This window comes from Oncorhynchus masou, chromosome 5 (assembly GCF_036934945.1).
Source record: "Oncorhynchus masou masou isolate Uvic2021 chromosome 5, UVic_Omas_1.1, whole genome shotgun sequence".
Lineage (NCBI taxonomy): Eukaryota > Metazoa > Chordata > Actinopteri > Salmoniformes > Salmonidae > Oncorhynchus > Oncorhynchus masou.
The window spans coordinates 18296638-18420355 of record NC_088216.1 but is presented as its reverse complement, the minus strand read 5'-3'; the positions used below and the strand labels follow the sequence as shown (position 1 = coordinate 18420355).

Below are 123718 nucleotides of genomic sequence, written 5' to 3'. Positions count from 1 at the left end.
AAAGCAGGCCCAAACCATGATGCTGCCACCACCATGTTTGACAGTGGGGATGGTGTGTTCAGAGTGATGAGCTGTGTTGCTTTTACGCCAAACATAACATTTTGCATTGTTGCCAAAAAGTTCAATTTTGGTTTCATCTGACCAGAGCACCTTCTTCCACATGTTTGGTGTGTCTCCCAGGTGGCTTGTGGCAAACTTTAAACGACACTTTTTATGGATATCTTTATGGACACTTTTTATAGAAATGGCTTTCTTCTTGCCACTCTTCCATAAAGGCCAGATTTGTGCAATATACGACTGATTGTTGTCTTATGGACAGAGTCTCCCACCTCAGCTGTAGATCTCTGCAGTTCATCCAGAGTGATCATGGGCCTCTTGGCTGCATCTCTGATCAGTCTTCTCCTTGTATGAGCTGAAAGTTTAGAGGGACGGCCAGGTCTTGGTAGATTTGCAGTGGTCTGATACTCCTTCCATTTCAATATTATCGCTTGCACAGTGCTCCTTTGGGATGTTTAAAGCTTGGGAAATCATTTTGTATCCAAATCCGGCTTTTAAACGTCTTCACAACAGTATCTCGGACCTGACTGGTGTGTTCCTTGTTCTTCATGATGCTCTCTGCGCTTTTAACGGACCTCTGAGACTATCACAGTGCAGGTGCATTTATACAGAGACTTGATTACACACAGGTGGATTGTATTTATCATCATTTGTCATTTAGGTCAACATTGGATCATTCAGAGATCCTCACTGAACTTCTGGAGAGAGTTTGCTGCACTGAATGTAAAGGGGCTGAATAATTTTGCACGCCCAATTTTTCAGTTTTTGATTTGTTAAAAAAGTTTGAAATATCCAATAAATGTCGTTCCACTTCATGATTGTGTCCCACTTGTTGTTGATTCTTCACGAAAAAATACAGTTTTATATCTTTATGTTTGAAGCCTGAAATGTGGCAAAAGGTCGCAAAGTTCAAGGGGCCGAATACTTTCGCAAGGCACTGTATTCCTTGCACACCTAGAACCTAACGCTTCAATGTATTGTGAAGAATAGCAGGCTTTTCTTTGACATTTTAGTGACAGAGATCATGGCTAGGAAGGCCCCACTAACACACACACACTCGTGAAGACGTTTCATTTGCACCCACGCACAGAGCATAAAGAAGAAGGAATATTTAAAGAAAATGGACATGGACTCTAAAGAAGAAGAAGGAGAAAAAATTGGTACAGATATTTATTAAGATGATTATTGAATGTTGAATGTTAAAGTTTGAATGTTAACGGTTGAATGTTAACGGTGGGAAAATGATTAAAGGCGATAAAGGTAATGTAGTAAACTGGTTAATAATGTTATAATGTTGTTTGTTTCAACGTACAGCACATTTGGATTATGTTGAAGAGGCTTGGAGGACAAGGTTTGATAAAATATGATAATGATTAAATGTTATAAATGATATTTAAAATGTTGGGTGTTCAAGACCTAACTGGAGTAATAAATTAGATTGGAGTAGGATTAGAATTGAGTGAAGTTGGAAGGGAATAAGAAAGGTTCATGTTTAAAAAAATTATGTTTTAAAAGGTAATGTTAGTGAAGTATATTAAGGGTGGAAACCCCCAGGTCAGAGCACCCAGGGGAGGCAATGAGGGGGTGGGGTGGGGGGGGACATCCTGTGGAGGCGCACCTCTTGCCTCGGCGAGGATAAGGTGGGGGCTAGTGGGTGCTGAAAAGGCACCTTTTGAGAAATGGCCACATTAGGTGTCAACCACTGAACGCGTCATCGGGGCAGGTGTTAGCCACGATGAGCTAGCAGAAGATGAGGAGTATGGTATAAAAGAGGCAGGATTTTAGGGAGAGGTACGACTCTCTTTGAGCTTGCTAGAAGAACCTGTTGCCGGCTGGAAGAAGATGTTTTCTGTAGCTTTTCAGTTGAAGATAGATTTAGAGGTTCCTAACTGATAGAAGTGTTAAGAGTTGTTGAGACACCAACTGAGGGACATATATCCTGAGGGGGAGACAAAAAGATGTTTAGAAGTTGTAGAAGGTAAGAACACGTTTTTCTTGTTATTAAACACTGTGCTTCTCATAATAAAAGACAAAAAAAGACAAAAAGACATTGTAAAAGACAATGTATTGGCACTCCAATAAGGGTTTAGTTAAGGGCGCTGGAGGCATCTATCAATTTAATCCAAGATTAATTTTCACTTGTCAATGATTGGTGATATTAATTTGGTATTTTTATGCCTGTTTCTGGAATTTTGAATAAACTTGCTTTATTGTTCTGAAACCCTGTGTCATCAAAGAGTCATACAAGTGCATGTCGTTACTCTAGGGGTCTGAAATAGACTTGATTCATTTAGGATTTTTAACATCTGGTTAATTAGTCTATGGGGAACTCGAGTGGCTGGAATAAAGGAACCCGAGTGCATTGATAGGTGTCGTAAGAGGGGTGTCTCTGGGCTAAGACAACCCAGAGGAGGTCGATCCGCTCATAGGGTGCTGAAGTTGAAGCTCTGGCCCAGATGATCCTGAGAAGGCACCGGGTTTATAGGTTCAGGGTGAGGGAGCGTAAGGGCTCAACTTTGGGGATATCCCACTTTATTGTTGAGTTTAAGAAACTGTCCCTAGCTGTACATTAGCTCAGTGGTAAGGCAGAGCTGCATCTATCAGATCCAGGGGCGCAATTTTGGTTTTAGAAGTGGGATGGACATAATTGTTTCGTTTTTTAATCGGGTCGGATAAACGCTCCAAACAGCCTACCTGACCGCTCTGAGGCGTCCGCATGGTCCTAAAGCACACCGTTTTGTTTCACATTCCATTGATAACACTGGGGGGGACAAAAATGCATCCCCAGTGAAAGTTGCGCCCCTGATCAGACCTGTAGGGATTCATGAGGAATATCTGCCATTGGGTAGGCAGGGGCAAGTTGAATTGTTGATCCTGCATAGGTGGTATTTTAGCTTCAACAATAGCCTAAATATTTATAAATAAACTTTTAAAATGTATTACCTTTTATATGTGGCATAAACACAACTAGTCACACTGCTTGAATATGAATAGGCTGTTGCCAGCTGTTGGCTAGACAAAACCATCAGTATGCCTGGAGTTGAAAATGCAATGGAAACCCATTTAACTTGTATTTGCATTCAGTACATGGGAATTGAACCTCAAAGGGATTTTTATTGTTATTTATTTTTATTTTTATTTTATTGCGTATTTACACACAGACTTTCATCTGCAACAAGTCAATTCTGTGGAAACACAACTCTGATGGGAAAATGCTCCAGGTTTTTTTTTTGTAAGCAGATAAATAAAATTGTAGCAGGCCAAAATTGTCCAGCAGAGGCTGTCTATCATAGCCTACACCCCCAAATGTGCGCTTCAGCACCATTCTCTCACGCCTTGCTCGCAGGTGCGCCTGCTGCTGAGGAGAGAGAGCAGCAGAGGGGCCTTGGCCTCGCCTACTGTTGATTGTCAAGATGGAGGCATTTTTCATTGAAGTAAAACAAAAGTTAGAGGGAAAAGAGTATACCTATAGTGAAAAGCCTACACGGGGAATGGAATATAAGTTTTAATATTGGGGTGGACGAAGATGGGAGTAATACAGGCTACTGTTCAACTCCCTATTCAGGTAGGATGATATTTTGGAAGTTACGTTATTTAGAATAGTTTGTTTGATTATCATTATGATTATTATTATTGTATGTCATTGTTATTATTGTAAGCCTCTTCGTGAATCAAAGCCAGTTATTTAAATATGCTGAAGCTGTTTTGTTTAATTCTGTTGAGACATTTTCATTGGCTAAATTCAATTCAATCTGTCTTTTTAATTGCGTGCTCTGTATTTAGTTTCGATAGGTCATAAGTAGGTCTGTTGTAAAATATGTAACATTAGCCTATTTCTGTCATTTTGGCGGTATAGTAGACACTTGTCTTTGTTGGTAATTGCTGCAATATAGCCTGTTCAAAAATGTAGTGAAGGTTTAAACCAGTTAAACCTGCAAGTGTTTTGTTTAATTCTGTTGAGCCATTTTCTTTGGCCAAATTAAGTTCCAACTATAATGCTGTGTTTGCCGCAGTACAACAGCCTGCTTGTATTTCCCCTATAAACAATGGCTTAACTTACATTTGACATTTCCCTAATAAAGTTTAGAAATGTTTGTGAAGGTTTGGTGTGTCTATTATTAAGCTTTAGCCACTGCAAGCCTATAATATAAAGGCAGTGTGATATAAAGGCGCTTCAACTGACACAGACAGTTGAACTTGAGGTGAGGAAGAATGTTTCAGGCCTAATAGAATTACTCCTATAATCTAACAATATTATGCTTATCTTTATATCTTTATACAAAATATTATAATAAAAAATGTAAGAATTAGCCTCCTTCTGTATGTCTATATCTGTATAGCAGATGCAATAGCCATCTGACATAAAGAAATGCATTGGTGTCGTAGCATGCCACGGCATATCTCTGTCTCTCTGGAGCGAGGCCTAAACTTCTCTTCCTACATATAGGCTAGATATACATTACCAGTCAAAAGCCGCCATTGGATTCTGGAGCAGTGGAAACGCGCTCTCTGGAGTGATGAATCACGCGTCACCATCAGAGTCCGACAGATGAATCTGGGTTTCGTGGATGCCAGGAGAACACTACCTGCCCGATTGCATAGTGCCAACTGTACATTTTGGTGGAGGAAGAATAATGTTCTGGGGCTGTTTTTCAAAGTTCAAGCTCGGCCCCTTAGTTCCAGTGAAGGGAAATGTTAACACTACAGCATACAAAGACAGTCTAGACTATTCTGTGCTTCCAATTTTGTGGCAACAGTTTGAGGAAGGCCCTTTCCTGTTTCAGCCTGACAATGCCCCTGTGCAAAGAGAGGTCCATGCAGAAATGGTTTGTCGAGATCGGTGTGGAAGAACTTGACTGGCCTTTACAGAGCCCTGACCTCAATCCCATGGAACACCTTAATGATGAATTAGAACGCTGACTGCAAGCCAGGCCTAATCGCTCGACCTCCCTAATGCTCTTATTGCTGAACGGAAGCAAGTCCCGCAGCAATGTTACAACATCTAGAGGAAAGCCTTCTCTGAAGGGTGAAGGCAGTTATAGCAGTAAAGGGGGGACCAACTCCATATTAATGCCAATGATTTTGGAATGAGATGTTTGACAAGCAAGTGTCACGGTGTTCACATACTTTGGTAATGTAGTGTATTTTATATAATTGTAAATATGGCATCAAAATGTTGGAAATCTGATTTTCCCTAGCTGATCTTTCATTGTCTACAACTGTAGTATGAGCATGTGCTACGACGCAATTGGACAATAACTACCGCCAAATTCACTCTGTAGAACACCAGGCAGGATCAACTAGGAAATTATCGTGTAACGCGAGCACCCACGTCCTGGGGTTGTGGATGCGAGGAATAAACTATTTGGGACAAGGAAATGGGGTAAGTGTATTGTGTGCCCAGCATAACAAACTAAGCTTTTAGTGCCACCTTGTGGCTCTGTTCTGGAATTTACAGTACTTGCTGGAATTACGTATTTTCTCTAGGCAGAACACTGCCCAGGGGAGAACAAAATGTATTGGTGTGTCAGCACCTTCCGCACCTGGAACAAGCAGTATATATTACGAGTCCAGTTGTACAAAAATCATATCGTGATATCGTGAAATTGAATGGAAAATGTACCCAAAGGTTCAAATCCATGGGAATATGAAGTGAGCTATATCAGGTGAGCCATATCATAATATGTTATTATGGGGTTGTTGAATGTAACAAAATGTATATTTTCATATAGGCCTATTCAACTGAACAGCTGTCTATTTCAGAATGACGTCATTCATTCAAAGAAAAATATGCATTGTCAGTGTAAAAGATAACTCCATTCATTCAATCTACTGTAGTTTAATGTTATGATTCATTCCGTTTTCCCTGTGCTTTGTTTCCGTGTGAACTTGTAACTCAGCTTTATTGAAAAGTGCATAGCCAGCACTTATTCAAAGCTTTATTCCTTATTTCTGTAAAGTGCACACACGTTTATTTAACAGATTGTACAATTTCGTCGAATACGGCTTTCTAATCTATATTTTGAGAAAATTGTGCTAATTGTGTCAATATTTGATTGTCAGAAGCGCGTTTAGAACGATGCAGAACTAGTCCCGCTTCCTTTATTCTAAGAACTCCTCTTCCGTAAAAGTCCCCTCCCTCCGCTCGCGGTTCACCGCTCATGCTTGTATATGGAGGCCAGCAGACTCGTATTGAGGCCCACTCTTATTTTGGCAGCGAGAATCAGTTTCGTACAATGCTTAGTCATGGTGAGTTACAGCTTTCCCCCGTTCCTATGTGGCGCACAGACAGCGATGGAACTATTCAGCTATGTGAGTCTATTTTACTACTAAGAAAGCAGATCACGATTGATTTTGAAGATATATACTATTAGTGATTTTGTCGCGAGAATGTTAATGTTCATGAATGATGTTTCCGATTCCAATCGGCAACCTTTTCCCCACGAATCGAGTCGACACCAATAATGCCAGGCAGTTACTGACAGCGAAGCTAATTTTGATTGTCTGACAATGTTTTTCACAGCGTTTGCTTTTAATAGCCGTGGTGTTTTGTTGCTATAGCCTAATAGGACATCGACTGGTTGTCTAATGGTCATATTTGTTGTGAACGAGTAGTGAAGTATTAACGTCCGTGCATGCCAACACTTCAATGTGTTTAGCTATAACTGTTACAAGTGTGACTCACCAAGCAAGCTAAATGTATCACTGTAGCCTATTTGTTGGGAAATCGCCATCCCTTTGTCTGAAATCTGTAGCAAAATCATATGGTGCTATATAATTGCGCGGTAAGCACTTTCTTTATGTCCGTTTACATAAGGGACTCTTGACTTCTGGGTCATGTTTTGGTACACGCAGTTCCGTAATTTGCTCCCTCATCAGTCAGTTACAGTCCACGATAAGATGAGTCACTGGCGAAGGCGCATTGCCAGTCCCCTATCAATCTTGTTTGAAATAAGCATTCGTTCTTAATCAGGGGGGCATTGTTTCAGATAGTTTAGGGAAGGTTAGGCTACCGGTAGTTGATCGGTTTGTCGTTCGTCTATTGTCAATATCTATCCAAATGTGCAATGTCTGTCTAAATTAATTATTTAAGAAGCGCGAGAAAGTTATGGGCTCTGAGTTACTAGTGTAACTCCCGATTAAGCAACAATACAGATTTCCCCAGACAATCCAGCAATTTTGTAGTCTACTTTGTTGCATGTGCGTATCTCTCATTGTCGTACATCAAATTGAAGCCTATAGTCGTTCTCTGCGAAGTAACGTTATCGTATTTGGCGCGGAGAAAGTGACCACTTTAGGCCGGGGACTGTAGGCCTGTTGAGGGATAGCTGTAGTGTAAATCCCAGTAATATGGATATCTTTCATACAGGGTTCCAGGGTGATCTGCCCAGAAGTGTGTAGCCTACCGCCTATAGACGTATATTGACTACGAGGGCAGTTTATAATTTAATAAACTGGTCCCATGAATTGCAAAGAGATATGGGTTATTAGAACCCCGTTGTCTTAACGTGTAGGTTGAAGATTACAATGTTAACTAGCTGGCTAGATGTTTTTGTTGTTGTCTTGCATTAGCTTCAATTGCAAGTTTTCACCAACCTTATGATCTGCTTCAGACCGCTTGCGTTCTGCCTAAGCAGCGTAGCTACTATGCTTGAGCTGGTCCCGTGGTTGATTCAGAGCAGTAGACCCTTTGCATTATTGTGACTCCATTGTCTTAACCTTCCTATCTTAAACCTAAGCATGGGTACACTCAACATGTGACAGTTAGTGGAGGCTCCTCAGAGGAGTGAATTTAATACAAAATAGCAAAACATTAAAGGTAACCTTTTTAGATAACACTAAATATATTCACGAAAATGGAAAAACACACCGTTTTGCAATGAAGGTCGACAGTAGCCTCAAAAGCACTCTGTAGAGTAGCGCCATGGTGTAACCGGAGGACAGCTAGTTTCCGTCCTCCTCTGGGTACATTGACCACAATACAAAACCTAGGAGACTCATGGTTCTCACCCCCTTCCATAGACTTACACAGTAACAACTTCAGGTTGGAGGACCTCATCCGATCAGAGCTCTTAAAGCATGAACTGACATGTTGTCCACCAAATCAAAGGATCAGGTAATTAATCTGAAGCATAAGCTACAGCTAGCTAACACTGCAGTGCGTACAATGTGGTGAGTAGTTGACTCAAAGAAAGACAATAGTTGAACAGTTTTGAACAAATTAATTTCTTAAAAAATGAATAAGCAAGCGAGAGCTAGCTATATTTTGTTGTATTTTCTCCACTTTCACTTACTTAGTTAGCGAATGCAGCTAGATAGTTTAACCTACTGAAACACACAGCTCAAACAGAGAGTGATGTTAGCTAGCAGGCTATGGCTATCCAACACTGGAACGTTTTTCCAAGTCAAGGTAAGCTTTTGGTTTGATTAATTTATTGCCACTGGAGCCGGCAGGTGTAACTTCTAGACTGCTTGCTGACTGTACTGCATGATTTGTAGCGATTAATATGCGTTAGTTCTAGTAGCTATGTTGTTTATGAGTATGATGTTAGCTAATATGATGACCAAGATGTAAGCTGTTTGTAGTGGTTATGATGGTTTGGTTTGTAAATGTTTTCACCTGGTCACGTCGACTACGTTGTAAACCTTCATTCATAGGCTAGTGTGTAGCAACCTCATGATGGGTATAGGGAAAATTTGAGTATCGTGTAGTAACCTAAACCTATCAATGTAACATTGATCTGGGTGAATGTGAATGACAGTCATCCAATATGCTGTAATAGAAATAAGGCTATGCTCATTAAAAAAAAAGTGTCCTCCCTCATCATAAATGGCACCAACAGCCACTGCTGCCAGTCCACCCATTATGACTTGAATGGGGACACCCATTCATTCTATTTCTATGGTACCACCACAAGTCATGGGACCAATATTAGCTTTTTCTGCGCATAGTGTTAAAATAATTTATTTATAAGTGACTTTGTTGAGCTTCACAATCAATTTGAGATATTTTCCCATGATTAGAATGGGATTTGTGCCACAAATACTAAAATGCGGAATGTGGAACCAGTGCCAGGGAAACTAAACTGAAGCATGAATTGCTGTCATAACTTGTCCATAGACTGCTTAAGGAAACTAACCCTTTATTGAGTTCCCTTCTACCTATTGCTGCGTTCTCGTGCTAGTTGGATCAAAGAAACGGACATTTCCAACTTGTTAACTGCTTGAACGCAGCACGTGTATAACTACAACCAGTTAGCAAGTCGGAAATTGTGGAGTTTCCTAGTTCCGACTAGCACGTTTTTGACTAAAAACTTTTATGTGACGTCTGTCAAATTGCACCCCGTAATCGACCGTTTTTCAATGGAGTAGGAAGTTACGACTTCAAGCGTGCACCACAACACAATACTTTTATAAATATCCATTCTTTAACGCTTACTGTGTACCCGTGCTTGTCCTGATTGTTATAGAGTTGTCAGTGGAATTTGGAATGCATATTTTGATAAAATTGCATTCTATACGTTCGCTTCCAAAACTGAAAGTCTGTCCGGCCATGATGGGCTGCACCTTATCAGTTAACAAATAGCTCCCTTGGCAGGGTTCATGTAAAATGCTACTTCTATAAATAAAATACAGATCTGAGTCTTTCACTCAGTATTTTTGTTAAACAGAAAACCCAAACATATGGCAGCAGATCCACAAGGTTTGCCATGAGAGGTGACTGTATAGGTCCCTTAAGGAAAAACAACTTTAGTAAATCCGCTTTCTCTGTGAGAGCTTCCCATGTCTGGAATACACTGCCATCAGACACACAACTGCACCACCTATCACACTTTCACAAAATGTATGAATACATGGCTAAAGGTCAATCAGATTTGTGATCATAATCCCAAGCTGTGTGTTGCCGCTTTCCATGTTGTCTGTAGCTTGTGAGGTGTGGAAACACTTTGTTGCTTTTATGAATTTTGTCTTGCTGCTTTTTGTTCTGTTGCTCTGTCTGTATGCTACGTCTTGCTTGTCCTATGTTGCTCTGCCTGTATGCTACGTCTTGCTTGTCCTATGTTGCTCTGCCTGTATGCTACGTCTTGCTTGTCCTATGTTGCTCTGCCTATATGCTACGTCTTGCTTGTCCTATGTTGCTCTGCCTGTATGCTACGTCTTGCTTGTCCTATGTTGCTCTGTGTGTGCTCACTGCTCAATGATTGTCTATATTGTAATTGTTTTTAATAACCTGCCAAGGGACTGCAGTTGAAAATTTGCCGGCTGGCTAAAACCGGCACTTTTACTGAAAAGTTGATAACTGCACTGTCCCTGTAAAAATAAAATAAACTCACTCAATAGTAAACCAAGAAAAGCTTGCAGCTACACAGAAGAAACATAGGTACAAGGAAACAATAAAATAATTTACAATTTTACAAGTATCGACTGATAGTGACTCGATGTAGTTGGCGGTAGCCTAGAGTCCACCTACACTCGTCGCAACTCAACTCCATCGAGATGTACACTGAGTGTGCAAAACATCAAGAGCACCTGCTCTTTCCATGACAGATGTACCAGGTGAAAGCTATGATCCTGTATTGGTGCTGCTTGTTAAATCCACTTCAGTCAGTGTAGTTGAAGGTTAGAGACCAGAAGGATTTTTAAGCCTTGAGACATGGACATGGCTTGTGTATGTGTGACATTCAGAGGGTGAATGGGCAAGACATAATATTTAAGTGCCTTTGAACAGGGTATGGTAGAAGGTTTGTGTCAAGAACTGCAACCCTGTTGGGTTTTTCACGCTCAACAGTTTCCCGTGTGTATTAAGAATGGCCCACCACCCAAAGGACATCCGGCCAACTTGACTCCAATGCTTCTCACAGTTTTGTCAACATGGACCAGCATCCTGTGGGACACTTTTGACACCTTTGTAGGGTCCATGCTTCGACAAATTACGGCTGTTCTGAGGGCAAAAGGGCAAATCAATATTAAGGTGTTCTTAATGTGTTGTGCACTCGGTGTATATATCATCGTTGAGTAAACTCCGCTAGTTGAGGGGGTGTGTTCTTCCATGATGAGTACACTATGTGAGTTGTCAGAGTGAGTGTTGAGCAACAGGCTACTATTAAACTGTGACATATCTTTCTCAAGGAACTGTGAGGGATAGGCCTTCCATGAGATTTCACACAACAGACACACAATATAGGTCTACTTACCACTAGGCCTACTACTGCTGCTGTGTCGCCTACATCTAGGTAGAACTCCTACATCTCCTCGTTAAGCTACATCTCCTCGTTAAGCTATATTTCCTCGTTAAGCTAGAACTCCTACATCTCCTCGTTAAGCCAGAACTCCTACATCTCCTCGTTAAGCTATATTTCCTAGTTAAGCTAGAACTCCTACATCTCCTTGTTAAGCTATATTTCCTAGTTAAGCTAGAACTCCTACATCTCCTTGTTAAGCTATATTTCCTAGTTAAGCTAGAACTCCTACATCTCCTTGTTAAGCTAGAACTCCTACATCTCCTCGTTAAGCTATATTTCCTCGTTAAGCTAGAACTCCTACATCTCCTCGTTAAGCTAGAACTCCTACATCCTCGTTAAGCTAGAACTCCTACATCTCCTTGTTAAGCTAGAACTCCTACATCTCCTCGTTAAGCTATATTTCCTAGTTAAGCTAGAACTCCTACATCTCCTCGTTAAGCTAGAACTCCTACATCTCCTCGTTAAGCTATATTTCCTAGTTAAGCTAGAACTCCTACATCTCCTCGTTAAGCTATATTTCCTAGTTAAGCTAGAACTCCTACATCTCCTCGTTAAGCTATATTTCCTAGTTAAGCCAGAACTCCTACATCTCCTTGTTAAGCTATAATGGGTAACTATACATTCCTACAATGCAGTGCCTTTTCTTACCCCAGGAAGTATCACTTCTTCTTTAGTGTAAAATGTGGAATCCAAAAGGATTTAAATATAAGGTCAGGTGTCCTTTTACCTTTTTAAATATGGATATTGAAAACTGAATTTGAATGCATTTGGAACTGTTTTCTTAGTGGATGTAGGTGTTTTGCCATGTCTCTGGGTGTTATTCATCAACTTCCACAATAAATATATGCCATAAAATAATTCATCTTTCTTCATTTTTTATAGTCTTAGTTAAATTCTCTCAACAATGTTTTTTTCATGATTATTGTATTTTATTAAAGATTGTCTGTTTTCCCTGATATCCCTTTTCACCCGTTAGTTTGTTGTAATTCTCCATTTAAGAAAACAACCCCTTAATTTATTTGGTGAGAAAACAACAGCGCAAAGCTAAATAAATATAAACACTCAGTTGGATCTATTTGTATATTGTTTCATGTTAGTCTATGTCCAACTCATAAATGTCCACCCTGTTAAAATATGTTTGATGTAGAAGTAATTTAAGCTCAATCTTGCTCACTCACAGGGCTAATTTAGGCTCAACATTTCCACCCTGTTAGGATTATGCTCCTAACCGGTTAAAAAATAATAATAATGAAGTGCCTGAGCTTGACCAATATGTTTATCTGAAAGTCAAAAGTCCTTTTTCTGAACTTTTTTCTAAAGTTACAAGGTCCAAAAGGCACTGCATTGTAGGAACGACCCAACTTGACTTTAGTTAGTCCTACACACTGTAATAATATATCAGACAGTGTCCAATGTAAGCATTGTCTTCATTACGGAGAATGGTCCAACCACATAATATTAGTCTAATCTTGGTTTCACTTCAGTGAGTTGTACAGGATTTCATGTGATATAGAGGGAGGGTAGTAGAATTACCTAGATAGAACTGTAGGTAGGCAGACATACAACTAAGGCTGCGCCCAAATGGCACCCTGTTCCCTACACTTTTAAGGAAAAAATGGTTCCAAAAGGTTTATTCGGCTGTCCCCATAAGATAACCTGTTTTTGGTTCCAGGTATAACACTTTTGGTTCCAAGTATAACCCATGTAGAACCCTTTCCACAGAGGGCAATACATGGAACCCAACATGGTTATACATGGAACCAACAAGTGTTCTCTTATGGGGACAGTCAAAGGCACCTTCTTTTCTAAGAGTTTACATAGTGCACTACTACTAGAGTCCTATAAGCCCTGGTCAAATGTAGTGCATTATATAGGGAATAGGGTGCCATTTGGGAGGCATGTAGAACAGGTAGGCCATAACTTGTCCTCCAGCCCTTCAGTTCAGCCAGTCAGTTCTCTTATCTACTTGTACAGGTAATCATTATGTGCAAAACATAACATTGCAGTTATGTTACCCACTCAGGCCAGAGCAGCTGCAATAACACGATAACAATTGTTGCTGAGTAACTATGACTCTCTATAGTGACTTTTTTGTATTGGCCTAGTTGTGAATGAACAGGCTTAACACCTGTATAGCCTGTAGCTTACTTATTCGTGTGTGAGGTTATTTTCCTACTCTCCACTGCTGTAGCCAGATTGGTCACAGGACAGTCCAGGAAGAAAGAAAAAAACACTCAGTCACCATGACTAATTCAATTCTGGCCTAATTTAAGTCACTCACTCTGTCTTCCTCAGTAGGAAAGTACGTCACTCGGATCAGACTCTCGACTAGTGGCTGGGCTATCTTACCCACTCCCCGCCAGAGCTGGGTTCAGACTCTTTTATAAATCTTTCAAATACGCTGAGCATTTGCTCTAGTCTGCCTGAAGAGCCAGATGGGTGGGGTTTGCACTTTTGAGACGTCTCTATTGGTTCCATTGCAGCAGGTACGCTCAATCAAGCATAGATGCAATATTTGAAATTATTTCTAATGGTATTTGAACCCAGGTCTGGGGGGAGACTCTGCATTCCCTTGTGTGGAATCTGTGGAGACACCCAAGCTCTCCTAGAGCTGTGATGTTGTCTAAAAGCACATTGACTCTAGTCACAGTGACTAAGAGAAACTGTGATCCCTCCCAAGAGGATCCATGGGTGTGACTGTATCCTCTTTGATTACCTTAAAGGTATATCTATCTATGTTGTATCTCTTCCTGTTCTAGGACACTTTTGTTCTGACTGGAGTGATTGAGGTTGGATGGCTTCGGAATGTTATTTAGCTGAGTCATTGGCTTGTCGTAGAACATACTAAATCACTCTCAAATGAAAGTTCTATCTGTTTTGATCAGACATGGAAATCAGTGCTAAAAACAAATTAAAGGAAGATGGTGAACAAGCTATGAAGGTAAGATACTGACATTTTGGTGCAGGTACAGCCAACGAGCGCAAAAATATTATTTAAATATTGTCAGTACAATATATCATCAAAATGTATATCCCGATATGAAAATGTATTGATTTCTTTCCCCCATCACTATTAGATAAACCCTGTCCACCCTAACACCTAACTGTCCTGTCTTTTCTCTCTTCTAGTTGCCAACGGCGCCCAGACCTTCCCAGTAAATACAACAGTGCAATTTGAGATTCCAGAGCGGGGCGACTTCTGGGAAAGCGGAGCAACTGATCAACCAAACTAAACTGAGCTCCCCCCCTCATTCCTGAATCCTCAGGGCTGCTAGCTTACGCTGACGACATTTTTGGCACCTGCTATTTTTTTTCTCTCTCCAGAGTTTTAGGAGTTTCCACCCCTCTACTACCCTATCCTTGTCCCTCTTCTACCCAACTCCTGGCAGAAGTGTAGCTCCATGAGCTAAGTCCTGATTTATAATTGTGACCACTATTGAAGATGCAGTAGTATATCAGTGTCTGTTTTTTGGGCCTTAGAGCGAAAAAGGAATAAGCAAGTAGTTGGACTTGAGAGAAGATGTCAGAGTACTAGACACATCTGTCTGACTGTTGCGGACTCTCTTTTGTTCAGAAAGTTCCCCTTTAGGAGAAAAACATATCAACAAGCGGACGTGAATAAGTAATTTCCCTACTGCGTCTTGTCGGACTCGCTGCATACCTCCTGCCAAAAAGACCATACATCTTGCTGTTCCTTTAATTAAAAGAGAAAGAGAAGAGAAGTTTACTCAAGGGCAGGTGGGAGAGAATTTAGAACACTGATGTCATAAATCGTGGTGGATTACGATTGGCCTGATTATAACATACATAACCATGACTGGCAATTCATGTAGAAGTCTTTTTTGTTTAGTTTTACAATAGCACCTGAATGTGCACTATGGCTGGGCTTGTGGAATAAGTAAGACTGTACGAAAAACTCTTATAGACACAATGGCTGGAATTGAGGAATAAGGAGTAAGGGATAAGAAACCGTCTTTCGGACCTTTCTAAGAAAGCCGATTTAGTACTCTGAACTCAACAGTCACAGACATACATTCAACCAAAAAACAACAAAGACCCTAGGAAAAGGGTCGTAGCCTTCCACAATCCCTCAATAGCTCCTCCAGTTTTCAACATTTCCCTAGTGTCTCCTTGCCCCTCAGTGAGCAAGGATGTCCGGCAGCAGTCACTCCCAACACTGTTCTTAGTTGTTGTCACAGCTTCAACAGAAGCACCAGGAAGGATCCTTCGTCAGTCAGGATGTCTAACGAATGCCCGACGGAGTGCAAGGCGGTGGTGACGCCGTCGACGCGCAACGGCCACCGCGTCTTCAGCTACACGCTGGAGAGCCACACGGCGGCCGCCTTCGCCATCATGAACGAGCTGCGGCTGGACGGCCAGCTGTGCGACGTGACGCTTCGTGTGTGCTACAACGACCTGGAGGCCGTGGACTTCGTGGCACACAAGGTGTGTAGCATTGTGTCAATAACGGTTATGCTATGGATGGAGTCGGGTGTAGCGGTAACGCTCCTGACTTCGGACTACTCGTGCCCCCTTGGCGATAGGGGGGTCTGTGCCCTTCTCTTCTAGTCCTCATGCTTTGTCTATCCCCAGATTGGTTTCTGTCTGTGAAACTCCCACCAAAAATGTTGGTGAAAAAATTATGGTTGGCACTCCGATCTTTAAAGCTCCAATGCAGCTGTTTCTGGGTAACAATTAAGGACCTTAAAATTTTCAAAAATAAACAAAAACAAGAACAATACTTTTGATAGGACTGTCTGGGAGTAATATGAGTGGGAGGGGAAAACTGATACATTTGATATGTTTGAGATATCAAGCTGCCAATTCACGTCTACAGGTGGTGCTGGCATCGTCCTCTCCGGTCTTCAGGGCCATGTTCACCAACGGCCTGAAGGAGTGTGGGATGGAGGTGGTGCCCATCGAGGGGATACACCCCCGGGTGAGTGTTACAACACATTTTACAAGACTTGCCACAGGCATGTAATAAACCTTTCTAGTGTTAACCGATTCTATGGAAACCAACTGCATTTTCATGTGAGTAATAGTAGTGAAGATTGGATAGATGAGGGAGACCTGCGTAAGTAGGAGGGTGGGAAGGCTGCCTTTCATCCAGGCGTGTCAGTAGAGCTGGCTTTTAGAAGTCCCAGTTGTAATTATCCACGTTGCATTCAAGATAGGAAGGCAGTCACTCCACGTTTTCCTACGAGGGACCAAAGACTGACTCCTTAAGAAAGACAGTTGTATTTCAGTGGTAAAAATATGCACTCGCACACACACTCACACCTGCTTTTATCGCTGGCTTCTTTGTTCCAGCTGGTGCGTACGGCCCCACTGAGTTGTCTCCGAGAGATCGTAATCATGACGCTGCCTTTAGACACGCAGACACACCAAGCTCACAGAGATCGTAATCATGCCGCTGCCTTTAGACACGCAGACACACCAAGCTCACAGAGATCGTAATCATGCCGCTGCCTTTAGACACGCAGACACACCAAGCTCACAGAGATCGTAATCATGCCGCTGCCTTTAGACACGCAGACACACCAAGCTCACAGAGATCGTAATCATGCCGCTGCCTTTAGACACGCAGACACACCAAGCTCACAGAGATCGTAATCATGCCGCTGCCTTTAGACACGCAGACACACCAAGCTCACAGAGATCGTAATCATGCCGCTGCCTTTAGACACGCAGACACACCAAGCTCACAGAGATCGTAATCATGCCGCTGCCTTTAGACACGCAGACACACCAAGCTCACAGAGATCGTAATCATGCCGCTGCCTTTAGACACGCAGACACACCAAGCTCACAGAGATCGTAATCATGCCGCTGCCTTTAGACACGCAGACACACCAAGCTCACAGAGAGCGCAGGATTAGCCATGTTGACTAATGAGGGAACTGATAAACCAGCAGCTCTCTGACTCCTCTCTGTCGTAGGCGAACTCAGAACTGTGCCACACTGCCACGGCTTTGATAGTATTTATTGTGTTACTATTTTTATTTGCGAATTGTCTTACTTTTGCTAAATCTGCATTGTTGGGAAAGGGCTCGTAACTAAGCATTTCACGGTGAAGTCTGCACCGGTTGTATTCAGCGCATGTGACAAATACAATTTGATTTGATCGGTTTTATTTGATTGTGTAGTTCCTCAGTACTGAGGCAGATTGTCAGTCTGGAACCTCATGCAACAATAATGATGTAATTGAAGGGCCTCCCGGGTGGTTAAGGGCGCTGCAGCCAGCTGTGCCACCAGAGACTCTGGGTTTGTGCCCAGGCTCTGTCGCAGCCGGCCACGACCGGGAGGTCCGTGGGGCGACGCACAATTGGCCTAGAGTCGACCGGGTTAGGGAGGGTTTGGCTGGTAGGGATATCCTTGTCTCATCGCGCACCAGCGACTCCTGTGGCAGCCTGGGCGCATGGTGTTTCCTCCAACACATTGGTGCAGCTGGCTTCCGGGTTGGATGTGCGCTGTGTTAAGAAGTGCGGCTTGGTTAGGTTGTGTATCGGAGGACACATGACTTTCAACCTTCGTCTCTAGCGATGAGACAAGATAGTAGCTACTAAACAATTGGATACCATGAAATTGGGGAGAAAAAAGGGCTAAAAGAAAAAAATGATGATGTAATGATGTCTTCCTGTCTCTTCTAACTGTTCTAACTACTCTCGTCTCATTCTCTCTCTCACCTGCCCTCCACTCTCTTTTCCATCTGTCCCATCTCTTCTCTCCATCTCCAATCTTTTCTCTTCCTTTCTCTCTCTGCAAATCCCTCCTCTCTCTCAACATCCCTCCTCTCTCTCTCAGGTGATGGGCAGGCTGATAGAGTTTGCCTACACGGCCAGCATCTCTGTTGGGGAGAAGTGTGTGATCCACGTCATGAACGGCGCCGTCATGTATCAGATCGACAGCGTGGTCAAGGCCTGCTGCGACTTCCTGGTTACGCAGCTGGACCCTAGCAACGCCATCGGCATAGCCAGCTTCGCCGAGCAGATCAGCTGCACGGAGCTCCATCAGAAAGCTCGGGAATATATCTACATGAACTTCAGCCAGGTATGTGGTATAGATACTGTCTACTGGATTTGAGCAAATATCTACTTCCCCAGGGTCGGATGACCTCATGGATACTATTTTTATGTCTCGGCATCTAGTATGAAGGAAGTTGGAGGTAGTTTCGCAAGCCAAAGCTAACAAGCATGTTATGACCTCTAATATCATTCATACTGGACACAGAGACATAAAATGGTATCCACGAGTTCATCTGACTCTGGGGAAGTAAATAACAAGTTTCATCGCCAACATCCCGAAGTATCCTTTTAAAACAGTTAGCTTTAACCCCCTCACAACTGATTCAGGATCAGCTTTGCCTAACCTCGTTCTTTGGGTTTTGCGATTCTCCAAACCATAGAGAGAGAATCCTTTTAAACTCATGAGGGGAGTGAACAAGTACACACTTCGGAGAGAATGATAGTCTCTTTTCTCCCCCCGAGTTGGAAAAGTGCTCACTGTTGATGGTACGAAGTGTTTCACCATGACACTTTGCTCCTTGACCTTTCGATATGCCCTATGAGTTTCCCAGGAAATATTCACGTCGCCTGACTCCGATCAGTTGAAATAATCCAAGCGGATACTGTGCGTCTCTCCTTATCTCCATTTGATATGGATGAGTCATTCAGTCAACCTTATCGTTAGTGTCACCGTCACCGTCAGGCCATTCAGCTGCTATACAATGAATGGCTTTTCTCAGATCTGTGGTCTCTTCCTGTAACTGGCGTCTTTGAAAAGCCAGAGTCCGTTTCCTCAACTGACTCGCTGTGTTTAGTTAAGGGAAACGTCAAGGCTTTGCTAGGGTGGAGCACCACCACCTGCACCACAGCGTGTCATCACTGAGCAAGTAGTCTCAGCTGTTACTGTGCACCATCTTCGTTTCTTTTCTTTCTTTGGCCCTTGAACACTCAACATGAATAATCCTACTATTGTGTGGTAGTGGGTTAGGTGAGTGTGTGTTGGGTTAGTTATGTGCGTGAGTTGGGTGAGTCATGTGGAATCAGCGCGTTGTGTGGGCGGGCTCATGGGGGTTTACCTGTGTGTTCAATGTACAGGCAGTCAGTCTGCATGACTTCCCAGGGAGTCAGACTGAAACTGTAACCATGGTAGAGCTGGTTAACAGGAAGAGATGTCTCATATATATTCTGCAAAGATCACTGATTGTCTCTCTCTCTCACACACACACACACACACACACACACTCCCACAACCAAAAGAATGATCATGAGTCATAATAAGATGAATACCAAAGGTGTACTGTGTGATTCAGTGTACTCCATTGAATAAAAATGTTTTCAAAATGCTGCGTTACTTCACTTTTTAATTCTAAAAGCCTAACAATTGCCCATGAACCATATCCAATAACCCCTTGTTATTCTCCACGACTTCATTTTAGACTGGCAACCAAGTGATGCCTTTCTTAGAACAGCCTCCTTCTCCTCCTTCTCACCTTTAGGTGGCGACCCAGGAGGAGTTCTTCAACCTCTCCCAATGCCAGCTGGTCACTCTCATCAGCCGCGACGAACTCAACGTGCGCTGTGAGTCGGTGGTCTTTCAGGCTTGTGTGGCGTGGGTCCGGTACGACCGGGAGAACCGGCGGCCCTACGTCCAGGCCCTGCTCCAGGCCGTGCGGTGCCACTCCCTCACCCCACACTTCCTCCAAGCCCAGCTGCAGTCTCTGGAGTGGGACGACCAGTGTAAAGACTACCTGGCTCAGATCTTCCAGGACCTCACCCTCCACAAGCCCACCAAGGTGAGATGTTTGGTTGGTATTTTGGGTAATAAAACCTGTTTCCAGTTAAAGTTCTAAACCCTCCATTGTTTCTGATGTGCTTCAATGACCTTGCTGCTGTATCTAGCACTTAAAGTCCAATACTGATGCCAAGAACCCTGATTAAATCAAGTTTTAAAAAACGACAAAGCCGGCCTCCCGAGTGGCGCAGCGGTCTAAGGCACTGCATCGCAGTGCTTGAGGTGTCACTACAGACCCGGGTTCAATCCCAGGCTGTGTCACAACCGGCCGTGACAGGGAGTCCCATAGGGCGGCGCACAATTGGCCCAACGTCGTCTCTGTTAGGGGAGAGTTTGGCCGGGGGGTTTACTTGGCTTATCGCTCTCTCCTTGTGGCGGGCCGGGCTCCTGCAGGCTGACTTCGGTCGTAAGTTGAACAGTGTTTCCTCCAACACATTGGTGAAGCTGACTTCCGGGTTAAGCGGGCGTGTGTTAAGGAGAGTGGTTTGGCGGATCATCGACCTTCGCCACTCCAGAGCCCGTTGGGCAGCAATGAGACAAGATCGCAATTGACATTGGGGGGGGGGGAAAAGGGGATATATATATATATATATTTCCAATGTATTTGTCTCCAAGGTAATCTCCTGATGGATCAATTGATTGATACATTTATGTGGTCCTCCTAGGTGATCTCGTGCCGCACGCCCAAAGTGCCCCAGCTCATCTACACGGCAGGGGGATACTTCCGTCAGTCCCTGTCCTATCTGGAAGCCTACAACCCCTGTACTGGGGCCTGGCTGAGGCTAGCTGACCTTCAGGTCCCCCGGAGTGGCCTGGCTGCCGTGGTCATCTCTGGGCTGTTCTACGCTGTCGGAGGAAGGAACAACGCTCCTGACGGGAATATGGACTCCAACACGTTGGATTGTTATAATCCCATGAACAACTGCTGGTTGCCTTGTGCTCCCATGAGTGTCCCCAGGAACAGGATAGGAGTGGGGGTGATTGACGGGATGATCTATGCTGTCGGAGGGTCGCATGGATGTATTCATCATAACAGCGTGGAGAGGTTCGTGGAACTGAGATCTGATTGGGAGGTTTGATGAAGGGAGCGGGAGTTGTTTTTGTGTCCTTATGTTAGGGTTATGATTGGTTAGGTATGTAGGATTGGAACAGTGCCCTTTGCGCCATAGGACTTGGTATTTTCTGTGCGGAGCAAAGTGATGTTATACAAGGAAGTAAACTCAGCAAAAAAAGAAACGTCCCTTTTTCAGGACCTTGTCTTTCAAAGATAATTTGTAAAAAAAAATCCAAATAACTTCACAGATCTTCATTGTAAAAGGTTTAAACACTGTTTCCCATTCTTGTTCAATGAACCATAAACAATTAATGAACATGCACATGTGGAACGGTCGTTAAGACACTAACAGCTCACAGACGGTAGGCAATTAAGGTCACAGTTATAAAAACGTAGGACACTAAAGAGGCCTTTCTACTGACTGAAAAACACCAAAAGAAAGATGCCCAGGGTTCCTGCTCATCTGCGTGAATGTGCCTTAGACATGCTGCAAGGAGGCATGAGGACTGCCGATGTGGCCAAGGCAATAAATTGCAATGTCTGTACTGTGAAACGCCTAAGACAGCACTACAGGGAGACAGGACGGACAGCTGATCATCCTCGCAGTGGCAGACCACGTGTAACAACACCTGCACAGGATTGGTACATCCGAACATCACACCTGCGGGACAGGTACAGGATGGCAACAACAACTGCCCGAGTTACACCAGGAATGCACAATCCCTCCATCAGTGCTCAGACTGTTTGCAATAGGCTGAGAGAGGGACTGAGGGTTTGTAGGCCTGTTTTAAGGCAGGTCCTCACCAGAATACCGGCAACAATGTCACCAAAGGGCACAAACACACCGTCGCTGGACTAGACAGGACTGGCAAAAAGTGTTCTTCACTGACAAGTCGCAGTTATGTCTCACCAGGGGTGATGGTTGGAATCGTGTTGATCGTCGAAGGAATGAGCGTTACACCGAGGCCTGTACTCTGGAACTTGATCGATTTGGAGGTGGAGGGTCCGTCATGGTCTGAGGCAGTGTGTTGCAGCATCATCGGACTGAGCTTGTTGTCATTGCAGGCAATCTCAACTCTGTGCGTTTAAGGGAAGACATCCTCCTCCCTCAAGTGGTACCCTTCCTGCAGGCTCATCCTGACATGACCCTCAGCATGACAATGTCACCAGCCATCCTGCAAGACAGGAATGTCATTGTTGGCCATGGCCAACGAAGAGCCCGGATCTCAATCTCATTGAGCACATCTGGGACATGTTGGATCGGAGGGTGAGGGCTAGGGCTAGGGAACTTACAGGTGCCTTGGTAGAATCTCACAGCAAGAACTGGAAAATCTGGTGCAGTCCATGTGGAGGAGATGCACTGCAGTATTTAATGCAGCTGGTGGCCAAACCAGATACTGACTGTTCCCCCCCCCCCCTTTGTTCACGGACACATTATTACATTAGTCACATGTCTGTGGAACCTGTTCAGTTTATGTCTCAGCTGTTGAATCTTGGTATGTTCATACAAATATTTACACATGTTAAGTTTGCTGAAAACAAAGGCAGTTGACAGAGAGGACTTCTTTTTCTTGCTGAGTTTATATACAGTATATATATATTTTTTATCTCAAGGAAAGTATTTGTTGTTTGTGCCTAAAAATAAACCAGGAAGAAATTTCTTTGTCACGATTTTCCAACCTTCACACTAAATATAGTCTAGTTGGTTGATTTTTTTTTTTTTGTGGGCGTGTGTCTCTATCCTGCTCCGCAGGTTTTGTCAGTGTGTTTAACTGACTGTGTCTGTCTCTCCCCTCCTCAGGTATGACCCAGACAGGGACCAGTGGCACCTGGTGGCCCCCATGTTGACACGGCGTATCGGGGTGGGCGTGGCGGTCATCAACAGGTTGCTGTACGCGGTGGGCGGGTTCGACGGCACACACCGCCTCTCCTCCTCAGAGTGTTATAACCCAGAGAGGGATGAGTGGAAGAGCATGGCTGCCATGAACACTGTGCGCTCTGGGGCAGGTGAGGAACAAAGGGAGCACATTGACTTTGGACAGAATTTACAGTCTGATTCTCTACCCTTCTCTCGACGCATGTACTTCCACGCCCCTTAAGGCCTGGACAGGAATATGGTGCAAACTCTCCAGCCATGCTGCACAAATCCAATGTTTTCAAATCGATTTTAAATGCACTTTCCTGAGTAAAGGGTGGAGATTCAGAGTGAAACCTGCGTGTCGGCCTAAAGTCCCACCTGTGTCAAGAAGGCCCTTCTAATAATGAACTTTGACCCATATCAGGTGTGTGTGCGCTGGGGAACCGTATCTACGTGATGGGGGGCTACGACGGCACCAACCAGCTGAACACAGTGGAGCGCTACGACGTTGAGACTGACACCTGGAGCTTTGCAGCCTCCATGAGGCACCGGCGCTCTGCCCTGGGGGTCACCGCGCACCATGGGAAGATCTATGTACTGGGTGGGTATTGTAAAAGCAGGTTCCACTGCAACAATGCTTTAGCGTAATTATGAGTCATTTGCTTTGGGGGCAAGAATTCTTTCTTTGAACACCGTAAACAAAGCCCCGGAGTCCTCCCCAAATACCCATTTTGTTTTTGCTATTCCATTATGACAGAATCAACCCCCATATGATGTGCAGTATTTCGTACCAGTGTTTAGGTCACATTTAGTTTTCCAGTGTCCAGTGACAGAGAAACATATCTTATTGTTTTTATTTATTGATTTATTTTGTTGAATTTTTATTTATTTTTTACCATTTGTCGAGAGACCTATCTGGTGGTGTCTCACGGAATTGCAGGACTGATTATTGGAAAGTCAGTTTATAATTGGCAGCTAGCTCCATTTGAATGATACAGCAGCAACACCTGGTCAACAGCATCGGCTTTTAGGCCTCCTGCTCCTAGAGGGAAGTGGTGTGAGGTGATGCAGAGGCTCGCCTCGCAGGGCGCTTTTAGGCCTCCTGCTCCTAGAGGGAAGTGGTGTGAGGTGATGCAGAGGCTCGCCTGCAGGGCGCTTTAGGCCTCCTGCTCCGGCTCCTCGAGGGAGGGCGCTTTTAGGCCTCCGGCTCCTAGAGGGAAGTGGTGTGAGGTGATGCAGAGGCTCTCGCCTCGCAGGGCGCTTTTAGGCCTCCTGCTCCTAGAGGGAAGAGGTGTGAGGTGATGCAGAGGCTCGCCTCGCAGGGCGCTTTTAGGCCTCCTGCTCCTAGAGGGAAGCGGTGTGAGGTGATGCAGAGGCTCGCCTCGCAGGGCGCTTTTAGGCCTCCTGCTCCTAGAGGGAAGCGGTGTGAGGTGATGCAGAGGCTCGCCTCGCAGGGCGCTTTTAGGCCTCCTGCTCCTAGAGGGAAGTGGTGTGAGGTGATGCAGAGGCTCCAGGGCGCTTTTTTTAGGCCTCCTGCTCCTAGAGGGAAGTGGTGTGAGGTGATGCAGAGGCTCGCCTCGCAGGGCGCTTTTAGGCCTCCTGCTCCTAGAGGGAAGCGGTGTGAGGTGATGCAGAGGCTCGCCTCGCAGGGCGCTTTTAGGCCTCCTGCTCCGGCTCCTAGAGGGAAGCGGTGTGAGGTGATGCAGAGGCTCGCCTCGCAGGGCGCTTTTAGGCCTCCTGCTCCTTGAGGGAAGCGGTGTGAGGTGATGCAGAGGCTCGCCTCGTAGGGCGCTTTTAGGCCTCCTGCTCCTAGAGGGAAGCGGTGTGAGGTGATGCAGAGGCTCGCCTCGCAGGGCGCTTTTAGGCCTCCTGCTCCAGCTCCTAGAGGGAAGCGGTGTGAGGTGATGCAGAGTTTCGCCTCGCAGGGCGCTTTTAGGCCTCCGGCTCCTAGAGGGAAGTGGTGTGAGGTGATGCAGAGGCTCGCCTCGCAGGGCGCTTTTAGGCCTCCTGCTCCTAGAGGGAAGTGGTGTGAGGTGATGCAGAGGCTCGCCTCGCAGGGCGCTTTTAGGCCTCCTGCTCCTAGAGGGAAGTGGTGTGAGGTGATGCAGAGGCTCGCCTCGCAGGGCGCTTTTAGGCCTCCTGCTCCTAGAGGGAAGTGGTGTGAGGTGATGCAGAGGCTCGCCTCACAGGGCGCTTTTAGGCCTCCTGCTCCTAGAGGGAAGCGGTGTGAGGTGATGCAGAGGCTTGCCTCGCAGGGCGCTTTTAGGCCTCCTGCTCCTAGAGGGAAGCGGTGTGAGGTGATGCAGAGGCTCGCCTCGCAGGGCGCAGGCTCCTAGAGGGAAGTGGTTGAGGTGAGGCCTCCTGCTCCGGCTCCTAGAGGGAAGTGGTGTGAGGTGATGCAGAGGTTCGCCTCGCAGGGCGCTTTTCAGGGCTACTGCTGAGGTGTGGTGGTATTATTTGCACTTTTACAGTCCCCGAAGCATGACCCAGGTGGGTGCTACTGGCCTGATCTAGAGGAGGAGCTGTGAACATCGACAGACAACGAGGTACTTGATGAAGAGCTCCATGGCCTGTCTTGTCAGATGTCTCTACCTCCCTGCCTGGCTGTTCCATCAATGCTTCCTCTGGCCATAATACTACCTTTCTGAGCTGCCCATGTTGAAAGACCTTCGCCCAATAACTACCAGATCCTCCTACATTTTTTGTTGTTAAATTGTTTTGTTTTTAAAAGCAACTTTGCGATTCAATGTGTAATGAAAAGCACTATATAATATGCATGTATTATTTACATTTGAGATACAATTCTCATATGTTATAAAAGTGTTATAAATCCCATCCTATGTCCTAAAGAGTGCTTCTCCTCTCCTCTGTTCTACAGGAGGTTATGACGGGAACACCTTCCTGGACAGCGTGGAGTGTTATGACCCGGAGACGGACACGTGGTCGGAGGTGACCCGCATGATGTCGGGCCGCAGTGGCGTGGGCGTGGCCGTTACCATGGAGCCCTGCCAAAAGGACCTGGCCCAGTGTCTGAAGCATGAGAGGACGGAGGTCACTGGCGGTTGTGAGGGTGTTAGTTTGGGGTGTTCAGGGACAGGAGGGGACTCTGGATCGCACCATAACTCCAGACACGGTGCCTTCGGCAAGGGGACTTGAGTCGTACGCTCTCCACCATCCCTGGCTCAGTCCTCTTCAGTCTTCCATGGAAAAGCGCCCCTGCCTTGAATAGAAGACAGAAACACAGTTCTTCTGAAAAACACAAGATCGCAGAGGCCCTCCCTAGCCATGTTGGTTTCACACAACTTCAGTCATATGTGACAAGTTGTTTAATGATAAATTGTATATAGTTTATGATCTAGCACGTCGATTCACTCACTGTTCCCGTGATAACAATGCAGATGGGCAAAGTCATAGAAATAGGAGTTCTAGATTGTTTAATCTGTTCAAATCTACTTCTATGTGCTCCATCCCATACCACAACAGTAGCACTATAGCGCCCTCTTGGACCAATGTTTCCCTGGTCTACACCAAGAGGAGAAAGGGCTGTACAATATATTTGAAAGGCTACTAACTAACCTCTGTCTACTAAATTAGTAGTCACTTTTTTTCTATTTCAAGACCAGCCTGTGCAGATAAACCAAATATTTTGGGGAGGGGGAGAAATATACAAAATTGCATACCTTCAAACAACAAGAAAGTGTAAGACAAAGTACCTTTTGCTGAGAATTTTCCTGAACAGTAGTAAATGCAAACTTGTAGTGTATTCAAGGTTTAAAAAGGCTTCTAAAGTTTGAATTTTCCACTAAAAATGTTAGATTTGATTTTACCTAATGAAAAATGTATCAACCCTACGCAAAAATGTCCCTTAATTATAATCCACATAATTCACATTTCCTGTTGCTGAAGGATTATTTTCCTACTGTAGCAAACTGGCTCAAATCAAAGATCCTACATCTGTAGTACTTTTGGCAAAGTCTGTGGACAAATGGGGAATTTTAGAGTTTTCCTAATATAAGTGCCATTACTATGCCTGCTGGCATGATTACCACCATCAGTATACAGACCACTCTCTGGTGGCAAGAAATCACATTGGTGCTTGGGCCAAGGGTTGGAGACTTAGCCTACAGTGGTCGAAGTAGGCCTAGAGAGCCCCAAGCCTGAGTCTAGATACTATCGGCTCAGTAGCGTCGCAAACCAACCATGAAGAATTTGTGGGACGGGAATGTACTGAAAAGTGTTGAGAGTAGGGAACTCACAAGGACTGCCCACAAGGACAAAAGAAGTGTCAATTAATTTTCAAACATTACACACAAATATATCTCCAATCTCCCCCCTGCGATTGCTTTTGGGTTTTAACACTCGTACACACATCTGCCCAAACCACGGGTCAAGTGACCATTGTTGTGCATTAAGTCACATTTGATAATGTCACTAAATGGGAAGATGAGAAGAAAATGTCTGAATCCCAAATGGCACCCTATTCCCTATGTCGTGCACTACGTTTGACCAGAGCCCTATGGACCCTTATCAAGAGTAGTGCACTAAATATTTCCTGATGACTCGTACTGAATTGAATTCCGCTGCTCTCTGATGGAGAAGGAATGTCAGTGGGCCGGAGCCTGCCAAAACTAAATTGGGAATAGAGTGCTATTTAGTACAGGCTACTTAAAGAAATGTATTTGTAACAGCGGTTTAATTAAACTACAAAGGTTTTTTTAAGTGAAGTTTTGTACATTGATATTATATTCCAATGGAGTCTTGTACAGAAGAATTTAAGACCTGAGGTTTTTTATTTATTAATTTTGTCCTTTTTTTCTTGTTTGCTTTGACTGACTACGACTTTGTATTACAATTGGACTCTGATATTGTTTTCCTGCTAATGAGAAGCATGCATTGTATTTAGGCATGCCTGTTGAATGCCTACATTTGTAAAGAAAGGTTGCCTCTTTTGAAAGGGACTTTTTTCCTCTTAGTAGTTAAAGACAGAATATTTAAAGAAATGCTTTGTACATTTTTCAGCAAACAAACACTGTACAAAACACATTGTATATTAAAATATGTTTATTTTAACAGTGGCATATGTTTCTTTGTCGAAATCCCAGTTCTGGGCTCACATTCACACAGTCTGATTTAGAAGTGCTGATATAGGATACGTTTTTGCCTTTTCGATCAAAATGAAGAGGGTGATCTGAGACTAGTTTAGCAATACTCCAATTAGCATTGAGAGAAAGGCACCTGGATCCGGTTCGTTAGAACCATCGATGAACTTGGCCTTACGATACTTTCGGGAAACCGGGCCCTGATCAGGGAGTGTCTGCACAAAGACAGTACAGTACGACGATGGGCAGAAACTGCTTCTCCAATAGAAATTCCCGATCACGCTCGTAGGCGATGTCATGGCGACTTTGGCTGGCTAAGATCATGCGCAAAGACACGTATTCGGTTCTAATGGTCGTCTCGCGTCAAATCAAAGGCATGCCTTCGATATATCGTTGTTTTTGACGAAAATGAGAACTTGTCAGTTTGTCACTTTCCGGAGGTTAGTCATAACATGCTCAGCTACTTAAGACATTGTCTCGAATCTCGGTTGTGCCTTTCAGATTTCGAAAACGTTTACAACCAAGGAATATTTTTTCCACTTCTCTTATTGACTTCTCTAACGCCAAACTCCGGCATGGTCTGCTTCACAAGCGTTCCCAGAAGTCTCGCAATATTGCACCTCAGGGATTAGAAACTCTGTGGTCTGCATCATGTTGCCACAAGATGGCGCCTAAACACTGATTTTCGTCACACCACCAGATGGCCACGATATCACAAGTTATTGATGATGATGATGTGGATTTTTGATTACATTTGCAATATTAAAATAATAGTTAACATATTTTACTATTAAGGGTTTGTTTCATATTTGTTCAATATTATTTCTTATTTTATAATAGCTGTAGGCTGTAAACCAAGTAATTAATTGTAAGTACTGGCCATTCATGATGACTTGACATTTCACATTCCCTTGGTGAATCTGGCAGCGGAATGCAAAATAGGGACTGGGCTACAGTAGATTTAGATAAGTAGCCTAAACTCAACTCCATATACACTACATGACCAAAAGTATGGGGACACCTGCTCGTTGAACATCTCATTCCAATATCATGGGAATTAATATGAAGTTTGTACCCCCATTCGTTGCTACATCAGTCTCCACTCTTCTGGGAAGGCTTTCAGATGTTGGAACATTGCTGTGGGGACTTGCTTCCATTCAGCCACGAGCATTAGTGAGGTTCGACACTGATGTTGGGCAATTAGGCCGGGCTCGCACTCAGTGTTCCATTTCATCCCAATAGTGTTTGATGGGGTTGAGGCCAGTCCACACAGATCTTGACAAACCATTTCTGTATGGACCTCGCTTTGTGCACAGGGGCATGCTGTAACAGGAAAGGGCCTTCCCTAAACTGTTGCCATAAAGTTGGAAGCACAGAATCATCTAGAATGTAATTGTATACTGTAGCATTAAGATTTCCCTTTAGTGGAACTAAAGGGCCTAACCCGAACCATGAAAAACAGCCCCAGACCATTATTCCTCCTCCACCAAACTTTACAGTTAGCACTATGCATTGGGGCAGGTAGCCACTCTAGTCGACGCTTGGCGTTGCACATCGTTATCTGCGTTATTGTTATTGGGTACTGCAATCTATAGTTTTTGCAAAAAATAGCATTTTATGTGATGCCTGTGAAATTGCGCCGCGAAATCCAATAGAGTTCGAAGTTTGCCACTTCAAGCATGCACTGCCAGTCTCATGGATAATTTTATAAAGATAAATTATTTAACGCTAACTGTGTACATGTGCTTGTCCTGATTGTTATAGAGTTGTCAGTGGGTGTTGCAATCCATAGTTTTTTATTTAAAAAAAATGGCATTCTATGCATCCCCTGCCAAAACTAAGCTGTTCCTTCTCTGTTAACAATGGCTCCCTTCGTGGAGGTCGCGTAAAATGCTATTTTTATTTTTTTTAACTACTGGTTGCAGCACCCAAAGAAAATAACGCAGTTACACAGGCCAAACAGTTACACGGTACACATTACAGAATAGGCATTTCTGCAAGTATCGAATGATACTGACTCAATGTAGTCGGAGGTACACTCTGCCGACCCTCATCGCAACTCGGCTCCATTGAAAAGTATGCAGTTGAGTTATATTTATTATTTTATTTTATTTTATTTCACCTTTATTTAACCAGGTAGGCTAGTTGAGAACAAGTTCTCATTTGCAACTGCGACCTGGCCAAGATATAAATGACTATACAGACCAAGAAAGAAACAAAAAAAATGCTGAATAATAATGATGATGCACTTCTCTTCATTCTAGGTCAATGTCAAGGTGACATTCCTATTTAATAGCCTATGTAAGCAAAAAATAGACACATCCGTATTTTTTTTGCCACACTTTCGCTGGGTGGGCCAGTCAAAGTAAGATTAAGCGTCGATGCGTCGTACGTATTTTAGGAGGCGGAAGGCTTGCATTACCTGTATGGACTTCGACAATCCTGTGTGGCGTGGTAGGCTACTGAACGACAACTCACACTCAAACAACTAGATCAAACTTAAACTTGGGTCCATGTTGTCATCGACTAAAATCCGAAAACAATAAGTATTTCCCCGCCTCAATAGCCAATTGACTTGACTGGCAGCGATGGGTCAGAGTTCTGATACTTTTTGTTAGGAGGGCAACTCGCGGACTATACAGCCCCGTGGATCTCGCACGAGCTCAGGTAAGTTGCCCGCTCTGAAACAATTCATATCAGAAATATTTGAGAACTGTTGGTTCTTTGAACGTATTCTTTTTATTTCATACTTTTGAACTTAAAAAATAACTATCATTAATTGTTTGAAAATATATTATGTGAACTCATACTTTTGTAAACGAAAATTGTGTATTCAATTTTGTCTGACAGATGCTTTTCTCACAAGGAATGGCAGGAGCCATAACGAACTGTGAATTAAATTGTCTCGTGCAATAAGCTGTGTTTTCCTGATTCATTGTGTAGTGTACTGTAATACATGAGTCATAAAGTGTCCGTTTAAAAAAAATATAGGATAAGTTATAGGCAGGCTACCCAATAAAAGTGTAGGCTACTTTCACAAAGCATGTTGAAATGTTTATGGTTTTGGTCAATATAAGTAAAGTTTTCAGAATGAAATAGTTGCATTCTCAGTCATTAGCTAGGCTATTTGCTTTAAATACACTGACACGAGGGAGACTAAATTACTAAGCCTGTTGTGAAATGGTCATGTACCTCTTGAATTTAAAACACCCAAAATATGATTACCTCAACTGTATCACTTTCCTTAGAGACCTCTCTGTTGATCAGCCATTGTTGTCTTGTCATACTATGCCTAACAAAAATATAAACACAATATGCAAACATTTCAAAGGTTTTACTGAGTTACAGTTCATATAAGGAAATCAGTCAATTGAAATAAATTCATTAGGCCCTAATCTATGGTTTTCACATGACTGGGAATGCAGATATACATCTGTTGTTCACAGATACATTTAAAAAAAGGTAGGGATATGGATCTTGCCTAGTTAAATAAATAAATAAAAATGTAAATAAGAAAACCAGTCAGTATCTGGTGTGACCACCATTTGCCTCATGCAGTGCGACACATCTCCTTCACATAGAGTTGATCAGTCTATTGATTGTGGCCTGTGGATTGTTGTCCAACTCCTCTTCAATGGCTGAACGAAGTTGCTGGATATTAACGGGAACTGGAACACGCTGTTGTACACGTTGATCCAGAGCATCCCAAACATGCTCAATTGGTGAAATGTCTGGTGTGTATGCAGGCCATGGAAGAACTGGGACATTTTCAGCTTCTAGGAATTGTGTACCACACATTTTAGAGTGGCCTTTTATTGTCCCCAGCACACGGTGCACCTGTGTGCACACAGGTTTAATCAGTTTCTTGATTTGCCACACCTGTCAGGTGGATGGATTGTCTTGGCAAAGGAGAAATGCTCACTGACAGGGATGTAAACAAATTTGTGCACAAAATTTGAGAGAAATAAGCCTTTATTGCATATGGAACATTTCTGGGATCTTTTGTTTCAGCTGATGAAACATGGGACCAACACTTTACATGTTGCGTTTATGCCTTTGTTCAGTCCACTTTGTCCACTTTGGACTACAGTTCCGGCTACAGGCCAGCCCCTCATTTTCCCATGCAAGGCTCATAGATACTGTAGGAGACACCTCAGGAGAAACATATTCTATTCCCTCCCCAACCCCATTTGAAAACACAAAATAAATCTTTCTTCCTAAATTATAGGTTATTATCAGGTAGAGACATGTTGCTTATAATCCAGTCTTTGTGTCAGATGAGTTTTCTAAGCAAGTTGGCATTTAGTATCATGAATCTTACCCTGGAGGTTAGTCACGGGACTGTGGCTTGCTGTATAAAGCAGGCAGACAGGCATTCGAGGCATTCAGTTACTGTCCGATTGAACATTAGAATGGGCAAAATGAGTGACCTAAGCAACTTTGAGTGTGGTATGATCGTTGGTGCCAGGCGCACCGGATCCAGTATCTCAGAAACGTCCGCCATCCTGGGGTTTTCACGCATGACACTGTCTAGAGTTTACAGAAAATGGTGCGACAAACAAAATGGCCCCATCCTGCCTGGTATCAACGGTACAGGCTGGTGGCGGTGGTGTACTGGTGTGGGGAATTTTTTCCTGACAAATGTTAGGTCCCTTGATAGCAATTGAGCAACAATTTAACACCATGCACCAAAAAAGTCAGGCCGTTTGGAGGCAAAGCGGGGCCCGGCCCAATACTCGATGGGTGTACCTAATAAATTGGCCATGTCCATTACTCACGTTCGTTACTCACCAAATTTTCGCTGAGCAACTATCTTCATTTACTCCCGTTACGGCCGGTATGCAATTCCAAAAAAGGTTGCTTGTAAATATTTACTTAGACCTTTTTTGAAAGTACCTACCGGCCGTAACGGAGGTAAATGAAGAAAGTCGCTCAGCGAAACTCTTTGGTGAGTAACAAACATACTTTGACATTATAACTCTTGCAGAGTTGGTGAATGAGAGTTTGAATCGGAGCTTCCTGAGTGCTAGAGAGGTCTCTAATGCACAGATACTGGGGCACCCTGTAGGCACCCTGTAGGCACCCTGTAGGCACCCTGTAGGCAGCTCTGCAGAGTGGTCACTATAGCTGGCACAGCCACAAAGACATAAAATCAGATTTTAACCCTAACCTTCACCACACTGCTAACCCTACTCCCTAACCCTAACTTTAAATACAGACCAAAAAGCAAATTTTTACAACATTTTTACAATATAGCCAACAGCTTGCCCATATAGCGGAAATCGTTCGGTTCTGCCTCCAGGACAAAATTCATGACAGTAAACGTCAACATGCATCTTCTAATGTAGGTCCAGTTTACTATAACCTTAAACATGGATATTTTGTAATATAGTGACTATAACTAAAGCCATACATTATGTTGCTTATGATATGCTTATTTTTGGTTTAATCCTCAACTGGTCACTTCGTCATTATTTCTGCATTCTCGTCTTCCTCACTTTGCTACAGTGATCAGGATGATACCAGTAACTGAGTTCCGGAACTTTGCCTCATCACAGAACCCCGAGTTTCGGGTTCTAAAGCCATGGTGGGATGTGTTCTCGGAATACCTATGTATCGCCATGCTCATGATCGGAGTGTTCGGATGCACCTTACAGGTAAGACTAAACTCAAACAAACTAACCAGCAATGAAGGTATACATTTTCATTGAATGATGAGTAGATTTAAGTCAAAACCGGAACATTCACTGTCTTGGTAAGCAACTCCAGTGTAGAGTTGGCCTTGTGTTTTAGGTTATTGTCCTGCTGAAAGGTGAATACATCTCCTAGTGCCTGGTGGAAAGCAGACTGAACCAGGTTTTCCTCTAGGGTTTTGCCTGTGCTTAGCTCCATTCCATTTCTTTTGTATCCTGAAAAATACCCCGTCCTTAACAATTACAAGCATACCCATAACATGATGCAGCCACCACTATGCTTGAAAATATGGAGAGTGGTACTTAGTAATGTGTTGTATTGAATTTGTCCCAAACATAACAATTTGTATTCAGGACAAAAAGTGTATTGCTTTTCCATTTTATTTGCAGTTTTACTTTAGTGCCTTGTTGCAAAACAGATGATTGTTTTGGAATATTTATATTCTGCACCGGCTTCCTTCTTGTCACTCTGTAAATTAGGTTAGTATTGTGGAGTAACTACAATGTTGTTGATCCATCCTCAGTTTTCTATCACAGCCATTAAACTGTAACTGTTTTAAAGTCACCATTGGCCTCATGGTTTCCTTCCTCTCCGGCAACTGAGTTAGGAAGGACGCCTGTATCTTTGTAGTGACTGGGTGTATTGATACACCATCCATAGTGTCAGTAATAACTTAACCATGCTCAAAGAGATATTCAATGTTTGCTTTTTATTTTATTTTTACCCATCTACCAATAGGTGCCCTTCTTTGTGAGGCATTGGAAAACCTCCCTGGTCTTTATGGTTGAATCTGTGTTTGAAATTCACTGCACGACTGAGGGACCTTAGAGATAATTGGATGTGTGGGGCACAGAGATGAGGTAGTCATTCCAAAATCATGTTAAACACTATTATTGCACACAGAGTGAGTCCATGCAACTTATTATGTGACTTGTTAAGCAGATTTGTACTCCTGAATTTATTTAGGCTTGCCGTAACAAAGGGGTTGAATACTTATTGACTCAAGACATTTCAGCTTTTCATTTTTACTTAATTTGTAAGAAAAATAACATAATTCCTTTTTGACATTCTGGGGTATTGTGTGTAGGCTAGTGACCAAAAAAATCTCAATTGAATCCATTTTAAATTCAGGCTGACCCACCTGAGAAAGTCAAGCATTCGTAAGGCAGCGTTCTAATCGGAGGGGGGTATTTTTCTTCGAATATTTGTAGTTCTTTTGTTGTGATTTATCAGTGGGTGCTGTAGCGCCCTCAGCACCTTTACTTCTTGAGGCTATGGAGGCCGATGACATCAGTCAGGGTAATTATTGAAGTTTGCCGTTTTGTCTAAAAAAAATACTATTTTGTTCAAAACATATTTTTTTTACCCTTAAGTGTGTGTATATTACTGTATTTATTCTTGGGATATTGTTTTTCAACAGGAAACATTCAAAAGATAGCTGGAGTGCGTCTTTAAAGCACATAGCAGGTTAGCCCCCGGGGCATCATTGCAACAGCTGAATGTAAGCACCTAATGGAACTGTTGGATCTTGACAGATGTTGTCGGTGTGTAGCCTGTAGCGATAACAATAGGAGTGCCTACAGTATATGAAATAAAAATACTTGGCATTACTTACTTTATGTAAATGAAATATACTTTTACCTGAATAAGTTTACCTGTTATTAGTGATATGTGAGGACAACTTAAAAAGTAAATTAATGAACAATCACATGTAGAAAGCATTTGGCCCTGGATAATGAAAACATTTTAGATTTGATTAGTGTGTCCTGTTTAAATCTACTCCCTGCCACGTAACAAAGCATTCTTATCAGTGGTGGTGACCTCCAAGTGGGAAGGGAAAGGAAAGACACATTAACTAGTGTTTTCCCTATATGCATTTAGCACCGCCGCTGCTAAGTCGACCAATGTTTCCCCTGGAAGCAGGTCACTAACTCCGTATTTAATATGTCATCTTCTCATCACATGATATCAGACCTGGGTTCAAATGGTATTTGAAAGAAAACAAATACTATTTGAACCCATGTCTGTTAGATATCAACTGGAACAGGAAAGAAATAGATCCCAAAAATCTAAGCCTTATGTTATGTAGGTGGCTACTCTGCATGTTGTTCCATTGCCTAATCTTTCCAATAGCACTCACTCTTCTTCTCTTTCTCCCTCCCTCTCTCCATCATAGCTCACCCAGGAGAAGATCTCCTGCCTTCCCAGCCATTTCTCCAGCTCAACTCCAGAGGCCATCGATTGCAGCCACATCCGCAGCCACGGCGAGAACGAGACATGGGAGCACCATACCTTAGTCAAGCCCGTCAGGTAGGTAGCCTAGAGGTAGAGGTTAGAATCCTAGCTCCTAAGGTGGGAAATCTGGTGGCCAGATAAAGCAAAAAGACACATGTCTATTTGGATAGTTTGGATCTGTTGATAAGCAACTGCTTGCTAAGGTTAGGGTTAGGTTTAGAATAAGGTTTACGTTTAGAGTATAGTTTTTGGGTTAGAGTGAGGTCAGTAGATAGTTAGTTGAAATGTTACTGATGGTCTGTACAGCATCTACAGAGGGACTATCAAATTCTTCTTTTACAGCCCTATCATCCGGGAGGTGTACGGACGCAAGAACAACCTTGACATCCACCAGTACATCTTCGTCAACCATTACTGCTACGAACGAGCCGTGCACTGGTACGGCAAGTACTTCCCCTACCTGGTGGTAATCCACACATTGATCTTCATGGTGGCCAGCAGCTTCTGGTTCAAGTTCCCTGGGACATCATCCAAGATCGAGATCTTTGTCACCATCCTGGGGAAGTGTTTCGACTCGCCATGGACCACCCGGGCGCTGAGTGAGGTGTCTGAGGAGCGTGGCGAGGAAAAGATGGTGATATGGAGGAAGAACACCATTTCGAAGTCGATGGCATCGGCGTTCGCTGCCTCGCCGGACAGTGAGCCAGGGGCGGAGGAGGAGATGGTGGGACTTCTCCGGCAGTCGTCCATCAAGTCAAACCCAGAGAAGAAGAACCCGGAACTACAGCCAGCGGATTCACTCTTGGACAGGAAGGAAGGGGAGCAGGCTAAAGCTCTGTTTGAGAAGGTGAAGAAGTTCAGAACGCATGTGGAGGAGGCGGATCTGCTCTATCTGATGTACGTTCTCCAGACCTCCCTCAAAGTCTTCAAGTTTGTCCTCATCACCTGTTACAGCGCTGCATTGGTCCCCAACATTGAGATTGTAGTCCGTTGCTCAGTTCCTCCGGAGCTGACCGGCTTCGAAATCTACTGCTGCAACCACACCAAAGCCCACCTCTTCTCCAAGCTGTGCTACTGTTACATCTGCTTTGTGGGAGTCTACGGACTTCTGTGCATCTACACCCTCTATTGGCTCTTCCATCGACCTCTTAAAGAGTATTCCTTTGAGCATGTTAGGCTGGAGACGGGTATCAACGACATCCCAGACGTCAAGAACGACTTTGCGTTCCTCCTCCATCTCAGCGACCAGTACGATGCGCTCTACTCCAAACGCTTCGCCGTCTTCCTCTCCGAGGTCAGCGAGAGCCGTCTTCGCCAGGTCAACCTCAACCACGAGTGGCCCGGCAAGAAGCTGCGGGGACGCCTCTCCCGGAACGCCGACAACCGTCAGGAACTCCATCTCTTCATGCTTCCGGGTCTCCCCGACACCGTCTTCGATGTCCCTGAAGTGGAATCTCTCAAACTGGAGCTGCTAAACAACGTGACTATTTCCTCCAGTGTAATCCAGCTAGGTTCTCTCCAGGAGCTGTCCCTCATCCACTGCCCTGCCAAGCTCCAACTGGCTGCCCTGACCCACCTCAGAGAGAACCTCAAGGTCCTCCGGCTAGCCTTTGAAGGACTGGAGCAGGTACCAATGTGGATGTACACACTTCAGAGTCTCGAAGAGCTCCACCTGAGTGGCACTTTGACCCACGAACTCTCCCGCAGTGCAACCTTAGACTCCCTGAGAGAACTCAAAGCTCTAAGAGTCCTGACGCTTCGCAGCCGCCTAACCAAGATCCCTCCGAGTGTTGGGGATGTGGCAGTCAACCTCCAGCGTCTCTGCATCTATAATGAGGGCCTCAAACTACAAGCCTTCAGCAGCCTAAAGAAGTTGACCAACCTGGCCTCTCTGGAGCTGATAGGATGTGAGCTGGAGCGCATCCCCAGCGCAGTCTTCAGCCTGTCAAGCCTGCAGGAACTGGACCTGAAGGAAAACAAGCTGACGACAGTAGAGGAGATCTTGAGTCTACAACATTGCCGGCGCCTGGTAACTCTTCGTCTCTGGCACAACGGCATCACCTACATCCCTGAGCACATTGCTAAGCTGAAGTCCTTAGAGACGCTGAACGTCAGTTGGAACAAGCTCCGGAAACTTCCGTCACGTCTCTTCTACTGCACCAAGCTCCGGCACTTGAACCTGTCCCACAACCAGCTCACGTCACTACCAGCCGAGGTAGGGATACTCCAGAGTCTCCAGTTCTTCTCAGCAGCCTTTAACTCCCTGGAACAGCTGCCGGAGGAGCTGTTCTCCTGCAAGAGGCTCAAGACTCTGGCGTTGGGAAACAACTGCCTGCTCTCGCTTAGCCCCAGGGTGGCTAACTTGGCCCAGCTAGTGCGCCTGGAGCTCAAGGGGAACAGACTAGACTCTCTACCTCCGGAGATAGGGGACTGTCCCCTTTTGAAGACCAGTAATCTTGTGGTAGAGGACAACCTGCTGGATCTACTGCCGTCGGATGTACGGAGCAGGATGAAAGACAGTTGAGAGACAGTTACTTTGCTTACTTTAAAGGGCTTTTTACTCCTCCTGGTGCATAGGCCGCTGACAACAATTGAGAGATAGGATAAAGGGTCAGGTTTGGTTGCACTTGATTGGTCAGAGATGTCAGCTCCGTGGGAAAGGATTGGACCTCTGGTTGGGTTTGCAGTTGTGAGGACATGAGGGATTCACTTTTGTAAAGGCAAATAAGAGCCCAAAAGTACGAGAGGACATGTAAGGACGGAACTATGGACATACCGTAGCATATAAGGTTCAAGAAAGGACCTTTTGGAGGGACATACAGTATAGCAATAGAATAATTAGCAAGTATAATATATTTTGGTCAAATCCTCTTCAAATCATGTTCACCTACTTATTGCCATGACTGTACTTTTAAACATGTTTTTTAATACAAAGATGTCTATCAAATTGTCCTTGATGAAATGTTATCCTTAAAGCGTATGTCGTATGATGATTCTCTTTGTTCATTTAACTTGCTGGTGGCTTGGACATCGTTGCTCATGAAGGCTGTCGTGGAGGCTTGTTATGGGCACTATTCAATCTGTATCACTGAAGTGTATTGCACACTAGAAATACTGTGAAGGTTATTCCCGATTGAGCTGACCAATGCAAAGTTTACCGTGAATGCAGCCTCCACTAACTCTGAATTTCCATGATATGGATTGATTAGAGCCTTAGGTTTACAGAGAAAAACTGGCAAAGTGAGTTACTGTTTTATGCCATAGAAAGGATGGAGGGTGATATGAACACACATGATACAAGGTAGTGGGAGGGAAACATCTAAGTATCAGTTTCTCCCTTCTCAAAGATTATACCTCTCTTGTTCAATTTATTTACCTGCTCGATTAGTGGTGTACGGCTAGAGGAATCATATATTTCTGAGATCTCTAAAGAGAGAACTTCAGTTGCATCCAGCCAGAGGGGAAAAGAGATGGGGATCCTGTATCCTGTTCAACTGGTTGTTTCATACAAAGGGTTCTTGTATCACTGTCATGGAGATGTGACAAACGCAGAGTGAAATGTTTTCAATGCCGGAGCCTTGGGAGTTTGACCTTTTCCCACATTAACTGAGTGACTTGGAGAGTAACTCATTGAATGAATGTTTTCATTGTCTTTTATGCATATCAGTTGAAACTAGATGGAGGCCAATTCAACTAGCCTGCTCATATACAGTAATACTGTAAGCTTCATTATGATACACTGCAGTACATTCGCAAAGTGAAACGTGTTATTTTACAATGTAGTACGCCACAACAACACAATGATGACACTGGTAGGCAATGCACAAATGTATTTCACAACGTTTTTACAATCCACCTGTAATGAGTGAATGGCGAGGACCCAAGTGAAGCTTCCTTATTCCTTTGTTGTTGTCATCCCTTTTTTGACTACCTTTTCAGCTTGTGAGTCACGCAACCAATGTTAAGAAATAAACGAGGGCTGAATCTAAGGTCAGCACTATAAAGGGTTGTGCACAGTACTATACTGTAGTAATACTGTAGCAGTATGAGGAGTCAGCTGACAGTACTATACTGTAGTAATACTGTAGCAGTATGAGGAGTCAGCTGACAGTACTATACTGTAGTAATACTGTAGCAGTATGAGGAGTCAGCTGACAGTAGCAGTATGAGGAGTTTACAGTATGGAGGAGTCAGCTGGCAGTACTATACTGTAGTAATACTGTATCAGTATGAGGACTCAGCTCTTTCAACAGGTTGCATACTTTACTACAGTATTATACTATAGTGATATTACTAGAAGGCAGAGATGTAGTCAAATCACTAAACCTTGACTGCAGGTTCTTTATACTCAAGTCACAAGTTGAGTCACGAGTCCCTTGGTAGTGCTGAAAGCTGCAGTTCAAAAAATGTTTAAATGTCAAATCTGTTAATATGTTTCACATTGTAAGGATAACTAGATAACACAGCTCTCTCACATTTGTTGTTGTAGCTAGGACAGTATGTTCAATTATGCAGCAAGATACTTTTTCTGACAGTCACTACTGGTCGAGTCCAAGTCCAATTCCCCACTGGTTGAGTCCAAGTCGAGTCACAGTCCTAGACTGGAGTACTACAACACTGCTAGGAGGTATCAGGGGGCAGTTTAGAACACACAGACATGTACAAAAGGCATCAGGCCATTGATCTGATTATTTACAGATGCAAGTTACTGCACAAAGCCACAATGGACTGGGTCAGACACAGCCATGTTACCACACAAACACCAAAGCGTTCCTGTTGTCAGTGTGTTGTGTTTCTCCTCCTGTAGAAGGAGCCCAGTCTTGCCCTGCCTTTTGTCTCCATAACAAGCGTTCATATCAGCCAAGCCAGGAACATACATACCTCAGTAATACCTAATCACACAGGCCAGCCCACACACTCACAATCAAAGACAAGGCCAATGGGAGGAAACTGCACTTCCCTGTTCATGCTGGAGCTACAGTAGGGGAGTAGGCTAGGTTGGAAGGTGGGGGAGTGGATAGAGAGATAGAGAGAGAGCAGCCAGTGGAAATTTCCAAAGGTGTGCAGACAGCACTGTTTGTCACACCAGTGTGTCCTTAGTATGCACATGCACACACACGCGCGTCCCACTCTGCTCTGCCAATCATTTAATTTCCCTTTCAGGCAGTAGTGTCAGTTAAAGGTTGATCTGGAGTTTGGAAATGACGTCCAGGATTAGTCAGACACAACCCAGTTTAATAACCCCCAGGACAGAGCCATAGACAAGCCCTAACGGAGCCCTAACCTCTGGCCGAGACACTCCGGTAGAGCTGATAGAATTTGATAGGTGCACAAAGTATGGTAATTGCTTTTTCTGGCCTTTTGATAGGCTGGGTGGAGTTCTTACTGTATCGTTTACACCTAACAAATCACTTTCAGATCTACACAGGAGGGGCTAGGGATTGTTCCTGGAAGGAGTAATAGGTTGGGTGTTGACTCTAAACTGTGCTGCTTAGCAAGTAGAGCACGAGCAGAAGTCTCAATGCGTATCATGTTATGTTTGTTTCGGTGTGTACCAGCCAACAGGTCTGGTCATCCTAATGCAATATTTACACAAATAGGAGTTGATCTCATCTCCTCTAAGATACTTCCTCTATTTGCCTCCCAGCAATATAATTTAATTCCAGCAAACTTGAGAAATGTTTACCAATTGCGTGATTTAAGTTACTCAGCGTGTTGTATATCTGGGATAGCCTGGTTCCAGATCTGATTGTGCTGTGTTGTCAATGCCTATGGTCATTGGCGTGATAATGACCATAGGCGTTGGCACGACGGCACAAACAGATCTGGGTCCAGGCTATATCTGGGAGGCAGGAACTGTGTCAATGTTTCCTATCCTAACAGATGTGATAAGCTCATAATGACTCATTATATTACTTCATCATGCATGCTAAATATACAGAAATTGAACCGGTATGATGGAAAGGTCTAGCATGGGTACCAGTCTGTTTAACGTTCCACTCCTTGTTCTCTGTGTCATATGGCAAAGATGGTTTAGCATGACAAGGAGTGGAATGATAGCTTACTGGTAGCCAGACTAGGAAAGTTCACTGTTATCATAACATTATCATTATGTCACCATACTGCTTTAGCACTATTTCAACCCCAAATACAGGTTACCCATAGGCACAGGTCTAGGATCAGATTATTTCCCCCATTCTCAAGAGATCTTGATAAGGATGTTTTGTTAGATGAATTTTGGCTTGTGGCACATACTGTAGGAAAACAACACATCCATTGTGCCAGGCAGTGCCCTTCTATGCCTGGACTTGGGTAAACTGCCTGGACAGCTCTTAACCAAACAGGGCCTTCATTCATCCCTGTGTGCATGCGTCCGTGCGTATATGTCCAGGTATCTGCTGTTACCTTTGTGTAGTACATTCCATTGTGGAGTCATTAGAAATGTCCTTGTTGACTCACCTTGGAGTTAACACTCATGAGTGCAAAAAGAATACAATGGACAATGTTACCTTAGGTAAAGTACTCGATCTAGAAGTGTACTCTATCTCTGTAGCCACATTCACACTGCACTTAGCCCAGGGCGAACAGCATCCTTAGCCCAGAGTTAAGAGAATGCAGTGTCAAAAGGCCTCATGTAAGATGTTTTTTTAAAGAAATGCCAATACAATAGATTAATAACACAACTGATTGGGTTTACAATAGAAAGGTATGCCAGTCACGAAGAGAAGACTTTTAAGCCTTCAAATATTTTCTGTCTATAATCATAGGAATTTGTGAAGGTTCTTGAAATTGCACAAAACCACCACGTTATCTCAAAAAGTGTTATGGGGACACCTGCACCTAGTCAAAAATTTGTCATTCTGCCCCTGAGCAAGGCAGTTAACCCACTGCTCCCCGGGCACCTTGGATGTCGATTAGCCCCCCACACCTCTCTGATTCAGAGGGGTTGGGTTAAATGCGGAAGACATTTTAGTTGAATACATTCAGTTGGACGACTGACTAGGTACCCCCCTTTCCCTATCACAGACGCTATAATGACACAGATCTAAAGATAAGTCCATCTCTATGGGTTTGCATCCCTTCTTGGCTCAACTCTAGTTGGATTAGTGACCTCCTGTGGACACAATAGAGAACTGCACTTGTCATCAAAATCATTGTATATGGACTTCATGCATGTAATAATATAGAAGATTCTTTTGATCAAGATTCTGAATTTTAAGTCAGACATAATTCTAATTGTATAACCTGTTGCTATTTTACCAACAGTAACTCTTTAGCCAAGTCCCATAGAATAGAAACAAAAAAGGTCAAGTTAAACACTTTATTTTGTGCTTCAGTCTTCCAAGAAGGAATGAATACTTAATTCTCATTTTCAATAGTATTTGTATATAAATAACATCTCAAAAAAACAAAACCGACAATGTAGCTATTTACAAAAAGTTCATAAGAATATTTTCAATAAATAAATACATGTAGAATTCCCAAAAATTCTAAATATGCCTAATAAAAGACAAGTTTTCAAAGATAAACACAACTACCATGCAATGCAGTCATCATGGGATACACCATGTCAAGTCAAAATATCAAAGTTTGAAAAAAATCACAAACAGTTCAATTTCCTTCACAGTGAGGAATAATAATGTAATATAAGTCATCACAAATACTCAATAATAAAGCCATGTACAAGTGTGCACTCCTGAATCAAAGGGGGGGAAGAGGTCAAATTTACCATCAAAAGGTGCTTTGCTCTGTGCAAAAATGGTGTCCAAATAATGTCCACCATACTTATTCTTCCATAAGCTGCCAAAACAGGACGGTAAACACAAGTCAACCTCGACCAGTTACTAAAAATCATACTTTACATCAATGAATTCAAGTCACCAGGTTGAGAGGAGAGTGTAGGTAAGGTAGGTGTAGAAGGGGAGTCTATGAACCATCCAATTTGGCATAGAGGGGGGGGGGGGTTGGTGGTAGAGTCCATCTAACTCCTAAAGAGGGAGAGGTGGGGAGTGAGAGAACACTTTAGACTCCAGCTGTCTCTCTAGAAGCTCTACCACGTCCGGTGTACATGACGATGAGGCTCGGGCGAGGTCCACAGCTGTCTCTCCACTGGTGTTGGGGTGTTTCAGGTTGGAGAGAGGTGCAAGGAACTCAATGACGTCCCGGTAGCCCTCTCGGACAGCGATGTGGATGGGTAGGGTGCCGGTGTGGTCTGGCCTGTTGACTGACGCACCAAACTCCACCAGAACCCGGAGTGTGTCCACAAAGCCAGTGCGTGCCACATCATGTGCCGGTGAGACTCCTCGCCGGTCTGTGATATTTGGGTCGGCTCCGTGCTCCAACAGTAAGCTGGCCACGTTGGAGTTGCCCGTCATCATCACCTAGGGAGAACAGAAGGAGACTTGACGTTAGAGGGCGTTATCAAATGTTATTCATCACATGGAGTGTTTGACATAGGCCTAGTGGGAGAGAGTTCATGGGATTGTAACAATATAATTTTATGTAGGGTAATTATAAAGGATATAAGTAGCTAGGTTAGGTACATTTGTCAGAACTGTTGTCCAACACTTTAGCTACTAATGAGCAATAGACAAGGTTGTTACTTAATGCTTCAAAGAAAATGGTTAAACTGTGGTTTTCACTGCATTTCATTCAAACAAGGTATAAGAAACCATTCTGAGGAAGCAACCATGGGCTGACAGACCTGTTGTTGTCTCCCTCTCACACAGACTTAGTTAGCTACCCATACTACATTCAAAGCCAACACAGTTTGAGTCGAAATATTACAGGCGAGGACACAATGAAAGTTCAATGAGGAAGTTGGTTACCTGTAGAGCGGTCTTTCCAAATTGATTGACAGTATCGGGGTGCACTCTGCATTCCGGCCCAAGCATCCTCCTGACCTCGTCCGTATTTCCCTTGGCTGCGGCAGCGGTCAGGCTCTTGGCCGCATCACTCTGACTCAGGACCATTGTGGACAGATTTCTATATTTTCTCCCTAAAATATGAATAGAAGAAATAGCTAGCTGAGTAGCTACCTAGTATCTAATTGTAATCAACTGTTCTAGTCTATCAACGCTAGCCAGTTCGTCTAGTTAGCTAGCTCACGATCATTTATCCCCAACCAGCAAACGTTAGCAAGCTAGTTGCGAGTAGTTCAACTAACACATTATAATGAGAAAAAATGCATATATATATTACACACACTTCACAACGTTATTTCTTCGAAATTATGGAGCCCAATTCTAGCTAGTAGCGCAGGATAATAATGCTAGCTAGTAGCTAGCAGTCTCAAAGGGGAATCAAAACTCATATGAAAAGGTAGTTACCGTGTCTGTTTTGAAATGATCCCGACCGTTACAGGCTCTTCTTTTCTGTCCTTTTTTCGAGATACTTTTGAAATAAATCACAGCAGGTAAATGTTTAATAACTTTGAAGGCTGCAGGACCTTTAATTTGCGCGCTGAGAACTACGTTACCGTTTACCCAACCAACATTTACAAACATTGGACAGAACGTATCTCGACCAATCAGCGCGTTGAATGGCGAGGTGGGTGGAGTAATGACTTGGTTGCCACCATACAGTCACTGGTTGCTACAGTATCACTGTGGTAACAGTTGAGTCGACCAATGAGAAGCCATAGCGTAGAAGGCGGGCAATTTTGCGGACGTTGATGTCTTCAAAGTACATTCATTCACATTTCTAAAAATGTTATAGTAAATGTCCAAAGTCAGACATTTGATAGTAAGTCTCCAAAGTCAAGTAGAAAAAAAGGCGGGTTATTGAAGAAATCATTCTCAAATGCCCGCGATTGACAGTTGTGTCATTAAAACGCGCCAATGGGTGTGAAAAACGTTTGATATGGGATTTTATATACTTTCTGGCTAAAATAGCAGCTAGCATTTTGGATGATATAAAACAATACATTCATAGCTAAAATGTTTTGTTCATTAAATGTAATAATACACAAGAAAAACACCCTCATTACGGTATTTCAAGGCTATAGTTTAATATAAACATTTAACAATCTAAGAGACAATGAGTAAAGCAATTAAAATCACAAATTACATTGCATGACATAAAAGTTAAAATCACAAACAATTTTATACAGTAACATTATTAAGTAGAGCATTTAAATGAAATTCAAAGACATTTTCCTTTTTTTAGTGTGCAATTAAATTGAACAATGATCTCTGGAAGCAAAGGAAGAAGTTCGCCACCATGGTTTAGAAGTTACTCCGTAGTTGGTAATCTAAATGAAAGAAAATAGAACAATAAAAATACTACAGGATAAATACTAGTTCTAATTTTAAAGAGTAAAAATACTTTTTTCCTTAAATTTCTCTCTTTCTATGACTAAATGATGAGTCTCTTTTTGCTATACATGAGTAAGCTATATCTAAAGAGCATGGCAGTCCTACCTCCACTCTGTGTGATGTATCTGACCCAGGGCAAGGCCTGGTAACCACTCTTCTCTATAATTTTCATGTACCGCACCTTGAGGCACACAGGGTGACAGAGGAGAGGAGCGAGATCAGTGTAACTTGATATAATGGATCATTTGTTTTGCCTAACCAAATGAGGCACTTGTAGCCTATGCTAGTTTATGCTAAGTAAGTCACCACTTTGGTTCCGCATAAGCTTGTTTTCAAAGGTCAATACAGTATACTCACAGGCGCGAGCACACACACAGCTCACCTGTATCCCTGACACTGTGAAGTATGGAATCTCAAAGTTGACAGTGATGGGAGGTTTGCCCTCCATCTCATCATTCTCCACACTGGGCAGGCCAAAGCTGGCCCGCATCAGAAACTCCTTACCGCCCTGGAGACAGACAGAGAGAGGGGGGCAGAAAGAGTGAGATAGTTCATATAGGGCCCAGAGTTTCTTTTCGTTCTGATGATGTGTCCTGACCAGAAAAAGAGGCTGGAGTTTTTCCAGGTCAGGAGCCTTAATGTTCTAAATTTTAGGGTTCATTGTTGACCCATTTCCTGGCTGACGGCCACATCATGAAAAGTTGCACACAGTTCAGAATCATAAAGGGGTTCATTTACATGGGAGTGGGATACAGAATCCTCTGGCTTCAAATGCAGCTTGTGCAATTAATCAGATGGTTATCGTCTACAACATTGTCATCAGAGGATTGATTACCTAGCAAGTTAGCAAGCCAGTGAGGCGAGGCAAGGTAAAATACCACAACTAGGGCTAGATAAAGCCAGGAGAATAATATACTTGTTGAACATATCTATAGCCATCAGTCTTACATGTTTTCATGGACATCACTCTCTCGCTGTTAAGTTGGTCAAGGTCCCGACATCAGGGTTAGCTATCCTGCTTATACAGAGCTTTTTGTTGCGAAGATGCTCGCGCTTCACTCGGACGGGACGTTTGCTTGTAAACAAAAAAACGGCTCTATATATTTGGCCTTGAGTTTCGTCAACAGGGAAGAACGGCTGGGGACAGAAGTGCTGATTGGATGAAACACTTACAGGGAAGGACTTGATAGTCCACACAGCCAGGTTCTTCTCAGGGACATATTTAGCTTGGCCTGTACTGGTCTTAAACTTGGGGGAGTCAGCGTCACTGGGGACAGGAACCCGCACCTCCACGTTGTTGGCTACTGACTGCTTCTTGAACTGACCTTTAGCCTATGGAATTAGAGAAAGGCAACTGTAGCATAGGACAATGCATAGATTCATACACTGAGTGTTACTATATAACACTACCTTAACCATGATCTCAACTCGACTGTGAGAGAACTTCTCGATGACAGACTCAATCCATATCAGAGGCTTCACCTGTAAGGATACAGAATGTAGTTAGTTCTACCGTCCACTGGAAAGCCATTATACTACTTTATCAGTGATGTAGTGGAAGAAAAATAGGTGGGTAAATGCTGATCGCCGTTCGCGGTGAGTCAAGTAATACTCCCATTACTTTCAATGCATTTTCCCCGAAAAATGTGGGTAAGTGCACACGCAAAATAAAAAAATGGTGCATGAAGTGTTTACCCTCCACTACACCACTGTACTTGATACAGACAGGGTTACAGCTCACTCAAGTATTGATTTCAGTACAGTAACAGTGCAATGGAAGAGTGAAACTGTATGAAGGAGGGATGAGGGTATTTAGGGAGGTCATGTACATTTTCAGAGATACAATATGAATGTATTAAGGTAACTCACGTGAGTGTTGATGCGGTAGGACATGAGTTCAGACTCTCCGTCAGGAGGGATGAATGAGATGGTGCGGTCACTCTCAAAACGGGACAGACGAACACACTGGTGAAACTTAACATCCTCCATCGTTACAGTCTTCCCTTTGTCGCCTGAACACACACACACTCATTTTCATCAACATCTAAAATGCAATTGCATCTGAGAAGCAATGACTGTGTGTGTGTGTGTGTGTGTGTGTGTATTGTACATACGGCCAGTGAGGGCGAACAGCGCTCGGTCATTGAGTCCCAGTCTCAGCTCAGGCATGCCAGACAGCATGGTCTTCAGCTTGACAGTGCCCACGATGTCACTGCTCATCACACTGCCATTGGCATTCACCTGGGGTCAACGCATGACACAGGGGTCAACCTCTGATGGAGACTTTTTATACAGTAGCTAGTTGATTTATTGAGAGAATGCTCAGTCAATTAAAAGATCAAATCCACATTAGGGGAAACAGCATCAGTGTTCACCCCAGCATCTTCGGTATTGTTTTTGTTTTGTGGAGGAGATATGGCAGAGAGGAGCACCCGGCAGCAGGGGAAAACAACTGCAGTAGGCCTACATATTCTGCTGTTCGCACGTGCAGTGATGTCTGAGGGAAAAAAACTGTGTTCGTTGTTTCCCGTAACTTCTTTGTTGTTGTAATATTGCAAACAGGCGTGGCAGTTCCACCAATTAAGGATTCCAGCTTTAATCAATTAAATGAATCAATTATTCAGAAAGCAAACGTTATTGGTATTTTCAGTGATCAATATTTTCCTATTGAGATTAAAGCATTATATACACAAAACCAATTATGACAATTATTGATATTGCCGAAACACAAGAAAATTAATTGCCGAATTGCATGTGTCAAACCCAACATCCTTACAGTAACCCACTCACCAGTAAGTTAATGGACTCGATGACATCAATGAAGACCTCATTCTTCTTGTACTTGATGCCCTCTGACCTCCAGGACACAGCGTTGGTGACAGTGGTGGGAACCTTAGTCTTAGCCACCTCCAGCTTGGTGCCCTCCTGCGTGATGTACCTGGAGAGACAACCAGTATGGACATCAGTAGCTTGATCCCAGATCTGTTTTATAAGACAATGAATTACAAGGACCAGGAATTGGCAAGACAGCACATACAGATCTGGAATCAGGCTAAGTCAAGATAAAAGTCAATGTACCTGTAGTAGAGACATACAGTATGGAGATCAGTCTGATTGGACTTTCACAAGTCCCAAAACTTGTCCTTGCTTTATGGTGTTGGGTCTAGAACCAGCATCTGTCTATTAAAGCTGCATCTTTATAATAATAAGAAATATCCCATTTAGCAGATCCTTTTATCCAAAGCGACTTTCAATCATGCGCGCATACATTTTATGTACGGGTGGTGCTGGGAATCGAACTCACTACCCTGGCGTTAGAAGTGCCATACTCAACCATACTCAGTCCATTCTCTCCATTCACCCAGTACACGTGTATGACTGATTGACTATATTGTAACAGAGAACATGTGTATCAGTGTGTGTTGTGATTGGCAGGCTCCCCCAACGCCTTCCTCTGCAGATCCTTTATGGTCAGCTGAAGAATGGACTGAGGTCTGCCAGGGGGCAGAAGAAGTGCATCAAGGACCACAGCCAGACCTTCCTGAAGCGGAGAGCCTGACAACCAACTGCCATACCTGGCGTCCCACCTTCCGCCTGGGTGTCACACACATCCAGGACACAATCCCAGAGAGGAAAATCTAAACGTCTTGCACAACGACACCAGCGTGCAGCGGGTACAGCCCTCCGAGGTGGAGAATTCACCTGCCCCTCATGTGGCAAACCACGCGGGTCTCGAATTGGCCTGCACAGCCACATGCAGTGGCACTAACGCAACTCCCCACAATTGGGAGCAGCGTCATCATCGGAGGACAGCCATAAGCAAGTAAGTAAGTGAGCTGGTATCACTCACTCCTGCAGGATCTTGCTGTCGGTGGTCTGGGGGAAGCCAAAGTCCATGAGCTCGTCCAGTAGCTCATAGACCACCACAAAGTTGTCCTGTATGCTCTCCTCCTCCAACTCTGTAAAGTACTCTGTGAACACCTGGAAACAACACAACATCGATTGGCAGCCTCAGTAATAATATGTGAATTATGATCATGTTATGTCAAATGGGTAGGGAGAAACCAGTAGACACATTATGCAGGTCTTTTGGTAGAGAGAAACACTTCTGACTCAGCCATTGGGGTGAAAATGACAGCAATGGAGTTGTTCAGACAGCACAGACAGACCTCTGACTCACCTCAACCACTTTATAGAGGAAGGCATAGACCAGAGAGGCGTTGGAGTTCTTGTTGGTAGTGGCCACCACTGTGAGAGCGTCAAGGTAGATAGAACACACAGGCCTATTCTAAGGTCCTAGTGTAATATGTTTAAGAAGTTCATTATCATCTTTACTCTAGGGAAAAATACATATTTGTCTTTGTGTAGGTTTGACTAGCATCTCATTAGTAAAGCTAACATGATTTATACAGGCTACAAAATGGTAATGATTAACTTTTAGCTGGCTAGCGACTAAAATCATTATAAGGATACAGTACAGGTTGGTGTGCTTGATCCACAGGAAATGAACGTTGCCGTGCGACATGATTGGACAGGTAAGCCCCTCCTCTTCCTGTGTCATGAGCAAAGGCAGGAAATGCTCAATCTCAGCCATGTCCACGTCGCCCTTGTAGTTCCGACATATGAGCACCTGCAGGGTAAGAGGGGAAATTAATAGGGAAAGAAAAACAATAACCTATATGGGTCAAAGGTCACCCTTAAGGCACCTGAGTTTTTCCTAAGCATGTGACGTGACTAAAAAAATTCATGGTCCTACTAGAGGTCAATGGGTGAGAGAGGTAATGAGGTAATGTAACGTAGAGGTCAACAGGTGAGAGAGGTGATGAGGTAATGTAACGTAGAGGTCAACGGGTGAGAGAAGTGATGTTGTAATGTAACGTAGAGCAGATATGGGAAGAGTAGAACTAGAGATCATTATTCCAGCAACCTTCTGGATGTGTCAGGCGAAGAGGTCTCATAAACTTTACACAATATTTCATGTTGAGTCCTGTACATGTTCCATCTCTAAGGAATACTACATGAAGGAAGATCATAAGGGCTTGACAACTCTTTGCCTTGACAAGTGATCAGATGGCTGAGATTGGGCTCCAGAGCTACACCTGTCACTCAATCAACATGTTGCAGTGCCTACAAAGTCTAGGTGTACAGTAGTACCATGCTACAGGCTTATAACGGTGGTTATTGTAGCTTGTCAGTTGTTGTGTCAGCCTAGGCCAGGGGTTTGGCAACTGGCGACCTAAAACCGTCCCAAGTGATATATTCTTTGAGTAAAATCAACATATAATATATATTTTTTAGGATTTTAGTTTTTCTAAAAATAAAAAAAAGACTAAAATCAACCAGAATTCAGCTAAAATTGAGTTTACTTTAATGATCGTGTCTTAATGTAATCAAGGTATTCAAATATGTATTTTTGGCTTAGTTGTGGTCAATTTGTAGTGTACAAATTGATTATAATTATGTTCTGGCCTCTCGAACATAATCGGCTGGCTGCTGAATATGGTTGCCTTGGCCTACTAATTTGCATGTAGCCTAATACAACCTCTTGCTGTTGTGCCACCTGAAACCATGTCCTCTTTCCCCTCCCATGACTTCTAGGCCTATTGTAGAGGGATGGAATCTTTTTATCAAATTACACATCTAGCTGTGAGAGATTCAGGCTATACTGAATCTCTCACAGGATAAGAAACCTGAATAGAGCATTCTCTTCTATTTATAACAGGAAGTACTGTGTTGTCTGCCCAACCAAATGTGATTTATAATGTCTTGGCACTATCCTTCTACAATGTACACAAGATGGCAGGTGCCAGGCAACTTTGACTCACTTACTATATTCACTTTCATGTTTGGAAATGATATGTAATTCTTTTGTGGCAGCTTTTTTCATAACACCTGGTATAAGAATTTGTCAAGTCTAAAAGGGATGCAGCCACTGGCCTTATGACCTGTTTTTATCCGCTTGTTTCCGGAAGTGACTTGTGCAAGGCTTGAATGGAACTGTCACAGGCAACGAATTAATCTTTAACGACGCGGCTATCTATTAATGTTTAATGGCAAGAGCAAACTTTGAACAAACTCGATTTCAATCCCAAACAAAAGCGAGTTAAGGTCAAGTCAAGCTAAAACTGACATTGTTTATAGCGTTATCAATAGCAACAATCAAAATGAGAAGTGATCTTACTTTTCCTTTCAAGTCCAGAACGAAGACAGCGGAGGCAGACATTATCAACACCAAATGGATCACTCCGCAAGTATTTCCACCACTACAAGCTTGTCCGCTTAAATTTTAAGCGTTTCCTTTCGCCAGTAAAGTAGTCTAAATGGGTATAAATGTACTCATGGCTTCCACGGTTCCTTTTCTTGAAGGGACACGTCAGATCTGACGTCACGGGCCTCCAGGTAAAACATTAACAGCATCGCACTCACCTGTATGGAAAAGAGGAGGCCTGGACGCGCTTGCTCGATTATTTCGCGGGATGGCGCAATAGATCCAGATATGCATGTTGGAACTTTTAGCGCAATACTCACGACTTCCACAAGAGGGCAGACGTACATTAAATAAGTAACGATTGCAAAAATCCACCGATCGATTCTGTACCATACAGCACAGGAGGCGAGTGGCACCTTAATTGGGGAGGACAGGCTCGAGGTAATGGTTGGAGTTGTATAAGTGGAATGGTATCAAATATATCAAACACATGGTTTCCATCTGCTTAATGCCATTCCATTCGCTCCGTTCAAGACATTATTATGAGCCGTCCTCCCCTCAGCAGCCTCCACTGCCATACAGTCTATAGACTCTATGGTCTGTAGGCCTGGCCTGCTGATAACAGTTTAATGTGATCTTGAATTTATAAAATAAAATATATATTTTCTGCTTCACATATTTAGAATTTACTTTAGATGGCTGGAGCTTTTCCCAACTAGATTTATTTTGACCTGGTGACCTTGACTTTTAACAGGCATTATGTCTGTCAAGATGTTTTGTAAGTTAATGCAGTGATATTTATTGCTCTGACGTCACTTTTGGAATCTTGCAAAGAACTGGCTAACAACAAACTCACATGTTTCTCCTCAAAGTCAAACCCACCCAAAATGATCTGACATTTTACTATTTCATTACAAAACCCCAGGCCATTCAGCGTTTACTGGTCTCTTTATCCTGACATCTTTACAAAGGCCTATAAGGATTTGTCTAGACCTGGGTTCAAATAGTATTCATCTATTCCATTCACTGTGCCAGTCGAGCTCAATCAAGCCCAGCTAAAGTAATCGAATACTACTTGAACCCAGCTCTGGATTTGTCATGTGCACTCCCTTTACAGCTTCTTAATCTGTTAGAACCCTTACTTTACAAGCATGGTGCCGCAACTCGCCTCCTTCCCCACTGGGGCCTCAGTCCCTCTGTAGGTGGCTTGGTGCCCTACATCTTCCTTCCTCTCTCTTCCGCTCCTCTCTGTAGGAAAGCTGTGTGTGTGTGTATTTAGGCTATAGGAAGGCCATGGCCAACAACCGACTTCCATGTAAGAGTTGTGTATGTTATGGGAGGGTTGGGACGTGTCAATCTCAGTCAGTGTATTGCTCATTTTGTCCAAAAGCTTTGTTTGCACCAGTTTGAAGTAGCCATATCCAACCCACAGATAGGAGAATTTGTAGACCTACTGGAGCTGTAAACTAGACAGCAACGCCTTGGTAAAACACATATGCTACATTCACAAAGCCTGTATATCAAATAATAAAGGGTCAGATGTGGGCCAATGGGTGACATGCAAACTAAGGAATGCTTTGTGTACCTTTCAGACACACACAGGGTTTGTTTTAGTCAGTTAGTGCAGGCCTACTGCCATCTTTTCTAGCCAGCCTTAACTTATTTTATTTATTTTACCCCTTTTTCTCCCCAATTTCGTAGTGTCCAATTGTTGTAGTAGCTACTATCTTGTCTCATCGCTACAACTCCCGTACGGGCTCGGGAGAGACGAAGGTCGAAAGTCATGCGTCCTCCGATACATAACCCAACCAGCCACACTGCTTCTTAACACAGCGCACATCCAACCCGGAAGCCAGCCGCACCAATGTGTCAGAGGAAACACCGTGCACCTGGCAACCTTGGTTAGCGCGCACTGCGCCTGTCCCGCCACAGGAGTCGCTGGTGCGCGATGAGACAAGGACATCCCTACCGACCAAGCCCTCCCTAACCCGGACGACGCTAGGCCAATTGTGCGTTGCCCCATGGACCTCCCGGTCGCGGCCGGTTACGACAGAGCCTGGGTGCGAACCCAGAGTCTCTGATGGCACAGCGCCCTTAACCACTGCGCCACCCGGGAGGCCAGCCAGCCTTAACTTGACCTGTTTTTGGACAAAATGTGTCTAAAAACAGGTAACGTGACGAGCAAAGATGACAGTTTATCCAAATCAAAGTTTAGCATCCTCCACCAATGTTTGATTTTTAACTTGAAAAAATCACCCCCACACTCCAAATCAAGCATGGCCTACAGGAAGAGAGGGAGTACTGTGACAAATGTAAACATCAACATTAAACCCCACGATTCTTAATCGGACCTCTTCTTCCTCCCCTGTTGTTGTGGCCTGGATGTGAAGCCAGAAGGAAAAGCCATCACCGCTGCAGCCTTAGGATGTGTCTCAAATGGCACCCTATTCCATACATTGTGCACTCTTGTCCAAAGTAGTGCACTATATAGGGAATAGGGTGCCATTTGAGATGCAAGCTTGACTGACTGCAGTAGTCTTCCCATATCCCCCATTTGGGGTACTTGGAGGTCCAACAATAACATATGGAAACGCTTTGTAGGTCAGACAGACTCCAAGGAAACAAATGACTTGTAGGTCTGACAGACTCCAATGAAACAAATGACTTGTAGGTCTGACAGACTCCAAGGAAACAAATGACTTGTAGGTCTGACAGACTCCAAAGGAAACAAATGACTTGTAGGTCTGACAGACTCCAAGGAAACAAATGACTTGTAGGTCAGACAGACTCCAAACGAAACAAATGACTTGTAGGTCAGACAGACTCCAAACGAAACAAATGACTTGTAGGTCAGACAGACTCTAAACAAAACAAATTACTTGTAGGTCAGACAGACTCCAAGGAAACAAATGACTTGTAGGTCAAACAGACTCCAAGGAAACAAATGACTTGTAGGTCAGACAGACTCCAAGGAAACAAATGACTTGTAGGTCAGACAGACTCCAAACGAAACAAATGACTTGTAGGTCAGACAGACTCTAAACAAAACAAATGACTTGTAGGTCAGACAGACTCCAAGGAAACAAATGACTTGTAGGTCAGACAGACTCCAAACAAAACAAATGACTTGTAGGTCAGACAGACTCTAAACAAAACAAATGACTTGTAGGTCAGACAGACTCTAAATGAAACAAATGACTTGTAGGTCAGACAGACTCTAAACGAAACAAATGACTTGTAGTTCAGACAGACTCCAAGGAAACAAATGACTTGTAGGTCAGACAGACTCCAAACAAAACAAATTACTTGTAGGTCAGACAGACTTCAAAGGAAACAAATGACTTTTCCTCTACCTCTCTAGGTTTTACTATACAGTAGGTCAACAAGTTAAACTGTTCAACAGTAGCTTCTTGCTACTATCTATAACAGGGGTTCTTAAACTTTATCAGCTCAAGACCCAAATGAGAAATTGACCGTGACCCAAATTGCCCTCCAACGACTGATTTTAAATCTGATTGTAAACCTAACCTTAACCACACTGCTAACCTTATGCCTGACCCTTAAATTAAGATAAAAAAGAAAAAACAAATCCATACATTTTTACGACTTTGCAGCTTGGCCATCTAGTGGGTCGATATGACTGTACATTCTATTGTTCCTTCAGTGCACTGCTGAGTGCCATAAAGAGGTAGACATACACAACAGACGACACATTGACGCAGCTGCTATTGTCATGACCTAGTTAAGAACACCTGTGCTGGTCAAATCATCTCCCCTTCACATGATGGGTCAAACCATCACAAGCTCCGCTCATTTAACCCTCAGACTTCACCATGGTATGTACAGGCCTGACCGGGGCATATGGAGAAATGTAATGGACCAGCTAAGTGGTGATGCTCTTGACCAGTCTTACTCTCACTACTACCAATTTTCAACAGTGTAGAGCCACCACTGAACATATCGATGGTAGAACTACTAGTGACTAGTTGGCCTACGACTAGTTGGCCTATGACTACCTGTGGTAAATATTGGCCTTCACATGATGGGTCAAACCTATGACTAGTTGGCCCTCAGACTTCACCATGGTATGACTAGTTGGCCTATGACTAGTTGGGACCTGATGCTGACTTACTCTCACTACTACCAATTGTCAACAGTGTAGAGCCACCACTGAACATATCGATGGTAGAACTACTAGTGACTAGTTGGCCTACATGTGTCTGGGTGTGTTTGAGTGCAGCAGTGTGTTTCAAAGTGTATCCTCCCCTGCAGCCTGGGAGGAAACATTTCTCTGGTTAGTGGCTTGTGTCTTTGGGTCTCTGAGACAGAGACTATTGTTATTGCTTATCACCAGACCAGTACAGCCAGTACCACTCTGTTCTGTGTGGTAAACTGGCTAGTGACCTGTTGTTCCTGTTCCTGAAGTGACTTCCTGTTCTCATGTCACAAGACACTCCCCCTCGTAGACTGTCACAGTGGTGTGATGTTCTGACCCCGCCCCTTTGTGACATTGCTGGCCAATGGGAGATGGCGGAATGGCAATATGTAAATAGTCAGGTGAGGTGACGATACAGGAGATAGACACTATGAGCCTATCCCCTGGGGACAAACATTGTTTGTCACCTGTGTTTCAGTGTGTATCTTAAAGCCATAGGGGTCTAGCACACTGGGGATCTAGACTCATTTGAATGGCTATAAAGGGCGATAGCTATGTGCATCTGTCAACAGTGATGCTGATGGAGTGTATATGGATACAGACCCTGTATCATTTCCATTGCTCTGCACTTTCACACGTTTTACCTGCAGGCGTCCCTTTACCCATAACACTATTATAGCTTAGCTTCCATACAACATACTGCATCTAATGAAGGGGAGTGAAGGTTAGGCCAAAAAAAACAACCCCAGAATTGCACCCCCAGCTTTGTATTGCAGTTATATGTTGAATTCAAAGATTTATCAGAAGACTGTTGCTCTACAGTAAAACTGTTGGGGTGGCAGGGTAGCCTAGTGGTTAGAGCGTTGGACTAGTAACCGGAAGGTTGCAAGTTCAAACCCCCGAGTTAACAGGCAGTTAACCCACTGTTCCTAGGCTGTCATTGAAAATAAGAATTTGTTCTTAACTGAATTGCCTAGTAAAATAAATCAAATAAACTGAATGTCCCACTGAGGCCTCCTGGGGCCACAATCACTTGTTGGGGCCACAATCACTTGTTATAAGCCACTTTAAGTAAAGGTGTCTGCTAAATGGCATACATTATTATAAATGTTGGCAAACTGTTTGCCCATGCATAGGTACCGCACAAAACCCTGACAGAAATATCACGAGGATGACAAGGCATCCTACGTAATTCTCTATCCATTGGATGTGCCTGGCTGTCTAGGTAGACTCCACGTGTGGACCACTCCTACTAAGGAATGTGGATGCTAGTTCATGTCAGATGTTATTCATTGATAGAGAACAGGTCTGTCCTTGAGGAGTGGATAATGACATCACAGCTCATAGACAAATCTATTCATTCACTTCCTGCATAGCTCACCTATATATACTTTATATAGGTAAGCTAGATACCATTCAAATCAAATGTAAACTTTGTTATCAACGGGTGAAATGTGTACTTATGAGCCCTTCCCAAAAATGCAGAGAGAATAACAATAGACAAATAATAACACAAGGAATAAATACACAATGACGGGGTACCAGTACACGGGGTACCAGTACACGGAGTACCAGTACACGGGGTACCAGTACAGAGTCGATGTCTAGGGGTACAAAGTCATTTAGGTAGATAGAGTGCCTTCAAAAAGTATTCACAGCCCTTGACTTTCTCCACATTTTGTTGTGTTACAACCTGAATTTAAAATGGATTAAATAGAGATGTATTTGGTCACTGGCCTATACACAATACCCCATAATGTAAATGTGGAATTGTTGTTGGTTTTATTTCAAAAATTTGACAAATTAATAAAAAATTAAAAGCTCCTATTGGTAGATGGGTAAAAAAAAAACAGACATTAAATATCCCTTTGAGCATGGTGAAGTTATTAATTACACTTTGGATGGTGTAGCAATACACCCAGTCACTACAAATATACAGGCGTCCTTCCTAACTCAGTTGCCGGGGAGGAAGGAAACTGCTCAGAGATTTCACCATGAGGCCAATGGTGACTAAAACGGCTACAGAGTTTAATGGCTGTGATAGGGGAAAACTGAGGAAGGATCAACAACATTGTAGTTACTCCACAACACTAACCTAAATGACAGAGTGAAAAGAATGGAGCTTGTACATAATAAAAATATGCCAAAACATGCATCCTGTTTGCAACAAGGCACTAAAGTAATACTGCTAAAAAATGTGGCATAGCAATTTTCTTTTTGTCCTGAATACAAAGTGTTATGTTTGGAGCAAATCCAATACAACACATTACTGATTACCACTCTCCATATTTTCAAGCATAGTGGTGGCTGCATCAGGTTATAGGTATGCTTGTAATTGTTAAGGACTGGGAAGATCTTCAGGATAAAAAAGAAACCGAATGGAGCTAATCAAAGGCAAAATCCTAGAGGGAAACCTGGTTCAGTCTGCCTTCCACCAGACACTGGGAAATTAATTCACCTTTCAGCAGAACGATAACCTAAAACACATGGCCAAATATACACTGGAGTTTTTTAACAAGAAGACGGTGAAAGTGGCCGAGTTACAGTTTTGACTTAAATCTGCTTGAAAATCTATGGCAAGTCCTGAAAACGGTTGTCTAGACATGATCCCCTACATATTTAAGAATGTTGAAAATAATAATGGGCAAATATTGCACAATTCAGGTGTGCAAAGCGCTTATAGACTTACCCAAGAAGACTCACAGCTGTAATAGATGTCAAATGTGTTTCTAACATGTATTGGTGAGCTGAATACTTAAGCAAGGACTATATTTTGTTATTTAATTTCTATTAAGCATTTGTCTTTCACTTTAACATTACAGCAGTGGAGGCTGCTGAGGGGAGGATGACTCATAATAATGGCTGGAATGGAGCGAATGGAATGGAATGGCATCGAACCATGTGTTTGATGTATTTGATACGATTCCACTCCAGCCATTTCCACGAGCCCATCAACCCCAATTAAGATGCCACCAACCTCCTGAGCATTACAGTATTTTGTGTAGATTGTTCATTTAAAAAATTACAATAAAAATCAATTTTTATCCTACTTTTTTACTTGATAAAGTGTGAAGAAGTCCAAGGGGTCTGAATACTTTTGCAAGGCACTGTATATCGTAATATGTGATATAATAGCACACCTTGATGACTTCAAATGGATCATATTGACGTACATGTGTCGTATCTTTTGACTATAGTGAGAGGCAACATTGCAATCAGTCAGGGTTAGTACTAGGAGGTACCATGCAGACAAGATTGTGTTAGGGAGTGAGAGAGAGTATTGGGTCAAATGAAATGAATCTCCATAATTTTGCCTGCCGTAATGGGATCCAAGCCCTTGGCTATTATCTACAGTACACAGAAGCATTCTCTCTTGTGTCTAGGAAGGAGATAAGGGGCTGTATGTACAATGTATCAGACATCTCAGAGCAGGAGTGCTGTGAATGAATAAGATGGATGGGGGACCAGTGGCAGTATTCACAAAGAGTCAGAGCAGGAGAGCTGATCAAGGATCAGTTTAGCCTTGTAGAGATTTAGTAGGATTAAATTGACAAGAGGGGACCTGATCCTAGAACACCACTCCTACTCTGAGACGCTTGACACATTCGGCCCCAGGTTGGGGGTTGATTGATCGACGCTGGTGTCTGTATGAAGGACAGGCCTTTGTCTATTTGAAGGACTGGTATAACTGGACTCTTCTAAGTATCGCCTAGCTATGACCAGCCCTTAAAGTGAACATTCTTGTCAATTACTCTTAATTGGTGTGCCTTTTTGCTTGTCAATGACACCGTCACTGAGGAGTGTGCAGTAGCGGTTTGCGGGCAAAATAACTGGGGAAGCCAGAACAAAAGACATATTACACCCTATGTGTTGTGATAATTGCGTTGTTTGCTCTATAGCCTGTTAGTTCATATGCCTTGACACCGTGATATATATATACACTGCTCAAAAAAATAAAGGGAACACTAAAATAACACATCCTAGATCTGAATGAATGAAATATTCTTATTAAATACTTTTTTCTTTACATAGTTGAATGTGCTGACAACAAAATCACACAAAAATTATCAATGGAAATCAAATTTATCAACCCATGGAGGTCTGGATTTGGAGTCACACTCAAAATTAAAGTGGAAAACCACACTACAGGCTGATCCAACTTTGATGTAATGTCCTTAAAACAAGTCAAAATGAGGCTCAGCAGTGTGTGTGGCATCCACGTGCCTGTATGACCTCCCTAGAACGCCTGGGCATGCTCCTGATGACTCCTTGACAGTCTGTGGTGCAACGTGGCGTTGGTGGATGGAGCGAGACATGATGTCCCAGATGTGCTCAATTGGATTCAGGTCTGGGGAACGGGCGGGCCAGTCCATAGCATCAATGTCTTCCTCTTGCAGGAACTGCTGACACACTCCAGCCACATGAGGTCTAGCATTGTCTTGCATTAGGAGGAACCCAGGGCCAACCACACCAGCATATGGTCTCACAAGGGGTCTGAGGATCTCATCTCGGTACCTAATGGCAGTCAGGCTACCTCTGGCGAGCACATGGAGGGCTGTGCGGCCCCCCAAAGAAATGCCACCCCACACCATGACTGACCCACCGCCAAACTGGTCATGCTGGAGGATGTTGCAGGCAGCAGAACGTTCTCCACGGCATCTCCAGACTGTCACGTCTGTCACATGTGCTCAGTGTGAACCTGCTTTCATCTGTGAAGAGCACAGGGCGCCAGTGGCGAATTTGCCAATCTTGGTGTTCTCTGGCAAATGCCAAACGTCCTGCACGGTGTTGGGCTGTAAGCACAACCCCCACCTGTGGACGTCGGGCCCTCATACCACCCTCATGGAATCTGTTTCTGACCATTTGAGCAGACACATGCACATTTGTGGCCTGCTGGAGGTCATTTTGCAGGGCTCTGGCAGTGCTCTTCCTGCTCCTCCTTGCACAAAGCCGGAGGTAGCGGTCCTGCTGCTGGGTTGTTGCCCTCCTACGGCCTCCTACACGTCTCCTGATGTACTGTCCTGTCTCCTGGTAGCGCCTCCATGCTCTGGACACTATGCTGACAGACACAGCAAACCTTCTTGCCACAGCTCGCATTGATGTGCCATCCTGGATGAGCTGCACTACCTGAGCTATTTGTGTGGGTTGTAGACTCCGTCTCATGCTACCACTAGAGTTAAAGCACCGCCAGCATTCAAAAGTGACCAAAACATCAGCCAGGAAGCATAGGAACTGAGAAGTGGTCTGTGGTTATCACCTGCAGAACCACTCCTTTATTGGGGGTGTCTTGCTAATTGCCTATAATTTCCACCTGTTGTCTATTCCATTTGCACAACAGCATGTGAAATTTATTGTCAATCAGTGTTGCTTCCTAAGTGGACAGTTTGATTTCACAGAAGTGTGATTGACTTGGAGTTACATTGTGTTGTTTAAGTGTTCCCTTTATTTTTTTGAGCAGTGTATATAGGCCTAAAGCAGAGACAATAAGAAGACACAGTGGCAGAATAAATTCAACCATACCTTTGTTTCGCCACAAAACCGAAGAGCAACCTCTGTCCTGTGAAGTCCACAAAACATATTGCCTGTAACAAACAGTTACATCACCTACAGCAGTGGTTCCCAAACGTATTATAGTCCCGTACCCCTTCAAACATTCAACCTTCAGCTGTAACCCCTCTAGCACCAGGGTCAGCGCACTCTCAAATATGTTGCCGTCATTGTAAGCCTGCCACACACACACTATACAATACATTTCTTAAACATAAGAATGAGTGTTAGTTTCTGTCACAACCCGGCTCGTGGGAAGTGACAAACAGCTCTTATAGGACCAGGGCACAAAATAATAATATTATAATAATCAATCATTTTGCTCTTTTATTTAGCCATCTTACATATAAAACCTTATTTGTACATCAATAATTGTGAATAACTCACCACAGGTTAATGAGAAGGGTGTGCTTGAAAGGATGCACATAACTCTGCAATGTTGGAGAGAGTCTCAGTCTTAAATAATTTTCCACACACAGTCTATGCCTGTATTTAGTTGCTAGTGAGGGTCGAGAATCCACTCTCACATACGAGTGTGGTTGCAAAGGCCATCAGTGTCTTAACAGCGCGATTTGCCAAAGCAAGAAACTCTGAGCGCAGTCCTATCTAGAAATCGAGCAGTTTCTGATGAAATAAAATGTTTCGATGAGGCTCTCTTGTTCAGATATCGGTAAGTGGACTGGAGGCAGGGCATGAAAGGGATAACGAATCCAGTTGCTTGTGTTGTCTGTTTCGGGAAAGTACCTGCGTAATTGCTCATCCTGCTCACTCAGGTGATTCGCTATATCACATTTGACATTGTCAGTAAGCTTGAGTTCATTTGCACACAAAAGACCTGTGTGTTGTCCTTGTTAATGCAGACAGAGAAGATCTCCTTGATAACCAGCAGACTTTTGTATGTTGTAAAAGCGTTACATGGTCGCTGCCCATATCATTGCACAATGCAGAAAATACACTAGAGTTCAGGGGCCTTAACAAAGTGAACCATTTTCACTGTAGTGTCCAAAACATCTTTCAAGCTATCAGACATTCCCTTGGCAGCAAGAGCCTCTCGGTGGATGCTGTAATGTACCCAAGTGGCGTCGAGAGCAACTGCTTGCACACACTTTACCACTTCCCTATGTCTCCCTGTCATGGCTTTTGCGCCATCAGTACAGATACCAACACATCTTGACCACCAACGTACATTTGATGTCACAAAGCTGTGCAGTAGTTAAAAATATTCTCTCCTGTTGTCCTGGTTTCCAGTGGTTTGCAGAAAGAGGATGTCTTCCTTATTTGACCCCCCATAAACAAAACAGACATATACCAGGAGCTGTGCCAGGCCCGCCAGGTCTGTTGACTCATACAGCTGTAACGCATAGAATTCACTGGCGTGTATGCAAAGCAGTAATTGTTTCAAAACATCTCCTGCCATGTCACTGATACATCGTGAAAAAGTGTTGTTTGATGAAGACATTGTCTGTATAGTTTTTTTGGCCTTTTCCCCCAGCATTTCCCCAGTCATATCCGCGGCAGCAGGAAGAATGAAGTCCTTCACAATAGTATGGGGCTTGCCTGTCCTAGCCACTCAGTAGCTCACCATATAAGACTCTTCTAGCCCCTTCTTATTAATGGTATCTGTTGCTGTTATACATGTCTTACTACTTGAAAGTCGTCTTTATTCTCGCTCAAAAAACTCCCATGGCTTATTTTTCAAATTGTCATGTTTCATTTCTAAATGTCTGCGCAAGAGTGAAGGTTCCTTGCAAGAGAGTAACGGTTAATGTGATTGGATGTTAATTATTTGACTAGGCTACCTGTATTTGACATTGTGCTGTTATTTCGCTGAACATTAGATGGTTTAATAGTATTTTTGGCAGTGAAACGAGGCTACTCAGGCAAGAAAAAACCTCACCCAAATGTATAGCCCCGTTGGAAAATATAAATGTACTGTTTGAAAATATGAAGATTTTTTTATTTTAATTTTCAAGTAAGTTCATGTTTCCGACATTTTCGGAACTATTGATTTAGAACCACGAAGAGTTTACCGCTAGTCTTAATCTAATACAGTGACAACTAAAATATACCAAAAACATTTAGTCCAATCAATGTAAACTACAGTAAATATGATGTGTGTGTGTGTGTGTGTGTGTGTGTGTGTGTGTGTGTGTGTGTGTGTGTGTGTGTGTGTGTGTGTGTGTGTGTGTGTGTGTGTGTGTGTGTGTGTGTGTGTGTGTGTGTGTGTGCGTTCATGCAAGTATAAAACATTTTTTGACTCACCCTACTTGTAGACAAATGCCAATGCCATCCTCCTCTCTTTCATGTTTCCTAAATGGTCTGTGACTCTGTCATACAGTACCATATATTTTGTTGTCCTAGCCTACCTGGCTAAAATGCTCGCTATCCTGACTTCCTTTCATGGGCAATGAAGCGCCACGCCAGCGGGTTAACATTAACCTACTAGCTACATGTTGAACTTCCATCCTCTCAGGCCAGGGACACAATGTATGAATTTATAGTGGGATCAGAATTGCAATTATAATCATTTGCCAGGAAACAGACTATTCTAGCTAGCTGTAGCCACCGGAGAACAACAACACAACGAGAAGCAACAATTCAAGTTGTTTCTGTCAATGACGTATGCTCTCAATGAATTTGATAGGAGTGATGCCAAATCCAAACTGGCTTCCCTTGCATTCAATGCTACGGGCGGTAATAATGTCATACCCTTTTGGACCAGACAGAATCAGATAGATGGCCTACACATACAGAGACAGAGGGGCACACTCTCCTGTGAGATACATTCAGCCTCTTGCGAATTGAAGGAAAATTATGAAACACAGAAAGACGAAAGATAAATTATTTGAAAATAAATAAATAAATAATCTGTACATGTTTTGGGGAAGCCTGGCTCCCCTGGGTATCCATGAATACACACCACTGGTGGTGGGGTCTTTGTTTGTCCAATCCCTGCTCCCTCTCTGGTTTAGTTTCCAAGCAAACGTCTCCAGCTGTTAAAGCAATCATGAACCAAAGACTGTAATGTTGCAGAGTTCTCTTCTGATTTCAGTAGAGGGCTATAAGTGTAGATTCTCTTCCCACAACTGCCCACAACTCACTATGGTGGTTGATTCCACATCTTAATCCCCCTGTTCCGGAACTCTCTCTCTGTTCCATTATGCAAGTAGAGTGCTGATTGAGTCTCTGGTGTATAGAGGGAAGAGTGGGAGGATAGAGGGAACACCCATCATTATGGATGAATTATGGATGATGTTAAATGATGACAGGATGTTGTCTGTAGTTTGTTTGGGTGTGTCTGTATTTGAGACCATCTGCACTACAGACAGTTCTACAGTTAGACTCCAGAACTCACCCATGTGTGTAATTCCATGTTCCGGGGGAAATGTATGGGTTGTCTCACAGCCAGATCAATCCAAGTTTTTTTTTGTCTGATCTCCACAACTTAGTATCACATTATGCATTTTATTATCTGAAGTCTGGATGGAAATACACTTAGATTTGTAGATCTACTGGCAATTCCTCACAAAACCCGAGTTAAAAAGAAACACCTATATACACCCTGGAATACATCCTTACCTATCACATTTTCCATTGCAAAGACAAGTGATGACTCAGGGAAACCAATGTACTGTAACTTGAATCAAACCATCATTGCAAAGTCATGGTGTTTCCCTTTGAAAGTGAAGACCAACTGTACACTTTGGGTGGTTCCCAATGAACCACTTTAAAAGAGAACATGAAACGAGACAATGTGCACATTCATCAATCTCTCCACACTGTAATTGTCCTAAATAACCCATTTCAGTGAGGTTACTGAAATACCCTGTAATACTGCAGTGAGTATAATATGAGTTTATCCCTAGCTATCCAGTTTGATATTACATGTACAGTACAGTTGAGTCATTCTTGACTGGAGGGTTCTTTCTGAGGGCCCTATGACTTTCCAAAATGTGCTAATTTCCTTGTTACAAATACATCTGAACTCTATTGTATAATGAAAATGACTGGATAATTGTAAAGGAGAATTTGGGTCGCAAGGACTTCATTGTAAACATCCTTGTCACAAGTCAGCAACTTAATTGTTCACAGGGAATAATTGGATTATCATAGAATAGAATTGTGTGACCTTGACATATTGGGGCAGGAAATGTTAGACCAAAGTTCTAGGCTGTTCTCAACACTGCATTACTCCCACAATGGTAATCCAAGTGGAATATTCTCTAAGTGAGAATAAAAACATGTTTAAATTAGCTTAGAACACACAGCCTGCACATTGCATTCCTTATTAGTAGTCAAGTGTGATCAAACTGTTTTCATCAGTAAGAATTTGTTCTTAACTGACTTTCCTAGTTAAGTAAATGTTAATAAATAGGTTGGGTGCAGCGCTGAAAACAGTTGGTATACAATAAAGAACCGGCACTCAGAAGCTTCACCTATTTATTTATTAACCTTTATTTAACTAGGCACGTCAGTTAAAAACACATTCTTATTTACAATGACAGCCAGTCGGGGAATAAGGTTCAGATGTTTGTTCAGGGGCAGAACGACAGATTTTTACCTCGTTAGCTCGGGGTTTCGATTCAGAAACCTTTCGGTTACTGGCCCAACGTTCTAACCACAGCGTTTAGTTCCTACAAGGATCTGCGTCGGGTCCTGATGAAACATCGTTTATGAATAGACGCGTGGTAGAGTTTGTGTGCCGGCTCCATTTATTTGATACCTTGCTGCATCTTCACCGTGGCACGTGATAACAAAGGCTGGACTTACACTGGTGGTAAAAGGGTTTGTAAAACACACAGAGACTGAATACAATACTGCGCACAAAAAACAACTTTATGAAACATTAACAACAACTAACCGAGAACAAAATTAAGTTGTAGCTTAGGCCTTCGGCCCTGAAAAAACAGTGAAACTGAAAGCCTACATCAAAAAGCCTTATTAGATTGGCTTCCCACCGTTATCAGGAACGGGATGAGTAATGCAGTATGTTCAGTGGCTAGAACGTTAAGTACAGGTTGTGTGGTTTTTTGTTCTAACACAGCTATACATGTAAGACAGTATCTGAGACGTGACAGATAAAACTTGATCATTATTTATCTTTTATTAAACAAAATAATCACAACACAAACTATACAATGGTCACTCTTTGAGATTGGATTCTCTGAACAGGAAAATTAAGACTCAACAAGAAGAGCAATTTGCATGTAACGGGCAATCTGCGGTTGGTGCTCTGTCCTGTGGACTCGTACATCTTAGGGTGATACACAACATTGTGCTTTACACACCACAACTGATGTCATAAAACACTGCACAACAGGGGCAATTTAGTCTATAAAATTTAAGATCCTCAATCAGCTGTGAATGAAAACATAACTATATAACAGAACAAACATCAACTTCACCAGAACCATAGATATATGTCTATATATGGATCTGAACTTTACACTGTTGTTCAGAACCAGCAGTGTCATTCACACAACCAAGATAATGATTCAATGGATAATGAATCAAGATAATGACATTGGTTGGTTGGTTATGATGATGGGACAATATTAACAACTGTGTAACCATTCACAGTAGACACGAGAGCTTAGGAAAATAAAACATCCAATCAAGATATTTATACATGTGTATATATATATAAATAAATAAAACAAATCTGTAATATGTACAACATATTTTTCACGTTTAAAATGTACAAAATTAACAGGGTGATACCACAGTGAACTGAGGATGTAATATTTACAGAAACATACAAACTATATACATATTCTCAAAAATAATAATTAGTATCGTCATATCATACCAGGATGTCATTCAACATCATTCACCATAATTTATTTTGTCAGCTTTCCACCTCAATAAAAAAATCAAACGGAAGGTGTTTTCTTCATGGCTTAACTCTTTAGAACAGTGAGCAGCATACAAACATAAACCAGTGGCTTTTAGTTGGCCTTCAACTACTGGCCTTCAACTAGCATTCAGCTGCTGGCCTCCAACTAGCATTCAGCTGCTGGCCTCCAACTAGCATTCAGCTGCTGGCCTCCAACTAGCATTCAGCTGCTGGCCTCCAACTAGCATTCAGCTGCTGGCCTCCAACTATCATTCAGCTGCTGGTCCTTCAACTATCCTTCAGCTGCTGGTCCTTCAACTATCCTTCAGCTGCTGGTCCTTCAACTATCCTTCAACTATCCTTCAGCTGCTGGTCCTTCAACTATCCTTCAGCTGCTGGTCCTTCAACTATCCTTCAGCTGCTGGTCCTTCAGCTATCCTTCAGCTGCTGGCCTTCAACTGTGGGGCTATGGCAGGCTGCCCGGCCTTCAACTATCCTTCAGCTGCTGGCCTTCAACTAGCCTTCAGCTGCTGGTCTTTCAACTAGCCTTCAGCTGCTGGTCTTTCAACTAGCCTTCAGCTGCTGGTCCTTCAACTAGCCTTCAGCTGCTGGTCCTTCAACTAGCCTTCAGCTGCTGGTCCTTCAACTAGCCTTCAGCTGCTGGCCTTCAACTAGCCTTCAGCTGCTGGTCCTTCAACTAGCCTTCAGCTGCTGGCCCTTCAACTAGCCTTCAGCTGCTGGCCCTTCAACTAGCCTTCAGCTGCTGGTCCTTCAACTAGCCTTCAGCTGCTGGCCTTCAACTAGCCTTCAGCTGCTGGCCTTCAACTAGCCTTCAGCTGCTGGCCTTCAACTAGCCTTCAGCTGCTGGCCTTCAACTAGCCTTCAGCTGCTGGCCTTCAACTAGCTTTCAGCTGCTGGCCTTCAACTAGCTTTCAGCTGCTGGCCTTCAACTAGCTTTCAGCTGCTGGCCTTCAACCATCTTCAAAAACAATGCTCATCGATTTATTGATTTGGATGTAACTTGTTGATGCACAAATTGGAATATATCGAAAATGCACAAGGCATGTAAAGCCATAACCAGATAGAAGGCAATAAGGCAACAACTCAACTCACTAACTTGTCTAAGGCAACAGTTGACAGGGGTTATAAGATCATATTTACCAAGAGACAATGTCTGCTGCACGTGCCAAGGCAAGAGAACTATCATGTCAGCTAAAGTTGACCTATAGTGAAAGGAGGTCATAAGGCATTTGGGCTCTTCTAGACACTGTATACCACATACCGTAAGAACATGTACGTCACTAGACATTACACACATTGCTGGAGTGAGTATAGAAATGCTTGCATTGATGATGGCAAAGGCACCAATATGTAAAGAGACCAATGACAACTCAAAAGTTTCAGCTCTGATTAGTGCCGACAACTCGCACGTTTCACCTCAGAGTAGGGCCGACAACTCGCACGTTTCAGCTCAGAGTAGGGCCGACAACTCACACGTTTCAGCTCAGAGTAGGGCCGACAACTCACACGTTTCAGCTCAGAGTAGGGCCGACAACTCACACGTTTCAGCTCAGAGTAGTGTCACACCATAGTTCAATGTCCCCCCTGGGAAAGTCTCCACTTTAAGATGTGGTGATGTTTGGTGCTAAGTGACTAGGCACGTGCATGTGTCAATGTCAGATGGTAAGGCCATCCAGAGGTCTCAATGTCCATTGTTAAGTTCACCATAAATATACAAACTAGGTACCGTTTTCGACCTTCAAAAGATATGACAAGACAGCTTTTTGACTGCAGCCTGTTTTAAACCCACAATCTTCAACACATCCTTCATGTCGTGCTAATTGTGTTTTCTAGTGCTTTCGCCAGGCTGACAAAGGAAGTGGGATCCAACTGAACTCAAGAATCAAATGGGTTGGAAGTGTAGGACGTCTTCTGTACAGTGCTATGCACAATCTTATGCAACATTGGAACAAAAGTTTGCCTATTTTACAGTAAGTAGCCAAATATACACTCATTTACAAAAGAGCTGCTAAGTGATATGTAACAAAAACAAACAAAGTTGAAGCTGTGTTAGATGGTTGTCATTTTGAACTTCCTTGTGTCAAAGAGCCAAGGTCCAGGACCTAGCCTGGTACCAAATCTGTGCATTATGTGCTTAGACATTTATTCATCTCTCTGACGAGGAGTTAGCCTAAAATACATACATTTGGGACCAGGCCACCTAGGTAAGAACTCTTACATTATGAAAGAACGGACGACTACAGTCCAACTGTGCATTTACTGTGTCTTTCATTTTCAAGTCCTTCCCATGTTTGACAAAATGGCCTCCAGATGTTTTCTTCTCTTCAGGGTTGTGTTCGAGACCACAACGCTACCAAGTCATTTTTTGTTTCATTCCGTTTGTATATGTTTCTTCTTCTTCCATTCCTTGTTTTTGGGGTGGGTTTCCACGGCATCCAAGTTATTCTTTCTGAGTTTCTTTTTTCCTTCTTCTTCGTTTTGGATGGCAGCACAGTGTTGTGGTTGGAACGGAATCTTCGGAACAGGAAGCCAGGAACTTAGGTCATCGAGATGAGGTCATCATCATAGGATTGGAAAGGACGTGTCAGTAGCATTAGGGTTAAAATGACCTCCATCGGTTTATGTTTGTCACTTTTTCAAACAAAAATCTCTCTTTAAATACAATTCTTCATATCCACTTGTTCTTCTTCTTCTACTAGTCATGCCAGGTCTTCTTCCAGGCTCACCATCTGTCTCTGTGAGTGGAGACAGAAAATAACCATAAACACAAAGTCACACAACACTGAAAACCACTACATGCAGTATTGCATAGGCTATACCATAATCAACGGTCACATGCTTTCCGTTAGCCACTGCAGAACACCTGCAGGATTGGGGTCAAGTGGATTGCAACTCCACATAGGAAAACAATGGGCAATTCATCCCATTATTTCACTTAATCGAAATGGAATTTATCTTAACACAGTATGAGAATTTAAATGGAATGAACTCTAACCCTGGTGACACGTGTAGTCTACATAAGTAATAAGACAGTGACTGGGTTGATTGGTGGGTTGCTAGGTGACAGTACCTGTGGGTAGGTGTATCCGTCCTGGCTGTGGTTTCTACAGATGTGCAACTCGTCCTCTGTGGTCTTCTGGTACACAGGGTTGTCAAAGTGGATGGTGTTGGTGTTCTTCAGCCTCCAGTGTCTCCATAGCAACACTGCACCAAACAGCACCAGGCACATCATCACTGGAGAGAGAAGATAGGGGTCAAAGGTCAGTTCTTGTTGTTGTTGATAAAGTATGGTAGGTAAAGCCAGTTTAACTTTTACAATGATATGTGTTTTATTGAGTGTACAAAACATTAGAAACACCTTCCTAATATTGAGTTACACCCCCCTTTGCCCTCAGAACAGCCTCAATTCGTCGGGCATTGACCCTACAAGGTGTCGAAAGCGTTCCACAGGGAGGCTGGCCCATGTTGACTCTACAACAACAAGAACTGTGAATTCACCAATTTGTAAGTCGCTCTGGATAAGAGCGTCTGCCAAATGACTTAAATGTAAATGTAATGCTTCCCACAGTTGTGTCAAGTTTGCTGGATGTCCTTTGGTTAGTGGACCATTCTTGATACACACGGAAAACGGTTGAGAGTCAAAAACCCAGCAGCGTTGCAGTTCTTGACACACTCAAACCAGTGCACCTGGCACCTACTACCATACCCCGTTCAAAGCACTTAAACATTTGTCTTGCCCATTCACCCTCTGAATGGCACACAGACACAATCCATGTCTCAAATGTCTCAAGGCTTGTCTCCTCCTCTTCATCTACACTGATTGAAGTGGATTTAACACATAACATAAATAAGGGATCATATCTTTCACCTGGTCAGTCTCATGGAAAGAGCAGGTGTTCCTAATGGTTTGTACACTCAGTGTATATCAACACACAAGTCAATACATAAACAAAGAGTAGGTTACTACAGAACTACTGTATTTATCAGTGCACTAGACATTATGCTGAAACTACAAGGTCAAATACTCACTGATAGGTAAGACAATGTAGAGCACAGTATGGTGTGATGCCTCAGCTACTTTGGGCATGGCAACATAGCCACTTTGACCTGTGACCGCAGTTTCCTGTGGACTGTGAGTGGTCGAGGACCTATCAGGGTCCTGAGGCTGGGCCCGGCGGGCGGAGGAGGTAGTTGTGGTAGTTGTGATGGAAGTGGGACCAGCTGGCTGTTTGGTTGGGGCCCTGGTAGGGATGGGAGCTGCAGTTTTGGGAGTGGTGGAGGGAGCGGTAGTTGTTGGAGCTGTTGAGATAAAAGACGGGGTTAAAGTTCACCAAATGTTAGAGGTTAGACACACAAGAACGTGTCAGTTAGTTTGAGAAAAGGTTCAATGACCATGAACAGTGAGTATGAGGATAAACACTAACACTGACATCCATTGGCTTTTGAACTAGCTTTTAACTACAAAATATTTGGTCTTAAACAGATTTTAATGATGATTAATAATGAAAATATGAATAACATTCCACCCATGAGGTGGGCGATCTGGTCATTTGACTGCAGGAAAGGGGTATAAAGGGCAGTAGTTGCACCTTCTCTAAAGTTCCATAGGGTTCGACAGAGGAAAACACATACCTGCCACACACTTCCTCATGTCCAGGCCGAGGGTCATGTGATCAGGACAGGCACAGGTGTATTTGGGGGAGTGTTGGTTGATCTGGGGAGCAGGTAGACATAGGAACTCACAACCTCCATTCACAAAGTTTTTCTCTGTGCACCAGTTCTTTCCTATAGGAGAGAGAGAGAAGGGAGAGAGAGAGAGAGAAGGGAGAGCGAGAGAGAGAAGGGAGAGCGAGAGAAGCGAGAGAGAGAGAGAAGCGAGAGAGAGAGAGAGAGAGAGAGAGAGAAGCGTGAGAGAGTGAGTGTTAGACCACCTGATTCAGCTTTTAAAGTTAATTACAGTTATTCATGTAAGATTTGTTATGTTTTTAAAAAGCGTGCGTTGCCATACCGATGGGCTGCTTGAGGTTGTGGTATACAATGATGTCCTCTGGCTGCATCAGGTCCTCCGCCAGTACAGTGATGTCATTTCCTGTCAGGCGGTTGGCGCTCATGACCACTCTGTCGCCCATGTCGGTCCAGAATACTTTCTCCTGTGAAACAAATGAGAGAAACCAGAAAAAAAGAGAGACAGGAAGAAAAACTAGGTTAACCAATTGTACATAGTCAGTACATACAGTACACAAAGTTAACCAACTGTACATAGTCAGTACATAGTCAGTACATACAGTACTTAAATTTAACCAACTGTCCATAGTCAGTACATGGTTCACTTTGTGTACTGTATGTATTGACTAACAGTCCATAGTTAGTACATACTGTACTTAAAAGTTAACCAACTGTACATAGTCAGTACATACAGTACACAAAGTTAACCAACTGTACATAGTCAGTACATAGCATATCATAGTCAGTACATAGCGTACTTACAAATCCATCCACAAACAAAGACTTAATGTATCTGGGGGAAACCAACAGTTTCAGACATGGGGCTTATTAACCTCCTATGACCTGGATAATGTAAGATCAGTTTGGTCTCCATTCAGCAGCTACATGGATGGATTTCTGTAATATAGCTAAAGCTGGCTAGCTGCATGTCTAAACTCATGAACCGGGCTGGTGTATAAGTCTCTGAACCTGGAAATCCCCTTTAATTAAAGCTACCGCAGCCAGGTTGGTGTGGGCTGGAGGGGGGAGACCATGGTGCTCGACCCAGGGACCTAAAGGAGGTTCTGGGGCCACAGCCAGGGTAGAGGGGGGAGACCATGGTGCTCGACCCAGGGACCTAAAGGAGGTTCTGGGGCCACAGCCAGGGTAGAGGGGGGAGACCATGGTGCTCGACCCAGGGACCTAAAGGAGGTTCTGGGGCCACAGCCAGGGTAGAGGGGGGAGACCATGGTGCTCGACCCAGGGACCCTAAAGGAGGTTCTGGGGCCACAGCCAGGGTAGAGGGGGGAGACAATGGTGCTCGACCCAGGGACCCTAAAGGAGGTTCTGGGGCCACAGCCAGGGTAGAGGGGGGAGACCATGGTGCTCGACCCAGGGACCAAAGGAGGTTCTGGGGCCACAGCCAGGGTGCCATGGTGCTCGACCCAGGGACCTAAAGGAGGTTCTGGGGCCACAGCCAGGGTAGAGGGGGGAGACCATGGTGCTCCACCCAGGGACCTAAAGGAGGTTCTGGGGACCAAAGGAGGTTCACAGCCAGGGTAGAGGGGGGAGACCATGGTGCTCGACCCAGGGATCTAGAGGAGGTTCTGAGGTTGGATTGTAACCATTGCCCACATGGACTGGACTCTACTGGATCAGTTAAGTCTCCCTTTCCCTTCCTACAATTCCTCTAGGACCTGTCCATAACTATACTCCAGATGGAACTCAGGTTAGGGAGACCTTAATGTCCACATTCCATCACTGTTTACCTCGAAGACGGCAAGAGAGAGGGGGTGAGCCAGCTTGTCCTCGTTGTAAATGAGTGTGTGTCGTCCTTCTCCGTTTACGCCGATGCTGGAGAGGGTGTGCATCTTAGAGTCCACCCAGTACAGACGCTGGTTAACCATGTCTGTTCCAGAGGCAGGGAGCGTTAGAGAAATCCAACTGTATAATCATTCACTTAAAAACAATGCTTCCACGCCTGATAACGAGGCAGATTATTTGAATGTAAATAATGTACACCTACAGTATGATAGAACCTCCAACAATAACACATCACAAAATCTCAACTGTTCTGTATACGAGTATAAGAATCATGTGAGACAGCAAATTACAATGTGCCCAATCACACATCACTATATTGCAGTGTCCAATCAGTGGACTCTTCTTACCAAGAGTGATGCCGTTAGGCCACATGATGTTGTCCGTTACCAAGGCAACGCGGTCGGCTCCATTCAGCCCACTCTTCTCGATCTTGGCCTCGTTGCCCCAGTCAGTCCAGTACATGAAGCTGGAAACAGACACAGTGCCGTCAGTCAAAAGTCCTACCTCGAACACACTTCAGCACAACATCTGGAGGTCTTTAGAGACAATCACACACACACACACACGTTGAGCTTCTGCCATGTTTCTTGTTTGCGAAAGAGATCCTCACTCATTCAATTATTCCAATATGTTCGACAACAAAAGAATCCTGTCGAAGATTTATCTTTTTGGTTTTCATGGCAGTGAATGCCCTATTGAGCATGATACTGATGAAAACAAGGTTAATCAAATCAATCAATCAAATCCCAACTTTCGTACTTATTGGCTGGGTCCACCACGATGCTTCTTGGTTTCTCCAGTCCTTCTCTGATCAGTGTCTTTCGCCGTGTTCCGTCTGTGGTTGCCACGGAGATGGTCTGGAGCACACTGTCCGTCCAATAGATGTTACCGTGAATCCAGTCGACGGCCAGGCACTCCGGCACCTCCATCTGGCTGTCAATCACCACGTTGTGGTGGGAGGAGTTCCCTGCCAAGTTCATGTCGGCGCTGGGGAAGGGTGCAGGACAAAATAGATGTTTGTTAACTAACAAATACTGTATATTGTCTGTTTGCAGATATACACACACACACACACACACACACACACACACACACACACACACACACACACACACACACACACACACACACACACACACACACACACACACACACACACACACACACACACACTCCCCCAGCAGGTCCTCACCTGTAGATCTTCCTGTGGTACAGGTCAGACCAGAAGATCTTGTGTCCAGGCATGTCCATGTCCAGGGCCACCACGTTCTTCAGTCTGGGGATGAGAGGGACGTACTCTCTACGGTCCAGAGTCATCTTCCTCACCTCGTGGCGGTTGGTGAACAACAGGTAGGGGACAGTACCTGGAAGACATACAATTAGATTTAGAAAGTTTTAGATTTCGACCTCAAGTCTGCCACTTTACCTAACTGTTTACATCACATTTAAAAAGTTGTCATTTCCAGTAAAAAAAAGTGGGCCTCAAATCTGCCACTTTACTTAACTATATTTACATCTCATTTAGAAAGTTGTTGAATAATGAGGCCTCAGAGAAGCTACCGAAACCTCTTCTTTGCTTTAATTTGTTCAGACTATATCAGAATGGCTCCCAAGGCTTCTGTTCATATATCCACACTAGCAAGCAATCTATCAAACATCCATTCTAAGTGGTATGCTGGGGTGGCTGTCGGAATGTAGCTTAGCTAGTGTGTCCCTCCATCTCACATGTACCTGTGGCAGCCTTGCAGGTCTTGGTCTTGGGGTCCAGTTCATAGCCCTCCTCACACTCACACTTGTAACTTCCCAGGATGTTCACACAGATCTGGGTACAGGTGTCTGGGTCAGCACACTCATCAATGTCTACAGGAGGAGGAAAACAGAGTTAGAGGTCAGAAGATAGGGTCAGGGGTCAGTTGTGGCAATTCATAGTATGTTCTGCGATCTTATCCGGCACTCGTCACTATAGTGACTTAGAGCTCAGTCATTACAATCTTCTGATCTGAGTTCAGAGCCTCAGTGCCATATTAACGTTTATTTCCGCACACCTTCACATTTCCTGTTGTCCTTCCCCAGACTGTACCCAGCAGGACAGGAGCAATTGAAGCCAATCTTCAGGTCGGTACAGGTGTGAGAGCAACCGCCGTTATTGGTCAAACACTCGTTGTTGCCTGCAGAATCAGACCGGAAATCAGTTAGAAGAAATATCTTCTATCTAGAAAACTATAAGAAACAACCATCATCCTCAATGTCCATGATGACAGCCTTTTCCCTTAGGCAGACTAAACCAGTCACCTCACTCTTTACAACCACTAACTAGTTTGGCCAGACCAGACTGGCCTGAACCACTTGGCTAGCTGTCTCCATCATATTTTCCTAGCTGGGATGTGGTCTCTCTCCTCTGTTTTCCACTGAAAGGTATGTGGGTGTAAAGGGAGTTCCCTATGGGCCCAGGGTCAAAAGTAGCAGCCGAAAACAGGGATTAGGGTGCCATTTGGGACACAGCATATCTCTACGGTTCCAACTCACCACACTCCCTGATAGGTTCGTCGGACATGTCTCGGCAGTCTTTCTGCCCGTTGCACACCTTGTCCACGGTGATGCACTCCCCACTCTTACACCTGAAGCTATTCGGGCCCTCACACGCGTCCACTGGGGGGAGAAGAAGAAAGAGGAGAGTATTATTAGACATGTAGTACAGCTATAGGGAGATTGTGTGTGTGTGTGTGTGTGTGTGTGTGTGTCCATTAGGGCTGAGCCTCACCGCTCTTGCAGTCCATCTCATCACTCAGATCCCTGCAGTCAAACTGGCGGTCACACTGACGGCTACCATGGATACAGGAGCCATCGTTACATTGAAACTCATCTGGCTGGCAAGTGGGCCGACCTACCGAGAGACAGAGAGACAGAGGTTAGATAAACAATACAACAAGACAGATGGACAGATAAAGAAAGAGCGATTGGGATTTTCTCTTAAGAGTCCCTTAGTTTAGTATCTGTTCATACAGTATAGTATCTGTTCATACAGTATATCTTGGAAGATGAACATCTGTTTTTGTAAATGCTTAACTAAATAAGCATATTTCTGTCTTTGAAAAAAACACAAATGTTTCAGAGCGAAAGGACAGAAGCAGAGTTGAATATTGTCAAAAACCCTTCCACTCACTGCAGTTGGTTTCATCTGAATTATCCTGACAGTCCTTGCCTCCATCACAGCTCCAACTCCTATGGATACACTCCCCACTCCCACAGTGGAATTCATGAGGCCCACAGGGCTTTGTGGTCGGTTTGGTGTCCCTCCCGCCACAGTTCTGGGGCCACTCGTCTGAACCATCGGCACAATCGGCGTCACCGTCGCAGGCCCAGAGACGCGGGACACACACAGTGTTGTTACACTGGAAGGCGTTGGGACCACAGGTGGCGGTGGGACAGGAAGTCTCGTCAGAACCATCGGAACAGTCGTTGTCCTTGTCGCACACGAAGGAGACGGCGATGCACTGACCGTTGGAGCAGCGGAACTCGTTGTCGGTGCAGTTCTTTGCGGCTGGAGAGAGGAAGGGAGAGCGAGGGCTGGAGGGTTAGGGATATGGAAGGGTTGGGACTGGGTGACAGTATATGTACTCTATTGTGCCTTTAGGATGTTATTATATCTGTAAATAATGTTTTTGTGACTAAAAGAATGAGATGTTTTTGTCTAAGGGTTCAATGGGTGCAGAGTAGACACAAGGACCATAGTCATGTGGTGATAGTACCAGTTAGTGATTACAAACTGGAGTCTTATCACATCATCATGCACTAACTACAGAGTTAATCAGTGATGAACAGAACAGTTTGTCTTCAGTATGGTGATGACTGCAGTGTAATGACAACGATAGAAGACTTGGCTACAGCATATACACTATTGGACTAGACTAGTGAATGTAAATATGTAGGATCTTAATTTGAGACAGTTTGCTTCAGAAGGAAAATAATCCTGCAGCAACCGGAAATGTGAATTATTACATGGATTATAATTTAATGGATATTTCGAGTCAAATTTCAAAGTGGAAATTTACAAACTTCATAAGCCTTCTTAAACTTCAAATACACTACAAATGTTAAATGTTCTGCATTGCAGGAAAGTTCTCCTGCAACAGGGTGATCAAATTAAGATCCTACATCCGTACTGTTATCTTACCACAGCCCTTCTCATCAGCTCCATTGTCACAGTCAGCTTTGCCATCACAGTGCCACGTTCCAGAGATACACTTGTTCAGTGGGCCTCCGCAGCTGAACTCAGTGGGCAGGCAGGTCTTAGCCTCTGGAGACACAGAGAGACATGAACAGATAGAGACATTAGAGTCTGTGTGACACATCTTAGCAGTTCTATCTTATCTGAAGAGGAGGAGGAGGATGAGGACGAAGGATGACGAAGAAGATGAAGGAGGAAGAGGAGGAAGAGTCAGTTACTCACCACAGGCGGCTGGCAGCTCGTCAGTTCTGTCACCACAGTCATCACCTCCGTCACACACCCAGCGGCTGGTGATACATTTCCCGTTGCCACACCTGAACTGACTTGTCCCACATGTATACGCAGCATCTAGGGGAAGAACAACCCAGGATAACTGTAAATGATTGACAGACAGGACACATTTAATCTTTTATAGATCTATACTAGTGTAATTTAAAAAACAAATGGTTGTATTTATTTAACCTTTATTTAACTAGGCAAGTCAGTCAAGAACAAATTCTTATTTACAATGACGGCCTAAAATATACACAAGGTAGTACAAATATAATATACAAGGTAGACAGTTTAATAGAGTGTATTTGATACAGATTCAGTAACTTTTTACAATATAGGGCAATAATTCATTATACATATTTTCTGTCATGCGACACTGGTACCACATAACATTAGGCTCACGCAGAGGATAGAATAGGTCTGTAGTAGTGACGGATGTTAACTAACATTTAACTAAGTCACTTCCCTCGGTTAGTTCATGTTCAACAACGCTCGCTGACAGAGGGCAGTCATCTGACGGCCATTAAGATTGGGATTATATCTTGTTGTTGGTGAGAAGAACACATCCTCTACAATGTTTTGTAGTGCCCCTCTGGGACCAGCAATTATGTGTGATAAGAACTACAGTAGTGAGAGTCCAAAGATAAAGGAACAGGATATGAGGTAAAAAAGACTACAATATGGTGCATTTCTAAACAGGAAGTGAAGGAGTTTCCCCATGGGAGAGACTTATCTCTTATCGTTCACACACTGGAGCTACTGTATCTCATGGTCTTTCAGAAGACAGTGAGAACTTGACGGCCATTATGTTATGCACTCAAGACTGTTGCTTGGCAACTACTGTTTGTGCGTTTCTCATGTAAACCTTCAAATGAAGGAAATTAGTGCAGGACAAGATTTTGCCGAAACAGAACACACACGTGTCAACTCACACACCATTGGCCCACATATACAGCATCCGGTAAGGGAAAGTTAAACAACTTATAGACCTACTGTACAGACTTGAGCAAGGAAATACATTTTTTCCCTCACTTATAGTTTCTGCCAGTAGGCCTATGAATGAATACCACGTTACTGTTTGACTAGCCTATTCAACAGTGAAATGAGATTTAACCCCAAAACGGCCCAGTTTATTTTGGGTTGCTGAGGTCACAACCTCATTGAACTCATCTGACCAATCAAAGTGAAGATGTCTTCAACAAGGAAGTGAGAGCCATCAGGTAGAGCTAGCATGGAGCCTCCAATATTCTGCAAGGTCTCGGTCACTAAATCAGATTATCTCCCTCCACTGTCAAATTCCACTGTGCCCTAGGCAACAGAGTATGAGTCAGAGCCTGAGGCTGTCTCTTTAAGACAATGGAAGGGGGGAGGAGTCATAATCACACCACCCGCTGCTGATTGGCCCTTGAGGGACATTCCTCAAAATACTCATAACAAGAGCACTAGTGAGAGCAACAGGGGGAGGTGGGGAACAACCGGACACAACACCAGGAATTGTCTGAACTCAAGCTGTCAAATGTTGACACTTGTAGTAGTAACCGCGGCTACACCAGCATGACTCAAGTCGTAAAGTCGGTTGCTACACAGAGAGTTAGTGAAGTAGATTCAGAAGATAGAGGTTGCTTGCTCCGTCTATTGGCATGTGATGTCACCAATGCTCACATCTTCCTGTAGAGATGTGGGACTGTAATATCATAAGATGATCTTGTATTGAGAAATGTTGGCCTGACTTGATCAATCAGGGCTTTTCATGGGAAAAAACAACTGCTGAACCCCTCGCCTCAAATGCTTAATTACACAGGCACTGTAACCGCCAAGACTGTGGCTGTGTTTCCAGTGAACCCAACACACACACAGTCCCCACACACACACAGTCCCCCACACACACACACATTCCCTCACACACACACACACAGTCCCACACACACACAGTCCCCCACACACACACACAGTCCCCCCCCACACTACCAGATGTGGAGGTTCCAGGAATAGTTTCCCCCCCATCCTATTCCAGCTGTTCTTGGAGAGTGTGGTGATACATTTACGAGGCCGGCTGACTGTTAGCCCGCCCTGAGACTTATAGTCTCTCAAGTGAAAACGGAGACGTTACTTGGCCCCGACATGCACTCTGCCTCTCTCTCTCTTTCCATGATCCTCTGTCTCCCCTCCCCCTTTCTCTCTCTCCTCGTCTCTCCCCTCTCCCCTTCTCTCTCCTATTTCTCTGTCTGTGTTTGAATTTTCTCTCCTGCTAATCTTCTGTCCCATCATCTACAAATGGGTCACAAGCCTCAAGCTGCATACTGTGTTCTCTCTACCATTCTCTCTCTGGGTCACAAGACGCTCAACCTCCAGCAGTATAGCCCATTGTACTCTCTCAACAGGCATCTGTGTGTACAGTATGTTAGACTGTATGTCACAACTATGTCTACCATTCTCTCTCTGGGTCACAAATCTCCCTTCCCAAGCATACTGTACTGCACTCTCTTTGTAGCCTATACGATTAGATATACATTGTGTAATAGAGGACTTGTACTGCATTCAACTTAGTCTCTAATTGAAATGCAGTGGGTGAGAGTTATTTTCCCAGGATATTGTAAGTCATTTATCAAAAAAAAAAAAAAAAAAGCCCAGCAGTTCTGAATGGAAACCTCTTTCCATTGACTAGCTTTGAATGTGAGACGTTATCAACGACAGAGGCCAAGTCTAGCTTACGTTTGAACCCAAAACCATCTGGCTGGAAAGGTTGGGCCACGCCTTAGCTATACATAGCCCTCTCGCCCAGTGTGTGCGTGTCGTGCCGTCAGAGTGTATGTGTGTGCGTGTCGTGCCGTCAGAGTGTATGTGTGTGCGTGTCGTGCCGTCAGAGTGTATGTGTGTGCGTGTCGTGCCGTCAGAGTGTATGTGTGTGCGTGTCGTGCCGTCAGAGTGTATGTGTGTGCGTGTCGTGCCGTCAGAGTGTATGTGTGTGCGTGTCGTGCCGTCAGAGTGTGTGTGTGCGTGTCGTGCCGTCAGAGTGTATGTGTGTGCGTGTCGTGCCGTCAGAGTGTATGTGCGTGTCGTGCCGTCAGAGTGTATGTGTGTGTGCGTGTCGTGCCGTCAGAGTGTATGTGTGTGCGTGTCGTGCCGTCAGAGTGTATGTGTGTGCGTGTCGTGCCGTCAGAGTGTATGTGTGTGCGTGTCGTGCCGTCAGAGTGTATGTGTGTGCGTGCCGTCGTGCCGTCAGAGTGTATGTGTGTGCGTGTCGTGCCGTCAGAGTGTATGTGTGTGCGTGTCGTGCCGTCAGAGTGTATGTGTGTGCGTGTCGTGCCGTCAGAGTGTATGTGTGTGCGTGTCGTGCCGTCAGAGTGTATGTGTGTGCGCGTCGTGACGTCAGTGTATTTGTGTGCGCGTCGTGACGTCAGAGTGTATGTGTGTGCGCGTCGTGCCGTCAGAGTGTATGTGTGTGCGCGTCGTGACGTCAGAGTGCATGTGTGTGCGTGTCGTGCCGTCAGTGTATTTGTGTGCGTGTCGTGACGTCAGAGTGCATGTGTGTGCGTGTCGTGCCGTCAGTGTATTTGTGTGCGTGTCGTGACGTCAGAGTGCATGTGTGTGCGTGTCGTGACGTCAGAGTGCATTTGTGTGCGTGTCGTGCCGTCAGTGTATTTGTGTGCGCGTCGTGACGTCAGAGTGTATGTGTGCGTGTCGTGCCGTCAGTATTTGTGTGCGTGTCGTGTCAGAGTGCATGTGTGTGCGTGTCGTGACGTCAGAGTGTGTGCATGTGTGTGCGTGCATGTGTGTGCGTGACGTCAGAGTGCATGTGTGTGCGTGTCGTGACGTCAGAGTGCATGTGTGTGCGTGTCGTGACGTCAGAGTGCATGTGTGTGCGTGTCGTGACGTCAGAGTGCATGTGTGTGCGTGTCGTGACGTCAGAGTGCATGTGTGTGCGTGTCGTGACGTCAGAGTGCATGTGTGTGCGTGTCGTGACGTCAGAGTGCATGTGTGTGCGTGTCGTGACGTCAGAGTGCATGTGTGTGCGTGTCGTGACGTCAGAGTGCATGTGTGTGCGTGTCGTGACGTCAGAGTGCATGTGTGTGCGTGTCGTGACGTCAGAGTGCATGTGTGTGCGTGTCGTGACGTCAGAGTGCATGTGTGTGCGTGTCGTGACGTCAGAGTGTATGTGTGGGCGTGTCGTGCGTATCATTGGTCGATAACTAAGCCATGCACTTTGAATAGTAACCAAGCACAGAAGACGGAGGAAGTTTGTTTGTGGCACACTGTTCAGGTTACAGTTAATTATTATTAAACAAACAATCATAAAATAGAAGTTTGGTTCCTGTCTACTTAACTTCCTTATGGGCCCTCTTAATGCAGTCCGCCTACTGTCTGTTCGGTTACTGTAGGTGCAGTGAGTCACCATATGGGCATTTCATTTGTCTTTGAGGTTGTGACTAAACTAAATCAAGATAACAAATATGGGGTGATTTCTCTGACGCGTTTCCTTGAGGAATAATAGTTGTATTGTATTGCATTGGTTTTCTTCACAATTACTCTAGAAAAGAATTGTCTTGGGGAATTTACTTCAGACAAAGTGAGTGGGAAAATACTGTTGTATTTCAAGTGGAACATTACTTTAACAAATCTACACAGTTCTACCAGCAGGGTACTTTTCATTAGTTCCAACAGATCACATTCAAACTAGCTCTGCATGCAGCCTGTAAACTATTGAATAATAATCACAGATTCTAAGAAAAAAAAAGCCATTTAAGCAACCTTCCTTATTCACCAATCAGCACATTCTTAGGTGTCTCTCTGCCCGCCCGCCCGCCCGCCTGCCCGCCTGCCTGCCCGCCCGCCTGCCTGCATGCATGTCTGTCTTGCAAATGGAATTACCGGCAAGACACCTGATTCCCATTCTCCTTCCTAAGCCTGATGCCATCCCCACACAATTTGACCCACGGGGGAGGAGAGGCAGAGACAAACAGAGCGAGGCAGAGACTAGTGATGAGGGGGTTGACTCATAACCCGCAGTCCCAGTTATATCCGCGGGGCGGACGGGTTCATGGTCATTAAATATTGGCGGATGTGTGTGGCTGGCAGGTTAAATAAAGAGAAACAATACCTTCAAAATATCCATCAATGTATAATTCTAGTGCAATGTCTATCAACAGGCTTCTTGGGCTTCTTATTTTATTATTGTAGGCTATCTGGCATTAGTGCAGAAGACTAAGCTTTCGGACCTAGCTGCACTCCAAATAGCCTACATAGCCAATTGCCAAATGCTTTCGGGAAACAGGCAGAAAAAGTTAAGGACTTGGTTGAAATTTCATTCAATAAGACAAAAGCTGCAAAAGGAGAGTTGAAAATAAAGAGAAGGGAGGACCTGAAAAGAAATGTTTGGGAAAGATGTGGTGAAAGAGGAGGATAGCAGTGCTAGCTATGTTCTGTGTGATTGTGAGACACTATACACATTTGACCGTCACAAGACGGGACTTAAAATAGGCCCATGTCAAAGGAACTGTAGCCTACTGTTCAGATGGGTTAAATGGGAACTGGACACGGACTGTAGGTCTATAACCTCTCACACAGCCTTAATAATAAATCATGCAGAATTAAGCCTTTCTTACAGGTACATTATAAACCAAATGTAGGCTAAATTTGGACTTGGGAACAGGAGTGGAGAAATATGATTTCTTGAGAATGCATTGCTCCGTTAGATACCGTCTGTAGAGGTGCTGTCCTCATCATAAAATCTGATAGTATTTCAATCTTTTTTGACTCCTGAACAGGTAATCAAATGGCTACCCAGACTATTTGCATTGTGTGCCCCCCCTCTTTTACACTGCTGCTACTCTCTGTTTATCATATATGCACAGTCACTTTAACTATACATTCATGTACATACTACCTCAATTGGCCCGACCAACCAGTGCCCCCGCACATTGGCTAACCGGGCTGTCTGCATTGTGTCCTGCCACCCACCACCCGCCAACCCCTCTTTTATGCTACTGCTACTCTCTGTTCATCATATATGCATAGTCACTTTAACCATATCAACATGTACATACTACCTCAATCAGCCTGACTAACCTGTGTCTGTATATAGCCTCACTACTATATATAGCCTCACTACTGTATATATTAGCGTAGTGTCAGCTAGCTACATAGTTGTCTTCGTATCCAAGATAATTGTGCAGTTTAGAGTGTGTAGACTTAGAGTGATTATCTTAATTTACCGAGGTTAGCTAGCCAGCTATTTGTCGTCCTTAACGTAGGTAATGCTGCTAGCTAGCTAGCCAACAGCTAGCTAACCTCTACCGAATTGAACTCTAACTACCCGGTCAACATTCCGCGTCGCTCCACAGGTAGTATCACATTTTCATTTCACTTCATTACAGTACAACGGTTTGATTTGTTTGATCGTAGCTAGCCAGCTACATAGCCGTCTTTGTATCTAAGACAATTGTGTAGTCTAGAGCGATTTTCTAGGTTAGCTGGCCAGCTATTGTCGTTCTTCTAACATAGCTAGCCAGCTAGCCCCCGAATAGCAGCACTGTAGTAACTATTACAGTACAACGGTTTGTTTTGTTTGATCGTAGCTAGCTAGCTACATAGCCGTCTTTGTATCTAAGACAATTGTGTAGCCTAGAGCGATTTTCTAGGTTAGCTGGCCAGCTATTGTCGTTCTTCTAACGTAGCTAGCCAGCTAGCCCCCGAATAGCAGCACTGTAGTAACTATTACAGTACAACGGTTTGTTTTGTTTGATCGTAGCTAGCTAGCTACATAGCCGTCTTTGTATCTAAGACAATTGTGTAGCCTAGAGCGATTTTCTAGGTTAGCCAGCCAGCTATTGTCGTTCTTTTAAAGTAACGGAACGCAATCAACCTTGCTAGCTAGCCAGCTAGCCCCGAATAGCAGCACTGTAGAAACTATTACACTCGACGGAACGACTTGATTAGTGTAGTGTCAACATCGCAGCCACTACCAGCTAGCCTACTCCAGCAGTACTGTATCATTTCAATCATTTTAGTCAATAAGATTCTTGCTACGTAAGCTTAACTTTCTGAACATTCGAGACGTGTAGTCCACTTGTCATTCCAATCTCCTTTGCATTAGCGTAGCCTCTTCTGTACCCTGTTAACTATGTGTCTATCTATCCCTGTTCTCTCCTCTCTGCACAGACCATACAAACGCTCCACACCGCGTGGCCGCGTGTATAATCTGGTGGTCCCAGCGCGCACGACCCACGTGGAGTTCCTGGTCTCCGGTAGCCTCTGGAACTGCCGATCTGCGGCCAACAAGGCAGAGTTCATCTCAGCCTATGCCTCCCTCCAGTCCCTCGACTTCCTGGCACTGACGGAAACATGGATCACCACAGATAACACTGCTACTCCTACTGCTCTCTCTTCGTCCGCCCACGTGTTCTCGCACACCCCGAGAGCTTCTGGTCAGCGGGGTGGTGGCACCGGGATCCTCATCTCTCCTAAGTGGTCATTCTCTCTCTCTCCCCTTACCCATCTATCTATCGCCTCCTTTGAATTCCATGCTGTCACAGTTACCAGCCCTTTCAAGCTTAACATTCTTATCATTTATCGCCCTCCAGGTTCCCTCGGAGAGTTCATCAATGAGCTTGATGCCTTGATAAGCTCCTTTCCTGAGGACGGCTCACCTCTCACAGTCCTGGGCGACTTTAACCTCCCCACGTCTACCTTTGACTCATTCCTCTCTGCCTCCTTCTTTCCACTCCTCTCCTCTTTTGACCTCACCCTCTCACCTTCCCCCTACTCACAAGGCAGGCAATACGCTCGACCTCATCTTTACTAGATGCTGTTCTTCCACTAACCTCACTGCAACTCCCCTCCAAGTCTCCGACCACTACCTTGTATCCTTTTCCCTCTCGCTCTCATCCAACACTTCCCACACTGCCCCTACTCGGATGGTATCGCGCCGTCCCAACCTTCGCTCTCTCTCCCCCGCTACTCTTTCCTCTTCCATCCTATCATCTCTTCCCTCTGCTCATACCTTCTCCAACCTTTCTCCTGACTCTGCCTCCTCAACCCTCCTCTCTTCCCTTTCTGCATCCTTTGACTCTCTATGTCCCCTATCCTCCAGGCCGGCTCGGTCCTCCCCTCCCGCTCCGTGGCTCGATGACTCATTGCGAGCTCACAGAACAGAGCTCCGGGCAGCCGAGCGGAAATGGAGGAAAACTCGCCTCCCTGCGGACCTGGCATCCTTTCACTCCCTCCTCTCTACATTTTCCTCCTCTGTCTCTGCTGCTAAAGCCACTTTCTACCACTCTAAATTCCAAGCATCTGCCTCTAACCCTAGGAAGCTCTTTGCCACCTTCTCCTCCCTCCTGAATCCTCCTCCCCCCCCCCTCCTCCCTCTCTGCAGATGACTTCGTCAACCATTTTGAAAAGAAGGTCGACGACATCCGATCCTCGTTTGCTAAGTCAAACGACACCGCTGGTTCTGCTCACACTGCCCTACCCTGTGCTCTGACCTCTTTCTCCCCTCTCTCTCCAGATGAAATCTCGCTTTTTGTGACGGCCGGCCGCCCAACAACCTGCCCGCTCGACCCTATCCCCTCCTCTCTCCTCCAGACCATTTCCGGGGACCTTCTCCCTTACCTCACCTCGCTCATCAACTCATCCCTGACCGCTGGCTACGTCCCTTCCGTCTTCAAGAGAGCGAGAGTTGCACCCCTTCTGAAAAAACCTACACTCGATCCCTCCGATGTCAACAACTACAGACCAGTATCCCTTCTTTCTTTTCTCTCCAAAACTCTTGAACGTGCCGTCCTTGGCCAGCTCTCCCGCTATCTCTCTCAGAATGACCTTCTTGATCCAAATCAGTCAGGTTTCAAGACTAGTCATTCAACTGAGACTGCTCTTCTCTGCATCACGGAGGCGCTCCGCACTGCTAAAGCTAACTCTCTCTCCTCTGCTCTCATCCTTCTAGACCTATCGGCTGCCTTCGATACTGTGAACCATCAGATCCTCCTCTCCACCCTCTCCGAGTTGGGCATCTCCGGCGCGGCCCACGCTTGGATTGCGTCCTACCTGACAGGTCGCTCCTACCAGGTGGCGTGGCGAGAATCTGTCTCCTCGCCACGCGCTCTCACCACTGGTGTCCCCCAGGGCTCTGTTCTAGGCCCTCTCCTATTCTCGCTATACACCAAGTCACTTGGCTCTGTCATAACCTCACATGGTCTCTCCTATCATTGCTATGCAGACGACACACAATTAATCTTCTCCTTTCCCCCTTCTGATGACCAGGTGGCGAATCGCATCTCTGCATGTCTGGCAGACATATCAGTGTGGATGACGGATCACCACCTCAAGCTGAACCTCGGCAAGACGGAGCTGCTCTTCCTCCCGGGGAAGGACTGCCCGTTCCATGATCTCGCCATCACGGTTGACAACTCCATTGTGTCCTCCTCCCAGAGCGCTAAGAACCTTGGCGTGATCCTGGACAACACCCTGTCGTTCTCAACCAACATCATGGCGGTGGCCCGTTCCTGTAGGTTCATGCTCTACAACATCCGCAGAGTACGACCCTGCCTCACACAGGAAGCGGCGCAGGTCCTAATCCAGGCACTTGTCATCTCCCGTCGGGATTACTGCAACTCGCTGTTGGCTGGGCTCCCTGCCTGTGCCATTAAACCCCTACAACTCATCCAGAACGCCGCAGCCCGTCTGGTGTTCAACCTTCCCAAGTTCTCTCACGTCACCCCGCTCCTCCGCTCTCTCCACTGGCTTCCAGTTGAAGCTCGCATCCGCTACAAGACCATGGTGCTTGCCTACGGAGCTGTGAGGGGAACGGCACCGCAGTACCTCCAGGCTCTGATCAGGCCCTACACCCAAGCAAGGGCACTGCGTTCATCCACCTCTGGCCTGCTCGCCTCCCTACCATTGAGGAAGTACAGTTCCCGCTCAGCCCAGTCAAAACTGTTCGCTGCTCTGGCCCCCAATGGTGGAACAAACTCCCTCACGACGCCAGGACAGCGGAGTCAATCACCACCTTCCGGAGACACCTGAAACCCCACCTCTTCAAGGAATACCTAGGATAGGATAAGTAATCCTTCTCACCACCCCCACCCCCCCCCTTAATGATTTAGATGCACTATTGTAAAGTGGCTGTTCCACTGGATGTCAGAAGGTGAATTCACCAATTTGTAAGTCGCTCTGGATAAGAGCGTCTGCTAAATGACTTAAATGTAATGTAAATGTAAATATAGCCTCACTACTGTATATAGCCTCACTACTGTATATAGCCTCACCACTGTTTTTCACTGTCTTTTTACTGTTGTTTTATTTCTTTATCTACCCATTGTTCACCTAATACCTTTTTTGCACTGTTGGTTAGAGCCTGTAAGTTAGAATTTAGGTTGTTAGGTCTACACTTGTTGTATTCGGCACACGTGACAAATAAACTTTGATTTGATTTGAACCACATAAGATTTCAGTTGGGCTTTGATGCACATTTTATCAGAAACACGTTGGGTCCGGTCGTTTTCACAGCTTTCTTTCCCCTTACAACTGGTCAAACTGATGTCAAAAAATCTTCTGCCATCTTTGACTGTAGCCTATAGGGCATTTTCTATATGTGTGGGTTAGGGTTGGGTGTGGGCCTCAGAATTACAATGGATCTGGCGGTTGTGGATGGCTTATTAGCAATTGCGGGCGGGTGTTGGTAAAGAAACAGCTGATCCGCGCACCTTTAGCAGAGACACAGCTGACCACAGCTGTCATCCGGACAGGGCCTTAATGTAGTTAGGTGCTTGTTGGATGCGGCCAATTTACTGTAAGGACCTATCCACTGCTGCTGGCTCACTGTTAAATACAGGAAGCCCTATTTGCAGACAGACAGTGCTCACTTCTTGTAATGTTCGCCTACCGTCTTCAAAAGGTTAGCATCATGACCAAGTTACATCATGACCTGAATAGACCTTCATATGGCTGCCTACATACAACGGAAATCACGTTGATCTAGCTGTGCTGCTGAGCGAGGAGAGGCAGAGCGAGAGAGATAGAAAGAGACGGTGAAGGAGAGAGAAAAAGAGAGAGGAAGTTAGACGGACAGAAAGAGAGAGCGGGAGAAAAAAAGAGAGAAAAAAGAGAGAGTGAGAAACATTTTATAGAGAGAGTCCCCACCTCCCAATCTCCATCAGGTTCTATTAATAAACACTGCCTGCCTGCTTGATGACAACTTGACCATGTAAGGTCCTTCAACACTGATGCGTTTTGCTGCGGATGGAAGAGAAAGAACGTGCTAAACACCAGACCCTAGTCTGCAATGGACTTTCCAATAGCCCCAAATGTCCTCCATGTAACCTGTTATATATTTGAACTGGAAAGCTGCAGCCCGCCTGGTGTTCAACCTTCTCAAGTTCTCCCATGTCACCCCTTCTCCTCCGCACACTCCACACTGGCTTCCAGTCGAAGCTCGCATCCACTACAAGACCATGGTACTTTCCTACGGAGCAGCAAGAGGAACTGCCACTCCCTACCTTCAGGCTATGCTCAAACCCTACACCCCAACCCGAGTACTCTGTTCTGCCACCTCTGGTCTCTTGGCTCTCCCACCCCTACAGGAGGGACATCTCCACTACAAGAGCAGCAAGAGGAACTGCCCCTCCCTACCTTCAGGCTATGCTCAAACCCTACACCCCAACCTGAGTACTCTGTTCTGCCACCTCTGGTCTCTTGGCTCTCCCACCCCTACAGGAGGGCAGCTCCCCCTCAGCCCAGTCAAAGGTCTTCTCTGTCCTGGCACCCCAATGGTGGAACCATCTTCCCCCTGAGGCTAGGACATCAGAGTCCTTGCCCATCTTCAGAAACCATCTGAAACCCTACCTCTTCAAAGAGTATCTTAAGTAATCCAAAAACACTAGCACGTAACTCCTCCGCCTTACTAGCTCTGACTTTGCTGATAGCTCCTTTTATTGAAGAAAAACGTACTTACTATGACTGAGATTTGTGGTTGTCCCACCTAGTTATCTTAAGATGAATGAACCCAACTGTAAGTCACTCTGGATAAGAGTGTCTGCTAAATTACTAAAATGTCAATGTAAAACTAGAGCTGAAAAGACTATATTGTTTAGCAGCAACACCAACCGTCTCTGCAGCTTTAGTTGAAGTGTATGAAAGGCTACACTGCATGACAACAGGAGGACGGTCCATATAGGTCAAAGGTGAGGCTAATATTGGAGTCCTCATCAACGCCCTTGTCATTGTGTGTGACAGGCTTGTTTCTTTAAGTTAGTTTGCCTATGCATTTCTGCTTGTTTTGGCACGTGGGCAGTGGTACACACAAACACACACCCACCCACGGCGAGAAACGTGTTTGTATGTAAAACAAATCTTGCCAAAGGTCAGGGCTTGGTGTTTCCATAGCCACAGATTCATTTAGAACTAGGTGACACGTGCACTGATGGTCGTCTGTCAAGATGCTAAACCAACAGAACTCAGTCTGTACTAGTTCAGCTAACTGCAATTTTGGTTTAAACTCGTTCATCCAACTGCATTCAGCTTATACTGAATAGTTATAGTTAATCTAACTGCACTTGGTTTATACTAGTTCATCCAATTCCACTTGGACCTTCATGATTCATATGGGGATTATTCTAGAATCTATTCTATTCTAGAACCACTGATGCAACTCTAAAGGGATTTTCCCATTATTCTCCATGGTGTCAACTAATACAGCCCCTTGGGGCTCCACACATACAGCAACAGCAGACCTACTGATGGGGCTCCACACATACAGTAACGGCAAATCTACTGTTGGGGCCCTATATACAGTAACAGCAGACCTACTGTTGGGGCCCCACATATACAGTAACAGCAGACCTACTGCTGGGGCCCCACACATACAGTAACGGCAGACCTACTGTTGGGGCCCCACATATACAGTAACAGCAGACCTACTGCTGGGGCCCCACATACAGTAACAGCAGATCTATTGTTGGGGCCCCATATATACAGTAACGGCAGACCTACAGTACTGCTGGGGCCCCACACATACAGTAACGGCAGATCTACTGTTGGGCCCCCATATATACAGTAACAGCAGACCTACAGTACTGCTGAGGTCCCACACATACAGTAACAGCAGACCTACTGTTGGGGGCCCCACACAAACACACACACACACACACACACACACACACACACACACACACACACACACACACACACACACACACACACACACACACACACACACACTCATGGACATACACACTCAGCACATGTCAGCAGCAGATTTAATCGCTACATTAATGAATACCTTGAACTATAAACCTTGGATGGAATTTCTAATCTTCAAATCCCTGGGAGCATCGTCCCATAGGGCTCTGGTCAAAAGTAGTGCACTTTAAAGGAAATATGTTGCCATTTGGGATGCAACCTTAAAGATTGAGGGATTACAGTAGAACGGGGTGGCAGAATGGAGCCACAACTAGACTAATACACAACACAATATTAACCTAGAGGTCGGTAAGTCCACCCTTAGCCTACCTACTGAAACCAATAAGGAATTTGCCTCGACTGCTGTTAATGCATTGCAATACAATGCAATACATTGTAATACTGTTAGCAAATAAGTTAATGGACATGTGAGTTGTATGATAGTGTGTTTAGTTCCTACTGTGGGTTGCTGGTTGGGGGCCACAGAAGTAAAGGAAGTTGGTGGTTTTTTACCATATCAAGACATCTAAAGAAGGAAGCAGACTTTGCGTGTGGTGATAAACATATCCTCATAACATGCATCTATTAATACACCTATTACATTTCATTGTTGATGACAAACGCTATGATTTTAAATGCCAATTGAGAATGTATTTTGACATGAAGCTACATCTAACCTACAAATGCATCAAATTAGTGACCAAGAAGGTCTGCAACAATCAGTATTTTGTAGCAAAATAGTCTACCCAAAGATGTAAAATAAAACCATTCCTGTAAAATTCGAAGTTCTATTTCCTCCATACATGGCACAGAAGCTGGGCTAAATAACCTCTTGCCACACGGTAAAGAAGCTGGGCTAGACGCCCTTTTGCCGCGCCCTTTCTCGTTGACAACCTTTTTCCTCCACACGTCAAGCCCACAGATAAAACCAGACAGCCTTGACATGTAGACCTACCGGATGTGACGAGCCTATTTCTCATTCGGATTGGCTCGCGGCTACATACTATTTGAAGAACAGCCAATCGACTTCCCGAGCGTAGCTTCCGTTCATTCGGACGAATTAGATTAATTTGAAATTTTATAGATAAACAAACTATCATTTTCGTTGACAATATAAGTTAATCTTTAATCGGCTTTGAAAGGGAAAATGTATTGAAAAGCTGTTAGCGCTTGACTCTCAATGTCAAGAACATGCCCCCTTACTGCGCACTAAACCCACTATTACAAGTTCAGCCTAGGACACGAGGGTATAAACATTGGTTTAATTGAACATTCGACTAGTTTCAAAGCACCAAAACAGAAATTAATTCAGAAAATTTCAATTTAGCCATTTATTCTATGTGAGCAGCACGGTTGCATTTGCAATTCCATGTCAGACATAAAATAAAAAAGATCACTGAAATATAATCAATTGACAACTATGTCATGTTATAAGTCATTTAAAGATGTCAAATTCCATGTCAGATCGTTTAGACCAGAGAATCCCAAGGGCAAAACCCGCTCTGCACTCAGCCCCCAAAATACGCATCATAAGCATCTTGCATGATACAATTGACTTCACATCCTTACCTGTAGGAGCAAAACAGTGGGAAAGCAACACCAGGCAACATGCTGTCAGCCCGGTGATTCCCACACGAGTCGGTAGCATATTTTCTCCTTTGGGCTTCCACGCAATTCGAAGTGTTTCTTCTTTGTCTAATATCGACCACCCGGCACGCAAAATGTTTGACAGCTAGCCTACTGAACAGCACTAGTTCAACTCAACTGAGAGATGCTTCTATATATTTGTGGATGTTGCAGTCACAGCTAAAACAAACTGGGATAAACGAATGACTGTTGTTTGGGTATATAGAGAAGATTTACTGTGCGCCTGTGTCTAGGTCTAGTGCCAGGGAGAAATATTAGATTTTTTGAGTCACTTCTGACTATTTCTATGTGGTCCTACAAGTGGGCGGGATCAGCAGAGTGGTGTGATATTTGAAATTCGACATCAGCACCGCAGGGGTGGAGCTACAGCAGTCACTGACAGAGAGGAAGAGAAAGAAAGAGTCACCCAACCACAATGTTACTGTTATCATTATCTGGCTGGGCTGGCTTCCCTGTCTTGCCTAGCCTGGCCCCACCTGGCCCCACCTTCAATTTCAATTTAATAAGGGCTTTATTGTCATGGGAAATATATGCTAACATTGCTAAAGCAAGTGAAGTAGATAAAAGTGAAATAAACTCAACAAAAAAATAAACGTCCCTTTTTCAGGACACTGTTTTTCAAAGATAATTTGTTAAAATCCAAACAACTTCACTGATCTTTATTGTAGCTCGGGGCGGCAGGTAGACTAGCGGCTAGGCTAGGCTAGATCTTGTAACCAAAAGGTTGCAAGATCGAATCCCTGAGCTGACAAGGTAAAAATCTGTTGTTCTGCCCCTGAACAAGGCAGTTAACCCAGTGTTCCTAGGCCGTCATTGAAAATAAGAATTTGTTCATAACTAACATGCCTAGATAAATAAAGGTAAAATAAAATAAATTGTAAAGGCTGTTTCTCATGCTGAACCATAAACAATTAATGAACATGCACCTGTGGAACGGTCGTTAAGAGACTAACAGCTTACAGACGATAGGTAATTAAGGTCACAGTTAGGAAAACTTAGGACACTAAAGAGGCCTTTCTACTGACTCTGAAAAACACCAAAAGAAAGATGCCCAGGGTCCCTGCTCACATCAGTGAACATGCCTTAGGCATGCTGCAAGGAGGCATGAGGACTGCTGATGTGGCCAAGGCAATAAATTGCAATGTCTGTATTGTGAGACGCCCAAGACAGCACTACAGGGAGACAGGACGGACAGCTGATCATCCTCGCAGTGGCAGACCACGTGTAACAACACCTGCACAGGATCGGTACATCCGAACATCACACCTGCGGGACAGGTACAGGATGGCAACAACAACTGCCCGAGTTCCACCAGGAATGCACAATCCCTCCATCAGTGCTCAGACTGTCTGCAATAGGCTGAGAGAGGCTGGACTGAGGGCTTGTAGGCCTGTTGTAAGGCAGGTCCTCACCAGACATCACCGGCAACAACATTGCCTATGGGCAAAACCTATCGTTGCTGGACCAGACAGGACTGGCAAAAAGTGCTCTTCACTGACAAGTCGTGGTTTTGTCTCACCAGAGGTGATTGTCGGACTTGCGTTTATCGTCGAAGGAATGAGCATTACACCGAGGCTTGTACTCTGGAGCAGGATTTATTTGGAGGTAGAGGGTCTGTCATGGTCTGGGGTGGTGTGTCACAGCAGGCAGTCTCAACGCTGTGCGTTACAGGGAAGACATCCTCCTCCCCCATGTGGTACCCTTCCTGCAGGCTCATCCTGACATGACCCTCCAGCATGACAATGCCACCAGCCATACTGCTCGTTCTGTGCGTGATTTCCTGCAAGACAGGAATGTCAGTGTTCTGCCATGGCCATCGAAGAGCCCGGATCTCAATCCCATTGACCATGTCTGGGACCTGTTGGATCGGAGGGTGAGGGCTAGGGCAGTTCCACCCAGAAATGTCCGGGAACTTGCAGGTGCCTTGGTGGAAGAGTGGGGTAACATCTCACAGCAAGAACTGACAAATCTGGTGCAGTCCATGAGGAGGAGCTGCACTGCAGTACTTAATGCAGCAGATACTGACTGTTACTTTTGATTTTGACCCCCCAACCCCCCCCCCCTTTGTTCAAGGACACATTATTCCATTTCTGTTAGTCACATGTCTGTGGAACTTGTTCATTTTATGTCTCAGTTGTTGAATCTTATGTTCATACAAATATTAACACGTTAAGTTTGCTGAAAATAAACGCAGTTGATAATGAGAGGACATTTCTTTTTTTTGCTGAGTTTATAAAAATAAACAGTAAACATTACACTCACAAAAGCTCTCTCTCTCTCTCTCTCTGTGTGGGTGTTTGGGAGGGGTGGGTGTGTGTGGAGGGGTGGGTGTGTGGGAGGGGTGGGTGTGTGTGGGGAGGGGTGGGTGTGTGTGGAGGGGCGAGGGCAGGGTGAGTGTGCATCTCCAGCCCCTCTCCTGTGTGTGTGTCATCTGATCTCTCCCCTGAGAGAAATGGAGAGACAGAGGCCTTCAGAATTCCTTCCAGTAAAATACCCCTCTAGTCTGGGATGTTCCCATTGATGTTTTACACTCAGGGAGGGAGAGGCAGGGCACTGTTGTTGTGGTCTTGTGGCTGGCACATATACACATGTACACATGTACACAAATCATGTGCAAAAGAAAAGCTTGTGTTTTTCTGTTGTGTTCATGAAGAAAAATAATTAAAAACAAGAAATTAAACATTTAATAAAGTTAAACAGGATGAATTCAAGATATAGAATTTACCACCTGGGTAAAGTTTGGTGGAGGTAAAATCACATTTAATTTTTGTAAGTGATATACAATAACAACAATAAGCTATTTTACTGTACATGTAGGAATGTATCTTTGTTGAATCACTACATGAAGCCTATTGTAAGAAAATGCCCTATTCAGTAGTGAAATCATTGCCAAATGCCTTGCAGAGAATTTGCAAGATAGTTTCAAGAAGTCCAATATTAGGAAACTCACTAGTAGCCTTCGGCAGCTGTGTCAATCTAAGCTTCAATGGTATGTTCTTGGCCATTGAAAAGTATTTCAAAACGGTTACACAATACAATTGTATAGTTTCAATGTTACTTCCATGAACAAAGTGCCATTTACACAAGATAACAGTTATGATGTACTGTAAGGGTCACATTCTATTCCATATCAAAACCGGTCTGAGAATCCAATAACCATTCTCTTGCACTGGAATCAATTTGAATAGAAATAATAGCAGCTCCTCCTTGAATTGAAGGCTCTTTCTCACAGCAGAAAGTTCAACTTCACCTAGACAGACTTTTGTTTTGGAAAATGTATTAAATGAATGGAACATTTTAAAATATCGAAATCAACTAGACACTACTTTACATACTGTCAAGTCTATCCTGAGCCAATGGCAGCATGCTATCTGTATTCAAATGTTCATCATTTCTACCACATCCTGTATGTAGCCTAGTTTCTCTAAGCAAGCAACGTAAGCAAATATGAATAAATATTGCAAAACATAAGTCCTGTGGATCATAAATGATTTGCTGTATGTGAAGTTTGACTAGAGTGAACAGGCTACTCCTTATAGGAGTCATATTGGCTGATGTAACTGAGGTATTTGGGTTGTTGAGCAAGATGCCTTAACTCCCAAGAATGTGACAGACAGTTCAAAACAGATTTAGTAACTTGCGTTACGACCTGACTCGTAGTTCGTAACAACAAAGGGAGACCACACGTGACTTAAATGCAAAAAGGAATACATTTATTCAACGAAATAAGAAGAAATACAAAAATGTAACATACTGTGGACGTCTGTAGGATCAGTGAAACAGACCAATAGAAACTAAAGGTAGGCTTGGCCTGCCAGTCAGGGAAGACCGAGAGTTGGCTGATGTGACAACCCTTTATAGCCTGCAGGCCAAGCCTGCCCAGGTGCGCCACATCAGCTGACGATCTTCCCAGCTCTGCCCACTGGCCTCCTGCAACACGCAGACTGCCAAACAGGAGATCCCAGCAGACAGAGTGGGAGGGATGTCACACTTAGAAGATACCTTTAAATCACATTAGCCATCATATCTATCTATGTATATACACTGTATATTCAATATCTATTCTCCAATTTGTTGTCACTCTTCTATTTAGTGAGTATTTATATATAAATATGTTTTTTTACACAGATTTAGTAACTGGAAGGACAAAATAAATGAAAATCATTGTTGACACAATCGTTTTATGTTATTATGTTTATGTTGTGTTTCCTGCCATCATGTTGTCCCCTGCATTCAGCCCGTATTGATGCACAAGTTTGGTGTACAATCATCGGTTGGAGGCTGGTTGGGGATTCCCGGAATAAGACTAGGGAGGGATGATGGAAATCCTGCCCCCCTTTTCTCTCTCCTAGTCTCTCCGCTCCTCCTCTCCTAGTCTCTCCGCTCCTCTCCTCCTCTCCTAGTCTCTCTGCTCCTCCTCTCCTAGTCTCTCCTAGTCTCTCCGCTCCTCCTCTCCTAGTCTCTCCGCTCCTCCTCTCCTAGTCTCTCCACTCCTCCTCCTAGTCTCTCCGCTCCTCCTCTCCTAGTCTCTCCGCTCCTCCTCCTCTCCTAGTCTCTCCGCTCCTCCTCTCCTAGTCTCTCCTCCTCTCCTAGTCTCCTCCTCCTCTCCTCCTCTAGTCTCTCCGCCTCCTCCTCTCCTAGTCTCTCCGCTCCTCCTCTCCTAGTCTCTCCGCTCCTCCTCTCCTAGTCTCTCCGTCTCTCCGCTCCTCCTCTCCTAGTCTCTCCTAGTCTCTCCGCTCCTCCTCTCCTAGTCTCTCCGCTCCTCCTCTCCTAGTCTCTCCGCTCCTCCTCTCCTAGTCTCTCCGCTCCTCCTCTCCTAGTCTCTCCGCTCCTCCTCTCCTAGTCTCTCCGCTCCTCCTCTCCTAGTCTCTCCGCTCCTCCTCTCCTAGTCTCTCCTAGTCTCTCCTAGTCTCTCCGCTCCTCCTCTCCTAGTCTCTCCGCTCCTCCTCTCCTAGTCTCTCCGCTCCTCCTCTCCTAGTCTCTCCGCTCCTCCTCTCCTAGTCTCTCCTAGTCTCCCGCTCCCTCTCCTAGTCTCTCCTCCTCCTCTCCTCCTCTCCCTAGTCTCTCCTAGTCTCTCCTCTCCTAGTCTCTCCGCTCTCCTCCCTAGTCTCTCCTAGGCTCCTCCTCTCCTAGTCTCTCCGCTCCTCTCCTAGTCTCTCCTAGTCCTCTCCTAGTCTCTCCGCTCCTCCTCTCCTAGTCTCTCCGTCCTCCGCTCCTCCTCTCTCCTAGTCTCTCCGCCTAGTCTCTCCCTAGTCTCTCCTAGTCTCTCCTCTCCTCTCCTAGTCTCTCCGCTCCTCCTCTCCTAGTCTCTCCTAGTCTCTCCGCTCCTCCTCTCCTAGTCTCTCCTAGTCTCTCCTAGTCTCTCCGCTCCTCCTCTCCTAGTCTCTCCGCTCCTCCTCTCCTAGTTTCTCCTAGTCTCTCCGCTCCTCCTCTCCTAGTCTCTCCGCTCCTCCTCTCCTAGTTTCTCCTAGTCTCTCCGCTCCTCCTCTCCTAGTCTCTAGTCTCTCTCCTAGTCTCTCCGCTCCTCCTCTCCTAGTCTCTCCTAGTCTCCTCCTCCTCTCCTAGTCTCTCCTAGTCTCTCCGCTCTCCGCTCCTCCTCTCCTAGTCTCTCCGCTCCTCCTCTCCTAGTCTCTCCTAGTCTCTCCGCCTCCTCTCCTAGTCTCTCCGTCTCTCCTCTCCTCCTCTCCTAGTCTCTCCTAGTCTCTCCGCTCCTCCTCTCCTAGTCTCTCCGCTCCTCCTCTCCTAGTCTCTCCGCTCCTCCTCTCCTAGTCTCTCCTAGTCTCTCCGCTCCTCCTCTCCTAGTCTCTCCTAGTCTCTCCTAGTCTCTCCGCTCCTCCTCTCCTAGTCTCTCCGCTCCTCCTCTCCTAGTCTCTCCTAGTCTCTCCGCTCCTCCTCTCCTAGTCTCTCCGCTCCTCCTCTACTAGTCTCTCCTAGTCTCTCCGCTCCTCCTCTCCTAGTCTCTCCTAGTCTCTCCGCTCCTCCTCTCCTAGTCTCTCCTAGTCTCTCCTAGTCTCTCCGCTCCTCCTCTCCTAGTCTCTCCTAGTCTCTCCGCTCCTCCTCTCCTAGTCTCTCCGCTCCTCCTCTCCTAGTCTCTCCTAGCTCCGCTCCTCCTCTCCTAGTCTCTCCTAGTCTCTCCTAGTCTCTCCGCTCCTCCTCTCCTAGTCTCTCCGCTCCTCTTCTCCTAGTCTCTCCTAGTCTCTCCGCTCCTCCTCTCCTAGTCTCTCCGCTCCTCCTCTCCTAGTCTCTCCGCTCCTCCTCTCCTCTATCCAGCCCCTCTAGTTGTTTAGAGGAAAGTCATACATTTTCCTGGAATTTATTAAATGGAACTCTGGGACCTCTCCATGGTAAAGTCACCAGGAATTCAAACACAAAAAACATGACATGTGAAGATGACATGTCCCACACACCCCTAGTGGATAAAGGAAAGACCGAGAGGTCGTCTGTGAGCAAGCCCATTGGAATGGAGAGAGAGATTCTAAGAATGTGAGGTGGATCTAATGTTTACAGAATGTTTGTGTCAGAGCAAATCTTTCCATGAGGTGTGTGTGTGTGTGTGTGTGTGTGTGTGTGTGTGTGTGTGTGTGTGTGTGTGTGTGTGTGTGTGTGTGTGTGTGTGTGTAAGAGGGGGAAGTCTTGTTAATATTTATAGAATAGAGGAAATCTTTCCATGGGGTGATATGTGTGTTTGTGTTTCAGTAGGAGGGGGGGTTAGTTAGTTATCTGTTATACTACTTTATTCATCCTCCAAGAGGGGAAATGTACAGTTCACTTCTGGTCGAAGCTGGCTCCTTCCATGGGGTAGATATGAGGAACTATTTCAATTGGGTGATGTGTGTGTTTTTCGATAGGGGGAGGGGCTAGTAAATTACTAGTTGAGGCAGGGTAGCAGGATGGTATTCCTGGTTGAGTTATTCTAGTTATAGAAGGCTGGTATTCCTGGTTGAAGGTTCCTGGTAGTGAAGGTAGAAGGCTGGTATTCCTGGTAGTGAAAGTAGAAGGCTGGTACTCCTGGTAGTGAAGGTAGAATGCTGGTACTCCTGGTAGTGAAGGTAGAAGGCTGGTACTCCTGGTAGTGAAGGTAGAAGGCTGGTACTCCTGGTAGTGAAGGTAGAAGGATGGTATTCCTGGTAGTGACGGTAGAAGGCTGGTATTCCTGGTAGTGACGGTAGAAGGCTGGTATTCCTGGTAGTGACAGTAGAAGGCTAGTATTCCTGGTAGTGAAAGTAGAAGGCTGGTATTCCTGGTAGTGAAGGTAGAAGGCTGGTACTCCTGGTAGTGAAGGTAGAAGGCTGGTATTCCTGGTAGTGAAGGTAGAATGCTGGTACTCCTGGTAGTGAAGGTAGAAGGCTGGTACTCCTGGTAGTGAAGGTAGAAGGCTGGTACTCCTGGTAGTGAAGGTAGAAGGCTGGTACTCCTGGTAGTGAAGGTAGAAGGCTGGTATTCCTGGTAGTGAAGGTAGAAGGCTGGTACTCCTGGTAGTGAAGGTAGAAGGCTGGTACTCAAAGTAGAGGGCTGGTATTCCTGGTAGTGAAGGTAGAAGGCTGGTAGTGAAGGTATCAGGCTGGTACTCCTGGTAGTGAAGGTAGAAGGCTGGTAGTGAAGGTATCAGGCTGGTACTCCTGGTAGTGAAGGTAGAAGGCTGGTACTCCTGGTAGTGAAGGTATCAGGCTGGTACTCCTGGTAGTGAAGGTATCAGGTTGGTAAGGCTGGTACTCCTGGTAGTGAAGGTATCAGGCTGGTACTCCTGGTAGTGAAGGTATCAGGCTGGTACTCCTGGTAGTGAAGGTAGCAGGCTGGTATTCCTGTAATGCTGAAATGGCTGCTGGATTACATATTACAGAAAGCCCATAATGACTCAACATATGCACACACACACGCACACATCCTCAGGGACCGGAACAAAGGGCAGAGTGTGTGTTAATTTATTTATTTAGATATATATAATCGTTTTGGTACCATTTTCCCGAGTATGTGGTGAATTAGTACAAAACTCCAAACTGGTAATACTTGTTACGCAGCCAGTCTTATATTTCAAAAACGTTAATCGTTCATTCATTTTGTTTGTAGACATCTTTCGCCCTGCAACCATTGAACCAAAATACACTGAGTGTACAAAACATTAAAAACACCTTCCTAATATTGAGTTGCACCCCCTTTAGCCCTGAGAACAGCCTCAAATCGTCGGACTCTATAAGGTGTTGAAAGCGTTCCACAGGGATGCTGGCCCATGTCGACTCCAATGCTTTCCAAAGTTGTGTGAAGTTGGCTAGATGTCCTTTGGATGGTGAACCATTCTTGATACACAGGAAACTGTGTTAGTTGATGACTGGTGCGCCTGGCACCTACTACCATACCCCATTAAAAGGCACTTCAATCTTTTTGCCTTGCCCATTCACCCTCTGAATGGTACACACACACAATCCATGTCTCAAGGCATAAAAATCCTTCTTTAACCTGTCTCCTCCCCTTCATCTACACTGATTGAAGGGATTTAATAAGTGGCATCAATAAGAGATCATAGCTTTCACCTGGATTCACCTGGTCAGTCTTTGTCATGGAAAGAACAGGTGTTCATAATGTTTTGTACACTCAGGGTATAAGTTTACTGTGAGATATAATGAGTACATTGGTTTAATCACCAAACACAACATAATGAGTTTGTGATTTTAGTAAAGCAGTGTGACCCCCCCGATCTAAAAGACCCCAACTACTTAATTTTGGTCGTGCACACACATTAACAGATGTTACAGCAGGTGCAGTGAAATGCTTGTGTTTCTAGCTTATGCAGTGCAATAATACAATATTAATACAATACCCAAATAATCCAGAAAGTCCAAAACAAGAAAGAAATGCATCCGTTATACAGTAAACATGAATCCAAAAGGAAGTTTCTGGGGTCTTTTTGATTGGTGGGGGTGGGGTCACACTGCTTTATTAAAATTGCATTGGCCAATACAGTACTGTAATACTGTAATATATGCCATTTACGTAGCAGACACTTTGATATAAAGTGACAACAGTCCACACATTTTGGTATGTGACCCCAGTGGGAATCGAACCCACAACTCTAGTGCCATGCTCTTATGAACTGAGCCACGTACAGGACCACTACAAAACATAAGTACAGTAAAATACAATACACGATTACAATACAGGTGGAAGATGTACAATTGCCATCCCCATGAGTGTACCACCCTCCTTCAGGCCATGGATGAAGCATGCAATGATTTCAATCCAGACCTACATTAGCAGTGTTCTAATAACTACATATAACCATAAATATAGTAGTGGTTTAATAACTGTATATCACCATAGATATAGTAGTGGTTTAATAACTGTATATCACCATAGATATCGTAGTGGTTTAATAACTGTATATCACCATAGATATAGTAGTGGTTTAATAACTGTATATCACCATAGATATAGTAGTGGTTTAATAACTGTATATCACCATAGATATAGTAGTGGTTTAATAACTGTATATCACCATAGATATAGTAGTGGTTTAATAACTGTATATCACCATAGATATAGTAGTGGTTTAATAACTGTATATCACCATAGATATAGTAGTGGTTTAATAACTGTATATCACCATAGATATAGTAGTGGTTTAATAACTGTATATCACCATAGATATAGTAGTGGTTTAATAACTGTATATCACCATAGATATAGTAGTGGTTTAATAACTGTATATCACCATAGATATAGTAGTGGTTTAATAACTGTATATCACCATAGATATAGTAGTGGTTTAATAACTGTATATCACCATAGATATAGTAGTGGTTTAATAACTGTATATCACCATAGATATAGTAGTGGTTTAATAACTGTATATCACCATAGATATAGTAGTGGTTTAATAACTGTATATCACCATAGATATAGTAGTGGTTTAATAACTGTATATCACCATAGATATAGTAGTGGTTTAATAACTGTATATCACCATAGATATAGTAGTGGTTTAATAACTGTATATCACCATAGATATAGTAGTGGTTTAATAACTGTATATCACCATATATATAGTAGTGGTTTAATAACTGTATATCACCATAGATATAGTAGTGGTTTAATAACTGTATATCACCATAGATATAGTAGTGGTTTAATAACTGTATATCACCATATATATAGTAGTGGGTTGCCAACAGAGCTCAGCCATAATCTTAACCTATTTTACTCTTCTCATGTGTAGCTCCTCCTGCAACATCCAACATACTGTACGTTGAAAGACTGACATGCTCCTCCTTCTATACCTACAAACACAGACGGATTGACATGAAATCATATGAAATGTTTTGTCACATGCACCGAATACAACCTTAGTGAATTGCTTACTTGCAAGCCCTTAACCAACAATGCAGTTTTGAAAATGTTTACTAAATGAAAGTTTAAGAAAGTAACACAATAAAACATCAATAACGAGGCTATATACAAGGGGTACCGGTGCCAAGTCAATGTGTGGGGGTACAGGTTAGTCAAGGTAATTGAGGTAATATATACATGTAGGTAGGGGTAACGTGACTCTGCATAAATAACAAACACCGAGTTGCAGCAGCGTAAAAAAAGCCCAGCCAATGCAAATAGTCCGTGTAGCCATTTGATTAACTGTTCAGCAGTCTTATGGCTTGGGGGTAGAAGCTGTTAAAGAGCCTTCCTCTGACACCGCCTGGTATAGAGGTCCTGGATGGCAGGAAGCTTGGCCCCAGTGATGTACTGGGCCTTAAGCACTACCCTCTGTAGCGCCATGTAGTCAGATGCCAAGCAGTTTCCATACCAGGCGGTGGGTGATGCAACCAGTCAAGATGCTCTCGATGGTGCCGCTGTAGACATTTTTGAGGATCTGAGGACCCATGCCAAATCTTTTCAGTCTTCTGAGGGGGAATAGGCATTGTCGTCACGACTTCACGACTGTCATGATAGTTTGTTGGTGATGTGGACACCAAGGAACTTGAAGCTCTAGACCTGCTCCACTACAGCCCCGTCGATGAGAATGGGGGCGAGCTCTGCCCTCCTTTTCCTATAGTCCACAATCAACTCCTTTGTCTTGATCAAGTTGAGGGAAAGGTTGTCTTCCTGGCACAACACTGCTAGGTCTCTAACCTTCTCCCTATAGGCTGTCTCATCATTGTCGGTGATCCGGCCTACCACCGTTGTGTCGTCCGCAAACTTAATGAGGGTGTTGGAGTCATGCTTGGCCATGCAGTTGTGGGTGAACATGGAGTACAGGAGGGGACTAAGCATGCACCATTGAGGGGTCCCCGTGTTGAGGATCCTCATGGCAGATGTATTGTTGCCTACCTTTACTACCTAGGGGCGGTCCGTCTGTTGTTGAAAAACAGAGACGGGTGTATGTGTAACTGTGTATAAATATCTGTTTATACACATACGCACACATACTGTACATACAATTATATACACAAAAGTATGTTTGTATGTGGACACCCCTCCAAATTAGTGGATTCTGCTATTTCAGCCACACCCGTTGCTGACAGGTGTATAAAATCAAGCACACAGTCATGCAATCTTCATAGGCAAACATTGGCAGTAGAATGGCCTTACTGAAGAGCTCAGTGACTTTCAACGTGGCACCATCATAGGATGCCACCTTTCCAACAAGTCAGTTTGTTGCCCTGCTAGAGCTGCCCTAGTCAGCTGTAAGTCCTGTTATTGTGAAGTGGAAATGTCTAGCAGCAACAACGGCTCAGCCACGAAGTGGTAGGCCACACAAGCTCACCGAACGGGACCGCAGAGTGCTGAAGCGTGTAAAAATCATCTGTCCTCGGTTGCAATACTCACTACCGAGTTCCAAACCTTCTCTGGAAGAAACGTCAGCACAAGAACTGTTCGTCTGGAGCTTCATGAAATGGGTTTCCATGGCCGAGCAGCCACACACAAGCCTAAGATCACCATGCGCAATGCCAAGTGTCCACTGGAGTGGTGTAAAGACCGCCAAATTGGGACTCTGGAGCAGTGGAAACGCGTTCTCTGGAGTGATGAATCACGCTTCACCATCTGCTAGTCGTATGGACGAATTTGGGTTTGGCGGATGCCAGGAGAACGCTCCCTGCCCCAATGCATAGTGCCAACTGTAAAGTTTGGTGGAGGAGGAATAATGGTCTGGGGCTGTTTCTCATGGTTAGGGCTAGGCCCTTTAATTCCAGTGAAGGAAAATCTTAACGCTACAGCATACAATGACATTCTAGACGATTCTGTGCTTTCAACTTCATGGCAAAAGTTTTGGGAAAGCCCTTTCCTGTTTCAGCATGACAATGCCCCTGTGCACAAAGCCAGGTCCATACAGAAATGGTTTGTCGAGATTGGTGTGGAATAACTTGACTGGCCTGCACAGAGCCCTGTCCTCAACCCCATCCTACAGCTTTCGGATGAATTGGGACGCCAACTGCAAGCCAGGCCTAATCGCCCAACATCAGTGCCTGACCTCACTAATGCTCTTGTGGCTGAATGGAAGCAAGTCCCCACAGCAATGTTCCAACATCTAGTGGAAAGCTTTCCCAGAAGAGTGGAGGCTGTTATAGCAGCAAAGGGGGGACAAACTCCATATTAAATCCCATGATTTTGGAATGAGATCTTCGATGAGCAGGTGTCCACATACTTTGATCATGTAGTGTAAATACATACATAAATACACAAGACTAACATGACAGAGACAAGTGTATGAATTAGTGTATGTTAATTCCTTACCTACACATAAATGTAGACAGACTGACATAGAAAGAGGCACGTTAATTACCTACCTACATACAGCATGGCATGACTGAAGAAGAACAAATAGTAGTAACAGAAATAAATGTGTACTGAGTTAATCATTGTCAGAGCAAATCCCTGTCATCTTTTGTTCATGGGCAATAAACTATCTTCCATCCTATTCCAATTTAGATATGGGTGGTCAAATATGTAACTTATTAAGTGGAAATGTTCACTATACAATGTACTCTATGGCCTTGACTTCCTTTAAGTTATCAAACTAAACATGGTTAACGATAGTTGTGACTTCCTGTCATTGTAAACTACATTATATTCTGACTTCTACTGGAAGGAACATAGGTGAGCAGGAAGTGGATGTGGGTCAACTCCCTGACTGACACTTCCTGTTAAGGTATCCATCGTAACTCTGTTGTAGGGTTAGTGTTGAGGCTACGGTTAGGGTTGAACCGGGATGTGGACATGAATCTAGGGTTAGGGTTGAACTAGGATGTGGACATGAAGCTAGGGTTAGGGTTGAGGCTAGGGTTAAGGTTGAACTAGGATGTGGACATGAAGCCAGGGTTAGTGTTAGGGTTGAGGCTAGGGTTAGGGTTGAACTAGGGTTAGTGTTAGGATTGAGGCTAGGGTTAGGGTTGAACTGGGATGTGGACATGAAGCTAGGGTTAGGGTTTAACTAGGGTTAGTGTTAGGGTTGAGGCTAGGGTTAGGGTTAAACTAGGGCTAGTGTTAGAGTTGAGGCTAGGCTTAGGGTTGAACTAGGATGTGGACATCTCATTCCACAATCATGGGTTAGTGTTGAACTAGGATGTGGACATGAAGCTAGGGTTAGTGTTAGGGTTGAACTGGGATGTGAACATGAAGCTAGGGTTAGGGTTGAACTAGGGTTAGTGTTTAACTAGAATGTGGACATGAAGCTAGGGTTAGTGTTGAACAAGGATGTGGACATGAAGCTTAGGGTTTAACTAGGGTTTAGTATTGAACTGGGATGGGGGTTTGTTGAACTAGGATGTGGACATGAAGCTAGGGTTAGAGTTAGGGTTGAGAAGCTAGGGTTAGGGTTGAACTAGGATGTGGACATGAAGCTAGGGTTAGTGTTGAACTAGGATGTGGACATGAAGCTAGGGTTAGAGTTAGGGTTGAGGCTAGGGTTAGGAGTGAAATGGGATGTGGACATGAATCTAGGGTTAGTATTGAACTGGGATGTGGACATTCATCTAGGGTTAGGTTTACCTAGGATGTAGACATGAAGCTAGGGTTAGGGTTGAGGGTTAGGATTGAACTGGGATGTGGACATGAAGCTAGGGTTAGGGTTGAGGGTTAGGGTTGAACTGGGATGTGGACATGAATCTAGGGTTAGGGTTGAACTGGGATGTGGACATGAAGCTAAGGGTAGGGTTGAAGCAGGATGTGGACATGAAGCTAAGGTTAGGGTTGAACTGGGATGTGAACATGAAGCTTGGGTTAGTGTTAGGGTTGAGGCTAGGGTTAGGGTTTACCTAGGATGTGGACATGAAGCTAAGGTTAGGGTTGAGGCTAGGGTTAGGTTTGAACTAGGATGTGGACATGAATCTCGGGTTTGGAGTGAAATGGGATGTGGACATGAAGCTAGGGTTAGGGTTGAACTAGGATGTGGACATGAAGCTAGGGTTAGTGTTAGGGTTGAGGCTAGGGTTAGGAGTGAAATGGGATGTGGACATGAATCTAGGGTTAGGGTTGAACTGGGATGTGGGCATGAAGCTAGGGTTAGGGTTGAACTAGGATATGGACATGAAGCTAGGGTTAGTGTTAGGGTTGAGGCTAGGGTTAGGGTTTACCTAGGATGTGGACATGAAGCTAGGGTTAGGGTTGAGGCTAGGGTTAGGTTTGAACTAGGATGTGGACATGAAGCTAAGGGTAGGGTTGAAGGGACCTGAATCTAGGGTTAGGGTTGAACTGGGATGTGGACATGAAGCTAGGTTGAACTAGGGTTAGTGTTAGGGTTGAACTAGGATGTGGACATGAAGCTAGGGTTAGGGTTGAACTAGGATGTGGACATGAAGCTAGGGTTAGGGTTGAATGTGGACATGAAGCTAGGTTGAACTAGGGTTAGTGTTAGGGTTGAGGGTTAGGGTTGAACTAGGATGTGGACATGAAGCTAGGGTTGGGGTTGAACTAGGATGTGGACATGAAGCTAGGGTTAGGGTTGAACTAGGATGTGGACATGAAGCTAGGCTTAGTGTTACTACTGTTACTGAAAATTCTTGCCCAACAGAAACTGTAAGTATTAATTACATTCCTACACTCCATGTTGATAATGATGACTCATTTCCATTACATCTACTGTTGCATGCTGGATTATTTGGTTGCTTAATCAAGGCGTTCACTGTCACATCTATGAATCAGTGGCTCCTATCACAATGGATAGTACAACAGAACATTAAAGAACCAAACATCCTGACTGAGCAACGCTCAAGCAGTATCCTGTATCACATTATCTAGAAACACAGGGGTAGCGATAGTCTACACTGTAGGTCCTAGAGAGTGATTATTTTGTTTTCTGCTGAACAGTAGAATGTTTTGTGCGTGTGTGTCCTTGACAGATAGATAGATGCAGCCAGTCAGGCCATGTGCTGGTTGGACTGGAAGCTGACACCACGGCCCTGTACTCCAGTGGAGGCTGCTGAGGGGAGGATGGCTCATAATAATGGCTGGAATGGAGTCGATGGAATGGTACTACAAAATATGTTTGATACCACTCCATTCCAGCCACTATTACGAGCAGTCCTCCCCTCAGCAGCCTCCACTGCTGTAATCTCAGGCCCAGCTCTATAGGAAAGGCGCTGGAGGAGGGCCACACTCTGCTCCATCTCAGGTCTAACTATCAAGGCCTCTGATAAGTGCTTCATCCTCTGACACGGCAAGAGTGGAGATGACCATTGTGTCCATACACACGTGGCCAGTGAAAATAGGATGTGGACATGAAGGTAGGGTTAGGGCTACTACTGATACCAAAAATGATTGCCCAACAGAAACTGTGAAGTATTGATTAATTTCCTACACTTCTTGTTGATAACGATGACTCATTTTCATCACATTCCATCCTATCTACTGTTGCATGCTGGATGAGTTGGCTCACTCAGGTGCTGAATCAAGGTAGTTCACACCACTGTCACACCTTGGATTTGATTGTTTTCGACATCCTTTGTGTTTTTTATGTTCTTTTATGCATCCCTTTCACTGCTCCTGTTTGCTTTTACTTCTGTAACGTGTGTTGCGATTTTAAATGCACTTTAAATTACGTTTGATTTGAATCATTGACTCCTATAAAACACAATGGAGTCTTGAACTTAAACGAACCCCGAGGCTGACAATTGATCTCGCTTTCAGACAGAAAGTGCAACATGGAGCATTTGTGGGAACTGCCTGCCTGGGCATCACTCCAGCAATATCCTATATCACATTATCTAACAACACAGGGTTTTCAGTGCAGTAGTCCTCTATCAAGTAACATTGTGTGTGTGTATGTGTCCTTGATAGATCAATAGATGCAGCCAGGGTGCCATGTGCCGGTTGGACTGGAAGCTGACACCACGGCCCTGTAGTCTGTATACAGCATCTCCAGTGCTAGGATAGGATAGGGTGGGAGGAAGAGGGCTACACTCTGCTCCAATTAGGGCCTAACGTTTAAGACCTCTGACTTTGAGAAGTGCTTCATACTTTGGTACAGCAAGAGGGGTGATGACCATTGTGTCCATACACACACTAGCACTCACACACACACTCATGTGGCCTGTGAAAATGGGACCTCTCCCCATCCCTCGTAACGGACAGGACGGCTTTAGCTTTAATCTTGTCTGGCCCTGTTGGTGTGTGTGTGAGTGTAAAACATATTTTCTCAGAGGCTATTGATTGACTTCATATAACCTTTTTCATGTGACCTTTAGATAGCAATCCTAAGGACTCTACATTCAAAACAACAACTTGTTTTCCCAGTTAGGTAGTGTTTACCCTACCTGTTCTACTCACGTTTAGGACCCCTTTCGATGTACATGGCATTGAGTTAGTTTTAGGCACATGGCATTGAGTTAGCTTTAGGCACATGGCATTGTGTTAGCTTTAGGCACATGGCATTGAGTTAGCTTTAGGCACATGGCATTGAGTTAGCTTTAGGCACATGGCATTGTGTTAGCTTTAGGCACATGGCATTGAGTTAGCTTTGGGCATATGGCATTGAGTTAGCTTTAGGCACATGGCATTGAGTTAGCTTTAGGCACATGGTGTTGAGTTAGCTTTAGGCACATGGCATTGAGTTAGCTTTAGGCACATGGCATTGAGTTACTTTAACAAATGGCATTGAGTTAAATTTAGGCACGTGGCATTGAGTTAGCTTTGGGCACATGGCATTGAGTTAGCTTTAGGCACATGGCATTGAGTTAGCTTTAGGCACATGGCATTGAGTTAGCTTTAGGCACATGGCATTGAGTTAGCTTTAGGCACATGGCATTGAGTTAGCTTTAGGCACATGGCATTGAGTTAGCTTTAGGCACATGGCATTGAGTTAGCTTTAGGCACATGGCTTTCCCACTCCTCATCCTCCCTCCAACTGGGAGAACATGAACATGCCGCCCCTCCCCCTTGACAGATGTGAACATCTGGCTGAGACTTGCTCTGGATGTGTGTGTGCGAGTTCCTCCAGAGGTCCAGACAAGGGGTTCCTAGAAGTCAGGAAGTGTTCCTCGAAGCATAGCTCCAGAGTGAGAAACCCTTCCAAGTCAAACATTGGGGCCCCTGTCAAAACACACACACACTCTATTGCCATCAACTCACCCCCTAGAAAGACTGCACACAACACTGACCGTTCTCTCTCCTGTGCCTACTGTCAATACAAAAATAAACATCAGTTCTGATTGGTGTAATCCAGGTTGTTTATATCAGTCAGACAGTGAGTAATGTATTGGACACCTTGTCATGTTGTGGACAAACATGAAATGTGATTTTAATTAACAGTTAAGGTTGAACTTTGACCTAATATTTTGGCTTAACATCAAACAGAAACAAAAATATAGGCTCCATACCATAAAAACATTTGCTGCAGTTTGTAATTAATCCCCCAGAGTTGATTGATAAACAAGAAAAATCCCCATCAAAATTCATCAGTTTAAAGGAAAGGTTCACTGATGTTTTATATTATATTGTTTTTGTGCATCTCTGAGTGATGTTCTATCGATTCCCTTCGTCGTTTCATGTTTTCACGTGTATCTGAGTTATTAGCGTTCAAGCAGGCAGAAATGACGTAACACTGTGATAAAGTCTCGCTTCACTGGAAGTTAACAGGAATAAGACTTTAACATCGCCAAAAACGTCTATCATACATGTCAAATTTCAATACTGGCCGATGTCATAACTCGGGAGGATGTCTTCTCTCAAATGAGCCATTGATCATAATTTTGTGATATTCCTACCTCGAGAAATGTGTAATTTAACAGTGTCTAGTACATTTGTCAAATTCTGCCTCTAGTCCAAGGTACATTGCATGGTGCCATTGCCAGAGATATTATAGAGAGGAGAAATGAATCCAATTAACGCCCTACCCAGCAGACTGTCGACCAATCGCGTTCATGTTGTCATGCTGTGTTACGCGGTTGGTAAACTAATCATCACGCAATCCCTTCTCAAGGTTCGGTGTCGAGAAACTTATTGCTGACGAAATTCGTGCTAATGTTGGGTTTTTGAGCTAGCGCCCAATAGACTCCCATTCACTCCTTGAAGGAGAGCGCGTCCCATTGACGTAACATGGGCAACGTTTCCTATCTCCTCAAAAGTATATCTGCAGTTGCGAATGTCAGACTCCACTCTGTGTGGGACATCGATCTGCAGGTTGAACATGGTGAGATTGTAGACTCCAAAATTGATAGCTGCAAACTCACCTAAACAAACTGCACTAACTAGCTACTTTACATGCTGATATTGTCTTTGGTATTATTGTGTGTCGTTTGCTAGCTAACTAGCCAGCCAGCCAATAGAGATAGCACTGCATTATGGATTTTGTGGTTGCTACCAACCTTATTATAATGCCAAAATGAAACATTTGTTTACCAAAAATATTGATCACACATATTAGTGTTATTTAACACTGTAAATTAAATGAATGAGTGGTTTTGGGTGGATTTTTCCTTTAAGCTAGATCTCTTTTTTGGGGGTTGAGAGAATGCCCATAGTGTCCAATCTGTCATCAAGGAAAAGGGTGGCTACTTTGAAGAATCTAATATAACATATTTTGTTTAACACGTTTTTGGTTACTACATGATTCCATATGTGTTATTTCATAGTTTTGATGTATTCACTTATTATTCTACAATGTAGAAAATAGTAAAAATAAAGACAATCCCTTGAATTAGTAGGTGTGTCCAAACGTTTGACTGGCACTGTGTGTGTGTGAGATATATACACGGTGCCTTCTGAAACTATTCAGACGCCTTGACCTTAACCACATTTGTTAGGTTACAGCCTTATTCTAAAATGGATTAAATAGTTGTTTCCCCCCTCATCATTCTACACACAATACCCCATAATGACAAAGCAAATTTTATTTATTGCTAGTTTATTTTATTTTTTTATTTTTTTTATTTCACCTTTATTTAACCAGGTAGGCTAGTTGAGAACAAGTTCTCATTTGCAACTGCGACCTGGCCAAGATAAAGCTTAGCAGTGTGAGCAGACAACACAGAGTTACACATGGAGTAAACAATTAAGTCAATAACACAGTACAAAAAAAGGGGAGTCTATATACATTGTGTGCAAAAGGCATGAGGAGGTAGGCGAATAATTACAATTTTGCAGATTAGCACTGGAGTGATAAGTGATAAATATTAAACATTTAAAACAGAAATATCAAATTTACAAAAGTATTCAGACCCTTAACTCAGTACTTTGTTGAAGCACTTTCAGCAGCGATTTGTTGAGTCTTCTTTCAGCAGCACACCTCTATTTGGGTATTACAGCCTTGAGTCTTCTTGGTGAATTCACCTTCTGACATCCAGTGGAACAGCCACTTTACAATAGTGCATCTAAATCATTAAGGGGGGGTGAGAAGGATTACATCCTATCCTCCTTGAAGAGGTTTGGTGTCTCCGGAAGGTTTGACTCCCTGTCCTCTTTGTTCCACCATTGGGGGCTGAACAGATTTTGACTCTCAACTGCTCCTGTCAGGGAGGCGAGCAGGATGGATGAACGAGTGCCCTTGTTTGGGTGTAGGGCCTGATCAGAGCCTGGAGGTTATCCGTAGGTCACCATGGTCTTGTAGCCAGAGATGATTCATCTTGGGTTCACCAGTCCAGGCTCTGGATGAGTTGCACAGGCTCCCAGCCAACAGGACATTCCAGACGGGAGATGACAAGTGCCTGGATTAGGACCTGCGCCGCTTCCTGTGTGAGGCAGGGGCGTACCTGAGTTGTCTTGGCTGATGTTATGAGAACTTAGGATCACGCCAAGTCATTGTCCTGATTGGAAGGGCAGTCCTTCCCCGGGAGGAAGAGCACCTCACACTTCTCCCATTCTTCTCTGCAGATCCCTCAAGCTCTGTCAGGTCCTGATAGCATTATCAGGTCTCTTCTCCAGGATGATTCAGGGTTTCCAGGCTCATCAGTTGTCTTGGATCTTAGGGTCATTGTCCTGTAAGGTGAACTTTTGAGGTCCTCCTGGAGCAGGTTTTCATCAAGGATTCATCTTTCCATCTTTCGATCCTGACTTGTCTCCCAATCCCTGCCCTTGAAAAACATCCCCACAACATGATGCTGCCACCACCATGCTTCACCGTAGGAATGGTGCCAGGTTTCCTCCAGACGTGACGTTTGGAATTCAGGCCAAAGAGTTCAATCTTGGTTTCATCAGACCAGGTCATTTTTGCTCTGACATGCACGGTAAGCTGTGGGATCTTATAGAGACAGGTGTCAATTGAATCAATTGAATTTACCACAGGTGTACTCCAATCATATACACTGCTCAAAAAAATAAAGGGAACACTTAAACAACACAATGTAACTCCAAGTCAATCACACTTCTGTGAAATCAAACTGCCCACTGAGGAAGCAACACTGATTGACAATAAATTTCACATGCTGTTGTGCAAATGGAATAGACAACAGGTGGAAATTATAGGCAATTAGCAAGACACCCCCAATAAAGGAGTGGTTTTGCAGGCGGCAACCACAGACCACTTCTCAGTTCCTATGCTTCCTGGCTGATGTTTTGGTCACTCTTGAATGCTGGCGGTGCTTTCACTCTAGTGGTAGCATGAGACGGATTCTACAACCCACACAAGTGGCTCAGGTAGTGCAACTCATCCAGGATGGCACATCAATGCGAGCTGTGGCAAGAAGGTTTGCTGTGTCTGTCAGCGTAGTGTCCAGAGCATGGAGGCGCTACCAGGAGACAGGCCAGTACATCAGGAGACGTGGAGGAGGCCGTAGGAGGGCAACAACCCAGCAGCAGGACCGCTACCTCTGCCTTTGTGCAAGGAGGAGCAGGAGGAGCACTGCCAGAGCCCTAAAAATGACCTCCAGCAGGCCACAAATGTGCATGTGTCTGCTCAAATGGTAAGAAACAGACTCTATGAGGGTGATATGAGGGCCCGACGTCCACAGGTTGTGGTTGTGCTTACAGTCCAACACTGTGCAGGACGTTTGGCATTTGCCAGAGAACACCAAGATTGGCAAATTCGCCACTGGCGCCCTGTGCTCTTCACAGATGAAAGCAGGTTCACACTGAGCACGTGACAGACGTGACAGAGTCTGGAGACGCTGTGGAGAACGTTCTGCTGCCAGCAACATCCTCCAGCATGACCGGTTTGGCGGTGGGTCAGTCATGGTGTGGGGCGGCATTTCTTTGGGGGGCCGCACAGCCCTCCATGTGCTCGCCAGAGGTAGCCTGACTGCCATTAGGTACCGAGATGAGATCCTCAGACCCCTTGTGAGACCATATGCTGGTGCGGTTGGCCCTGGGTTCCTCCTAATGCAAGACAATGCTAGACCTCATGTGGCTGGAGTGTGTCAGCAGTTCCTGCAAGAGGAAGACATTGATGCTATGGACTGGCCCACCCGTTCCCCAGACCTGAATCCAATTGAGCACATCTGGGACATCATGTCTCGCTCCATCCACCAACGCCACATTGCACCACAGACTGTCCAGGAGTTGGCGGATGCTTTAGTCCAGGTCTGGGAGGAGATCCCTCAGGAGACCATCCGCCACCTCATCAGGAGCATGCCCAGGCGTTGTAGGGAGGTCATACAGGCACGTGGAGGCCACACACACTACTGAGCATCATTTTGACTTGTTTTAAGGGCATTACATCAAAGTTGGATCAGCCTGTAGTGTGGTTTTCCACTTTAATTTTGAGTGTCACTCCAAATCCCGACCTCCATGGGTTGATAAATTTGATTTCCATTGATCATTTTTGTGTGATTTTGTTGTCAGCACATTCAACTATGTAAAGAAAAAAGTATTTACGAATATTTCATTCATTCAGATCTAGGATGTGTTATTTTAGTGTTCCCTTTATTTTTTTGAGCAGTGTATTTCTTTATTTCATTTTCAATAGAATTGCAAAAATGTCTAAACCTGTTTTTGCTTTGTCATTATGGGGTATTGTGTGTAGATTGATGAGAACAAAATAATGTAATCAATTTTAGAATCAGGCTGTAAAGTAACAAAATGTGGAAAAAGTCAAGGGGTCTGAATACATTCGGGAAAACACTGTATATGATGTACAAAGGCTTCGCACAACAGAAAAAACATAAACGCCCATAGATGGAGCTAGCAATATGCTCTCTTGGGTACATACCTGACATTAGCTCCAGTAGACTCATATTTTTGAGTGCAAACTGTATTACTGGAGTGTATTATACGGACTGGAATTATGCATATCGTTCAAACCATGATAAAGCAGAAGAGAACATGTGATTCTGGTGCAGCACATGCGACCTACAAAGTTACAAGTATAGGCTAGCAAATTGGATTTAAATGTTGAAATATAATAGGGCCTATAATAATAGTAAACTGACGTGTCCTTTCCTTTCATAATATTTCCCCTAATGTTATTATTCTACCCCCTCTTTCTCGCTCTAATGTTGCTTCATTCCTTTCTCGATTTCAACAGCTAAATGAAATACGTTTCGTTATCCTTATCTTCATCATTCCTATGACATCCTTGTATAATATAGAACTAGAATTAGATTCAGAAGGTTTTCACTTCTCTTCACGAAGATTGAATGGTTATGGGTCTGAATAAATAACAGTTATAGCCTGCCGCCATCACGCGTTCGCTCTCTATTGGCTGCTTCATTTAACATTCAACAAAAAAAGAGCTAGCGTCCCCCTTCGAATAGTCTATTGGTATAACTGCCAAAATATCTCCAGAATGCTGTTCTAGTCTACATCACGGTGGCGTCATAATTGATTTCTAACCCCCTAAATCAGTGGTTCCCAAACTTTTTCACTCAGGTCCCATTGGGGGAACATCCCGCCCACCGTACGCACGCTGCACGTCTATTTCAAACTGTTCACACCCCTCTTGTTGGCGGAGAGAACATTTAGCAGTTTAAAGCTAATTTTTTTTGCAATTATATACATTTTGCCATGTCTAATGTTTATTCATGTGATATTTGAGTGGCTCAAACATTACAAAAACATCTATGGGCTAAAAATCCTGTGGCCTAAAAATAAACCAGTGGCCTGGTTCTATTTGAGAAGGCTGCTGCTCCCTACTAGCTTTTGCCCAATGAGGTGACGGGGCCTTTGCCTGGTGTCCCAATCCACCTAATGTGCCTCAAAAATAAACATCAGTTCTGATTGGCGTATTCCATGTTGTTTAAACAGGTTAGATAGAAAGACATGAATTAATTGACCTGAGTCACCTGACCTTAAATGGACCTCTTGCAACCTCTTGTTGATGAGAGTTTGTGTCTGTGGAATGACATAAAATGTGTTTTTGGTTGAGGTTGACCTGTCAAGAAGTGTTCTTCGCATCACTGTTTCTCTGTCAGAGAGAAACCCTTCCAAGTCATACACCCTCTGTCAAAATACCCCACTAACACACACACACACACACACACACACACACACACACACACACACACACACACACACACACACACACACACACACACACACACACACACACACACACACACACTCATTCACTCAGACTGAGACGGAAGAAGGAAACAGAAGAAATAAAAAGGCATTAACAAAAGATCTATCTGACCTATCTAGTCTACTAATAAGATAAGAACACACCTCAGTTCAGCTGGGAAAGGCTGCTTGGAAGGTTTGAGTGAGATCGCCTCACTGTGGACAAGAACTGCCATTACACCATCATGCACTAAGCACAATTACCTGTAGGTCTGAAATCAAATGGAAATCATCACATTTCTTCATAAGAAATTGAATATGAATACTGCAGCCTATGTATCTCAATTGTTTCCTTACTGTAGTGTATTGTAGTCTTGAAGATCCAGTGAATGACAACATGATACAGAGCTCCCCAACATCGAATGAGGGAGTCGAATACTGCCGCTTTGGTTGATACCTCTTCTAGGGCCCTGTGTTTTGCGCAATCATTTATCTTGTATTTAAAACCTTTCCACAAAATGATAATTACACTAAAAATCGAAGCAATTGACGTAGGATGGCCCTGACTATATGACATGAAAGTAAAAGAGGACAGTTTGATGAAAAAGCTTTAAATAAAAGGTTCAAATCCAGGCATGTCACATAATTGCACAAAACACTCAGACCTACTCATAACATTAACTTTGTCATATGAAAAAAATACAGTACATTGGATTGTATCCTACACACATACATTGAGTATACACAACATTAAGAGCACATGCTCTATCTATGACAGACTGACCAGGTGCATCAAGGTGAAAGCTATGCTCTCTTGTTGATGTCACTTGTTAAATGCACTTCAATCAGTGTAGATGAAGGGGAGGAGACGGGTTAAAGAAGGACTTTTAAGCCTTCAGACAATTGAGACATGGATTGTGTGTGTGTGTGTGTGTGTGTGTGTGTGTGTGTGTGTGTGTGTGTGTGTGTGTGTGTGTGTGTGTGTGTGTGTGTGTGTGTGTGTGTGTGTGTGTGTGTGTGTGTGTGTGTGTGTGTGTGTGTGTGTGTGTGTGTGTGCCATTCAGAGTTTGAATGGGCAAGACAAAATATTTAAGTGCCTTTGAACGGGGTATGGTAGTAAGTGCCAGGTGCACCGGTTTGAGTGTGTCAAGAACTGCAACGCTGCTGGGTTTTTCACGCTCAACAGTTTCCCATATGTATCAAGAATGGTCCACCATCCACAGGACATCCAGCCAACTTGACACAGCTGTGGGAAGCATTGGAGCCAACAAGGGCCAGCCTCCCTGTAGAATGCATTCAACACCTTATAGAGTCCATGCCCCGACAAACTGAAACTGTTCTGAGGGCAACAGGAGGCGCAACCCAATATTAGGAAGGTGGTCCTAGTGTTTTGTACACTCAGTGTATACATGCATCTCTAGAATGACATAACCATAGATATCTAACACCGTACCGCCATGAGGCGTAATGAATACAGAGAAGAACTACTGTCCCTCTGGTCCGTCATCTTAAAAACAACAAACATGGAAGAAAATGTGCAAAAAAGTAGATTCAAACAGTTTGACATTTTGTTTAGCTACGCTAGGAAAGCAGCACAACATCCAAATAGAAGCATTTGAAATTTCACGTACTGCTACATAACTTAATGTATTATTAATAGTTAGGGGCAAACTTAACGTCCATTTAAATATCATTTTCACGTGGTCAGCATTGACGTCAACGGGAGACTTTGGGATACATTTCATTCGATTGGCCCTTTCCGGCTATGCACCTTTGAAAGGCAACATTTCCGAGTTGGCAGAGACCGCATTCACGGTAAATGCTGCCTATGTAGGCTCAATCGGGAATTACCTTTAAATGTCAAGTGCGCTATAACGAGGATCATCCACACTTCTGGATTGAATCCAGGCCTAAGTGAGACTAAGTGAAAATTTGACCTAAATGGAAGTTAGGATTTGCCCCTTAATTAATTGTTATACAATCATCAGTAATAACAGAGTGTAGAGTAATAGTATAGTAATAACTACTGAAAGCAGCATCTCTGGTGCAGTTACTGGGCGAGTTATGGAATAATACATGGACAGGTACTGTATGTCAGTTTTAGCTTGGGGTCAATTCCATTTCAACTCAAGTCAGTTTAGGACGGAGCCTTGCTCAAATGTACACAGATTCCTAGAACCACCACAGAAAGAAACAGTGGCAATTCTAACAGAAGGCCTCTGTCAAAATAGACGATTAACACACACCTACAGTGTCTTCAGAAAGAATTCGCACCCCACATTTTGTTGTGACAGCCTGAATTAAAAATGTATTCAATTGATTTTGTGTCACTGATCTACACACAATACCCCATAATGTCAAAGTGGAATTATTTATTTTTTATTAATTAGAAATTAAAAGCTGAAATGTCTTGAGTCTATAAATATTCAACCCCTTTGTTATGGCAAGCATACATAAGTCAATGAGTAAAATGTGCTTAACAAGTCACATAATAAGTTGCATGGACTCACTCTGTGTTCAATAATAGTGTTTAACATGATTTTTGAAAAACTACCCCCTCTCTGTACCCCACACATACAGATAATTGTGAAGTCCCTCAGTCGAGCAGTGATTTTCAAACAGATTCAACCACAAAGACCAGGGAGGTTTTTCAATGCCTAGCAAAGAAGGGCACCTATTTGTAGATGGGTAAAACAAAATGTAAAAAGCAGACTTTGAATATCCCTTTGAGCATGGTGAAGTTATTAATTACACTTTGGATGGTGTATTAATACACCCAGTCGATACAAAGATACAGGCATCCTTCCTAACTCAGTTGCCAAAGAAGAAGGAAACTGCTCAGGGATTTCACCATGAGGCCAATGGTGATTTTAAAACAGTTACAGATTTTAATGGCTGTGATAGGAGAAAACTGAGGATGGATCAACAACACTGTAGTTACTCCACAATACTAACCTAAATTACAGAGTGAAAAGAAGGAAGCCTGTACAGAATAAAACTAAATCCCGTTTGCAACAAGGCACTAAAGTAATACTACAAAAAATGTGGAAAAGCAATGCAATGTTTTTGGGGGCAAATCCATTACCGAGTACCACTCTACATATTGTAATTGTTAAGGACTGGGGGAGTTTTTCTGGACAGAAAAGAAACAACAGTCAAAATCCTAGAGGAAAACCTGGTTCAGTCTGCCTTCCACCAGACACTGGGAGATGAATTCACCTTTCAGCAGGACAATAACCTAAAACACATGGCCAAATATACACTGGAGTTACTTACCAAGAAGACAGTGAATGTTCCTGAGTGGCCGAGTTACAGTTTTGACATACATCTACTTGAAAATCTACTGTAAGACCTGAAAACGGTTTTCTCGCAATGACCAACAACCACTTTGACAGAGCTTGAAGAATTTTGAAAAGAATAAAAGGCAAATGTGGCACAATCCAGGTGTGTAAAGATCTTAGAGACCCGGAAAGACTCACAGCTGTAATCACTGCCAAATATGTTTCTACAAAGTATTGATTCAAGTCATGTAAATTAGATATTTCATTTTCAATAGATTTGCAAACATTTCTAAAAACATGTTTTCACTTTGTCATTATGGGGCATTGTGTGTAGATGGGTGTCAAAAAATATATAAATATTTTTAAATTCAGACTGTAACACAGCAAAATGTGGAATAAGTCAAGCAGTATGAATACTTACTGAAGGCCCTGTATATGGCCTCAACTTCCCCCCAAAATACACCAGACATAATAAATAACACTTTTAGTAATTGACACATATTACATGAACAAGGTTGTGTAGATCGCTAACAGTATGAGGCAGAATTAGTCTATTTTCCACACCTAAGCAGAGCTTCAGGTCCAGTAGTTGTTATGAAAGCTGTGCTAATGTACATAACAGGGAGAGAGTTGGCGTCAATATGAAGTGAAATGCCCCAGTCCCAAGTAGATATGAAATGGAGTTGAACAAAACCTGGTAATGATGGAAGTAGAGTTGGAGTAAGTAGCTAGTTTCCATTTAGGATTCTTCATCTGTGCCACTGGGGGAGCGTTCCTGTGAGAGGTGGAACAGGAGAGAGACAGAAACATAAAGAGAGAGAGGGGGGGATATTTCTGGGTTCCATGCACAATATGTGCAACACATTTTTGCAGAGGGATTATAAAACAAAACATCAAAGATGGAAGGTGCAAACACACACACACCTCCTCTGCCCTCACCTCCTCCTGCTCCTCTTCAGTGTCGTCGTCGCTGACTACAGGTTTGGCTCGGGTGCGCCCCAGACGTCTCCTACCCTTCCCCCGGTCGCTACTCTTCTCTCTCCGTCCCAGACGGATCTTCACCTTCACTGAGCGGGCTAGAGGATGGACACACACACATTCATATCATACACATGCAGATGCAGACACACACACAAACACACACCACAGGATCAACACAACACAGTTTATTGCAAGGTCACAGAGGTGGCTGGTTTAATCGTTCTTTCTCTGTCTTTCATTCATTCTTTATTTTTCTCAATATATATTTTTTCCCTTCTTCCTTCCTGTGCTTCTTCATTCCTTACTTCCTTTCTTCAGTGATGACTCACACTCTGACTCGGAGCCTTCGTCCAGGTCCTCCTCCTCTTCCTCACTGTCCTCTCCCTCGCTGTCCTCCTCCTTCTCGATCTTCTGTCTCAGACTGGTGAACACCGACTGGAGCACGATGGAGTCCTCGTAGATCTGGGAACGAGGCAGCAACCAGACGATAGACCGATGTAGCTATTTTAGGCCCATGCACAGACGCAGTTGGACATGTGCCAACAATGGTATTGTTATTTGGTCCACTGCTTATTGTTATTCAGCCTTAACCTGCTTCAAAACATTCAAATAAAAAAGTTGATCAAAAAAAGGACTGGTCCCTTGATACATTTTTATACAGTAACAAGAGGGCATACAGGAAGACCAGAGCAGTTACAACTCTTGGAATCAGCATCTCTAATGAAGTTACTGGACGATGTGAGTTAAAGTCGATAAACACACAAAGTCATTCACTTATTTAATCTACTGTTACATCTATTGTCATCGATGTGCTTGTGTTGTTGTGTACTCAGTCCAGTGTAACGTGTGTGTGTCTCACCAGTGATCCCTCCAGGTTGAAGGTCTGTGCGTTCTGAAAGAGTAGCATCACATCTCTCTCCAGGTCTCCGAGACTACGGTATCTGTGGCTACGGATCCTCTCCTACAGGAGGGGCAGACAGGAGAGCGGGAGACAGAGAGATTAGAGGGGGGATGAGAATGAGTGTGTGTGTGTGTTAATTTACCTTGATTTTCCTGAAGTCGACAGGCTTGCGGATGAGCTCGTAGTACTCTGGCAGCTCTTTGCGCGAGGGCAGCTGGATGAAGACCTCACTCAGCTGACGACCATTACTGCTGTGAAAGACATCACCAGAGATACTGATGTTAGTGCCCGTAGTACCGATGTTACACAGACAGTCAGTATTGCAGCATGTTGTGGCCCATTTGGGAATCAGACTCACAACTATGGTGTTGCAAGCACCTTGATCCAACCTAGCCAGGTCCCAAACATGTTTGGCATGACAAGGAGTGGCGTGACGACACAAGCAGACTGGTACCCAGGCTAGCTCCAACCAGCATGTAAGTCAAAATGGCAAAGCAAGCTGAAGAGAACACCAGCCCCAGTCTTACCTGTCTTTGTATTTAATAACAGCGTCCACTATCTTCTTCATCTTCTTGGTGAGAGCGGGGGGGTTGGGGGAGAGTTTCTCTGCGGGGGGGCGTCCCCTCTTCTTCTGTCTCTTCCCGTCATCGTCCTTGTCCCGGCTCCGCCTGCCCCCCGAGGAGGAAGAGGAGGGGCCAGGGAGGTCATCGCGGTCACGCTTTCGCTTCCGGGTGGT

The 123718-nt window shown here is 44.2% G+C and overlaps 6 protein-coding genes and 1 long non-coding RNA gene across 16 annotated transcripts in view; 3 read left to right on the top strand and 4 right to left on the bottom strand.

Moving 5' to 3' along the window:
• The first annotated feature begins 5609 nt into the window (after window positions 1-5609).
• keap1b (kelch-like ECH-associated protein 1b) lies at window positions 5610-28081 on the top strand. 5 transcript variants are annotated; one of them, XM_064962094.1, is made up of 11 exons: window positions 6258-6369; window positions 14186-14241; window positions 14430-15746; window positions 15894-15988; window positions 16138-16239; window positions 18108-18353; window positions 19804-20100; window positions 20765-21144; window positions 22955-23160; window positions 23436-23612; window positions 25890-28081. In XM_064962094.1, the coding sequence occupies exons 3-11, from the start codon at window positions 15551-15553 to the stop codon at window positions 26165-26167; spliced, it is 1977 nt and encodes a 658-aa protein (XP_064818166.1). In that variant the 5' UTR covers window positions 6258-6369; window positions 14186-14241; window positions 14430-15550; the 3' UTR covers window positions 26168-28081. The 5 variants fall into 5 exon arrangements, with proteins under 5 accessions (XP_064818169.1, XP_064818166.1, XP_064818167.1 ...); XM_064962095.1 differs by lacking the exon at window positions 14186-14241 and adding an exon at window positions 8080-8173; XM_064962097.1 differs by lacking the exons at window positions 6258-6369; window positions 14186-14241 and adding an exon at window positions 5610-5723.
• LOC135535634 (uncharacterized) lies at window positions 23619-25331 on the top strand. The gene is made up of 3 exons (XR_010454869.1): window positions 23619-24139; window positions 24310-24507; window positions 24571-25331. It is a non-coding gene; the product is annotated as an uncharacterized LOC135535634 (long non-coding RNA).
• Window positions 28082-30452: 2371 nt separating the features above from the next.
• si:zfos-323e3.4 (volume-regulated anion channel subunit LRRC8C) lies at window positions 30453-39944 on the top strand. The gene is made up of 4 exons (XM_064962092.1): window positions 30453-30777; window positions 33619-33767; window positions 35981-36114; window positions 36382-39944. The coding sequence occupies exons 2-4, from the start codon at window positions 33627-33629 to the stop codon at window positions 38561-38563; spliced, it is 2457 nt and encodes an 818-aa protein (XP_064818164.1). The 5' UTR covers window positions 30453-30777; window positions 33619-33626; the 3' UTR covers window positions 38564-39944.
• Window positions 39945-43346: 3402 nt separating this feature from the next.
• On the bottom strand, window positions 43347-45811 carry cdkn2d (cyclin-dependent kinase inhibitor 2D (p19, inhibits CDK4)). Its single transcript, XM_064954523.1, has 3 exons — window positions 45369-45811; window positions 44868-45037; window positions 43347-44420 (listed from the first exon to the last, which is right to left on the bottom strand). The coding sequence occupies exons 2-3, from the start codon at window positions 45009-45011 to the stop codon at window positions 44028-44030; spliced, it is 537 nt and encodes a 178-aa protein (XP_064810595.1). The 5' UTR covers window positions 45012-45037; window positions 45369-45811; the 3' UTR covers window positions 43347-44027.
• Window positions 45812-46023: 212 nt separating this feature from the next.
• On the bottom strand, window positions 46024-52745 carry ap1m2 (adaptor related protein complex 1 subunit mu 2). The gene is made up of 12 exons (XM_064962091.1): window positions 52537-52745; window positions 50829-50985; window positions 50536-50603; window positions 50206-50336; window positions 49146-49293; window positions 48470-48596; window positions 48225-48367; window positions 47766-47837; window positions 47529-47687; window positions 46738-46863; window positions 46461-46536; window positions 46024-46291 (listed from the first exon to the last, which is right to left on the bottom strand). The coding sequence occupies exons 1-12, from the start codon at window positions 52576-52578 to the stop codon at window positions 46266-46268; spliced, it is 1275 nt and encodes a 424-aa protein (XP_064818163.1). The 5' UTR covers window positions 52579-52745; the 3' UTR covers window positions 46024-46265.
• Window positions 52746-67350: 14605 nt separating this feature from the next.
• On the bottom strand, window positions 67351-94231 carry ldlrb (low density lipoprotein receptor b). Of its 3 annotated transcripts, none has more exons than XR_010454866.1 (18): window positions 93892-94231; window positions 79102-79227; window positions 78826-78948; window positions 77815-78192; window positions 77413-77535; window positions 77178-77300; window positions 76697-76819; window positions 76383-76511; window positions 75844-76015; window positions 75411-75638; window positions 74999-75117; window positions 74597-74736; window positions 73132-73273; window positions 72756-72908; window positions 72153-72422; window positions 71194-71357; window positions 68676-70858; window positions 67351-68598 (listed from the first exon to the last, which is right to left on the bottom strand). XR_010454866.1 is itself a non-coding variant. In XM_064962090.1 (17 exons), the coding sequence occupies exons 1-17, from the start codon at window positions 93968-93970 to the stop codon at window positions 70823-70825; spliced, it is 2628 nt and encodes an 875-aa protein (XP_064818162.1). In that variant the 5' UTR covers window positions 93971-94231; the 3' UTR covers window positions 67351-70822. The 3 variants fall into 3 exon arrangements, 1 of the variants encoding a protein (XP_064818162.1); XR_010454867.1 differs by having other exon boundaries at window positions 68702-70858; XM_064962090.1 differs by having other exon boundaries at window positions 67351-70858.
• Window positions 94232-118414: 24183 nt separating this feature from the next.
• Window positions 118415-123718, bottom strand: part of LOC135535478 (transcription activator BRG1) — a 31770-nt gene continuing 26466 nt past the window's right edge. Inside the window, exons 26-32 of one of the 4 annotated variants that reach the window (XM_064962087.1) lie at window positions 123510-123718; window positions 123125-123233; window positions 122941-123042; window positions 122387-122543; window positions 122025-122176; window positions 121795-121875; window positions 118415-121057 (exon numbers count right to left, since the gene is read on the bottom strand). The exon at window positions 123510-123718 is cut by the window's right edge and continues 54 nt beyond it. In XM_064962087.1, the coding sequence (XP_064818159.1) occupies window positions 121840-121875; window positions 122025-122176; window positions 122387-122543; window positions 122941-123042; window positions 123125-123233; window positions 123510-123718 (765 nt within the window). In that variant the 3' untranslated portion in view covers window positions 118415-121057; window positions 121795-121839. Of the gene's footprint in view, window positions 121876-122024; window positions 122177-122386; window positions 122544-122940; window positions 123043-123124; window positions 123234-123509 lie in introns of all 4 variants that reach the window. The other 3 variants (XM_064962089.1, XM_064962086.1, XM_064962088.1) reach the window with 3 other exon arrangements.

What these genes read in the sequence shown, in the direction of transcription:
- keap1b (XM_064962097.1), top strand. Translation starts at nt 15,551, where the DNA reads ATGCCCGACGGAGTGCAAGGCGGTGGTGACGCCGTCGACGCGCAACGG. An exon ending in TGGACTTCGTGGCACACAAG is followed by an intron (nt 15,747 to 15,893) that starts GTGTGTAGCATT and finishes GTCTATCCCCAG; the next exon opens with ATTGGTTTCTGTCTGTGAAA. An exon ending in CATCATAACAGCGTGGAGAG is followed by an intron (nt 21,145 to 22,954) that starts GTTCGTGGAACT and finishes TCCCCTCCTCAG; the next exon opens with GTATGACCCAGACAGGGACC.
- si:zfos-323e3.4 (XM_064962092.1), top strand. Translation starts at nt 33,627, where the DNA reads ATGATACCAGTAACTGAGTTCCGGAACTTTGCCTCATCACAGAACCCC. An exon ending in TGTTCGGATGCACCTTACAG is followed by an intron (nt 33,768 to 35,980) that starts GTAAGACTAAAC and finishes TCTCCATCATAG; the next exon opens with CTCACCCAGGAGAAGATCTC. An exon ending in ACCTTAGTCAAGCCCGTCAG is followed by an intron (nt 36,115 to 36,381) that starts GTAGGTAGCCTA and finishes CTTCTTTTACAG; the next exon opens with CCCTATCATCCGGGAGGTGT.
- ldlrb (XM_064962090.1), bottom strand. Translation starts at nt 93,970, where the DNA reads ATGCTACCGACTCGTGTGGGAATCACCGGGCTGACAGCATGTTGCCTG. An exon ending in TGAGATGGACTGCAAGAGCG is followed by an intron (nt 77,301 to 77,412) that starts GTGAGGCTCAGC and finishes TTCTCCCCCCAG; the next exon opens with TGGACGCGTGTGAGGGCCCG. An exon ending in GTGGTGGACCCAGCCAATAA is followed by an intron (nt 75,118 to 75,410) that starts GTACGAAAGTTG and finishes GTCTGTTTCCAG; the next exon opens with CTTCATGTACTGGACTGACT.
- ap1m2 (XM_064962091.1), bottom strand. Translation starts at nt 52,578, where the DNA reads ATGTCTGCCTCCGCTGTCTTCGTTCTGGACTTGAAAGGAAAA. An exon ending in GCTGTTCGCCCTCACTGGCC is followed by an intron (nt 48,368 to 48,469) that starts GTATGTACAATA and finishes GTGTGTGTTCAG; the next exon opens with GCGACAAAGGGAAGACTGTA. An exon ending in GGACTATCAAGTCCTTCCCT is followed by an intron (nt 46,864 to 47,528) that starts GTAAGTGTTTCA and finishes GTCTGTCTCCAG; the next exon opens with GGCGGTAAGGAGTTTCTGAT.
- cdkn2d (XM_064954523.1), bottom strand. Translation starts at nt 45,011, where the DNA reads ATGGTCCTGAGTCAGAGTGATGCGGCCAAGAGCCTGACCGCTGCCGCA. An exon ending in TTGGAAAGACCGCTCTACAG is followed by an intron (nt 44,421 to 44,867) that starts GTAACCAACTTC and finishes TGTTCTCCCTAG; the next exon opens with GTGATGATGACGGGCAACTC.